This window comes from Caretta caretta, chromosome 1 (genome assembly GCF_965140235.1).
Source record: "Caretta caretta isolate rCarCar2 chromosome 1, rCarCar1.hap1, whole genome shotgun sequence".
NCBI classification, from domain to species: domain Eukaryota; kingdom Metazoa; phylum Chordata; order Testudines; family Cheloniidae; genus Caretta; species Caretta caretta.
Window position 1 is genome coordinate 10,727,026 of NC_134206.1, and position 144,179 is coordinate 10,871,204.

General features: G+C 44.8%; 1 protein-coding gene across 4 annotated transcripts; it reads left to right on the plus strand.

Annotated features, from left to right (window-relative positions):
* The first annotated feature begins 4,086 nt into the window (after positions 1–4,086).
* On the plus strand, positions 4,087–102,005 carry SLCO2B1 (solute carrier organic anion transporter family member 2B1). 4 transcript variants are annotated; one of them, XM_048838787.2, is made up of 15 exons: positions 4,087–4,179; positions 23,860–23,963; positions 42,258–42,395; positions 42,528–42,690; positions 44,974–45,195; positions 46,305–46,403; positions 54,573–54,703; positions 62,298–62,406; positions 72,538–72,702; positions 75,977–76,169; positions 76,993–77,152; positions 93,189–93,358; positions 95,849–95,913; positions 99,548–99,668; positions 101,457–102,005. In XM_048838787.2, the coding sequence occupies exons 2-15, from the start codon at positions 23,883–23,885 to the stop codon at positions 101,629–101,631; spliced, it is 1,992 nt and encodes a 663-aa protein (XP_048694744.1). In that variant the 5' UTR covers positions 4,087–4,179; positions 23,860–23,882; the 3' UTR covers positions 101,632–102,005. The 4 variants fall into 4 exon arrangements, with proteins under 4 accessions (XP_048694744.1, XP_048694754.1, XP_074981941.1 ...); XM_075125840.1 differs by lacking the exon at positions 4,087–4,179 and adding an exon at positions 4,808–4,843; XM_075125841.1 differs by lacking the exon at positions 4,087–4,179 and adding an exon at positions 12,812–12,830.
* The last annotated feature ends 42,174 nt before the right edge of the window (positions 102,006–144,179 follow it).

Here is a 144,179-nt window from a genome sequence, read left to right on the forward strand (position 1 = left end):
CAATCACACACATATATTCTATGAACTAACAACACACACACATATGTCTTTGCAGGATCAAGGCCTGTTATATTGGTCAGAGAAGGTCACCAATATAAACAGCAAGTTGGGCCATTTCCAGCACAAATCCAGGTTTTCTCACCCTCCGCCCCCCTCCCCCCCCCAAACTCACTCTCCTGCTGGTAATAGCCCATCCAAAGTGACCACTCACTTTACAATGTGTATGATAATCAAGGTGGGCCATTTCCAGCACAAATCCAGGTTTTCTCACCCCCCCCCCCCCAAAAAAAACCACACACACAAACTCACTCTCCTGCTGGTAATAGCCCATCCAAAGTGACCACTCTCCTTACAATGTGTATGAAAATCAAGGTGGGCCATTTCCAGCACAAATCCAGGTTTTCTCACCCCACCCCCCCAAAAACACATACACACAAACTCACTCTCCTGCTGGTAATAGCCCATCCAAAGTGACCACTCTCTTTACAATGTGTATGATAATCAAGGTGGGCCATTTCCAGCACAAATCCAGGTTTTCTCACCCCCCCCCCTCCAAAAACCACACACACAAACTCACTCTCCTGCTGGTAATAGCTTATCCAAAGTGACCACTCTCCCTACAATGTGTATGAAAATCAAGGTGGGCCATTTCCAGCATAAATCCAGGTTTTCTCACACCCCCCCCCACACACACACACAAACTCACTCTCCTGCTTGTTTCATGGTCTCTGTGTATATAATGTCTTCTGCAGTTTCACAGTATGCACCCGATGAAGTGAGCTGTAGCTCACGAAAGCTCATGCTCAAATAAATTGGTTAGTCTCTAAGGTGCCACAAGTCCTCCTGTTCTTTGTCCCTAGGTGGCAGCATTGCTGAAGGAATAAAGCACCAGACTGTGGGCCTGCAGTAAGCTTCCTTCCTTGAAGATTGTACTTACAGTCAAAGTAGAACAGTTCCACGTATTTGCACTTTTAACTGAGTCTGTTACCCTCTCTCTTCTCAAGTATCATTTCTAAATTATTAATACTATTTTTTATAAACCAACAGCATGCTGGGTACTGTACAAAACAATGGACTCTGCTCCAAGGAACTTACAGTCAGACAGCATGATCCTAAATAGGTCACGTTTTAGAGTAGTAGCCATGTTAGTCTGTATCCGCAAAAAGAAAAGGAGGACTTGTGGCACCTTAGAGACTAACCAATTTATTAGAGCATAAGCTTTCGTGAGCTACAGCTCACTTCATCGGATGCATTCAGTGGAAAATACAGTGGGGAGATTTATATACGCAGAGAACATGAAACAATGGGTGTTACCATACACACTGTAATGAAAGTGATCAGGTAAGGTGAGCTATTACCAGCAGGAGAGTGGGGGGGTGGGGGGGAAACCTTTTGTCGTGAAAATCAAGGTGGGCCATTTCCATCAGTTGACAAAAACGTCTGAGGAACAGTGGGCGGGGGGGGGGGAATAGTTTTACTTTGTGTAATGACCCATCCACTTCCAGTCTTTATACAAGCCTAAGTTAATTGTAGTGTATCCTGTGGACTCCTTAAGAATATATGTGGAAGAAGCAGTGTGTCAATAGGTTTTGATGTCCTAGAATGAAAGTCAGGAAACTCAGGGGGTGTCTAGTGAACTGTATTGAGAAAATGTCTCTGAGATCATCCACTGAGATCCTCATTTTATGCTAAAAGGAGGCAGAGACAAATAAAAGAATCTTGAATACATTAATATGGAAAACGGGATGGTTTGGATTTCGTAGAATCAAAACTCGGGCTTGCTCAGCTGTGGGTCTTATTTTACCTGATCCACCAAATATGAGGATTTGATAACAAGGTTCTGACTTTGACCCATTTCAAAATGACAACCAATATTTTAATTCTGTAGCTTCCAAAACAACTGGGCCCCAGTTGTTCCAAACAGAAATAAAAATTACGCACCAGGAAAAGATAAGCAGAAAAAGCAGCATGTACTGTGTATCTAATCTCTTCCTCCCTCCCAAGGAACCTAATTAGCACGGTACATAGTAAATCAGGGGCAACTACTGCTCATATTGCCATTGTCTGTTGACATTTACACCCAGTTTAGCAGAAGGGACTAGGATAAGCATCCATATGTCTGGGTGCTTATCTGAACCAAATCTCCAAACCTGTCAAAGGCCACCTCAGCTATGTCTCAGGACCAAAATACATAGGGCCATGCCCAATCCTGGTGTAAGCAGGTGCAGCCACTTGGGGCTAAATTCACCACTGGCATAACCAAGTGTAATTATATTGAATGCAGTGGGTGAACTTGTCCCACTAACTTCAGTGGAGTTGTTCCCATTCATACTAGGTCTGCATTTGACATTTAAGGTCAATATTAATATGCTGCATTTCTCTAGTGCTTTTCATCTAAACTTTCCAAGCACTTTCCTGACATTAAAAAGTTAAACTTTACCTTACTCTGGGAAGTGTTACCTCCATTTTACAGATGAGGTTAAGTGACTTGGCCAAGGCCAAGCAACGAGTCAGTGGCAGAGTAGGGAGTAGAAACCAGAATTCCTGAATCCCAGGTTGTGTTTTAACTATCAGAATAGGTTTTCTTCTTGTCTAAAAGGTAAAACAAGGCATGGGAGTAGTGCACTCTCCCTATTTAAGAGGGTCCAGCCGTCCTTATTTTTAGGAAAATATTTTCCATTCTGCACATATTTTCCTTCCAAAAAAGGCCAGCTAGCCTCTGTACTTCAGTGGAGTTGGAAGGTGTGTCTTTTTCCTCCCCATTCCTAAATGTCCCTATTTATAGCTCTCAAAAGTTATTTCTTATTACCTCTATTACAGTTGCACCTAGAGAACCTGATTAGGGATCAGGACCCTGTGGTGCTATGATGTACACACCCTGTCCCAATTGAAAAGCATGATGAAATAAAAGCAGATGGATAAAACAAATAGATGGAGGAGGAGGACAGAGTATATATGAAACAATCCTGATTAGCTTGATAAATACAGGTGTCAGCACAACCGCTGCCAGATATCTAATCTAATCTAATCTATTAGATCTAATCTATAATCTGCAGTGAACGATTGTGCTGGTAACTGAGCACTGATGAACATTTGACACCAAAGTTCAGATACAGGCCCCGCTAAAGTCGAGGAAAGTTTGGGTCAGCCTATTAAAGATATAGGTGCAGGCTACTAAATTTGGATTCCAATTTGAAATGACCTCCCCACCCCTTGTAAAGTTAGAGGCTGCTTAGATTGGGAGTCCTGGTTAGAGACCATCTCTACATGGAAAAATATAAAATACTGCATGAAGTGTGTGTGTCCTTGATATATAAGCAAATAAAAGTGAGAAGACCACTAATTCCAGTGGATCAGTGTGTACTCAATGAACACTGTAAACAATTTTTTAAAATGACAAGCTTGAAGAGAGAAATCCCTGTTCTCCCTTGACAGATTTAGCTGGTGGTGTCTGTACTTTATTTTCTCTTGTTCTTATCTGAAAATGTTATAGTGATTAGTTATAGAAACAAATGCTCTAAATCACAAATGCATAACCAACACTGCATCTTAGAAAGCCACAAGTAACAAATTAGAATAAGTCAAATATGATGAACAAAGCACATCAGATTAGGGTTGCCAATTTTGGTTAGACATATTCCTGGAGGTTTCATCACATGACATAATCTTTAATGAAAGATTAATTTTTAATTCCTGGAGACTCCAGGGCAATCCTGGAGGGTTGATAATCCAACATGAGGTGGATCCTAGCAATATATGAGGGGAAGGGGTGAGAAACAGGAATTTTGCAATATGGATAGAATAAGAGCAAAGATTGCTGTTTTTGTTGGGATTTTTTTTTAAATCAAGAGCTATTACATTTTCAAAGTTATTGGCTAAAAATTCAAACAAACAAACAGCCTCTGAAATTTTTGGCTCCAAAAATGTGTAAATAAAAGGCTTAAAACCAACACAAATCACAGAAAATCCGAGTGCAGACAGACAGATCGCAAAATTGAAAGTTAGAAAAAAAACTTTTGGCAATTTCAAATCAGAAGCATACGCTAAGTCCCTCCCCTCCACACAAACACCCCGCCCCACGCTGAAAACTAAAGTAGTCTATGGCTAGAAAACACATGGGCTGAGGAATGTTGTTTGCTACAGCAGCACTGAGACTATGAAAAAGGGTGTCTAGAAATTGTGAGTATCCCGAGTGCTTTGTTATAAGAAAGAAGGTAATTGAGCTGCTTGTTGCTTAACTTGTTTTGGTTTTTCCTCCAGATTCAGACCTCAGCACAGCTCATGTGTCTATAAATCCGTAGCTGCCTGAGCTGCTTTCCCCAGTGGGTTACTTTTATACAACTTCTTAGACTGTGCAGGACTTGGATTTCTTAGCAGCTCAAAAAGAGGGAGTGGGCACAAATGTTCTGTACTGTTTGTTCCATGAGGAGTTCTCTGTTCTTGTTTTATTTCTTTGAGTCTCTTGTTCTAACAAAACAACCATACTTTTACGCTGCAGCCTTAGGCATAACCCACTTGGAGTGAAATAATCTAGTGAAATAGAACAAAAGTTCCAGTGTTGTTCAAGAAAGTCATTTCACTGTAGGAGATTTCACTAACCCAGACTCACTTTTCTGATGTCTTGCATTTATTTTAGAGCAGGGTGGATTTCTAGGGAGACATAAGCCGTTTCCTATGTCTGAGTATATTTAACCCCTGAAGTTGGTGACATGGAAATAGTGCTCTGTATTGCAAGGAGAGGGACTTGGACTGGATTCCTGACCAGAGACTCATCTAATCAATTAAGGAGCATGTTGCTGCTTCATCTCCTTGGCCAGATGACAAAGACTGTGACAAGGAGCTGGTAGGTGTTAGAGTGACAGAAAAATCAAGCATTAATCTAGCGGAGCTGCATCTCCACACAGACTGTATGGTGACAGTGATCCCAGCAGCTCCAGTGGCTGCATGACAGGTGTACAGAGTGAACATCATGCTATGTTGCAGCACGTTTATTTATTATGTGAACAGCCTGCCGGCGAATGGGGTGGAATTATTAGCTTTGGAGAGCGGAGTCTTCAATTCACAGAACAAGCAGTTTAGCAGTATAGCAGTTTCAGTGCAGGTTCCCCTGCATTGTCCCAGCAATCTTTCTCAGCCTTGACTTAGTTGGCTCAACTCTAGGGTGGAGAGAGTGCTTTGCTCTCCACAACTCGTCCAGTCCTTGGTCACAGAAATATAGAATTGCCATGCTGGTTCAGACCAGAGCTCCAGCTATGTAGTCCAGTACCCTGTCTCTGACAGTTGCCAGTATGTGATGCTTCAAAGGGAAAATAAGAGCCTCACAATAGCCAGATGTGGGATAAACTGCTTCCCATGAAGGTTTTCCCCTGTCCTTAATAATTCGAGATAATTTAAACCCAGAAACATGACGTTGTATCTCCTGTGCTATTTTCCTTTGCTACCATTAACTGTTAGAACTTTAGATATTCTTCTTCTCCATATAAATGTTTCAGCTGAAATTTTCTTTCAGGGCCAGGGAGACAATGATACCAGTTGTGGTGGTAGTTTTTATGAGGGGGATGTCTGTCCCCTAGGGACTGGACTAAGAGTCATCCAACTCTTTTCACAAAGGACACTGAATAGTCATCAGTTGGTAATGACTTTCAGTCACTGCTAAACTTGGCTGCCCTTGATCTGTTGAGCTTTAGGGGAAAGGCTCTGAACTACAGCACTACTGTAAAACATTTTACAGATGCCACTGTTCCATTTTCACCTAGCATTATCAAGGGAGACAAACGGTGACCCTCGTGTTTTGGAAATGGGAGATGAAGGTTTAATCCCCTGTTTTCCGCAGACTGCCTGTGTGACTTAGGCTTAAGATCCACAATGGTACTTAGGCACCCGATTCCCAGTTTTAGGCATCACTGCAACCCACAAAATAGCCTTTTAGATGTCTCCCAATCCTGTAGGTGCCTCAACTGTGTATAAATGATTAAAGAGTCTTTGGAGGAGAGGGACTGGATCTCCCGCCTCTTAAGTGGATGCCCTAACTACCAGACTACCTTGTTTCACTCTGGTCAATGACTCTAAGTATTTATCCACAGTGGAACAGCTTCACCAGGAGAGATTGAGGGACACTCCCCATCAGAACATCCCATAGTTAGAGCACTCCGAGAGGTGTGGGAGATCCTGTTCAAATTCTCTCCCCCTCAGGCAGAGTGAGGAATTGAATCTGACCTTTCACATCCTAGGTGAGCTCTCTAACCACTGAGTTAAATGTTATATGGTGGGTGATGGCACCACCTCCTCATCTGACAAGTTTGCAGGGATTTAGGTGCCTGCCTCACTACTTCTCACAAGAAATAACTTAGGCACCTAAGCCGTGTCACTTCAGTGCAGGGGTTCCTGGCTGTGGATTGCAAGCAGCGATAGGTGCCTCCCTATAGCCTTGATTTAAGTGCCTATCTCTATGAGATGGGTGTGGCTTAGGACAGCCTCCTCTCCTTGGCATCTCCTATTGGATGGCTCAGGCAGCTCCATGCTTAGCATGCTGGCTTTTGTGGATTGTATAGTTAAGCACTTAACTCTCCCCATCCATTGTATAGGGGGCTTAAGCACCTAACTCAGTGGCTGGTGCTGTTAGTCCTGTGATTTTCTAGGCACCTAAAACTTAGGTGTTGTGATGCTGAGCATTGTAATGCACAAATCTCTTTTTGGATCTGAGCTGTCACTTTTCTGTGCCTCAGATTCCTGCATCTGTAAAATTGCCTACCGCACACGGGAGCTGTGAGACTCAATGAGCAAATGTTTGAGCCCCTCAGACAGAAGATGCCATAGCCATAAAAAGTATTAACAGAGAACCCTCTTCCGGCAGTTCCTAGCTCTTCAGGATTGTTGTTGATATACAACTACCGTACAGTGAGCAGAAAATCATAACCAGTCCCTTCTATTTGTAACCTCTCCCAAACATGATAATACCCATTCAGTGTCAGTCTACAAGGGAGAGAATCTGAGTGACAGCCTGGACTTTCCTTTAGACTGTGAATGAAGGAAAGTACTTCTTAAAATCTTTATAAAACTAGGTTTTGCTTCTCTCACTCTCCCAATATGTGGGCAGGTAGGCATATGCACAACTGCCCTCAGCTGGATGGCATCAGAATTGCTAAAAGGTTTTGTATCTCTGTGGCTATCTATTTTTTGTATCTATATTTTGTATCTAGTGGCAGCAAACTAGAGAGGCTAGAAAGCCTAATATTACTGCAACTAAAGAAGATTCTCCTTTAGCCAAAGCGGGAGTAGAGTTTGGTTTGGGGAACTAAAAATCCTTGGTTCTGCCCACAATGCATGTGCATGCAAAAATCCAAACTGACCCAGGCGGTGGGTGTGAAACAAGTGCACAAACTGTTCATTGACTTACACCTTGTGCAACCCCATTGACTTCCTTCAGCCCAGGAACACAAACAGGTCAGATATTAATTAAAACCTGATTCTTGCCTCCTTCTTTAGCAGAGCACTGGAGCAGGGCTATAGTGAGGCACAGCAGGGCATCTTTGGAGCAGGATGGTAAATATAGTAAGGCAGGCTGAGGACCCTCGCAGAGACCTAACATAAGAAATAGTCAGAATTAAAGCCATGAGGGAGTGATACAAAGAGTTACTGCAGTAATTGCTCATATTTGGGGACCTGGGTCGAAATGCTGTCTTAAGGTTGCTACTGAAATAATTTGGTAGCTGTCATTGGGTATGGCTGCCCTATAACACAGTATGATGGAGCTCGCACTCCCTTCCTCAGTTTCCATCCTTGATGTTGGTCTCCTCAGCTTTCCAGACACTGGTCTGTGTTGGAGATATGGTTCAGCCCTTACAACCAAGTGATAAACTTAACCCTTTCCAAGGTAGCGAAAGTCCAACAAAAAAGTCCCAAACAAAAATAGTCCTTTGTTCTTCAGAACTTTTCTTCAGCCTGCCCTCTGGTCCCTTTTCCTAGTCCCTTCTGTACTACCTTTCAGAGTATTTCCCCTGATCTGGTATAGAGCACTTGTTCCCCAAGTGGGATCCCTTGGAGTACCCAGCCTCCTGCAGACCCTGGCTCGGGGCCTTCTACATGAGCCCTCCCACTCCTTGTGGATCCTCCCGGGCTGATCTCTCTCAGTCTTTTTTATAAGACACAGGGGACCATTAGACTATCACATGATCTTCTGTAGTCCTGTCTTCTCAGGCTGGGAAGCAGCTAATTAAATATAGCACAGTGTAGGTGACCCCTTCTCCCCTTAAAGGGGCCAATCACCCTATGACAGTACCCTTAGCCTAGAATACAGTCTGTCATCTGTCAGCACTGCAAATGCTAATACACCACAGAATTTGGACTTGAGGGAAAGATTATACTTGAGAGAAACCTAGGACTGAAATAGGCAGTTTGTCTGGTTTCTGCCTGTCCTGGGGCTGACTTCAGCTAGTACTAGTTATGCAATATGACCCTCACAAAAACAAAACAAAAACCAGACAACCACTAACTCATCAACACTCATCAAAGTGGATTGAACTTCAGAACAAACATCAGCTAGCAAAAACCACTAGTCCTGGTTACGTCCTGAGGCTGTAATGGGAATGCTGTGTGTCAGCACAAGGCATCCTGCTTCTGGAGGTTGTCAAAATACTGACTCTACATATCCCTTTGTTAGAGCCAACCTTTAGACACGCTGCTTTGAAAATTTTGTAAAGTAAACATGGTCATGAAGACAGGACTATCAGAGGGGTAGCTGTGTTAGTCTGTATCCACAAAAACAATGAGGAGTCAGGTGGCACCTTAAAGACTAACAGATTTATTTGGGCATAAGCTTTTGTGGGTAAAAACCCCACTTTTTCAGATGCATGAAGACAGGAGTGTAAAATCTGCTACAGAATAATCAACACAATGGGGAAGCTTTGTCTTGAGAAATTATTCAAACAGGTTGATATTGCATAATACCCATCTTCTCCATTTATGTAACATGCTGAGATTTCAAGTGTCAGCAAAAGGATTTCTCTTCTGCCTTGTGTGTAACCTCCTCATTTCCTTCTCTCTGCTATTTTTAATTGTTTATCTTTGGACATGACTGGTGGATTCAACTCCATGAGCTTTTGGGGATTGAGGTTGTATGAAAGACACAAAACAAAACTGTAGTGTGTTGAGCTGCCGATGTATGTATGTGTACCACTGCCCTCTGCTAGATGGAATCAAAAGTGCTCAGCTGTGAGTCGGAGTCCTATACTACTATAAACAACAGGTGATTCTCCCTGAGCCCACATAACAGGAGCGTTAGCAGCAGGAGTTTTATTCCCTGGAGTCTCCATGAAGTTGTGAGTGGCTTTGGTGTAGAGTGACAACCACAAATTACCTTGAATGTGAACTGTCTGTGCAATTTACTGCGGCTATGTTGCTCAGATCAGCACTGCCTGAGGTGCCCAGTGCTTAGGACTATTCTCTATACTAATTACCAGTTACAAAACCAGCCCCTCCTTCTTTCCTTAATCTGTTTCCTCCAAGGTGAGCTTTAGGCGTTGAGTAAGTGGCCACATGGGATACCATGTTGCAAGGAGAGTTCCATGGCTCCTGTATGAATTCTATTGCAGAACCACGCAATGGGCCGGAAGAACGTCATGGGTCAGAAGCCTATCTCCAGAATGCTGTTTGGGGCAGAGGCTGTCTCTCTGAGTTTGTCTACATGGTGCTTTAGTCTGCAGTAGCCTATTGTGTTCTATAACGGGCCAGTGTGGCCCCTCCTGGTGCACACTCAAAGTTCCCAAGTGCCTCTCAATGTAATAGTGTTTGAAAGCAGAGTTCACATGGGCATATTAGTGTGCAACACATTAGTGCATATTAGAATTTACATTCCTCTAGTGCAGATTAAACCACCATGTAGAGAGTTAGATCGATATTATATGTTTGCAAAATACATGCATAAAGATCATCTGTGCAGGAGACAGAGCTTTCTTGGAGGCTGGTGCCAGACTGTGAAATGAACAGCTCATGTTACTAAGGACCATTACAAATCTCACCACCTTCCGCTCCAAGTGCGAGGCAGTTTTTGACCTGCCTTCGCTTGTACAAGCATATAGCAACATGTACATAGAATCATAGCAGATCAGGGTTGGAAGAGACCTCAGGAGGTCATCTAGTCCAACCCCCTGCTCAAAGCAGGACCAACACCAACTAAATCATCCCAGCCAGGGCATTATCAAGCCAGGCCTTAAAAACCTCTAAGGATGGAGATTACACCACCTCTCTAGGTAACCCATTCCAGTGCTTCACCACCCGCCTAGTGAAATAGTGTTTACTAATATCCAACCTAGACCTCCCCAACTGCAACTTGAGACCATTGCTCCTTGTCCTGTCATTTGCCACCACTGAGAACAGCCTAGTTCCATTCTCTTTGGAACCCCCCCTTCAGATAGTTGAAGGCTGCTATCAAATCCCCCCTCACTCTTCTCTTCTTCAGACTAACTAAGCCCAGTTCCCTCAGCCTGTCCTTGTAAGTCATGTGCCCCAGCCCCCTGATCATTTTCATTGCCCTCCGCTGGACTCTCTCCAACTTGTCCACATCCCTTCTGTAGTGGGGGGACCAAAACTGGACGCAATACTCCAGGTGTGGCCTAACCAGTGCCAAATAGAGGGGAATAATCACTTGCCTCAATCTGCTGGCAATGCTCCTACTAATACAGCCCAATATGCTGTTGACCTTCTTGGCAACAAAGACACACTTCTGACTCGTATCTGGCTTCTTGTCCACTGTAATCCCCAGGTCCTTTTCTGCAGAACTGCTGCCGAGCCAGTCGGTCCCCAGCCTGTAGTGTTGCAAAGGTTTCTTCCGTCCTAAGTGCAGGACTCTGCACTTGTCCTTGTTGAACTTCATCAGATTTCTTTTGGCCCAATCCTCCAATTTGTCTAGGTCGCTCTGGACCCTATCCCTACCCTCCAGCATATCTACTTCTCCCCACAGCTCAGTGTCATCTGCGAACTTGCTGAGGGTGCAATTAATCCCATCATCCAGATCATTAATAAAGATGTTGAACAAAACTGGCCCCAGGACTGACCCCTGGGGCACTCCGCTTGATACCGGCTGCCAACTAGACATTGAGCCGTTGATCACTACCTGTTGAGCCCGACAATCTAGCCAGCTTTCTATCCACCTTATAGTCCATTCATCCAATCCATACTTCTTTAACTTGCTGGCAAGAATACTGTGGGAGACCGAATCAAAAGCTTTGCTAAAGTCAAGATATATCAAATCCACCGATTTCCCCATATCCACAGAGCCAGTTATCTCATCATAGAAGGCAATTTTGTTAGTCAGGCATGACATGCCCTTGGTGAATCCATGTTGACTGTCACCTTCCTTTCCTCCAAGTGCTTCAAAATGGATTCCTGGAGGACCTGTTCCATGATTTTGCCAAGGACGGAAGTGAGGCTGACCGGTCTGCAGTTCCTCGGGTTCTCTTTCTTCCCTTTTTTCAATATGGGCACTATATTTTCTTTTTTCCAATCGTCCAGGACCTCCCCTGATCACCATGAATTTTCAAAGAAATTTCCTCCTTAGTCACCTGTACAAATTTCCATGTCTTGTAAGCTTCCTTTCTGAGTTTAAGCTCACCGAAGATTTCACTGTTAAGCCAAGCTGGTCTCCTGCCACATTTGCTGTTTTTTCTGCACATCGGGATGGTTTGTTCCTGCACCCTCAATAAGGCTTCTTTAAAATATAGCCAACTCTCCTGGACTCCTTTTCCCCTCATATTAGCCTCCCAGGGGATCCTGCCCATCAGTTCCCTAAGGGAGTCTAAGGCTGCTTTTCTGAAGTGATGACAGATGACAGAATGAGGAGTAATGGTCTCAAGTTGCAGTGGGGGAGGTTTAGATTGGATATTAGGAAAAACTTTTTCACTAAGAGGGTGGTGAAACACTGGAATGCGTTACCTAGGGAGGTGGTAGAATCTCCTTCCTTAGAGGTTTTTAAGGTCAGGCTTGACAAAGCCCTGGCTGGGATGATTTAACTGGGAATTGGTCCTGCTTCGAGCAGGGGGTTGGACTAGATGACCTTCAGGGGTCCCTTCCAACCCTGATATTCTATGATTCTAAGTCCAGGATCCATATATTGCTACACTTCTTTCTTCCTTTTGTCAGGATCCTGACCTCAACCATCTCATGGTCGCTGTTACCTAGGTTGCCATCCACTTCTACTTCCCCTACCAATTCTTCCCGTTTGTAAGAAGCAGGTCAAGAGGAGCACGGCCCCTACTTGGTTCCTCCAGCACTTGTACCAGGAAGTTGTCCCCAACACTCTCCAAAAACTTCCTGGATTGTCTGTGCATTGCATAACAACAACCACCCCTACTAAAACTAAACACTTCATTGAACACACAGTTCTTCACATGGGAAGAGGATGAAAGAACAATCCACACGTCACGTCACTTAACACACTACTGGAAAATGCTCACATACTACAACAATGAGCATGATATAAGAACCTATATACAATACAATAGAACAGGTACAGTCCCTAGCACAATGGGGTCCTGGCCTCTAGGCACAACCAGAGTACACATAATAAATAATAATCACAGGAGGAGACCAGATGGCCAGAAGATAAGTACCCTGCCCTAAAGAGTGGTATTTAAGGATAGATAGAGATGCTGGGGGGAGGGGATGGAAAACTGGATCAAGAACAACCCAGGAAACATCAAGAAAACAGGAACTGCCTTTGTTATTGTTGTTTATTCATTGTATCCATCTTACAAACACAGACTCACTCCCTGTCCTGAAGAGCGCACATTCTAATGCCTGGCATGGCACCGTCTGCCACAGTTACAGACCAACAGGTAGGAAAGCAGGAAGGTGAGCAGATGAGGATCCTGAACATAAAGTCACTTCAGCTCCTTTCATTTTGTGCACACGTCTTTTCCAAATACATTCCATGTGATGTACAAAAGTCCCTCACTATCCAGTACCCCCTACACCAGCCACTACACTCCCTCAGGAACCAACCTGGAACTCAGGCCTGCAATCACTCCACACCTGCTCCTGACAACCAGCCTCCCAGTACAGAGGCATTACCTAAAGCACCAATGAACTTAGAGCTGGTCCTAATTTCCTCAATCTTCTTTCCTCTGACTAGTATGCAATCCACTCTCTCTCCTGTTCACTTCTCATTCCCAGTACTCACCTGGCTCAGACACCTCTAGCTGAAATGTGGCTTATTAAGCCCTGGTCTACACTACAGAGTTAGATCAACGCAAGGCAGCTTATGTCCATCAAACTATGGAAGTGTCTACTCTAAAATTTAGCTCCCACTGACATAACTTACCTGCTGCACCTACTTAATAACTCCACCTCCACAAGACACGTAGAGTCAATGTCGATGCAGTTAGGTCGACGCAGTGTCAGCGGAGACTTACATCGACTGTTGCTGGCTTTCAGAAGCCATCCCATAATGCCCCACACAGACAGTTCAATTGGTGCAAGCGCTTCTGGTGGGGACCAAGCACAAGCGACGTAACTACGGCAGCAGCTGTATGCCAACATAAGTTAGGTTGACTTCATTTTGCAGTGCAGACATGCCCTAAGTTAATATTGTGTCTGTAAACTAGTGATTTACATTGATTTGTACATAAATCTATAACTAACTAATACAGTGATACTCAGCCAATGGCTTTTGCCACATACTCTTCCTACATACCTTTATCTTCTTGGGGTTAAGAACCCCATTGTGTGGTGCCTTAACATGCACACAATGTAGAGGAATAATTGCACAGCTATTCTTCTGCTAGGATTAGATGTAAGGAAAAGTTTGGCAGGGCAGGCAGAACTGATAGGCAGAGTGGGCAGCAGGTGAGAGGGTACCATGGGAAGATTTGTGTATATTTTCAGTTTATAATTGTCTTAACCGCAACCAAATTATTTTAAATTGGTGTTTCTGGTGCATTCATATCACTTCAGGCTGTGACCTAGTTAAATCTCATTAGCTAACCTACTGTAGGTCCAGGAGTATTTGGATAGGAGACTGCCAAAGAAAATCAAAAGGTGCTGCAGGATATGATGGCTCATTATAACAATAGAGCTCAATTGTTAAATGTGGCTTTGTTAAATCTCCTGAACCAAGAGTATTATTTTCGGTCCATATTTATTAACAACACAAGTTTACAGCAGAGGACGCGTTCCTCTTTCTTTTAAATAACTTCTTATGTCTCATGATGGCTTAAAAAAATCCAAAAATAGTTTCTTTCATTTTTATTTTCATTTCTATGGGATTTCTCCAATATCCTTGTAATAATTTCCATTATAAAGAGTTATAAAGTTAGTCTTAGCTAGCGTTCACTCCCTTGCTGTCTGTTGGGTACTGTTTGGGTACCAGTCTTTGGATACATGTTTAAATCCATTTTCTTTCTTATTCCAAGGAGAAGATGTCATGTATAGTATGTCATCTATATTTATTGGTAAGGTAGCTTGTCCTCTTCACTGAAAATTTTCACTTAATACACACAAATTTAAGTATTTCAGTTTTATAGCTAGTAAATTGTAAATGATCCACAAATTTAGTAAAAGGAAGCTAGCTAACTCGATATTTCTAAGCTGTGTGTGTGTCCCTTGCTGAGCTTTAATTTGCTGCGTTTATTTCTCCATTTACGCAAGCTCCACTAAGCTCAAGTACTAACAGGAGTGTTTCCTTTTTCAAGTCCCCAGCTAATAAAACCTGTGCTGCTATTAATAAAAGTGTTATTAATAAATGAGAATGGTGCACTTGGATCAAGACTAGTATATTAGAAGTTATAGATGGAAAAGATGTATTAGACTAGGTAATCTATCTCACTACCACTAAAGAATTGTTCCCTACAGTACTTTTGCTGGGTGTTTCTTCAGGGTTCGCTGCACCCATTCCCCCCAAGTGCAGCAATCCAGAGTACAATGATAAGAGCTTTAGGCAAGGAAAACATCAGAATCCCTGGTAGTCATACTTTACATTAGTAAGATTTTGTAATTTAAAAATAACTATAGCAGGCTGGCCTTGTTCGAGATCTTAGTTCAAATTCTAGGCTCAGTACCTTGCCCCCGCCCCCACCTCAAAAGGTTTGGAGTACTGCTCCCAAGCAACGCATGCATGATAGATTCAAGGATCTGCATTGATGGACTTAGGACGGAACCACATCCTCCCAGGCCAGAGGAGGGGGTTATTGAGGCTCAGGGCCTCTGAGAACACAGAAATAAAAAGGAGAAAATGGCATCTAAGAGAAGTTCTCATCCCCAAAGTTAATGGGGCAGATTCTCCGCTGGCATCCATTGGAGCTGTTACAATTTACAGTAGCTGAAGGTCTGCCCCAGTACCTCTAAAATCCTAAAATGGCTAAGAGAGGCCCATGTGCATAATATGCTGACTCCCCCTCAATATTGTTGGTACAGGAAAGTGAGCCAACCTTCAGCACCTTGACTAGCGGCTGGTGGACCATTCTCACAGCTCTCCATGGTTTGGCTGAGTTAGATGAAGCATACAAAATGGGTGCTTATCTCAGTGCTTTATATCTGTTCGTCTTAGACACCAAACAAGAGGGACCTTTGTCCGAGTCCCCTGCAATGTAAATATCAGTTCATGAAACTTTGACCTAGATTGCGTGAACTGAAATCTGGTTGCCCTTGCATCTGGCTGTGCTCTGTTAACGCCTGTCAGAAACGTGGAAAGTCCCTGCAAGTTTTATGGGAGCAGCACTTTCTCCTTGAGAGCTTAAGAATTTACTTTCAAGCATATAATAAGTAAACAGTTTTCTGCTCCCCTAGGAGAAATGCTGCTTTGTAAAGAGCTTTGTGCTAGGGTCAATGACACTATTTAAAATGATCGATCTGCCACCTTTGCCTGCTGCCCTTGAAATACTGCCCGGTGCAGCCGTTTTTCACTGATTCTGATTTTCGGAGCAAATGAATAGGGAAATGAATTCGTGGTGGCTCTTATTTGGGGCGGAGGGGGGAGGGGCAGAGAGTAGGAGGAAGAGACCGCATATTTGAAAGCTACAAGATTACAGTAGGGGGTAATAAACAAAATGCTGGAAATAGCTGCTAGAATAAGATAACAGCTCTCTGGACGAGTGATGCGTATAAAGATTAAATCTGAAACCCACCAATATAAGCCAAGAAAGCTCATGCAGTTGTTAATCCTTTAGGGAATTTCCATTGATATAGCACCTGTCAGTCCCAAGTGCTTTGCAGTCTTAATGTGATATGTCAGCTGTGCACATAGGGTTCATTTAACCCATTGCAGGGATGCAGCCACCTTGGGTAGACCTTAGGAGCTGGATAACAGCAAAAGTTTCCACTATACAACAATTTAGGACAGGAAGAGAAGGCTAAGGCTATGTCTACACTACAGAGCTTACAGCAGCGCAGCTGTCCCGCTGTACAATCTCTTGTATAGCCACTTTCTGCCAATGTCTCCCGTCGACATAATTAATCCACCCCCAACGAACGGCGGTAGCGATGTCCGCAATAGAAGCTCTCCCACCGACACAGCGCTGTGTACACCAGTGCTTATGCCGGCAAAACTTATGTTGCCTGGGGAGGTGGAATATTCACACCCCTGAGAGACATAAGTTTCTCCCACATAAGTAATAGTGTAGACATAGCCTAATTCTGTTGTATATTCAAGTTAAATTGAAGGGAGGAATTTAGTGAAGCAGAACATTATAGTTTGGTTGCAACTCCAGCACTAATGCACTCTTGGCTTTTGAAATCAATAATGTTAGGGTGTAATAGGGAGCAGAATTGAGCCCCTCCCTACAAACTCCCCACACACACTCCACCAACCATCCCCATCCCTTGTAAAAAGTGCCATGGTATCTTTAATAACGATGAGTGGTCAGGACCTCAGAGTTAGGGCTTGTCTACACTACCGCGCGGGGTCGATCTAAGATACGCAACTTCAGCTACGTGAATAGTGTAGCTGAAGTCGACGTACTTAGACCTACTCACCGCGATGTCTTCACTGCGGTAAGTCGACAGCTGATGCTCTCCCGTCGACTCTGCTTGCGCTTCTCGTTCTGGTGGAGTACCGGAGTCAAAGGGAGAGCGCTTAGCAGTTGATTTATCACGTCTATACTAGACACGATAAATCGACCCCCCCCGGATCGATCGCTGCCCGCTGACCTGGCGGATAGTGTAGACAAGCCCTTACTTCTCATATGAAAGACAGAATCTCTGATAACACAGTGCCCATTAATACCACAGGAAGACAGTTGTTCAGAAGTAAGAATGCCACCTACTGAATCGGGAAAACCACGTGCTACAGCACCTGGGGATTCCTCAGAAGTCTCCCATCACTGTCCTGACCTAGCTCAACCCCTAGCTTGTGCACTGAGATGGGATCTTAGCCCAAAGTGGGATGGCTACCAATAATCCAGTTTATAAAATCAGGGCTTGAAAACTGCTGCAATATTATAGTCAACATCTCAGCAGGAGCAAAGGAAAGTACCCAACTCAGACTGAGCTTTTTCCTGTCTTCCCCAGCTATTGCAGTACTAGTGGGCACCTGAAAAATAGCACTCACTGCATAGAAACAAGCCCATCTGCACCATGAAGAGCCTCAGGTATAGACTAAAGTGCAGAAAAGGGAAGAAAACATTTGATCAGCGATAATCTGGAGAAGGCTGTTGGGGTCTCTTGTGAGCCCATTGTTAAAATACTACCATCAAACTCTTGGGAGGGCTGGGGAAGTTTCCCTGTCTCTAACAGAGCTCATCTACCCCATCTGGAAAATACTGCTCGATCATCCCTACCAGAGACTATAAAGAGTTTGCCTTTCTATTGTGCCAGGTGTCAGGTATGTTCTAAGGAAGGATTCTACATTAACTAGTTAAGCTAATTAAACAGAGTACAAACATGTACAGTTCTACAAACATTATCTAAATTACTCCTGTTCAGCTAATTAAAGCTGGTGGACCGTTTCCTCAGGAGTTGCAATGCTTATTTGCTTTATGTTTGTAAATCACACTGAGAGCCTCACAAGGAGGCTGCTGTGTGTCACTGGAACTGCAAAGCATTCTTATTTGGAAAGTGATCTTTGAGATCTCCCACAGAACCCTGAATGCAAACCTGAATTGTATTTACACAGTGTGTGTAAGAACCTCTTCTTAAACAGCTAGGGCTATGTCCAGTGAGCTAATGGATCCTGTAAACACAGTATTATTGCCTGGGAAAAGATCTTGCAAAATTCCATTGTAGTGGGAATACACTGCAGCTTGTGTAACTCTGGGTGGTATTTAAACAATTGCTGGTCCTATTTGGCATTCTTGGAGATGGCACAAAATAGTTTCCAGCTCCCCTGCCCTGGTTAGAACTGTACTTGTCTACAACATCTCCTGGTCCAATATATGAAGCAGAATTCATGGTTGTGCTCTTTCAAATGAAGTTTTACAGTAGAGTCAAATTTCCATGAAGTGGAGGCCTGCTTGGTGAATTGTGAGTATTCCGTTGTAATGTTATCAGAGAGGAGATGGGACAGGTCAGGCTGTATATTGCAGCAGCTCTTATTTTGGTCTTCCTAGCGTATGCGCAATGTGCTTCAGGTGGCATGTGACCAGGATTCATCACCGAACTTGGTCCGCTGGGTGGATCATTAACTTCCCTGGCTTGGGCCGGGTACTGCTGGAGAGTGCGACGTGAACACTGATCCATGTCCCCCTGTATTTTGGTTATTGCTTATGACAAAGTACCTCTATAGTTCAGAGCTGACTCTAGAATGCAGGCATTTAGTGAAACAATAAACAACTCCCTTTGTTTTAAGTGTTCCAATGTTTCTTACAATGAAAGAATATGGAATAATGGACCCAATCCATCCCTGTGCAATAACACCTAGCTCTTATATAATGCTTTTCATCTGTAGATCCCAAAGCATTTTACAAAGTAAGTACCATTACTTTCAATTTACAGTGGGGAAACTGAGGCATGGAGCAGTGCCATGACTTGCCCAAGATGACCCAGCAGGCCTGTGGTAGAACCAGAAAGAGAACCTAGACCTCCTAGTCTAGTGCTATATCCACTGGGCCACAGTCGAAATGAATTAGGCCCTACTTCTGTTGGCTTTCAAATTAAGTTAAAGAAAACCACCCCAGTATTTTACATCTCCCCCTTAGTGGCAGGTGGGTGCATGAATAGGTTAAAGTACAGCCTTGTGGCATGGGAACACATTGCTGGGCATAAGGGGGTCAGGAACATAGTCCTGGGAATGCAGGCCTCTTCTGGGATAGTGGGACCTGCAATTTGTTTAGCACTCCAGCCTTGACCCAGCTAAGCAGGCGTGTAGTCCCATCCAAAGCAGGGGGAAAGGATTTTTCCCCCCTCTGGTTTTCTTTCCCTCCCTTCTTCTCCATTATTTTAATTAGGGAGAAGGCAGGTTGGACACACTGTTCCAGTATTTGCCATCTCTTTCCTCTACTGGCATGAACTGCAAACTCAAAATCAGCCTCCATTTCAGGAAAGAATAAATTTCCTCTTCTTCTCGTTCCTTAGAGGTGCAGATTCACTGAGGAATCCTCACCTGGAAAACCCATTATTTTAAATGGATGCTTTTGTACATCGGGATCTATTTGTAAAGAGAAAGGGTTCAAAATGGAGGACAGTGCTTTTGTACAGCAAGCCCAGCCCCCGGGAGGGGTTTTGATAAACTGGGGGAGCATTGACTGCGGGTTATATATACAGCTCTGGTGTGAATAACTGGTAGCCTGGTTTGATTTTTGAAGAAGTGAAAAATTAATGAGACTCTGTTGTTTTCATTGCCTGGTTACAACTTGTTTTCCCTTTTAAATGTCTATGTGTTTCTATCTAACCTCGTCTATCCAATTATTTCTTTAAGTTGAAAGAAAAGGAGTACTTGTGGCACCTTAGAGACTAACCAATTTATTTGAGCATGAGCTTTCGAAAGCTCATGCTCAAATAAATTGGTTAGTCTCTAAGGTGCCACAAGTACTCCTTTTCTTTTTGCGAATACAGACTAACACGGCTGTTACTCTGAAACCGTTCTTTAAGTTGGTTATTTGTCTTGCCTGGTTTATAAAAATATTTTTTCTATTCTTTCATCTGATATTCCCCTCATTCTTGCAAGCACATCTTTGTTAAAATTATTATCATCCACCCACTAAACTTCTTTACTTTTTATGAATTGTGCCTTACATTATTTAAACTGACAGAATTCTGAAAATCTACTTTATGTTTCACTATTTATGTGGTTTGTCTACTTTCGTATTTTGATTCTCATGCATTAGCTCATTGATACAATATTGATTTGCAAGCACTGCAAGGAAATTTATAATCCAAATTAAAAAACAAAACAAGACTATTGTAATGAACACACCAGAGTGTACATGAACCAGTGCCCTTGACTGGATGGACTCAGAACTGCTCGATTGAGTGTTATATGCCCTATACTGCTAACAGCGAATGTAGATTCTCCTTTAACTCAAGTGGTAATGGACTCTGTTGGAGGAGGAGGATCTGAGCTCTATCCTTGGTGATGCTATGAAATTCAATGTGGCTATGGTGAACAACAAAAGGACAACCCTGGAGTCCAAGACTCCCATGGATTTCTTACAACATTTTATACCTGTTTTTCATACTGTAATGAAAATATGTCTAGTAGTGATTGGTTTTGTAAAACTTTTTAAAAAAAGAGGTTAGACTAACTCAGAGTCTGACTGCTTTCACAGAACATACTAGAAGATCAACAAGAAATAATTACTAAGGAAGAACTCCCTGTAACATGTAGATGGTGAAGAGCAGTACAGTCCTCAAAGTCTCCTATAGACATTACTATGCAGGTTTAATTTAGCAGTATGGCACTTACATGCTATGGTATTGAGAGCTATTGAAAATTCTAAACCACACAGAGGACTAGGGAGAATTTTTACACTGAGACCCTAAAGTACTTAACAGTCACTTTACCCATAAACATGCATAGCACTGCATTTTGCACCATAAAAATATTTGTACTGGACACTTATTACTCCCCACTCCCATACATTTTGACACCCATCCTGCCCCTAAGCTAAGGGACCATCTCTAAATCCTTATCACACTAAAGAAGTGTGTAGTTGTAATTCATCACCAGTCCAGCTCCACAGGGCTAGCAACACGGGATGCTGTAGTGTACACAAGATCAGGTGTTTATACCACTGTATCATTTAACCTTCCAGAGGTCCAAATAGGCTTTTCTTGGATGCTTTAATTTATTACTGTAGTTACTTTTTAATCCCATACCGTGTTTTAGTATGGCATAACCTGTTCTCTTGGAACAGGACTGAGAGCAGCAACCAAGGCCAGTATGAAACTTGTAGATACCTGTTGTGTAGTTCATGTTTTTAGATTTATGTCTGCTGTGAAATACCTTTAAGAGCTGTATAAACATCACAGTTAAACCAATATTTGAGTTCACTTGAGATTGTCAAGCTTTACAGCAAAGAATAAAATTGTTCGTTGATGCAGATTGCATCAGCTGATCAATTTTCTGTCCTGGGGGGAAATAGAATTATATGAAAATGAAACTATTTAAAGCATCCCCTTCCCTATTTACACTAGAGTTTATGGCAGCTAATCCTCCGAAATATTAAATGTTGCCCAGGAATTATGCATAAAAGGAATGGTTTATCAGAAGGAAATGAAGAGAAGAAATGTGTAAGATTCAGAGATTCTAAGGCCAGAAGGGACCACTGTGATCATCTAGTCTGACCTCCTGCTTCCCCAAATTAGTTCTTAGAGCAGATCTTTTAGAAAAACATTCAATCTTGATTTAAAAATTGTCAGTGATGGAGAATCCACAATCCCTTCTTGGTAAACTGTTCTGAGGGGTAATTACTCTCACTGTTAAAAATATACATCTTATTTCCGGTCGGAATTTGCCTAGCTTCAACTTCCAGATATTGGATTGTGTTGTACCTTTCTCTGCTAGATTTCAGAGACCATTATTAAATATTTGTTCCCCATGTAGTTACCTATAGACTGTAATTAAGTAATTAAGACTGTAATCTTCTCTTTGTTCAGCTAAATAGATTGAGCTCCTTGAGTCTGTCACTATAGAGCAGGTTTTCTAATCCTGTAATCATTCTTGTGGCTCTTCTCTGAACCCCTCCAATTTAACAACATCCTTCTTGAATTATGCATCCCAGGATTGCATTAACTCTTTTGGCCACAGTGTCACACTATGAGCTCATGCTCAGCTAATTATCCACCACGACCCCCCAAATCTTTTTCAGAGTCACTGCTTCCCAGGATAGAGTCCCCGATCCTGTAAATATGGCCTACTGTCTCTGTTCCTGAATGTATACATTTACATTTAGCTGTATTAAAACACAATGTTTGCTTGCACCAAATTTACAAGTGATCTAGGTTGCTCTGAATTAGTGACGTGTCCTCCTCCTTATTTACCACTCTCCCAATTTCTGTGTCATCTGCAAACTTTATCAGTGATGATATTTTCTCCTTCCAGGTCTTGATAAAGATGTATATAGTGTAGGGCCAAGAACTAATCCCTCTGCAGGACCCCACAGTTTGACATAGAAGAGGTTAATATGTCTCTGAACGCTACAACTTTCGAATCAGGAAGTCTGGGTACTGAAAGCAGAACAAAGAAAGCAGTCTTTCTGCGCATCATGCAATTTACAGATTTAGCCAAAAGGAAAAATGGAACACAGCACATCAGAGGAGGGCTGTTGTACAATGGGAATCCCTCCAAGGGTTCACTTCAGATAAGTTGTTTACATTAGTATACAACTCCATTTTGCAAAGCATCTTTCATACACCCTGTCCACACTGAGCTTTACAGATTTAAATTCACTTTCACCTTTAAAATAAAAAAAAACAAACACAGATGGAGAGTTAATTCAGGAGCAGGCATCACTTCCTCTGCATCTGCAGCCATCTCCGTGGCTGGAGGGGAGCCATCTCCTTCTCCACATTCAGCCCATCAACTGAAAGGAAAGTAGCTCTGTATCCATTCCCAATTAGTTTAGGGGACGACGTCTCCATGCTCAAGGGAAGGAATCCACTCGGAAGCATCCACCCCAATCTGCTCAGGAGAAATACTTGATCCATGGGAAGGGATCTCTACATGCACCACTACCTGCCCCAGGGGAACACATTTCCACGTACACCTTTTTCTGGCTTGTCTTAGCTCAGATTTTTGGATCCTGTCCTCTCTGATAAGAAACTACAAATAGACGAGTACCCTCCAACAAAACTTAGCAGCAGATATGTACTGAGTCACAGATTTCCCCAGGTATCATAAAAAAGCACAGAACAAATACTTGTAGCTGGAATACTTTGTGGAATGGGTGAGGTCTTGGGGAGTGTTTGGCCTGCACTGGGAAGCTGTTCTGGACAGGTGGGTGGTAGTATATGGAAGAAAGCAGAAAGCCCGAGTGGTTGAAAAAAGGGAGCAATCACGAGTGAAACTTGGGTAGACTTGTGAGAGCAGTAGAGCCTGTAATGAGTGCAGAGTTATGAAATTATTATATTATTCATATAGTTGGGAGCTGGGAACTCCAGAATATTGATTCTAGCTCTGCCACTGAGTCACTGTGTGGCCTGGAGCAAGTTACTTAACCTCTTTGAGATTCAGTTTCCCCAACTCTAAAAGAAGGCTAATAGTTCTTAACCTCTCTCTCACCCTGTTGATTAGTGTATTAATGTTTCGTATCATGCTTTGCAGATGTAACATGTTATTTAGTTAATAAATATTGTTAATAATAATTAGTATTGACTTACTATGGCCAGGTACCAGCTGTGTCATTATTTACAAAGCTCTACTGGGTTTTGCAGTGTTGTGCAGAGTTTACCCATCTGCACATTAAGCAATGTGTTGAATAATTTCTTTTCCGGCAGGCATATAAAGTGTAACTCACAGAATGGCAGCCACCGTTACAGAGAGCAGCTCTGAGGATCAATCCAGACGAATATTCTGCAGGAACCCATTTCTCAATATCAAGGTAGATACCTCAAGCATGCTACGATCCCCGCAAGGTCACCGGGCAAGGAACGAAAAGGAAGTGTTTGGTTTCTGCAGAAGTCATCTGTCCTTATTTCTTTTTATTACATGATTCTTAAAGCTCAGATATGGATTTCCCTACTTGCAGAAATTCAACGAGGCAAAACGTGCTTTTAATCTAAAATGAAATCCTGCAAAAAGGATGTTACAACACAAGTTTTACTTACCATGTTTGTAGTATTTAACCTTTCACTGTTAAACTCTCTGCACGCATTATTGGAGCCAGATTTTCAAAATAATTTCACTCCCCTTTAGGCATCTACCGATGGGCCAGATTTTCAAAAGTGCCCAGCTCCCAAAATCTGGTCATTTTTCTTATCATGTCACAACAAGTGTACAAAAAGTATTATAAGGCATTTGAATTGGAAAAGGATAGCCTAGTGCTGAGAAAAGAGGGGAGGGACTCTGGGTTCAGTGCTCTCTCTCCTGCCATCTGAGGAATCGCTGGGCAAGCTTGGGCAAGTCATTTAGACCCTAATCCTGCAGAGATTTATGTGAGTGCTTAACTGTAAAGCAATGAAGTACACTGCTGAACCCAGTGAAACTACTCATGCACTTACAGTTAAGCATTGGCATAACTCTGCAGGATCAGGATCTTCCTTCTCAGTGTCTTGGAGCTTTTGAGGCTCTTCATCTATCTATGATATGTATCAAGTTCTGGGGTGCAATCCAGCCCAGTGAGGGGTTGTGTCACCCCTGCCCTGCAACCTTGTGTACCTCACAAAGACTTGCTAATGTAACTCCCAAGATGGGCTGCTCACAAACAGCCAAACAGCATGCAGGTCGCACCCTGAGTGTCTGTGTGTAACTATCCAGTATCAGGGGGTAGCTGTGTTAGTCTGTATCCACAAAAACAACAAGGAGTCCAGTGGCACCTTAAAGACTAATAGATTTATTTGAGCATAAGCTTTCGTGGGTAAAAACCTCACTTCTTCACATGCATACACAAATATACTTGTAACCCTTCTGCCTGTCAGAGTTAGCAGCAACAAGGGCCGGGTTCAGTATCTAGGGGTTCCATTCCAATAACACAATGCAAAACTGGCTCGAGCCCTGACCCAGTGACCTGGGACAAATATATACCACCCCCCTCCCCTCCCCGGGCGCCTCCAAGAGGCAATACTTCCCCTCTCGCAAGCACATAGTCTGAGGGTAGCAAAAAGCCTTTTAATAACAGAGAGAAACAATGTGGCATTATGTTGTGGAAACACCACCAACAGGATTCATAACACAACCCATGAGCAAAAAACTCACCCCAAGCAAATTGGGACGTGTCCTTTCCCTTTGGTTCTTGAGTCCAGCAACCCAAAATCACCCAAAGTCCCAAAAGCCCAACAACTCAAAAGTCTCTGTCCCTGGTCAGGGCAGCCCCAGAGTTCGAAAGTTTATCTGCAGAGTTTTACCTCCCAACCTGGGTGGAGATGGGGGGGGAGTAAGGGGCACCTTACATGGTCCAAAGCTGATGGCTCCACCTCTCCATGGGGCTCCACTCTGCCAGCCGCCCCATGAGCTGCTCTGCTCCACCAGCCGCTCAGCTCACCATCCCACAAACTGCTCCACCATATATCTTCAGGCTCCCCCACTCCTTAACATAGCACTCAGTGATTTCAGCTCTTAGTAAGTTCAGCTCTTTTGTGATTTCAGCTTGTAGTAAGGGAGCCTCAGTGCTGGTGCACCATTAGCCCAAAGTGAATTCAGCTCATCAGCCTGTAACTAGACTCCCAATGGAACCAAAATTAGCTCTGATATTCCACAGTGGAGAGAGGAGGAAGTGCAATTAGCATGGAAAGCCCTCACCAGGGGGCCCATGCCACCAACTATTAATACCTATCCCCAACCTCTCTCAAGTCACAGAGTTTTGGAACCCATGTCCCTTGCCTAGCAAGCGCTACTTAGTTGATGGCGAGTGCCTCCATCATAACGAAAGGCCAAGTACAGTTCCACTGTCCTTGATTCCCGTAATCAGGGTAATAACAATTTATTCTTCCTGCCCCAATAACAGAGACACTGGGGATCCCACAGCAGCCAAAGTGACCATTTGGGCAGCTATGGCCTTATTCTAGGCGGGGTGGGTGTGCCTATGCAAATGAGATCAGCTCCTGAAGTTCTTTTCCACAACTTGTCACACCTCACCTCACCGCCAGATGTCAGGGTGGAGCTCATCCTGACTCTGCTTACATCTTGACACATGAAGAGAAGGGAGTGACCTCACAAGTGGAGAACCAGTGTTGACAGGGCCAATTCAATCAGGGTGGATGCAGTCCACTCCCAACAATAGATGAGGAGGTGTCAATTCCAGGAGAGGCAAAGCTGCTTCTGTGATGAGCCAGCCACTCCCAGTCCCTATTCAAGCCCAAATTAATGGTGTTAAATTTGCAAATGAATTTTAGTTCTGCTGTTTCTCTTTGAAGTCTGTTTCTGAAGTTTTTTTGTTCAAGTATAGCTACTTTCAAATCTGTTATTGAATGTCCAGGAAGATTGAAGTGTTCCCCCTCTGGCCTTTGTGTGTTACCACTCCTGATGGCCAACCTGCATGTCTACTAATGGGATATATGCCATCATGTGCCAGCAATGCCCCTCTGCCATGTACATTGGCCAAACCGGACAGTCCCTATGTAAAAGAATAAATGGACACAAATCGGACATAAATATACAGGGAACTTCATATTTTATACAAAGTTTATTACAATAGTGTGTAGGGTGTGAATATAGGGGTGCATTCAGTCACAACGTAGTTGTAGTAATACTTATTACCTGATAGGATCAGAGCTGTGAGGTTTGATTCATTAATGTTTGCAAAGTGCTTTGAGATTCTTGGACAAACCATGCTGTATATTTATGGTGTGAAGTTGATCACCTGATACTTTCTTATTAGATAATTTTACTAAGTTATAAAGTTACATGACCAATGCTTTGTTTTAAAACGCTGGAGTAAAACAGGTATAGCCCTGCCTAATAATAAGACTTTTCAAAGTGCTTTACAAATATTAATGAATTTTGCCTCACAACCCCCTCTGAGGTAGGAGAGCATGATTGTCCCTGTTTTGCAGATGGAGAAGCTGAGGCTCGTAACATACCCACAGTCACACACGGAGTTTGTGGGAGAGTCAAGAATGTAACTCAGATTACCTATTGAGTTAGCCACAAAACCTTTGTTCCCATCAACTATATTTTGTTCTCACAGGTGTCCAAGTGCAAGTAAAACAAAGCTAATATTTTTTTGTGATGATGCCTACGAAGTGAAACTCAAAGAAACAAGCTGCAATAAGAGTGCTAACGATGTGTGGCACAAGGAAGCTCTGAAATCGGCCATTATTCTGGCCCAATCAGCAGTTATACTCCTGAGTTCTTTCCTGAGATGAGAGAGACACATAAGTCTTCCTCACAAATGTTGCAGGTCAAAGTGCCTGATAATGGACTGTGTTGTTGTGTGGGACTGGAAGGCTTAAGGATTTGATTACTGGTTTCTGAGCCTTTCTTTGCTGGGACGCTGGTCTGAAGCCAGTCCTTGCTGGTGATAGAAAATAGTTATTTTTTTGGTTATGTTCCAGGTCAGAATTGAAGCACATTGGCATGGCAATGTGGGGAATGTTTTCACTGACCGCTATCCATGTTCTGTAGTTGCTAACCCAGCACTTTACCGGCACTAAGCTCACTTCCAAAAGTCTGAGAGAAAATATGAGTGAGAGGCGTTCTGTTTCACATCTCCATCTACAGTATTAACTACCTGCACAACAGTCTGGACCCTTAGACAACTCTCTTGCAAAGAAATCTAGAGTTTGCTTCTAGGAACTTGGCAAGGCTTTAAAGGCATTTGCCACCTGACCTACTTCTTAGAGATTTATCTTTGTTGAAGAGAAAGCTATGAATGTGTCAGTAATCCCACCCGAAATTTAAAGCCCAGGAAAAGGCATCATGGGCTTTGTGTGTGGAAGTGTATTTGGCTGCAGCTCACTGTGAGTTTGAATACTATAAAAATAGATGATCTGAGCTGTCATGTGGATTTGTGCATGTGCTAGGAGAACCGAGACACAAGAATTCACTCCTCATGGACTCATAGACTCATAGATATTAAGGTCAGAAGGGACCATTATGATCATCTCCTAATCCATGTCGAATGCTGTGCAGAGAAGCTTTTCCCCATGCTTTATGTTGCTTTCCTGAAGTTAGGTCACTCAGGTTTCAGAATCAATGTCTGACTTCCTCACATTCTGGGAGACAATTTTAGAAGCAGGATCTGAATGATCCTTACAGGAAAACCAAAAAATTGCTTAACACACTTTGCACGCTTACAACAAGCTCAGTTGATCGCAAATGGAATCATGTCACTGTAGGTTTTCAAACAACTGAGGCACAAAAATGCATCTTAAGAACTTCATGCAAACAGTCCTCCCAGGGAATGCTGTACAGACCAGAAGGACCTTAAAACATTTAGTGACATGTTGCACTAATTCCTTCAATACTACAAAATGGACAAAATAAGGATTTGATGCAGTTTCCAGTGAAGTGCATGTCAAGACTCCATTGAGCTCTGTGGCAGCAATATCTAGCCTTGACTTAACATAGTGAACATTAGGGGGCAAATTCTTTTCTATGCTACACAAGAGGAACTCCACTGAAGTTGATGGGGTTGCACCAGTATTCATGAGAGGAGAATTTGGCCATTAGACTTTGTAATAGAAGAGCACATCAAGCAAAATACATAAAGACCACTGACAAAGCTTTTTTCATGAATATTGTAATGAACATAAGGAGACAAATCCAGGAAGGAAATATGGGAAGGTGGTGCTGGGGCTAAAGCCTAGGACTGAGCACAATGGGCCAATATTTTCAAAAGTGACTTCATATTTTAGGTGCCTGACCTGAGTCACTTTATATGGTCCTGATTTTCAGAGAGCAGGAGCTCAGCACTTTCTGAAAATTAGGTTCCATTAAGGTGTCTCAAGTTGGGCAGCCAAAAATGTAGGCACCCAAAATCACTAGTCACTTTTTAAAATCTTGGCAAAGAAATTGGGGTTCTATACTTGGCTCTGCCACAGGGTACCTCCCTGGGCCTGACTTTCCCCACCTGCAAAATCCAGGCTGTTGTGAGGGTGAATTAATTAATATGTGTGAAGGGCTTTGAGATCCTCAGAAGGAAGGTACTGTGGACAGGTGAAGTGTTATTAGCAGTTACCGTGTGCATCATGGCAGCAATTCACCTGTGAGTAAAAACAAAGTTATGAGTGTAATATAGTCTGCTTGACAGCAAAGACATATAATTATATGGTATGGGCACTGGCCAGCTACTATATAAAAAGAACTTGAGGTGTGTGTGTGTGTTTTCAGTCACTTCCTAGCTGGAATCAGTCCAGAGGCTGCACATCCATTTGAATTACTCATAACGTTAACCTGCACATTACTGTGGTTAAAGGGTCAGGTCTTGGCCTTCTTGTAAATAGCTTGCTCTGTCCTGCCTTGAATCCCCTTGCCTACTGCAGACATATGTGCATGTTGCCCATTTGGCTGGCAGCCTGAAATATGTTCATGTGCAGGCCTGGCCTGAGGTCACATGGGGTGCTTGTGACCATCAAGAGAGGAGCCATTGCATGCCCCGCAACTAAAGCCTGTGAAAACAGCACTAACCCAGCCCGGATTCTGCTGAGGAGAGCTGTAAGGCCCAACAGTGGAGGGTCAGCCCTGCCTGTGTTCTGCTGGCAAGTGTTGTGAGACCCAGACTGGTATGGGGATGGGCAGGAGAGGGCGCTAGGGGTCTGTTAGTAGCCGCTTGCTAAATATTCTGCCATTCTAAGGAAGAGTTGGTTGGGGTGATTTCCCTGCCTCTGACAGAGCCAGGCCAGCTCTGAATATCACTGAACCCCCCTCCCAGAGATGAGTGATGCCTAAGGCTCAGAAAACAATACTTCTGAAAAGTAACAGTTTTCCCTCTGTTATGCACCAGATTGCACCATGTGTCATGTATTTTCAAAAAAAAAAAAAAAATATCTTGGGGAAGGAGACTCTCTTCTACAAGCACTGTTCCCCTCCCCCATGACAGTTCAGATTACACGAGCTGCCCCCAGGCTATGCTAGCAGCATGCTGTGCATATTTGTTTAGGAACAAGCTCCAGACACTCCTTGCGCAATGCCCTTAGTACAAGTTTGTTTGTGCAGTGGTTTGGCTTTGGTTATGGTTATGAACAAGCAGTTTTGATTCAGTGGGGAAACAAATGATTCCTCAGACTCTCAGCCCCTCTTTTCTGCAAATGCCTAAAAGTACAGGCTTTTATCACCGGCTAGGGGAGAAAATATCTGAGGGAGCCTGTTGTTAAAATAGCAGCAGCATATTCCTGAACAGACAGGAAGCAGTGTGAGATCAACTTTCCTACGGCACAAAGTGTAATGGCTGGTATGTGTCTTTTCTGAGCATCCATTAAAATGGACGCTAGGATAGTGTAACTAGTAAGAAGTTTTTCAACTCCCTGATAGTAAGGAGTTCTTTTCCAAGCTCTACAACTTACTGGCTGCCTGGCTTTGGGCAAGTTGCTCCATCTTATTCTGTGTCTCCATTTCCCCCATGCGTAAAATGGGGATAGTAATACCTACCTTCCTGAGGCGACGTCAGGCTTACTGGATCTCTTGTTTATAAAGGGCTTTGAGGTCATTGGATGTAAGGCTCTGTATAAATACACATAATTACATTATTATAACATTCCCAGTCTCATGTAGGTGCCATGCAGAATTTTGACAGCCATTCAGATGGTTAATGTTGTGAAGAATCATGTGGATAAAATGCATCTGCACCAGTGATTCTCCCGCACATGCGCTTGGTTACATAGATCATAGAATCATAGAATCATAGAATATCAGGGTTGGAAGGGACCTCAGGAGGTCATCTAGTCCCACCCCCTGCTCAAAGCAGGACCAATCCCCAACTAAATCATCCCAGCCAGGGCTTTGTCAAGTCTGACCTTAAAAATATCTTAAGGAAGGAGATTCCACCACCTCCCTAGGTAACGCATTCCAGTGTTTCACTACCCTCCTAGTGAAAAAGATTTTCCTAATATCCAACCTAAACCTCCCCACTGCAACTTGGAGATCACAAATGTGATCTCAAAAAAAGGTATTGCTTACAGATGTGGTCTCCTCATCTCAAAAAAGGTATACTAGCATTAGAAAAGGTTCAGAAAAGGGCAACTAAAATGATTAGGGGTTTGGAACAGGTCCCATATGAGGAGAGATTCAAGAGGCTAGGACTTTTCAGCTTGGAAAAGAGGAGACTAAGGGGGGATATGATAGAGGTATATAAAATCATGAGTGGTGTGGAGAAAGTGAATAAGGAAAAGTTATTTACTTGTTCCCATAATATAAGAACTAGGGGCCACCAAATGAAATTAATGGGCAGCAGATTTAAAACAAATAAAAGGAAGTTCTTCTTCACACAGCGCACAGTCAACCTGTGGAACTCCTTGCCTGAGGAGGTTGTGAAGGCTAGGACTATAACAGGGTTTAAAAGAGAACTGGAGAAATTCATGGTGGTTAAGTCCATTAATGGCTATTAGCCAGGATGGGTAAGGAATGGTGTCCCTAGCCTCTGTTTGTCAGAGGGTGGAGATGGATGGCAGGAGAGAGATCACTAGATCATTACCTGTTAGATTCACTCCCTCTGGGGCACCTGGCATTGGCCACTGTCAGTAGACAGGATACTGGGCTGGATGGACCTTTGGTCTGACCCAGTATGGCCATTCTTATGTTCTTAAATGTGGGTCTGGAATATCATTTATTTTGGTCAATGGTATATCGACAGAGACCTGGTGGAGAGATTCTCCTTCCTGCACTGAGCAGGGATCATCAGTTAGGATCAAATGGGTGTAACATACATGAGCTAATTGTAGCTATTGCAGAGAAGCAGGCACTGGTGAGCCTTGGTCCTTTCAGTCTTCTGTGAAAAACTACACTTACAAAAACAACAAGGAGTCCAGTGGCACCTTAAAGACTAACAGATTTATTTATTTTACACTGATAGAGTCATGCACTATCAGTGTAAAATAAAGACCTGGTTTTCTAACCATGTTGGCAATGCTGGTAAGAGTCCCACATATCCTCTTCCCCAGGGAAATGGAAGAAAGTATAATATACTACAGCCTAGATCAGGCGTGAGAAACCTTTTGGCTTGAGGGCCACATCTGGGAGTAGAAATTATATGGCGGGCCATGAATGCTCACAGAATTGGGGTTGGGGTGCAAGAGAGGGTGAGGGCTCTGGTTGGGGGTACGGGCTCTGGGGTGGGGCCAAAAATGAGGACTTCAGGGTGTGGGAGGGGGCTCTGGGCTGGGGAAGTGGGTTGCGGGGCATGGGGGTGTGGGCTGTGGGATGGGGCTAGAGCTGAGGAGTTTGGGATTAGGAAGGTGCTCTGGGCTGGGTTCTCTGGGCTGGGTTCAGAGGGCGGGAGGGGGATCAGGGCTGTGGCAGGGAGTTGGGGTGCAGGCTGTGGGGTGGGGCTGGAGATGAGGGGTTTGGGGTTCAGGAGGGTGCTCCGGGCTGGGATCGAGGGATTTGGAGGGTTGGAGGGAGATCAGGGCTGGGGCAGGGGGTTGAGGCATGGAGAGAGGCTCAGGGGTGCAGACTCCGGGTGGTGCTTACCTCAAGCGGCTCTCGGAAGAAGCAGCATATCCCTTCTCTGGCTCCTACACAGAGGCGCAGCCAGGTGGCTCTGCACACTGTCCTGTCTGCAGGCACCGCCCCTGCAGCTCCATTGGAGTGCCGGAATTGGCCACTGGAGCGGGGCAATTGGAGTGAGTAAGAGCCAGAGGGGGGCCATGCCGCAGCTTCCAGTAGCCATGTGGAGCAGGCCCCGATCCTGCTCCCTGGCTGGAGCACCGGAGCGAGCCAATCTCCAGACCCTGTTCCCTAGCGGGAGATCGAGGGCCGGCATAAAACAGCTGGTGGCCGGATCCAGCCCACGGGCTGTAGTTTGCCCATCCCTGACCTAGATGGAGCTACTATTAGGTGGGTACATAACTGGGGCTGGAAAACCGTTCCCAGAGAGTAGTTATCAGTGGTCACAGTCAAGCGGGAACATGACCTAGGAGGGAAGATTGAAGAAATTGGGTTTGTTTAGTCTGGAGAAGAGAAGACTGAGAGAAGAATCTCCTTCCTTAGAGGTTTTTAAGGTCAGGCTTGACAAAGCCCTGGCTGGGATGATTTAACTGGGAATTGGTCCTGCTTTGAGCAGGGGGTTGGACTAGATGACCTTCTGGGGTCCCTTCCAACCCTGATATTCTATGATTCTATGATAAGACATGATAAAAGTTTTCAAGTAAATTAAAGGTTGTTACAAGTAGGAGGGAAAAACATTTTTCTTCTTAACCTCTGAGGCTAGGACAAGAAGCAATGGGCTTAAATTGCAGCACAGGTGGTATAGGCTGGACATTAGGAAAAACTTCCTATCTGTCAGCGTGGTTAAGCACTGGAATAAATTGCCTAGGGGGGTTGTGGAATCTCCATCATTGGAGATTTTTAAGAGCAGGTTACACAAACACGTGTCAGGGATGGTCTAGGTAATACTTAGCCCTGCCATGAGTGCAGGGGACTGGACTAGATGACCTCTCGAGGTCCCTTCCAGTCCTACGATTCTATGATTCTATGTTTATTGCAGTGGCAAGGAATCCTTAGCTCACAAAAGGCTGGAAATTTTTTCTACCGATTTCTTTCAATCTTCTGGAGACAAGACGCTATTCTTGACAAAACTTTTAGAGGCATTTGAGTATTGATCTTGGGCAATTGAGAAAACTTGACAGGAGAGTCAAGGGAAAGATTTGATTTGGCTTCACCAGCCAAAGCACAGGCAAAGCCACTGATACTTCATATACATATGTGGCACATCACATGTCTGAGAGCAAAAATTTATATAAGGCAGAGCCTATGGTCACTTTTAGCATCAGGAAGGGGATTGTGGAAGCAAGTGGCTGGACTTGTCTCTCTGGCTCGTTCTCCATACTGAAGGTGAACACATCTTGATCCAAATTGAAGCTTTCCTTGCCTTGTCCTCTATATTAGATATAAAAGAAGTGGCACTCTGCAGAATAATATACTGAGGTGGTCATTGAGAGAAGCTGCAATTAAGCATGCTCACTGGAAGCCTTAGTTTCCGCTGGAAACAATCATAACCCAGAATATCATAACGCAGCAATACATTGACAATCCAGGAACACAACTTCCTGGTACAAGTGCTGGAGGAACCAACTGGGGGCCGTGCCCCTCTTGACCTGCTGCTTACAAACAGGGAAGAATTGGTAGGGGAAGTAGAAGTGGGTGGCAACCGAGGCAGCAGTGACCATGAGATGGTTGAGTTCAGGATCCTGACAAGAAGAAGAAAGGAGAGTAGCAAAATACGGACCCTGGATTTCAGAAAAGCAGCCTTAGACTCCCTTAGGGAACTGATGGGCAGGATCCCCTGGGAGGCTAATATGAGGGGGGAAGGAATCCAGGAGACCTGGCTATATTTTAAAGAAGCCTTATTGAGGGCTCAAGAACAATCCACCCTGATGTGCAGAAAGAATAGAAAATATGGCAGGTGACCAGCTTGGCTTAACAGTGAAATCTTCGGTGAGCTTAAACTCAAAAAAGAAGCTTCCAAGAAGTGGAAATTGGGACAGATGACTCCCTGGGAGGAGTATAAAAATATTGCTAGAGCATGCAGGCATGTAATCAGGAAGGCCAAGGCACATTTGGAGTTGCAGCTAGCAAGGGATGTGAAGGGTTTCTACAGCTATGTTAGCAACAAGAAGTCGATCAGGGAAAGTGTGGGACCCTTACTGAATGGGGGAGGCAACATAATGACAGATGATGTGGAAAAAGCTGAAGTACTCAATGCTTTTTTTGCCTCGGCCTTCAAAGACAAGGTCAGCTCCCAGACTGCTGCACCGGGGAACGCAGTATGGGGAGGAGGTGAGCAGCCCTCAGTGGTGAAAGAACCGGTTAAGGACTATTTAGAAAAGCTGGACTTGCACAAGTCCATGGGTCCAGATCTAATGCATCCAAGGGTGCTGAGGGAGTTTGCTGATGTGATTGCAGAGCCATTGGCCATTATCTTTGAAAATTCATGGTGATCGGGGGAGGTCCCAGATGATTGGAAAAAGGCATATATAGTGCCCATATTTTTAAAAGGTTAGAAAGAGAAGCTGGGGAACTACAGACGGATCAGCCTCACTTCAGTCCCCAGCAAAATCATGGAGCAGGTCCTCAACTAATCCATTTTGAAGCACTTGGAGGAGAGGAAGGTGATCAGGAACAGTCAACATGGATTCACCAAGGGCAAGTCATGCCTGACTAATCTAATTGCCTTCTATGATGAGATAACTGGCTCTGTGGATATGGGGAAAGTGGTGGATTTGATATATCTTGACTTTAGCAAAACTTTTGATACTGTTTCCCACAGTATTATTGCCAGCAAGTTAAAGAAGTATGGATTGGATGAATGGACTATAAGGTGGATAGAAAGCTGGTTAGATTGTTGGGCTCAACAGGTAGTGATCAACAGCACGATGTCTAGTTGGCAGTCGGTATCAAGCGGAGTTCCCCAGGGGTCGGTCCTGGGGCCAATTTTGTTCAACATCTTTATTAATGATCTGGATGATGGGATTAATTGCACCCTCAGCAAGTTCGCAGATGACACTGAGCTGTGGGGAGTGGTAGATATGCTGGAGGGTAGGGATAGGGTCCAGAGTGACCCAGACGAACTGGAGGATTGGGCCAAAAGAAATTTGATGAAGTTCAACAAGGACAAGTGCAGAGTCCTGCACTTAGGATGGAAGAATCCCATGCACCACTAGAGGCTGGGGACCGACTGGCTAAGCAGCAGTTCTGCAGAAAAGGACCTAGGGGTTACAGTGGACGAGAAGCTGGATATGCGTCAGCAGTGTGCCCTTGTTGCCAAGAAGGCCAACGACATATTGGGCTGTATTAGTAGGAGCATTGCCAGCAGATCAAGGGAAGTGATCATTCCCCTCTATTCGGCACTGGTGAGGCCACACCTGGAGTACTGTGTCCAGTTTTGGTCCCCCCACTACAGAAGGGATGTGGCTAAATTGGAGAGAGTCCAGCGGAGGGCAACGAAAATGATTAGGAGGTTGAGGCACATGACTTACGAGGAGAGGCTGAGGGAATCTGCAGAAGAGAAGAGTAAGGGGGGATTTGATAGCAGCCTTCAACTACCTGAAGCGGGGTTCCAGAGAGGATGGAGCTCGGCTGTTCTCAGCGGTGGCAGATGACAGAACAAGGAGTAATGGTCTCAAGTTGCAGTGGGGGAGGTCTAGGTTGGATATTAGGGAACACTATTTCACTAGAAGGGTGGCGAAGCACTGGAATGGGTTCCCTAGGGAGGTGGTGGAATTTCCATCCTTAGTGATTTTTAAGGCCTGGCTTGATAAAGCCCTGGCTGGGATGATTTAGTTGGTGTTGGTCCTGCTTTGAGGAGGGGATTGGACTAGATGACCTCCTGAGGTCTCTTCCAACCCTAATATTCTGTGATTCTAATATCATCTAATTTTGTCACGTTGGGTAAATCAGGAGATGTAGGTTCTATTCCCAGCTCCAACACTGACTTTCTGTTTGGCCTTGGGCAAGTCACATATCTCTCTGGGTCTCCTTGACTTCCAAAAGAGGATAATAATGCTTCCCTATCTCATAGGGGCGATATGAAGCTAAATTTCTTAATGTTTGTACGGGGCTTGGAGATCCTTTGATGCAAAGTGCAGTAATAGGGCATGCCATCCATTTTGCTCAGGCAAGCAACTCTAGACCTGGATACGTCTCCATGGTGCTATAATGACTGAAAAATGTTTGCCAGCTGTTTATTCCCAGGGAATGAGCAGGTAGAAAGAATTTTCCCATTTGTCCTGGATCGTGAGCACTCTCCGCCTGTGGCTGCAACAATAAACTACCAGACTGGAATACCACTCAGTTCACCGTAGTACTTGAGAATCTTCCACCAGTGTGCACTAAGTGATGTGACTGACTAACATCTGTCATGGGTGGTTAATTCTCTCTCTCTCTCAACCAGTCCCTAGGTGAGAATCATATGTACAGTGTTATGCTTTGTTAGGGTTTTTTAAAATATCTACACATGAGATGGAAAAGCCCTAAGGCCATCTTGTCTGTTTCCTTGTCCCAGGGCCCCTATCACAGAATCTAAGAATTTAAAAATGTCTTTTTCTTCCTTCTCAGAAAGAGATCCTGGTCCAGCTCCCTACGGGCACATTGCACCTCCCTGTGCCAGTCTGATCTAGTGTGTTCCAGGGAATGGCGGAATCCATCATGTAATGGAGGGCAGGCAGCTATTTCCACTGGGGGTGGGCAGCTTTAATTTCCATAGGGTGTCATAGGAGCATTAAATCATCATATCCCCTGACTGTGCCCCTCCCTCATAAACACTGCCATACTGGGAGCTGCACTGGCCTGCTTGGGGTCCCTAATTTAAGGAAGATTGTGGCTTTCTTGTGTTGCTGTAATCCTCCAATGAACCTTCTGCTGCCAGGATTCCTGCCCGCAAAGGCCATTGCAATGGACTGGGGCCCAATGCCTTTGGATCTTGGAATTGTTCTTCCAGTAAATCCCTTCAGATCGTTGTTCATTTTTGTTGTTTTTTTCTCTGATTTCCTTTTCTTTGTTGACCTATTTCTGGTTTTAAGTTGGCTGTGACTCAATGTGTTGCTCGCAGAGAGGAACTGTTGTCTTCCTGCTCAGCGCTGTTATGTCTTACTAGAAGAAACACACACCACATTATACAAATAATACAATACATAATTTCCTGCTGGAGAGAGGAAAAGAGAACAAAGAACCATAAATGACAGCTGCTAGTCACATTGCTTAATGCGCTTCAGGAAGGCACTCAGCTAACATGGTGATGAGAGCTGTATAAGAACCTGAATAGAAAGTATATAAACAGATGTTGAGCTCTGAGACACATAGAAACAATGAGATCCATGTTCTGATTCAGGTGTTTCATCTGGATTAATGCAAATTAGTAAATCACAATTTACTGAACTAAAAGAAAACATACTTTTTGATGCCTTCAAGTGCCGTAAGCCCCACATTTCTAACATTTCCTGAAAACTGTTGTAATCCCATAGGAAACGTCATCAAAAAACCTAGTAGCACCTTCAAAATCTATTGCTGTGTCACTTAGAAATTTTAAAACAAACAAACAAACAAACAAAAAAGCTTTTGCTTTGGTAGAGCCTACAATGTATGCTGATAGGTTACCCAGTGATAAGAGAAGAAACCCAAGAGGTGGCAAGTGGAAATGCTTTGTTAATTTCAAACTCCAAGGATACCAGAGCACTGTGATCCATGTCTGACAAATAGGTAGGGATGAGATTGACAATACAATTTCTCTCGCTGTCAATCTTCTATGAAGGTATTACAAATGAAAGAGAACAGGAAGATATTTCAATGCGATAATTTCTGGCTTGACACTGAGAGAGAGAGAGAGAGTGTGTGTGTGTGTGTGTGAAAGAGAGAGAGAGAGAGATTTGGAGGTATAGTGACCAAATGTGCTAACCTTTTCTCTCTACAAATGGAAGGGGAGTTACTTCATGGTTAGAACAATGGGATCTGGGTAGTTGGACTTCTAGAGTCTCTTCTCACCACTGACTCATTGCCCAGCCAGTAAAACTGGTACAATATACTTACATTCTGGTGCTGTGAAGCTTATCAGTGTTTCAGAAGTGCTTTGAGACTGTTGGAAGAGACGTGCTATGGAAGGGAAAGTTTAGTTTTTCAAATTCTGGCTTAGATCACAGGTCAGTCAAGTTTGGTGTTATTATTTTTAGCCTTAGTTGGCATCACCATATGATACATCCTCATTTGATCGTCCCTGCCCTATGAGGGACGGATGTAGCATGGGACATTTCAACACATTGGTTCAGAAATTGTAGAGGCACTACAAGCCATGTGTATAGGAGATCTCTATATTGCCAGCTGGCGTTATGCCTGGCTCCAGCTATGGCTATCTGCCCTTCCTTGTATCTCCGTATGTGCAGCATCTTCTCTATCACAAACTCTCGTGCAGGAAAATGACCTCTGAATCAGACAGAGTGTTGTCTGAAACTTCAGCTTGTCCAGCGTGACCTAACACGGAAGCTGCTGAAGTGAGGTTTTTAAGGTCAGGCTTGACAAAGCCCTGGCTGGGATGATTTAACTGGGAATTGGTCCTGCTTCGAGCAGGGGGTTGGACTAGATGACCTTCTGGGGTCCCTTCCAACCCTTATATTCTATGATTCTATGATTCTATGAGCAGTCTATGCTGCAGTACAAAGAGCAGGCCTGATGCATGGAGATTTGAGAGCTCTTCTGCTGTACAGCAACTCATTAAAGTAACCTCAATGGTAGAAACCAGGTTTTGTTTCATGTGTTTCACTTTCAGATCCATCCACAGCATTGGCCTGCTAAACCCAGGGTTGTGAGTTCAATCCTTGAGGGGGCTATTTAGGGATCCTGGGAAAAAATGGGGATTGGTCCTGCTTTGAGCAGGGGGTTGGACTAGATGACCTCCTTAGGTCCCTTCCAACCCTGTCTATGTTTTTACAAAATTCAAGACTATCATAGATATGCACTGACATAAAGAGCAGGCGGCAGACTGTCCCCTCCATTCCATTGGAAAGGAGGATCAGTCTGATGGAACTAGATGAGGAGATACAGAAGGGAGGATGCCACATCTAAAGCCTTGTTCTTCCCTTCCCTTGACCTCATGGAAACAACTTTCTGGGGGCACCAGGAGGAACAGTCTCTGCAGGTTGGTAGAGGGAGCACCACTCCATGTTATTGTTCTTGAGGGAACCTCTAGGGAATCAGTGAGTATGATCTGGCGGGCCAATTAATGAAGGAAGAGAGAGAGAGAGAGAGAGAGAGTGTGTACATAATCTTTGCCATTTTGGAGACACCTTAGATATCTGCAATAGGTAGCTGGAGAATCAATCAGTTTTCCAAGCACACATGACCCTACGCATTTCAAATGTAAAGATGTTTCCTCTCTCTCCACCCCCCCTTATTACTGGGTTAATATTGTTGTAAATAGTTATTTGTCTTTCCAAAGGTGAAGAGCTTCTTTCTAGAACACACAAGCCAAAGAACCTGATGTCATGATCCAACAATTAATATAAATTAATATAAAACCTCTATCACACTGCATGGTGAAATGCAGTAGAAAATGGTGCAACAAAAGACAAATAGGGACCTATGATCTCCTAAACTGTCCTAAAGTCAACATCTCTTTTTCCTCTTTCACTGGTATGGTCTGAGGGCTAGAGGATGGGACTCAAAGGAGCTGGGTTCTATTCCCAACTATATCATTGAATATCTCTGTACATGAATTCCCTGATCTGTAAAATAGGGAGAATAATATGTGCCAGTATTTGATAACCTGGGATGAAAAGGTTTATGGAAATACCAAGTATCACTGGGAAGTTGCTCAAAGGGAGTAAAGGTAAACACACACATGAAAATAGAAATAGCAGTAGTGTGGTCTGTTACAGACAGTTGAGGATGTGACAAATCCTGGATTTGGACTGGATGGATACACAAATACACACTGATAGTGGAGGTTTTTCAAATTGCTCCCATAATGTTCTGAAATGAATACAGGTAACAGATAGCCAGAAGTGGCTCTGTCCATTCTGCTGAGCCCTGGGCTTAGTCAGTCAGTCATCAAAAGTACTCAAATTCCACCTGAATGATATTCCTGTGGCCAGAAATCATGCCCCTGTAGCAACTTAAGATATGGAGAGGCTGGTTGTGTGGTGAGGGGAGTAGCTATGAAGCTATGAGTAGTCTTTAACAAGAACTTTGAGAGCTGGGAAAGATCCATAGCTTCTTCCTAAGATATTTGACTAAATGCATCCTTTGCAACCCAGTGCCTGTATCAACAGAAATCAGGGGGAGGGAAGAAATAGAATTATATAAGGTTTTTCCCCGCTGAGCCTAGAAACAAGGTATTTGTTAATTTTAGATGCATGTTTGTTGCTGCAGTGCTATAACAGCATGTCAGGTTTTTATTAATATCTCAGGCAACTGGATGGTTCTGAGTCATGGAAAGTAGAAATGGCTATGGAGCTGTCCATTTCTTGACCACCACTTGAAAGCCAGTGCAGGCTGGTAGTGCCCCATATGAAATGAGTTTGATTATCTAAGCCCAGTTTCTAGTGGACAGATGTCCCTAGCGCAGCTGGCAGCAACTGGCACTCTTGTTGGCAGTTTCAGCAGAGAAGGATTTAAGGGAACTGGTGATTGAACTATCTCTAGCCCCAGGGATAGTGCCGCCCGGTTAGGATCAAGGTCCAGTATCTGGAGGGCGTGAGAGAAGTGTGTACCTGCTCTGGGGATAAATAACTCCAGTCTCTGGAGTCTCTCACCAGAAATGTCCATACTCAGTAACAGCAGTAACAACGCGGAGTCCTTGTGGCACCTTATAGACTAACAAATGTATTTGGGCATAAGCTTTCGTGGGCTAAAACCCACTTCATCAGATGCATGGAGTGGAAAATACAGTAGCAGGTATATATACACAGTACCTGAAAAGATGGGAGTTGCCTTCCCAAGTTGGGGGGTCAGTGCTAATGAGACAATTCAATTAACAGTAGAATACCAAAGGAGGAAAAATCACTTTTGTAGTGGTAATGAGGGTGGCCCATTTCAAACAGCTGACAAGAAGGTGTGAGTAACAGTAAGGGGCAATTAGTATGGGGAAATTAGATTTTGTAATAACCCATCCACTCCCAGTCTTTATTCCGGCCTAATTTGATAGTATCCAGTTTGCAAATTAATTCCAGTTCTGCAGTTTCTCATTGGAGTCTGTTTTTGAAGGTTTTTGTTGTTGAAGAATTGCCACTTTTAAGTCTTGAGTCTTTAAGTTATTGAGTGTCCAGGGAGGTTGAAGTGTTCTCCTACTGGTTTTTGAGTGTTATAATTCCTGATGTCAGTTTGTGTCCATTTATTCTTTTGCGTAGAGACTGTCCGGTTTGGCCAATGTGCATGGCAGAGGGGCATTGCTGTCGCATGATGGCATAGATCACATTGGTAGATGTGCAGGTAGCGATACTTTAAAGTTTCTCCCACATGTTCAATGGCCACCACACTTCTTATTTTTAAGGGATTGTTTTATTTAAATATAAGAAAGTTTGGGAAAAGAGTTTGTTTTTAGGTTACAACTTTCAATAGCAATAACTGTACTGAGTGGATTATTTTTTTGTCTCTGCAGTTTTTTGTGTTCTGCCATGGGTTTCTCCAGCTCTCCCAGCTCTTGCTATCTGGCTATCTGAAAAGCTCAATTTCAACAATTGAGAAGCGGTTTGGCTTGTCCAGTCAGACATCTGGATTGCTCGCTTCCTTCAATGAGGTAATCTCTGCTGTATTCAAAATTCTCTCTTTTAATCTCCCACCCACACAACTCTCCTGTACTCTTCTCTGTCCTAAGGAGGTCATTTGCAAAGTGTTTCAGAAGCTTTTTAATCTCTGTCTCCTACTGCAGGTTGGGAACACATTGCTGATCGTCTTCGTAAGTTACTTTGGAAGCCGAGTGAACAGGCCCCGGTTCATTGGCTGCGGCGCTATTCTTGTATCCATAGCTGGGTTTCTCATGTCTCTTCCTCACTTTATAATGGGGCTCTATGAATATGACCAGTCCATTGCCAGTAGGTACTCTAAATGTATATACTTTTTGGGAACAGGTAAAGGGGGAGACCTTTTCTTGAGGTTTCATTAACTGCAAAGCATAAAAATGTGGAATATGACACCAAAGAAGCAGATGTTGAACTTTTGTTTTCAGAAATTAAAATGTACTGGCCCCAAGAGGTAAATATTGACTGAGGTGGAGCCAAGAGAGGAATAACAAGAAAACAGCTCCTAGGCTGGAGTTAAAGAAAAGGAAAATGAGATCTAAAGCATTTACATTCTTAGATATACTGCTGCTTCCACTTCCTGCTTCCCCTTTCATTATGATTATTTAGGGCACCAAATGTACCCTGGGTCCCTACCTCAAAGAGATTACAATCAAGGGTCTATTCCTGCAAATCATTACTCACACAAGTTGTCCTTACACAAGTAGTCCCACTGAGTTCAGTCCAAATCAAGGAGAATACTTATGTGAGCAAGGGTTTGTAGGATGGGGCTTTAAACTGTAGGTGAAGGAAGAGGATTGGATGCAGTCAACAGCAGTGGTAGAGCAGTGACCATAGGCACAAGTGCCTGGATTTTAAATCTTTCTTGCTTTATTTGTGATTTCATTGATGCTTCCTTGTGGGCAAGGTGTAGTGTTCGCGGGCCTCATTGAAGAAGTCACTTTTAGGAAGGGACGTGAAGGAGGAGATGGTAGGATATGGAGGACCAGGTCAGGGAGGGGATTTACAGGCATCGGGGGCTTCATGGAAGAAGTGAGGAGATGAGAATGGAAGGAGAATATGCTGGTGGAGGTTAGTCATCCTGCTCCTTGACCTCAAGGTTATAATCCCCAATCACAGTAATAATAGAAATCCTACTATCAGACTCCACAAAATCCTTTAGAAACTTCTCTAAGAGGCCTTTTCCCTGTTTCCTTGGATCACTGCAAAGGTACAGACCAGCCAGAACACAGCTGGGGTCACAGACTCGGTCTGCATTGTACTTTCCCGTTAATATTTCCTCAGTTACAGCCACCAAAGGAAGATTTACGAAGTGCCTAATTCACAGCTTTATCCAGGGAACAAGGGCTAACGAAAGTATGGAAACAAGTCCAACCTACACTTCATGACAGGCCCTTGGCTAGTGCAGATGTCTCCTGGGTCAGATGACTGATCTGTCAAACACAGAGGAAAAATCCAGAATTCTGTGTTGTTTGGGGGACTAAACAAAAATTCCAGAACTTTCAAAAGCAGCTGTTATGCTACACTTTTCAATATTCATTAATTATTTAGATAATTACTTTCAAGATAAATCTGTTATCTATTATTTCACAATTATTTATGATATCCAATTTTTTTTAATCTCATGTCTCCATCTCCATTACACTGGTATCAATCCAGAGTAACTCCACCAGAGTCAGAGTAGATGAGATCAGACTGCTTCTTTAATTGGACTTGATTTTTATCCTTTTTGTATCCATCTATATTTTTAAATGTGACAGTTTCTGTACTTATCTATGGAGTAACTTTTGGTTAGTGCCATTGTTCTTTTATCATAATTATCTTTCACAGCTCAACAAATACATTTTATTTGTTTCTGATTGTCTTGCACAGTGTCGCAAATATGGATGTTAAATTAAGGCCTCCTGTTTATTTGATGTATATCTAGATGTATTTGCCATTGTTGTTAGGTAGGTTATTATTAACTAGATAAAGAGATTTTTAAAAAGAAACAAATATTGTACCAAATTCTGCTCTGTGTAACACTTGTGCAATTTCATTAGTCCATTGAGGCAGAAGGGGGTAACTGAAAGTAGAATTTAGCCCATCATTTGTTTAATTTGTAAACCATACATGGCTATAGAAATCACTCAGAGCCGGATTTCCCCTGGCCTCAGCAGCTGGCACGGGGTTGAGGAAAAGCCAGAGGTCAAGGACTATTTCAGCTCCTGCTTTGGAGAAGTGTAGGGACTGCATGCTCTGTGTTGTATGCCAGGCGGCAGGATGAAAGCACTGTGCGGTGGAGCTGGGCTGGGGCACCAAGAAAGCAAGTTGTGTGCCAGACTGCAATCACTGCTTGTGTTCTGGAGAGCATGGGGAGGAATTAGTCCTCTGGAGGCACACTCAGTGACTGAGATCCCCATGGGGCTGTGTGACTGCACAGTCGGGACTGTAGCTAAGGGCCGCAACCTAACCCTCAGAGAGACAAACAGCAGCTCTGTATCTGATGCTATTTTACAGAGGATGTTTCACGTCTAAGGTTAGGTGCTCACCAACTTCGGCTTTGAGCACTTAGGGGTGTTGCATTTGCCTCCGCAGGTGTGTTCAGCAATTCTACTGATCTCTGCCAACCTGCTATATCCACCAGAAACCTCAGTGACACAGACTGCACCCCACATGCTGTGAAAGAAAACCGCGAGGTCCTGCTGATCCTGTTTATTGGCCAGGTTTTGCTAGGGATTGGAGGGGTCCCCATCCAGCCCTTTGGGATCTCTTACATTGATGATTTTGCCAGTGAGAGAAACTCACCTCTCTATTTAGGTAAGACTAGAACTGAGTCCCACCACGGTAAGAAAGAAAAGCAGCACTTATGCTGGGCTGGAGGGATCAGTTCCATGACAGGGTATGACTGCTCAGCTCTCAAGAACAGACCCTTAGACTACAAGAAACTTCAAGTGTTTTTAATTTTGGCTGCTCCAGGGTATAAATAAACTCCTGAAACATATTTCACAAGGATTCAGGGTAACGAAGAATTGAGTCTTATGTATGTTCATGCTTTTCATCAGTAGTTGTCGTAAGAGGGCTTCCATGTAAAAGCTGAAGTAGATAAATTGAGGTAGCAAAAAAACATTTCAAAGAGCATGGCACAGTTTTTAATCTGAACAGTGCCAGCATATATCTTGAGTACCTTTCTGAATGTAATGGAGGTTTTACACGAGGAGTAACTGAAGTCAGAGTTTGGCCCCTGATGTACTGCGGAAGTCACAAGGGGTTCAGAGAAGAGTGACAAGAATGATTGAGGGCATAGAAAAACTCTCCTAAGGAGAGAGATTGAAAAGATTGGGATCGTTTACCTAGAAAGGAGAATTGGTAAAAGAATATACAATAATTACGGTATAGAAGAGGTAGATAAAGGATTTTGATTCTCTTTTTCACTTAAAACAACAACAAGGGGATATTAAATTAAATCAAAAGGTGGGAAATTCAAAACTGCTAAAAGGAAATACTTTTGCATACAACATGTAATTAGACTGTGGAACTCATTGCCACATCAAGTCCACGAGGCCAAGAATTTAAGCAAGATTGAAAGACAGATTGAACATTTATATGGATAACAAGAATATAGAGGTATAATTAATGGTAACAACATTTTTGGAAGGAATATTAGAACTCATGCTTCAGGGTTTATTAGATATCAGGATGAGACCTAATGTGGGGGTAGATTAACTCACACCTGCTCCTGCAAGTTTCTTACACCTTCCTCTGGTGCTGGCCCCAGTCAGAGACAGGATACTGGGCTGGATGGACTTTGGGTCTGACCTCATTTTGTAGTTCCTATTTTCCTGTGGTTTTGCATCTCATGTCCCCTGCATGCACTCCTCTCAAAGACAGAACCTTGCTGCTGAGTGGAAAATGCTTTCTTTTTGCAGGAATCCTGTTTGCTCTAACTATCATCGGACCTGGCGTGGCATTCATGTTAGGATCTGCCATTTTGCGCTTTTATGTGGACATTGACAAAGTTCCCCCAGGTGAGTTCATGTAGGTTCTGAGGGCCATTATCCATTCTTAATGCAGTGTGTGGGAGTGTGTGTGTGTGGGGGGAAACTTTCCTGTTATCATAGGCAATGTTATTTTAGATCTGAGAGCTAGCATCATGATGCCAAAGAAGTTAAAAAGATCTGAAGTGTGCAGCGACGCTGCTGTTCATCTGCCATCAAGTGAAGCAAAGCCTGGCCTCCTTTAACTCTGCTGACACATTTGTATATGCCTGAGTGCATTAACTGAGCTTCCTGTAATCATTCTGCTAGCGGCTTGCATGGTTCCGGGGGCGGTAAACCAAATACAGAAAGTGCTGTGATGGAACTCTCCGAATAATCAGATATGGCAAGTGGGTGCTTCCCTTCTAACTCAGGGTCACACACAAATGTTAGAGGGTTAGATCAAGCATGGCTGCTGCAGAAACTTCATGTTTTCCTCATGCTTTCTCCTTCCTCAATCATGGGGATCACTCAGACCTGTGCTGCAGCTCATTTCCAACATTGCCAGCACGAGTAGAATGAAGCCGATTTATCTGTCCTTACCATGCTCACCACTGTATTAGCTGGGTGCCCACAAGGATTACACCTTATTCAATATGCTTCTCTCGATTGCTTCTGAGTAGCCAGTGGTGCATGGGAACTGAACAGGTATGCACGTTCCACCCACTACCAGCTCTCAGGGTGGGTGTGTAGGAGGAGGAGAGCAAAAACGAAAGGGGAGGAAAGAAAGGAGTGGAGGAGAGAAAGAAAAGAGACATGGAATGTGCAAAAAGAGAGGGTAACTGAGGAGGGGAGAGAGGCAGGGGGAAAGGAGACCAAAAACAAGGAGAAGAGACAAAGATCAGGGAGAGAAAAGGACAGTAATTGCCCTTAAAGTCCTTGAAGCCTTTCCAGTTTCATTTGTACTGCACAATGTTAGGAGAGCATTTGTGGGATTCGCTGGGCATGGGAAAGATCTCTAACACTCTCGTAACATCAGCCTGTCAGCAAAGGCAAAACTAGAAACTACCACAGAAGGTAGGGAGGGGCAAAGAAGATCCACCCAGTCAGCACAGAGTTGTAACAGGGATGTGTACTGTGGAAAAGCCTAAGAACAAAACTGATGCTGCTGTCTCAAGAAGAGCTGGCTCAGGCACCAGGGAGGGCAGCGGCCCTGAGGAGGGGCTAAATAGCTGGTTGTCATTCTAAAAAGGATGGCAGGATGGGCAGGGATGGTGTCTCTAGCCTCTGTTTGCCAGAAAAAAATTAATCGCGATTAATCACACTGTTAAACAATAATAGAATACCATTTATTTAAATATTTTGGATGTTTTCTACATTTTCAAATATATTGATTTCAATTACAACACAGAATACAAAGTGTAAAGTGTTCACTTTATATTTATTTTTGATAAGTATTCGCACTGTAAAAAAAAAGAAACTGTATTTTTCAGTTCAACTAACACAAGTACTGTAGTGCAATCTCTTTATCATGAAAGTTGAACTTACAAATGTAGAATTATGTACATAAGAATGGCCATACTGGCTCAGACCAAAGGTCCATATAGCCCAGTAACCTGTCTTCTGACAACGGTCAATGCCAGGTGCCCCAGAGAGAATGAATAGAACAGGTCATCATCAAGTGATCCATTCCCTGTCTCCCATTCCCAGCTTCTGGCAAACAGAGGCTAGAGACACCATCCCTGCCCATCCTGGCTAATAGCCATTGATGGACTTATCCTCCATGAATTTATCTAGTTCTTTTTTGAACCCTGTTATAGTCTTGGCCTTCACAACATCCTCTGGCAAAGAGTTCCACAGGTTGACTGTGCCTTGTGTGAAGAAATACTTCCTTTTGTTTGTTTTAATCCTGCTTTCTATTAATTTCATTTGGTGACCCCTGGTTCTTGTGTTATGAGAAGGAGTAAATTAAACTTCCTTATTTACTTTCTCAACACCAGTCATGATTTTATAGACCTCTGTCATATCCCCCCTTTTAGTCATCTCTTTTTCAAGCTGAAAAGTCCCAGTCTTATTAATCTCTTCTCATATGGAAGCTGTTCCATACCCCTAATAATTTTTGTAAAATTTTAGAGCCTGCAAGTCCACTCGGTCTTACTTCTCAGCCAATCACTCAGACAAACAAGTTTGTTTACATTTGCAGGAGATAATGCTTGCCCGCTTCTTGTTTGCAATGTCACCTGAAATCGAGAACAAGCGTTCTCATGGCACTGTTGTAGCTGGCATGCCAGATGCGCTAAAGATTCATATGTGCCTTCATGCTTCAACCACCACTGGGATATGCGTCCATGCTGATGACGGGTTCTGCTCGATAACAATCCAAAGCAGTGCAGACTGATGCATGTTCATTTTCATTATCTAGTCAGATGCCACCAGCAGAAGGTTGATTTTCTTTTTTGGTGGTTTGGGTTCTGTAGTTTCTGTATCGGAGTGTTGCTTTTTTAAGACTTCTGAAAGCATGCTCCACACCTCGTCCCTCTCAGATTTTGGAAGGCTCTTCAGATTCTTAAATCTTGGATATAGTGCTGTAGCTATCTTTAGAAATCTCACATTGGTATCTTCTTTGCGTTTTGTGAAATCTGAAAAGAAAGTGTTCTTAAAACGAACAACATGTTCTGGGTCATCGTCTGAGACTGCTATAACATGAAATACATGGCAGAATGCGGGTAAAACAGAGCTGGGGACATAGAATTCTCCCCCAAGGAGTTCAGTCACAAATGTAATTAACACTTTTTTTTTTTAATGAGCATCATCAGCATGGAAGCATGTCCTCTGGAATGGTGGCTGAAGCATGAAGGGGCATATGAATGTTTAACATATCTGGCATGTAAATACCTTGCAATGCCAGCTACGAAAATGCCATACAAATGCCTGTTCTTCCTTTCTGGTGACATTGTAAATAAGAAGAGGGCAGCATTATCTCCTGTAAATGTAAACAAGCTTGTTTGTCCTAGAGATTGGCTGAACAAGAAGTAGGACTGAGTGGATTTGTAGGCTCTGAAGTTTTACATTAATTTTGGTTTTGAGTGCAGTTATGTAACAAAAACAAATCTACATTTGTAAGTTGCACTTTCACGACAAAGAGATTGCACTACAGTATGAGGTGAATTGAAAAATACTATTTCTTTTGTTTATCATTTTTACAGTGCAAGTATTTGTAATAAAAATAATATACTCTTTAATTTCAGTTACAACACAGAATACAATATATATGAAAATGTAGAAATATCCAAAATTTTTAATAAATTTAAATTGGTATTCTATTGTTTAACAGTGTGATTAATCATGATTAATTTTTTGAGTTAATTGCGTGAGTTACCTGCGATTAATCAGCAGCCCTAGTTGGAAATAAATATACTTAGTCCATTCGCAAACATAAATATGTCTCACAGTTCCTCTATAAGGTATTATAAGCATAGGCATGACATGATTTGCCCAAGGCCACTGTACCAGAGCAACATTGTCTGCTTACTCAATCCATGCTTAAACCGCTAGAGCACAGCTCTTCCTAGCCCATAACCCAGGTGGTGTTATGTGGGGATGGAGCTGTAAATTCCAGAACTTTGGAGTTTTGCATATTGTAGGCTTGCTTTGTTCTAGAAGCAGTAAGTGGCTGCACATAATGTAACCCTGTGACCCTTCCTCTGCCCTTGTCAGCTTTGGCTGGATCCTGCCTCCTAGTGTCCCTTAGAAAGACTTCAAAAAGTAAATTCTGAAGGAACAGAATCAATAGTTCTTTTCAAGCAAAGTCCCTTTTCCTTAGTTCCATTTTCCTTGACTCAAAAACCAGAGGGAAACTATTCTCTCTGAAAGACTGGCCCTATATTAAAATGCTTTTGATTTATAATTATGCAGCATTGCTGTAGCCTTGTTGGTCCCAGGATATTGGAGAGGCAAGATGGGTGAGATAATCTCTTTTATTGGACCAACTTTTTTTGTTGGTGAGAGAGGCAAGCTCTTCTTCAAGTCTGGGAAATGTACTCAGAGTGTCATAGCTAAATACAGGGTGGAACAGTTTTTTAGCGTAAGTATTTAACATACATTTCAAGGGACCATTCAAGATGAAGTGGCCCAGTAGCACCTGATTGTCAATAAAAGATTTCTTGGTGTGCTTGGGGTGGCTACTGGATCTGTGAAGGGAAGTGTGGTGATCCATGGGTTTCTTATGTGTTAACTGCTTATGCTAAACAATCTGTTCCACCTTGTATTTAGCGGTGACACTCTGAGTACATTTCCCAGACCTGAAGAAGAGCTCTGTGTAGCTTGAAAGCTTGTCCCTCTCACCAACAGAAGTTGGTCCAATAAAAGAGATTACTTCTCCCAGATCGTCTCTTCAATTTATATAACAGCTTTTGCTCTGATGGACCCTCAAACTCTGCACAATCCACAGATACCTAATATCACAGAAACAACTATCTCTGGCAGGAGGGTAGCAGCCAACTGACATGCAGCAGGCTATACACATGGGGCAAAGGGAAATCTGGATCAAGGACACTGGACAAACTCTTATGAAAACTGCCATGGGATTGTTCATATCTGTGCAGAACAAACAAAGCCCCAGTTTTAAAGTCTGCAGCAAAAGACCCTGAAGTGGTAAGTGGCTTGGCACTCAACTTACCTGCCTCACACTGTTGAAGGGATGGATTGACCATGGTGGGGTTTGTGGTCCCAGGGGCTCTGCAAACCTGATGCTTAGATCTTCTAAGACATCCCCTCAGACTAAAGCTAAGTGAGGAATATGTCTGAGTAACTGGAGAGCTCCCTCTACCTGTGCTGTCTTCAGATAGGAAAGTAATTGGCTATTGAGTGAGAGGGAAAGGAGGAAGCGCAGAAAGTGGTGGCACTGGTAGCTAGTCATGCAAAAATAAGGCTAACCCAGTCTCATGATTCTTGGCTAAACCTTGTCCCTGTGCAATTCCAGAAGGAATTTTAACCCCCACATACAGCACTACACAACTGGCTATGTGCATTGTGGAGGTAGGAGGTTATTACCTTCCTCCGAATCATGTTACCAACCACTTCCAGAGACAAGTGGACCAGATGGTCCATCTGGCTTATCTGATATGGCAAATCCTAAATTTCTAATCAGACCCCATATGGCAATAACCAGCTGGCACGTTACATCCTAACAGTTGTGTAAGAGATGCTGTTCACTTATCCTTTAGGACTAGTTTCCTAGAACTAGGCTTAAAATTGATATTTAACTGCAGGAATTCCATGATCTGTAGAAATACTCCTTGGTTAAAACTGATTATATTAAGAAATTGCATCCTGACTTCTGAAGGTCATGTTTTATTTAGGCCCAGTACCCTCCCCACAGTGTGTGTCATCTTTAGCAGGAAGCTGCTCTTATTTTGTGAGAAAGGGAAAAAACATTCCAGATGTTCTGTCTGCTCATGCAACCAGGGGGGTGGGGTGGGGTGGGGGGGCAACGGTTATTCGAACTGGAGGAAAAAGCAGAAGGGGGAGGAAGAGATGGAAGTTACCAAAAGATTTTGAATAATTGGTCAATTTGGGCTGTATATTGGAGATGCCTTAAAAGGGAGTGTTGTCTAACCATGAGACTAGCAGAGTGGGAGTCTGGTTCCCTGGGTCCTACTCCTGGCTTGGCTGCTGAGAGTAGGCAAGTTATTAAAGCCAAAATATTCAAACTTGGGTGCCTAAATTTAGATGCTTAAATTAACATTTAGTATTTAGTGGATTTCTTTAATGCTATTTAGAGCATTTCTTTAATGCTATTTAGAGCTATTTAATGCTATTTAATATTTAGAGCTATTTAATGCTATTTAATGCTATTTCTTTAATGCTATTTAGAGCTGGCTGTATTGTAAAGAATCCTTATTGAGGTTACAGGGACAAACCATCCCGATGTGTAGAAAGAATAGTAAATATGGCAGGCAACCAGCTTGGCTTAACAGTGAAATCCTTGCTGATCTTGAACACAAAAAAGAAGCTTACAAGATGTGGAAGATTGGACAAATGACCAGGGAAGAGTATAAAAATATTGCTCGGGGATGCAGGAGTGAAATCAGGAAAGCCAAATCACACCTGGAGTTGCAGCTAGCAAGAGATGTTAAAAGTAACAAGAAGGGTTTCTTCAGGTATGTTAGCAACAAGAAGAAAGTCAAGGAAAGTGTGGGTCCCTTACTGAATGAGGGAGGCAACGTAGAGACAGAGGATGTGGAAAAAGCTAATGTACTCAATGCTTTTTTTGCCTCTGTCTTCACAAACAAGGTCAGCTCCCAGACTACTGCACTGGGCAGCACAGCATGGGGAGGAGGTGACCAGCCCTCTGTGGAGACAGAAGTGGTTCAGGACTATTTAGAAAAGCTGGACGAGCACAAGTCCATGGGGCCAGATGTGCTGCATCCGAGAGTGCTAAAGGAGTTGGTGGCTGTGATTGCAGAGCCATTGGCCATTATCTTTGAAAACTCATGGTGATCGGGGGCGGTCCCGGACGACTGGAAAAAGGCTAATATAGTGCCCATCTTTAAAAAAGGGAAGAAGGAGGATCCTGGGAACTACAGGCCAGTCAGCCTCACCTCAGTCCCTGGAAAAGTCATGGAGCAGGTCCTCAAGGAATCAATTCTGAAGCACTTAGAGGAGAGGAAAGTGATCAGGAACAGTCAGCATGGATTCACCAAGGGCAACTCATGCCTGACTAATCTAATTGCCTTCTATGACGAGATAACTGGCTCTGTGGATGAGGGGAAAGCAGTGGACGTGTTGTTCCTTGACTTTAGCAAAGCTTTTGACACGGTCTCCCACAGTATTCTTGCCAGCAAGTTAAAGAAGTATGGGCTGGATGAATGGCCTATAAGGTGGATAGAAAGCTGGCTAGATTGTCGGGTCCAACAAGTAGTGATCAATGGCTCCATGTCTAGTTGGCAGCCGGTATCGAGTGGAGTGCCCCAAGGGTCGGTCCTGGGGCCGGTTTTGTTCAATATCTTCATAAATGATCAGGAGGATGGTGTGGACTGCACCCTCAGCAAGTTTGCAGATGACACTAAACTAGGAGGAGAAATAGATGCGCTGGAGGGTAGTGATAGGATACAGAGGGACCTAGACAAATTAGATTGGGCCAAAAGAAATCTGATCAGGTTCAACAAGGACAAATGCAGAGTCCTGCACTTAGGATGGAAGAATCCCATGCACCGCTACAGACTAGGGACCGAATGGCTCGGCAGCAGTTCTGCAGAAAAGGACCTAGGGGTTACAGTGGACGAGAAGCTGGATATGAGTCAACAGTATGCCCTTGTTGCCAAGAAGGCCAATGGCATTTTGGGATGTATACATAGGGGCATTGCCAGCAGATCGAGAGACGTGATCGTTCCCCTCTATTTGATATTGGTGAGGCCTCATCTGGAGTACTGTGTCCAGTTTTGGGCCCCACACTACAAGAAGGATGTGGAAAAATTGGAAAGAGTCCAGCGGAGGGCAACAAAAATGATTAGGGGACTGGAACACATGACTTCTGAGGAGAGGCTGAGGGAACTGGGATTGTTTAGCCTGCGGAAGAGAAGAATGAGGGGGGATTTGATAGCTGCTTTCAACTAACTGAAAGGGGGTTCCAAAGAGGATGGATCTAGACTGTTCTCAGTGGTAGCTGATGACAGAACAAGGAGTAATGGTCTCAAGTTGCAGTGGGGGAGGTTTAGGTTGGATATTAGGAAAAACTTTTTCACTAGGAGGGTGGTGAAACACTGGAATGCGTTACCTAGGTAGGTGGCGGAATCTCCTTCCTTAGATATTTTTAAGGTCAGGCTTGACAAAGCCCTGGCTGGGATGATTTAGTTGGGGATTGGTCCTGCTTTGAGCAGGGGGTTGGACTAGATGACCTCCTGAGGTCCCTTCCAACCCTGATAGTCTATGATTCTATGATTTAGCAGGTGGAAGTAAGGAAGAGATTCAGCATTATGTGATAAGTCAGCTCTCCATGGTCCACCAGCAAATGTTCTGCGGACCTCCAGGGATCCACAGCCCCCAGCATGGGAGCCATTGCTCTGGAGCACTGAGCAAAATTAATTTGTTAGGGACAGATGGACACATCCAATATAGCCCATTTCCTGCAGTCAGAGGGGTAGGGGTGAAGACAGTGGTGGCCCTCACTTCTTCCCATCATCTGTGTTTCTAATTTGTGTTTATTTGCTTGTATTTCAGAGGAAATTCAGCTCACTAACAAAGATCCTCGATGGGTTGGAGCCTGGTGGCTCGGCTTCCTGGTCGCAGCCACTCTCGTGGCCTTATCTGCCATCCCTTATTTCTTCTTCCCAAAAGAAATGCCTAAAGAGGTAAGAACTGGAATGGAGACAGGCAAGGTCAATTGCACAAATCATTCAGCTGATTTAAAGAATTAAGTTCTCTGAGCTCCCATGGCGGGTGAGTTTACTCTAGGTTGGGATGTGAGGGGATGATGATCTCAGTGAGACTTTCCTGAAGCTGGTTGGGCAGTGGGGTGATGCTGAAGTCAGACAAGGTGTAGAATATCAATATGCTGTGAGGAATATGTTATAAATGTGCTGTTGTACACATGCCACCTCTCTCTCTCTCCTCTCTCTGCTTCCCTTGTGGGCCATGTGCCTTCTAGAGATGGCCGTGTGCTGTGAAGTTTGTATCCAGATTCAAACTTCTCAAAAGTACAAAGGGCTTCTGACGGATGTTCTGATTTGAACTCTTCTCTAGTGTCTGTAGCCCTTACTAGCTCAGATCGGATAAGCTAAGCAGAGTCCAGCCTGGCCAGGACTTCGGTAAGAGGCTACCAAGAAAAACCCAGAGTGCTGCTGATAGTTTAGTAGGTGGCATTCTTCCCTCTCCAGAGGCGCAAAAAACAATGGTATGGAATCCCTATTCTATTCTATTCTGCATAGGTTCTTATACCATGCTCATCCCTGTAGTATCTGAGTGCCTTCCAGTAGTGTATTAAGCAAAATGACTACACATCTGTCCCTGACCATGTGACCCATGGTACTTTTCACAAATACTTCCCCAAATTCTACTGTGGATTAGTATATTTTGCTACATAACACTACGCATTTTATTTCAACTGGTGAAGTGATTTTTCATTTCCTGTTGAAGGGGAGAATCTTGCAACCTTTACTCATTTAAGTAGCTCTTTTGAAATCCACAGGGATACTTCCATGAGCAACCATTCCTCTATCTCACAGGTGACTGCACATCAGTGGTGGGCATATTATACTTATGTTCATAATATGTAGTCTGAATGGCACGGTGGGACCCTTCTAACTAAAGGGATGTGGTCTAAATCTAAGATATTATCCTCATGGTGTTTGAAAATGCCTTTCAAGGGCACTTCTGCTGATGAGTCAGCTTCTCAGCTGTACTGTTCTTTCCCCAAGATCTCTCTCCTCAACCTTCTTCAACCAGACTGAGACTGGTATAGTAATGACAGGTTTCAGAGTAGCAGCCGTGTTAGTCTGTATCCGTAAAAAGACAAGGAGGACTTGTGGCACCTTAGACAATAACAAATTTATTAGAGCATAAGCTTTCGTGAGCTACAGCTCACTCGCTCACGAAAGCTTATGCTCTAATAAATTTGTTAGTCTCTAAGGTGCCACAAGTCCTCCTTTTGGTATAGTAGTGTCCCTCTTGTTCCCTTTAAACCTTTGACTTTCCTTTGGGTTCAGGGGCAAATCAGCAGCTGCATCAGAGGCCAGTCTCATCTATCACCATTTATAAGTGAATTGCCTGCTAGCCCAAAGGAGTGAGAGATTTCAGATTACTCCCTTTTCCTGTTCCTCCCCTTTTTAATGCTCCCAAACCAAAATACATATAATCACTTGCGTGCTGTGCAGCATAATAGCTTCATGGAACAATAGGCACCTTCCATTCTGCCCAGTGTTTCAGTAACACTGTCAGGGGCGGTATGAGCCAGTGAATGGGGAGCAATGGATTGAGAGACAGGCAACTCTGGATCTGTTCCAGTTCTGCCACCTAGAATCGCCAGAGATGTCAATCCTGAAACTTTCTTCAGCACTAAATTCACACAGAAAATGCCCCTTCCACACACACACACTTTTTGTCACCAAAATCGAGCACACGTAAAGAACATCACCCTTTGAGGAGGTATCTTTGTCTCTCTTGGCTCAGGGTTGTGACATTTCCTCTCTTGCCATGCAGCATTCCATCAGCAGTGCCCAGCGACATCCCTTCGTATTGCTGGCATTTCACAGCCCCCTGGCTCTGCATGCAGCGTTCCATCAGCCTCACACTTCCGGTGTGAGGTGCCCTGACTCCTCGTGGGGCATTTAATCTCTGTTACAACGTGCAAGCCTGCATTAGAAACGTCACAGTGAGGCTCCCTGTCAGTGCCACAGTGGGGATAACACCAATAGAAGTAATAAAAGTGACTGGACACTAAATTGGTAGATTAGATGGAATATGTAGCAAAGCTCTGTAGTATGGATTAAAGGAGAGAAACTTGCCCTAATGCTTTAAAGCCTGATTTCTAGCAGCACTCCCAACTTCAGATGAGGTCAGTGGGAGCTACTATTAATTATTATGATTATTCCCACATATGGGTGTCTGATAAGGCCTTTTCCTGACTGCCAAGATTAGCCCCGGGCAATGTCTGGGATGGTTATTTCATTTACTTTTTTACTTGAAGAAATCTGGATTTTCAACAATGACCCTGTGGTATACAACTGATGGGTGAGCTGCTGAGCCCATACGGTGCCCCACTGAAGTCTGTGGGCTCTGCACAGGTGCAGCAGTCTGCTCTCACGGTGCCAGGCTGGGGGCCTAGCTCCTTGAACCCACAATGTGCGGAGAGCCTCCTAGCACATGCTGAGCCCCCACAGCTCCTACCAGCATCAGATAGAAGAGTTCAGGAGCACTGTGGATGCCGAAAGGAGTCAGGATATTCAGCAGATCAGAGTCTGAGTAAATCACAACTTCACCCGGATGTTGCCCCTCCCTTTACTGGGTGCCGAATGGGGAGCACTCTGGAAGAAACATGTGGCCCCTGTTCTGCACCAGCACCATTATATGCAGGAGTGTTCAGGGAGTGAAGTGAAGATAACATCTCTAATGTTTAGCTTGAGCCAGACTGGCATATGGAACAAAGCCCCTTTAAGGCTCTTTAACAGTTATGAAGCTACTTATATTACCTATTTTTGGTACTTCCAATAAACATGAACAGCTTAAAGGAAAACACTGAGGCAGAATTCTTGAGAGGCTATTCTAAAACCACATCTAAATTGAGCTTGCCAGCATGGGGGAAGGGTTGTCTTGTGGTTAAAGTACATGACCAGCGATCAGAAAAGCTGGGTTTTGTTTCCAGCGTTGTCACAGGCTTCCTATCAGACCTTGGGCAACTCACTCAACCCTTGTGCCTCAGTTTCCCCATATACAAAATGTGGGTAACCACACTGGCCTACCTCCTGGGATTGGCATGTTGTGAGGATTCTTTCATTAATGCTTGTAAGACACTTGCAGAAAGTCTTAGAAATACACTGTATTATTTGAGGAACACCAGGGAGGCAAATTAACAGGTTGTGTTTGTGGCACTAATGTGTGAGTGGCCACAGCACAAGAAGGCAACAGGGATGGATTTGTCTCCGTGTTCAGATTTTTGGCACAAAGTTTTAAAAACAGAAGCAACCAATTGCTTAAAATAATTATCCAGTCTAATATAATTGAGTCCCCTGAAGTTTGGTTGTTATAATAAGGCACATACAAAAATAAAAAAAACTAAAGGGAACCAGCATTTGCTGGAGGAGGTATAATGAGTGTTTGTTGGGAGCTTGACCTGCTCATTAACTGAGGAAATTCATTCTGAACTGATTTTTTGAGGCCTGCTGGATTTTTATCCCTTATTTATTTAATATTAAAATAGTATCTGTCACCATGTTTTTCACTAAGTTTCAAGGGCTACCTTCTGCACAGTAGGTGAGAGCTCAGCAGGAGCTCCAGGTTAAGCAGAGAAAATCCCTCTTTTGCATTTTGGAGGTATTTATATGTTTTTTTTTCTGATAAATCCAAAATAAAAGCAGATTGGCAAAGCCTGTGGGTGCTCTACCTACAGGTGAAATACCACACAGATAGGGACACTATTTTTCTCACCAGAGCCTGCTAGCAGACAACTTCCATCTGTTTCCTCAGTGGAAAGGAGACCCGCCTCTTTCTGAACCTAGCTGGACTCAGCTACACTTCATTAACTCAAGTGTACATAGGAAGCATGAGGCTTCCCCTCAACTGTTGTCAGCTCAGGTAGTCCCCCCCAAAAAGACAATCAGAAAACCTGGTCCCAACACCTGCTGGGATTTGACCTCAACTCCTCACATCACTGTTTGGCTCAGTGGGGTCTCTCCCTAGGGGCGTAACTCCAAGCTGAGTGGACCATGTCTGCAGGGTCCCAAGGAAGGTACCAAAGGGCTAGTATACCTACAATATCCCATTTGTGTAGTATCACAAAGTGGCATAGCATGAGCCTCTCAGTTAGCTTAAGCTAAAGGAAGTCGAGCCTGGTCGGGCCTCCCTAAGGCTTCCTGGTGGAACAGCCAGATACTCAGAAAGTGGTGCTGGGGGTTCAGTAGATGGTGATCTTCCTTCTGAGTAACTCATAGAATCATAGAACCATAGAATCGTAAAACCATGGGTTTTGAAGGAACTGCAAGTGTCATCTAATCTGACATGGGACAGATTCAGGAATAAGTGTCCCTACAGAAAGCGGGGAAGGAGATGGGATTTGCCCCTGAAGCTGTCTGAGGAGCTGAACTCACAGCCCGGCTCATCAGATACCATCACCAGCTGACATACCACCTATAGGTTGCTGGCTGGGAGGTGGCAGTGTGACCGACTGGCAATGCTGTTTGTGAAAGGAAACACATCCCTCTGAGCAAGAGGACTTTGGGGAGGGGGAAGAAATCATAGTGGATGGGGCTATAACCAAGAACCATTGATGGGAAGAACCAAGATGGACCCAACTGTGGTTTCTGTACAGGTCGATCTACAATCTATGTTATATATGCTCTGCAGAATGTTATTGAAAAATGCCTAGGGCAACAAAAGGAAGTTAACATTTCATTTATAGACTTTGCAGTTGCTTTTGCCTCAGAGCATTGATCAGCACCGTGGATACTGCTATGCCAGTATGGGGTGCCTGAGGCCTTCATTAATGTGCCTAGTGGAGGAACTGTACCATGGTACATTTAGTTGTATGAGGATCAACGGTTGTATTACAGGCTGGTTTTTGGTAGAATCAGGATTGTGCTAGGAATACATTATTTAACATTCTAATAGACTACCTGATGACAAAGCTGATTGAGACCAAAGTAAGAAGTGTGAAATTTAAAGTTACGTCTTTAGAAGAACTCGAGTATGCGGATGATATTGTCTTACTTGGAGAGACTACTGACCAACTACAACGAATGCTAGAAGAGCTGTGAAAAACTGCAGAATCTATTGGACTTAAGATCAATGGTGATAAAACTGAAGCTATGCATGCCTCCTATGAAATTGAAATGAACAACCTGCCAATGCTGCATGTAGATGACAATGACACTGAATGAGTGAATGGCTTTATTATATATTGGGAGTCAGCTGACAACAGGAGGTTCTATAACCAAAGAAGTCACACAACAGATTGGTCTTGTGTCAATGGCATTTCACTGTCTTCAAAGGCCTCTGGGCAGCAGGATGTCTGTGTGAGAACTAAGATACAAGTGTTCAACTTAGTAATGATGACAGTCCTGTAATATGGAGAAGAAAAATGGCCACTAAAAACAGCAGAGAAGAGGAAACAAAACAGTTTTCAGCTTCAAAAGTTGTGGTGTATTCTTAACATCTATTGGTTTGATTTTGTCACAAATAGGGAGATACTTAGACGAGCCCAGTAGCTTGCAGTCTTGCAGTGGTTGGGAACAAGATGAGTGCAATAGCGGGGTCATGTCCAACCTGCAGAAGAAGGTATGCTTCTACAGGTTTATAGAGCTGAAGTTGAAGGAAGTTGAGCAAAAGTCAAAACACATAAGGTTGGAAGATGCAGTACTGAGGGATTTAAGAAGCTTAAATCCTCATATTGACTCTTGTTGAAGGAAGATTTGCAATGGACTGTTCAAGAAGGAAGTCCATTCAACACACCACCACGGTTATCTCATAGCCATGAGAATCTGCTGCTGCTGCTACTGGTTTGCAGGGTTAGCCTGCACAGATCCAGCTGCAGGATCAGGCCCTAAGTATGGCTTTAGGAACCTAACTTTAGGCACCCAAGTTTTAGATGGATAGACTTTAAGATCAGGAGGGACCATTGTGATCATCTAGTTTGACCTCCTGCACACTACAGGCCTCAGAACCTCACCCACCCACTCCTGTAACAGACCCCTAACCTCGGTTGAGTTACTAACATCCTCAAATCATGATTTAAAGACTTCAACTTACAGAGAATTAACCATTTACACTTTTTTAAACCTGCAAGTGACCTGTGCCCCATGCTGCAGAGGGTGGCAAAAAAAAAAAATCCCAGGAGTCTCTGCCACTCTGACGTGGGGGAAAAGTCCTTCCCAACCCCAAATATGGTGATCAGTTAGACCATGAGCATGTGGGCTAAACCGGGAAATCAGGTAGATACCTGGGAAAGAATTCTCTGTAGTAACTCATTCGGTTTTGAAAAGTTTGGCCTTGGCTATGAAAATCTCTCCTTTCATGGACTGCCTCCCTGTAATGCTTTTAATCATTGTCATTGCCCTTCTCTGGCCCTTGTCTTTTACCGCAGTGAATACATTAACATGACAGTACATTACTGTACACACAGAGAAATATTAGACATCCGTTGTACTTCCAGCCTTGGGAGGAATTTGTCAAAGGGATGATGAGAGATACTGTTAGTTTGCTTGGGGGTTGAATTCTGCCCTGGGTTTAGGTACGCAGCTCCCCTTGACTTCAGCCCCACTCCCAGCCTCACCGGCATCCATAGGTGCAATACAGCCCCTGGTGAATAAGCCCCATTTCCTGTTGGTCACCTCTAAAACTAATTTTCCAGGATTTCTATATTAATAGAAGCCTGGCACATACTTTACTGTACATAGATAATGGCCCAATTTGTTATTTATGAGGTGCTATTCATTACAGTTTGACAAATGAAAGTGGGGAAGGAAAATCCGGTTATTATCCCTTTGCTGAAAACCTCTGATTAACCCCTCTGAGCACATGGTGGCCTGCAGCTATGGCATCTGAGCCTGTGATCTTCTGAAAAAAGAAAAGGAGTACTTGTGGCACCTTAGAGACTAACCAATTTATTTGAGCATGAGCTTTCGTGAGCTACAGCTCACTTCTGAGCAATTCTCACCTAAGCAGGAAGGGTGTTAGTGATTTGGTATTTGGCACTCTTCCTGCTAAGCCAGGAATGAACCAGGGCTCCCACAAGCACAGTGTTATGGTTGTTGAGGAGTTGTGAGGTGTAAAACCAAGGTGTCCTAGCCTTTGTGGTCATTTAGTACCTCCTGATATTTTTCACTTGGGTAGGGGCTTTTTCTTGGTATCCTGGTCAAGTTCAAACAGAGAGAATTGCATTTTGCCTTCCTAAATTCCTTTTGCAGTTTTGGATATAGTATTCTTCACTTCTTGCCCATAAGTACTGTATATATTGCTGTTAAACAGCTGCCACATCCCATCCCGTAAGTGGCTGCCTCGCCATGGTGGGTAAAAAGATTCTTATTTAACTTGTAAACTGTTTGAGAGCCTTCTCGAGTGCAACATAGGGCATTCTCTTTATCCCTCTGTGGATGGAATGCTGGGCCATAAATCAGCATGACTGTGTTTTCGTTTCTTTAAATAACACAGCTGTGATGCAGCTGTGAAGGAGCAAGCGAGCTCAGTAGAACAGCTGTCAGCGTGTCCGAAACTGACAGTCTCTTTGTCTTTTCTCAGGTGGTGAAAGGGAGCAAGAGTGAAGTTAAGAGAAGCAAAGACCTACTGAACCAGCTTAAATCCAAATCAGAAATCATGCAAAGCCTATCCTTAACCCAGTTCATAAAAAGTAAGTTGGTGTTTTCCCCTCCTTGGAAAGTCTCTGAAGTAACTCCTCTGCTCACCCAAGCATATATCGCCCTCCTGGCAATGAGGAGCTTGCTGCTTATATGCACCACCAGTGATAAAAATCTGAGAATAACCCTGGGAACAGTCGGCCTCTCCCAGTGCAATAAGTAAAATGGGCTCTGCTTGGAAATAGAATTTCTAGTGGTAAAAATTCTGCTGTATAAAATGTCTGTGCCAGATTATCTTCATCTATCACAGCTAGCTTGTCTAGAAGTCAGACTTGTCTAATGTACTATGGTGCTCTTATAAGTACAGCTAAGGTCTGTGCTGGGGTAGGTCAGTGGGTTTCATTTTTGGAGTGTATTCCAAGGGGAGGTTTGAAGGAAATAATCCCAACTGTGGCTCTCTCTTATGAAAAGTGACTTTCTGATATTGGCATCATGTCTGCTTCTTCTGGGCTTCCTAACTCTGATCACTATAATCTTCTGGAAACCCTGATTTTTATTACCCCCAGTACAGAGCTGACCCAGCCGTGGGAGAGCGAGCTGGAGTCTCTTTGGCTAGTTACACCATTCACTTGCTAGTTCTATTCTAAATTAAACAAGCAAACTGGTTTTTTTTTTATCACCCGTTGCCCTTGTTCCATTATCATTTAGGAATATCTTGTTGCAGCTGGTACACTAAGAAAATTTGCTATGGAACCATTGCCAGGGAATGAATTCACAGCGCACAGGCTCACTTTTCTGTTTGGCTGCAAACAGACTTTAAATGTAAAAATAATTTCCTCTGCTTGCTAAAGGTGGGAACAGATTTACCTTTTCTTCACCTGGAGTTGTGAGAGCAGCAGACACGGGACATGGGAGTCAGGGTTATTTACTATCATTGCTGCAGCCGTGACCACTGGCATCAATCAAGCTCAGGGCCCCAGGGTGCTGGATCCCGTACAAATACATAGGAAGCCACATTCCCTGCCTCAAAAGAATTTACAATCTAAAGACCCAATCCTGCAAATTTTTATGCACATGACTAAGTGAAGATTGTGGAACTATTCAGCATTAATTTATCAGCATTGTTATTTATTTTTAATAGTATACAAAATCCTCACTCAGGATTGGGGCCCCATTGTGCAAGGGGGCACTGAACAAATATACTGACATTGTCCCTGCCCCAAAGATCTTACAATCAAAAGTTACACACACCGTGTTACCGTTTGCATTGCGGTAGCACCAACGGGCTCCAATCAGAGATCTGGGGCCCACCATGCTGGGCACTGTATATATACATAACAACAAGATGGTCTCTGCACCAAAGAGTTTACTATCTAAGTATAATGAGAGCTAAAAGGTGGGGATCACAAACAGCCAGGGGAAGTGCGAGGTAACAATGAGGTGAGACTTTGCAGAATTAGGCCCTAATATACGACCAGCTATAATCCATGAATGTAATGAACAACAGGAGGAAAGGGAAAGGAGGATGAGGGAAATTGTAATAAGACTGCCTACATGCACAACTAGACAGTAGACAATTTTCAGTTCTTTTTCAAAGATACTTGCCTTTTCTGCAATGTTTTTCATCCCCTGGGTATTTCTACTGAAATTTCACATCTTCCAGTTTCTGTTTGTTTCCAGTTCTCTGTTAACCCTCCACATTCTCTATGGCATGAGCTGAGACTCTTAAGATATACTTAGTATATCTTATATTATATACTTAGTCCTGCCATGAGTGCAGGGGACTGGACTAGATGACCGCTCAAGGTCCCTACGATTCTATATTCTAAGATTCTATATTCTATGATTCTATATTCTAAGATCTTCCAGGTAGAGACCTGACTGTAAAGTGGCTAGTGCTACATAACTAAGAAGTAATAACACTTACTAAAGACTGCACTGGAAGTGGCATTACAGAGCTGTGATGCTGACAATCAGTACTGGATTGCATTATTGGTACAGTACTCTAGAGACACAAATAGCCTGCTCATTGTTAGCATTTAACACTGATTTCTAAAAGCAACAATCGCAGCAGCATTCAGTTGCAAAACTTCTGCCCCAATATGTTAAACTATCTGATATTCCTAGATCATGGCTAAATAAGAGCCTTATGCCCTTTTGTCTGGGTTCAGTGGATATCTGCATTGTTTGCCTGCAGCTCTTCAGACAGTATTGTTCTTTTGTTCCAGTACAGAATAACTAGCAGCAATGGATATCTCTCTGGGCTCGATGTCCAATAGGATACTATGTAGGCAGACTATAAGTAGGCAGACCTGGGTGTTAAGGGGTGTGTGTGTACAGTAGAAAGAGAGATAAAATGTTGATATCCAGTACCACTTTACATTGGTCAGACACATTATATGAGTGACCAATTAACTTCAACGGAACCAGAATTTGGATTAAATCTGGAGTAACTCCAGCGAAGTCATGGCTCATCCCCAGTTTAACTGAGATTAGAATTTTGCCCCCAGTTTCTATGATTTGTCTTATTTATTTTGTTCATTCTTTCTGATGCTAAACTTTATTGTTTTGTTTGCTTTAATAGTCTTGTGTGCACAGCAGCTTATAAAAACACAATAGCTGCAGAGTCTCCAGTCTGAATAATCAATACATTTTTATACTTCCTGTTGCTGAAACAGAGGCAGAGTGAAATTTATTTGATGGAGAAATAAAGGGGGGAAAATCCAATTTTTACTCCACATTGCCGTTTTGACATTTTAATGCAGTAATATAGAAGTTTGGCATGGTAATCAGTATCAAGGAAACAGTTGTCATGGCACAAGGTACCGACATTTCACTAAAATCTATGTCAATAATGAAGCTCTGGACACTGTGGATCATTTCTGCTCTCTCAGCTTAATTCTTACCAGCTCACTTAACCTTGATAGGGAACTTGAGGCTAGAATCGGCAAAGCTTCTGTTACCTTTGGCAAACTTACCTGATGTGTTTGGAACAACAAGTTGCTAACCCTGAATGCAAAGGTGTCTATTTATCAGACTTGTGTCCTTAGTACCCTCCTTTACAGTTGTGAAACCTGGGTTATGTACCCCAAGCAGGAGCAGAGATTGAGTAGTTTCCACCTCCACTGTCTTAGAAAAATCTTTGGAGTTACTTGGGACCAACAGATCACCAATACGAGATCCTTGAGAGAACCAACCTACAGACTATGCAGACTACGCTGGATGTTCGCAGACTTTGCCGGCTGGGACACATGGAGTGTATGCCTTAAGATCGTCTTCTGAAGGCTGCGCTCTATGGCCAATTTAAGAACTGCCCACAATGCAGTGGAAGGCCGAAGCTCTCGTACAGCGACAAAGTCAAGCAAGGCCTCAAGAAATTCAGCTTTCCCACTGACAACTGGGAAAATCCTGCCCACAATTGCTCAGTTTGGAGAACCCGGTTTTAGACTGGTGCAGTCACTGCAGAGAGACTGCAGAAAGCCCAGAGGTGAACCAGGAAGCAGAGTGTGCTTCAGCTTCCATTTGGCAAGTGGACCTGTAGCCACTGTAGGAAGGTTTCAGAGTAGCAGCCGTGTTAGTCTGTATTCGCAAAAAGAAAAGGAGTACTTGTGGCACCTTAGAGACTAACACATTTATTTGATTATAAGCTTTCGTGAGTATAGCTCACGAAAGCTTATGATCAAATAAATTTGTTAGTCTCTAAGTACCACAAGTCCTCCTTTTCTTTTTGTAGGAAGGTTGCCACTCATGCATCAGGCTCTTTTCCCATACCATTGCTAAGCACCACTGATGGATCAGTTTTGTCACATCTCCTTTCATCTGTCAAGATGTTGGACGGCCATATATAGAAGGATCAGTAGTTTCTTACAAGAAAGTTGCCCTATTTTGCTCATCTTAACTGTCTAAAAGTTCATAGGGTGAGGAGTGCTTACTGCCCTTTCGAAACTCTGAAGTGTAGCTCTTTAGTGTTTTTAATTACAACCCGCATTCCTGAGCATTAATGCTGCAGGTGGCCATCTTGCAGAAGTGGGGCATCATGCTTGACACCAGGAGTGTGACATCCTTGTGGAAGAGAAGACATTAAATCAGTTCCCCATGGTTTAACTATCATTAAAAAATGAGACTCTTTAAATAAAGTGTTTGCTCATTCAATATTGAATACCACATTATGCCTTCTCTCTTTAAAACCAATATGAACGGAGGGCGCGGGGTGTGGACAAATAATCTGAATACAGGGCTAGGAACCTGGAACTTGGAGAATCATAGGAATTAGAGATGGAAAAGACCTATTATCCCTTCTAGTCCACCTTCCTGGAGCCGCTACAAGATTGTTCCCTGTATTGAATTAGCTAGTGCATTGTTGTTGTTTTCACACAGCACAAAAAGGCCCCAATGCCTGACTAGCATTTACACAGGAAGGTCACCAATCTAAGTGTTGGTGCTGCTCAGTGTGGGTAGGGGTAGCAGCATCAGTACCTGAATGGGGATTTAACCCAAGAAGATTTTCCTGATAGTCATCCCAAATTTCCCCTTTTTAATTTAATCATATCACTTGTAGTTAGATCCCCAGGTTCCCACACTAAATAATTCCTTTCCCTCCTTAGTGTTTACACTCTGTAAATATAAATATTAATAAATCTACACTCTATAAACATTTGAAGATCCAATGTTCTAGGTGTAAGTGCTATGTATTATTTATGGGCCAGATCTCAAGGCCGTCCTGACCCAGTGTTTACTGAGCCTTTACTCAGGCAAACACGCATTGGCTTCAGTGAGTTCGCTTTGGATTTGGTTCATTATTAATATTAAAGCACTTTCAAAATAGGCTTACAGGCTTTTGCACTGGGCTCCCACAGTGACAGGGCTGAGAGATGGCCATTTACCGGACTGAGCTCGCAGATGCCAATTATAATTAGAAATGTTTCTTTTGGAACGGAAGATATATTTCACAGTGTATTCCCAGTGGAAAGTGTTCTGCTGTCTGTTAGCTTTCACACTGCTGGCCTGAAGAGAACGGGAAGAGCTTTCTTTTAAAACTGATGGCTTAAAAAAACCCTACTTGGAGCTGAGCCAAGCTTTGGGACAATTCCATGTTGCCCACAAGTTTATGTTGCAATTCAGCAAAGAATTTGAGTATATGTTTAAGGCCATTTGCTAATCAGCAAAACAATTAAGTGCTTAAATTGCTTCTTCCATGCTTTGCTGAGTTGGGCCTTAAATTGCTCAGTTCAGCTGGAGCAGAAGGAAATACCCAGATGAGCTGTTCCATTGATTTAAAAGCTACAAAATGAAAATGACCATTAAAGAACAAATCGTGCTATCACCTACACCCGTTCAGCCCTGTTGACTTCAGTGAGGTTACATGGGTGTACGTGAGAGCAGAATGAGGCCCTACATGTCTGATCTTGTACCACTGAAGTCAATGGGATTTTTTTCATTGACTTCAGTGAGACCAGAATTGGGCTCTTACTCCCCCAGTCTGGACTCCTTCTCCAGAACCCAATCCTGCACAGTGCTGAGCTATCTCAACTCCTCTGGAAGTCACTGGGAGTTGTAGGTGCTGTGACTCTTCCAGCTCAGGCCCAAAGGGAGAAGATAACCATTTACAAATATCTGAGGCGTGAATTTCAAGGGTGGGAAGAACTGTGTCTAAAACAGTTACATGACTTGTAACTAACAATAAGAGGATGAAATGGTGTATGGGGAAAAATTCAGGCAAGGCACTGGGGATGTTTTCAAACAATGAGGTCAGTTACCCAAGGGAAGTTAGCAAAGCTCCAGCACCATAATTACTCCAGATTAGAAAAACCAGAATACTACGGGGAGCAGCCTTGGCTGCGGCGCAGATGGTCTGGGTGGCATTGGGCTACATCCTTTCACCTTCGTACTCCCGTTACAGTGACTGGGAGTACATGTATGACTCAGATGTAGCTTCCAATAGGGTCATTTCCATCTCCACGGTCTGTGGTTCTACTGAGGGATGTTCAGCATCTGTCCCTGGGACAGCTCGGTGGGCAGTATTGTGCCCAGGAGATGCAGGGTAGTGTGGGGTACAGAGATGAGCAGATATGGGAGGTATTAGCGGCCACATAGAAAATGACAGAGCGGCCAGCCGGAGAGTCCCAGCCAGGAGGAAGCAGTTCTCTGACAGGAGAGGCTCATTAAACTCCTGTGGGGCAGCACTAGCTATATCTGTGCCTGGCACGGTGCACTTAGTGCATGCACCAGGCAGACAGTGCTGAGACAGGGGGAAGGGAGCTGAGAACAGACACACTCAGTGCATAGCAAAGGCACCTGGGCACTGAGACCAAAGGAGGGGAGGTGAGACCATCCATTATGATGAATAAAGCATTTCACACCTCTCAGACATATAATTCAGGCTTCATTCCTCACCAGGGGGAGTTCTCATTCAGTTGGGACCACCCCCCTGAGATGAATGGGGCACTTCATATCCACCTTGCCTGCTGCCAATCGGTGTGCAGAATCCTTGTCCCATGCACTAGGCCCAGTTGTTAGGTAGGGGCTCTGGAGCTCAACTCTCATCTCTTTCTCTGCCTACACCTGGTACATGCACTCCTCACAGCTCTATCATCCTTCCAAAGGCCCCTCCAAATCTACCAGGGTTTTAGAGTGGCCAGGAGAAGGTAGGAGCTGGTAGCTGAGCGAAGAGGTCAGCCCAGAAAGTACCTTTGTAGCCACCCATGAGTGCTCCTTAATGATGCCCACCTCACCACTTTCTCGATAAAGCAGAGATAAGCCCGCAAGCCCCTAACTTGTGCCCTTCCAGAATGTAGAGTTCCCTCACACTGAAACCTCTGAAAACCAGGAAATAGGGGGAAAGTACACAACACCCCCACCCCACAACCTTAACTCTGACCTCTTTGAGTGACGCCCCAGCCTGCCCCTGACAAATACTGCAGCACTCTAACCTCCCATATAATACTGAACAAAGCAGGGACAGCGTACATGAGTGCGATAGGAGAAACTATTACACCTTGTCTTCATTAAGGCGAACATTTCATTTCGTCAGGCTTAGGATATGTCTACGCTGCAATAAAAAAACCATGGCTGGCCTGTGCCAGCTGACTCGGACTCACGGAGTTTGGGCTAAGGGGCTGTTTAACTGCAGTGTAGATGTTCGGGCTTGGGCTGAAGCCCAGATTCTAGGACCCTGAGAGGTGGGAGGGTCCCAGAGCTCAGGCTGAACATCTACACTGCAATTAAACAGGCCTGTAGCCTGACCCCCCAAGAGCTCTAGTCAGCTGTCACATGTCTAACTGCGGTGTAGACATACCCATAGTGACCAGGAGTTAGCTACACCTGGCCTACAATTGACCACTGTGCCTTCTCTGCATCCCAGAGTTGTGAGATGTTACTAGTACAAATCCTCACGGCAAGGATAAACCACTGTGGTCCTCTGCTTGGATGACTTACATAACTCAGTGCAGAAATGAGGGATCCCTGATCCCTAGAGGGCAGATGCACCTCACCACATCTGACAGGGTCAACTCTGGCAATCTGTTGCGATTTAGTCCCAGTACCATTTAACACAGCTACTCCTAAGACCGCGAAGGGCAATTTTAGTGCCTTCAGAGTCATCGCTTTTTTAAGGCCAGAAGGGACCACTGTGGTCATTTAGTCTGATTTCCTGTATAACACAGGCCACAAAACTTTCCTGAATTAATTCCTATCTGAACTAGAGCATAGCTTTTAGGAGAAAAATTCCAATCTTGATTTAAAAGAATTGCCAGTGGTGAAGAAAAATGCTGGCAAATGATGGGTCACAACACAGAACATGGCATAGTCATTGTCTCTGCTTATTGAGGGGCCGCCCACACTGACCCACATTTAAAATTTATTTCTAGTGGCTCCAGGGATCAGAGTTAAGATTATAGCGTGAGGTAAAAAGTCTGTTATGCATAACATTTTGGATTCTGTGATATTATGGTGATAGAATGTGTCTAGCCAAATGGCTTTAGATCCCAGACACACGCCGACTCAGGATGTTAGACCACAGCTTGCCCTCATTTTGGAAAAGGTGCTAGGCATTTTCCCATCATTTGTGAGTTGCTCAGACTTCCTGAATTCACGGCACACATTTGTTGCGACCCTTGGCATTATTCTCACACACTAAATTCCACATCTGGGAAAACAATTTAGTGTTGGTCTGGAAGGGATCTTCAGCTATGTTTTATTTAGTTGACACAAAGATATACAGAGCGTTGCAAGAAACTTTACTATTTATAGGATGGTAGAGGCATGACTGGGACAAGAGGTTCCTACTGAGTAGGAAAGACAACTTTCACACTGCTGGACTGAACAGAATGGGAACAGAATTGGAAATTGCAGTGCTCCCGATGGTGGGTGTTATCCATTTTTTCTGATTCCTCGTTCGAGGGGATTGTTTGTTCTGGTGCCTGGGCTGTGCAGGTGAAACTGGTTTCTCCTCTGCATTGCAGAGCAAGGAAGGAGTGCAGCCCCTAGGGTGTTCTTCTTAGTTTTTCTTGTCTGTAATCAAAAATGTATTTTTTTATGATCAAAAGAAAAGGATGCCGGAATTGCAGCAGCAGTGAACAAGGAAATAAACCTTTTACAACTTCACAGCTGCTTTCTGAGTTCCTTATAACAGAGGCCTTGCAGGAAGCACAAGGAAAGGAAATGCACAGGCAAATAACAAAACAACACTGGGCTGTGTGAGATACATACTATACAAGGAACCATATTCTGAGGCATTTTCTCTCTTTCTACTCATTTCTTCTCTATGAGAACTCCCATTCACTGCAGAGTGAGCTCACCCAAGTAAGAACTCAATACAAATGAAATAAGAACCTCAGACTTTGGCCCCTAGATTTTAAGGGAAAGAGACTCTGGTTCCCATTCTGATCTCACTCACAGCAAGTTCACAGTAAATCCACTGAAGCCATTGGAGCTCTGCATTTGCAGTGGTTCAGCTGAGATCATGAACTGGCCTTTGGTCATTCCTTTGATTCATTAGGCACCAGGAAAATCTAATGTGCTATATAAGTAACAAATAACAATCCATACATATGAGCTAGTGGTGAGAACAGGGCCCTGGGAGCCCAGACTCCTAGGTGCTTCTCCTGACTCTCTCACTGTCTTACCTGGTGACCCTGGGCAAACCACAGACAAGATTGTGACTGGCAGCTGCATGGGTTCCCTTCCCTGTACCCAGCACAAGATCCTGATGTATTCACAGTCCCTGCACTCCATACTATTCCCCACATCTGCCTTCCTAAGGGCACAATACACTCAAAAAGGGGGAAGATCAGGCTTGTGCCTTCCCACTCCATGGAGCAGGCCATGCACATCATGGCAAGGTGAAGGCTACATCACCCTAAAAGATGGTTCCACCTCCAAATATACACACCCACCTGTAAAGCAGGAAGCTCAGGGAGGGGGCTGCACCACAATGCAGTGTTGCATGGAAATGGCACAGTCTTGCCCTTAACCTCGCTGTGCCAGTTTCTCCAGCCACACAGAGAGGAAAATGATACTTAACCACCTTTTGTAACGCACTTGGAGATCCTGGGGTGAACACGGCTACAAAAGTGCATTACATCCAGTGTGTTCACATAATGAAAGACCCTATTGCAATCCACGCATATAAGGGGACACAGTAGGGGTGCTTTAAGAACCTTAACTCTGAATGTCCTGACTCACGCATTTAAAAACTTGATGTTGCATTAACTCAGGTCTTTTATAGTTGATATGTGTGTGCATGTTTAGAACTGTAGTAAATACCATTTGAAGGTCTTAATGTGTGTGTGTTTCAGCAGCTGATAAATATGAAAAGGTGTTATCATCAGTTAATCAAGTCTATTCAATAGATATGGAGATGCTCCTTGCTGCCCCCCTTTTCCAATTTCCGCCATAGCTGTTAAAGATTTATTAGCACGGTAGTTGGCTCAATAGTTTTGTGTATGTGTGCTGGCTGACCTGGAACCAATGCTGTGTCACTTAACTAATTTCCAGTATCTGTTTCACACACCTCCTCGCTAGTTGTCTCTCTTATATTATTACTACTGTTATCACTGTATTATATAATTCTAAGTATTATAATGGTAGCGGGATGCATGCTAACCTGCCATGAGATGGAACTTCCCTTTTGCAGCCAGCTCTGTATATAAATATGTTTTTGTTACTAATTCTCCTTTTCATTTCAGTCTTTCCTCTGATTTTGTTGAGAAATCTCCGGCATCCAGTCTATCTGCTGGTGGTTTTGGCCCAAGTCAATCTGTCCGCCATGGTTGCCGGTTTAGCAACATTCATGGGCAAATTCCTGGAGAGGCAGTTCTCCCTCACTGCATCATTTGCCAATATGATCATAGGTAAGTACTACCTGTTACTACTGGAAACATTCCAGCTCTTACTGAACATGCTAGGGAACACTGAAGCCCTTGTTTCCTGATAGGCTACCCCAAACTCAATGGAATTTTACATAGGAGACAGCAAAACTCAAACAAAACCCAGTTTACATGACAGCAACCAGCTACATACGGTCTGATCTGCTCAGAAGCGAGGTAAGGCTGGAGATGGGTGGGGCTCATTTACAAAGTAGCTCAGGAACAGGTCTACAAAAGTATATTCAGCATTCCCTGAAACTGACTGAAGAGCATACAGTTTTGCAGAGGGAGTTTTTCTAGTAGTTATCTCACAGGAATTGGACTCTTGAATTCTGCTCCTTTCTCTTCCATTGACCTAGTTATGTGACTCTGGGCAAGCCACATAAGGTGTTTGTGCCTCAGTGTCCCCTTTGATAAATAGATATATGGTGCACCTATCTATTTAAATGCTATAACTCTCTTTCTGTTTACTGCACCTTTAACTCTTTCATGTGGACTCAGGCCAATGAAATCTCCCTCTCTCAGATATATTCTCAGATGCAAACGTTGGCTGGGGGGAGGGATGGATATTCTGTGTCCTCTTAAACTAAAATAAAAATCATTAGGAATAAAAGTTATTATTATATTATTTATTTGTATGATGATAGTGCCTAGGAGCACCAGTCAAGGACCAGCACCCCATTGTGTTACGTGTTGTCTAAACACAGAACAAAAAGGTGGTCCCATCTGTTTGCTCTTCATGTGTGGAGAAATCAAAGTAAGATGATATCAGAGTTCAGGGCAACTGCAACTGTATTCCCACTCCATGGTTTAGCAAGGGCACCCGCTCTCAGGCTTTCAGCTCCCCAGCCATGGCCTCTTTTGTGCAGAGACACACATCTCACTCCCTCCTAACTAGCGTATTTCCAGGCTGTACAGTTCTTTGCTTACACTGTGAATTCCTCAGCAAGTCAGACCGCCTGAGCAGGCTTCCTTTGCTTTTCTCCTCAGAAGCTATAAACAGAATAATTTCACATGGTTTTAAGTTACTACACAGCCCTTTCTAAGCAAGCACATTTATTCTTAAGGTGAAAGCATTACAGAGAAAACATATTACAAACAATAAAGAACCTACACTCATTCTAATAAGCTTATCAGAGATCACCACCATCATCTCCACAAAGGCTCTGGTTGGTGTCAGTCCTTCCAACCCTTCCCTAAGGATTGGGGCCCTTCCTTTAGACAGAAGGTGCTGTCCATTTGCTGGATCAGAAGGAAGGCCCTGACTCATTTTAGACTCAGGCTCTTTATCCAAAAGTCCTTTCTTTGTCAATTGGTTCTCTAGAAAATCCAGTTTGAACCAGTATATGCGAGCCTCTCCAGGGGATGGTACCTCTTGGGAGGTATTACAACCTGAGTGAATTTGCTTAATCGCTCTTCACTGTTTTTAGTTCCTGGAGGGTAGTGAAAGAAATCAGAAGTGTATTCCACACCCTATGGTCCACCCAGCAAAGGCCTGATTATCTTTGACTTAAGATGTGGTAAAAGGAACTCAACTGTGGATGGTGTTTGAGCACAGATGTCAGGGAAGAGTGTTAAATATTAAGGGCCTAGTTCCCCAGAAGGAAGTGTGACTGAGAAGTAACTAAAATATTTTAAGAGCTCTGAGATGTCATCATGTCACCAGGGCCTGATGAAATGCATCCTAGAATACTCAAGGAGCTGACAGAGAAGATATCTGAGTCATTAGCAAATATCTTTGAAAAGTCATGGAAGACAGGAGAGATTCCAGAGGACTGGAAAAGGGCAAATATAGTGCCAATCTATGAAAAGGGAAATAAGAACAACTCGGGGAATTACAGACCAGTCAGCTTAATTTCTGTACCTGGAAAGATAATGGAGCAAGTAATTAAGTAATCAATTTGCAAATATCTATAAGATAATATGGTGATAAGTAACAGTCAGCATGGATTTGCCAAGAACAAATCATGTCACACCATCCTGATATCTTTCTTTGACAGGGTAACAAGCCTTGTGGATAGGGGGGAAGCGGTAGACATGGTATATCTTGACTTTAGTAAAGCTTTTGATACTGTCTTGCATGACCTTCTCAAAAACAAAACTAGGGAAATGCAACCTAGATGGAGCTACTATAAGGCGGATACATAACTGGTTGGAAAACCGTTCCCAGTCATGCTGAGCTTGAGCTGATGGCTAGTCACCCACGAGGAGATGTCAGAGAGACAAGGGAAATTTTAGTTTGGACAGAAGGAGATGGGACTGGAGTAGAGAGTTAGATATTTTAGAGAGTAAACACCAGAACTGAAATGGTAATCTGGTAAGGATCTCAATCATGCTATATACAGAGGTCAGACCAGATCCCTACTTTTATGCAATTATCCCCTGCTGATACATCCAAGGGTCATGTTTGCTCTCTCAGCCACTGCTTCACTCTGGGAACTCATATTCAATTGGTTATCCACCATGACTGCTAAGTCCTTTTCTCAGCCACTGCTTTCCAAAGTACAGTCTCCCACTTTGATGTATGATCTTAATTTAGGTTTCAGAGTAACAGCCGTGTTAGTCTGTATTCGCAAAAAGAAAAGGAGTACTTGTAGCACCTTAGAGACTAACCAATTTATTTGAGCATGAGCTTTCGTGAGCTACAGCTCACTTCAATTTAGTTGTACTAAAATGGATGTTGTTCAGGTGAGCCCAAATTATCATGTGATCCAAATGGCTTTGTAAAACTGACATGTCCTTTTCATTATTTATCACTCCACCAATTCGGGTGTCATCTGCAAACTTTCCCAGCTATGATTGTATGGTCTCTTCCAGATCATTGATAAACATATCAAATAGCACAGAACCAAGAACAGAGCCTGCTGGTAGAAATTCCCCCCACTGGATGATGATTTCCCATTCCCTCCTACAGGAGACAGTGAGCCTCATGGGGAGAGCCCTGGGTTGGGCCACAGGAGACATGGGTTCTATTCTTGGTTCTGCCATTGGTCTGTGGGGTAACCTTGGGCAAGTGACTTCACTTAGATTCTCCCTCTGTAAAATGGAGACATGATGCTTACTTCCTTTGTAAAGTGCTTTGAGATCTACTGATGAAAGATAACATGAAAAAACAGGGAATTATTTTTTACAATTACATTTTGAGATCTAACAGTTACCATTTAATCCATTTACTATGTTCTGCATTGACTGGAAGGTGTTGAAATATTATCACGGATATTTGGATCTTAACTCTCTTGCTCTTGTTTCTGTTCCCAAGGTTCTGTGAACATCCCTGGGGCAATGGTTGGAATAGTGGCAGGTGGAGCCATCATGAAGAAGTTCCAAATGACTCTGAAACAGTGTGGCATCATGTGTGTCATCGGCATGCTCCTCTGTGTGATCTTTGCCTTTCCCCTCCTCTTCCTGGGCTGCCCTACACAGAAAGTTGCTGGCCTTAACTACAGACGAAGGTACCACTCGTAAATATAGACCATAAGGTTGGCCCTCGGACACATTTTCATTGACTGACTGATTGATTTATAAACTGTCCCTTTCCACGTGCACTGCACAAAGTTTACACAGGAATTAAACCAAAAAAAAATCCATGAAAAGGTCACAAACCCCACAAGTTTAATTAACTTTATCACAAATAATTCAAAATCAAAAATTCGTACTGGAAAATGCTTGACTCATCATTCACTGGTTGATAATTTACGAAGATGTTAACATGGAGAGAATATTTTTGAAATAATGGCCACCTCTCTACATGCTGAAATGCAGGCAGACCCTTACCCTCTATTAAGAAAAAGAGACCCCTGGTAGGAGGCAAGTTTTGACTACTCAGTGTGTGGACTGTAGTTTAGAGCAGAAGGAACCTGCTCACACACAGTGATACTAAAGAAGAAAATATGAATTCTGAATTGGGAATTTTTTACTTTTACATATTCCTGATGTGGTACCATTAGTTCTCATGAGCTGCTAAGTTCCACTTGCATGGGGTGGTAATAGCAGGAGAAATATATGGCACGAATATAAGTGGCTGCATGCTTTGTTCATGGCCAGACTTTCAAACTTTTGAGAGTTTTTTTTTTAGAGGTACAGGAATTAATCTATGGAAATTATATTTTCTGTGGGTTTGGCAGAGTCCACAAATTCACACTTTCAGTGTTAAGCAAGCAAGCTCTTGTTCTCTAATATCTACATATATATGGTATGCTACATAAACCCACAATGTATATATTAATATACTCTGAAACCTATATTAATATAGTCATATCTTTCCTTCTACTGTAGCTCTGGTGATGGACAACACTCTTTTGAATGTAACAGTAAATGCAACTGCCTCGATAAGGCCTATAACCCTATATGTGGGGCTGATGGGATTGAATACATCTCTCCATGTTTTGCTGGCTGTGAAGTTGTAAACTCTGATGTGGTTGAAAATAAAGTTCTGGTGAGTAAAGTTTTTTTTCTTCACTCAGCACTAAAGCCCTGACTTCGCATTGGTAATGAGTCAGAGTCCAAGGCAAAGATCAATGCTGATAATTCAGTGATACTGTTTAGATCCTCTGTGTAGCAAGAAAATCTTTGGCCAGATCTACACTAAGAAGTTAGGTCAACCCAGCTCTCCCTGAGCAGCATAGTTAAGTGCCCTGGTGTAGACAGTGCTAAGTGGATGGAAAAAAATCTTTTATTATCCAGCTACCACCTCTCAGAGAGCTACTACCCCTTTCCCGTCACTGTAGTGAGTGTCTGCAGAGGTGCAGCAGCAGCGGTGCGGTTGTGTTGTTGTAGTGGTTTAAGTGTAGACATAGCCTCCATCTTTACTGTGAATTGGACTCTCCCATGCCTCCTAGATGCCATCTCTTTGCATCACTGCTGAAAGTCGTGCTGACAGAGGACAAATGGAAAGTCCCAGGAAACTCTTGGCAGAGCTGTATCCTCTTAAGCACTCTCCAGTGTTTTGCTGAAATTTGTAGTTCAATGCCTTGTTCGGGGCAATACTTCTGCAAGTATAGCATTCAAAATGACAGTGAACAATGAGTTTTCAGAAAGATCAGGCAAGCAAAGTATGTTTCCCACTTCTACTGCTTTTAATCAGCTCAGGTTTTGCTATTGGGGCCTTTATTTAATCTTTAATATAGTCTATGCTTTTCAAAGGCACCCACTGGTTTTTGGCAGTCACAGTGCCAGGGTTTGCTGTGCTCACCTCACAAGTCGTCCCTTAAAAGGGCCCTTTTCATAATTGTGTTTTCTTGTAGTGTAACTACACTATGGGATGGCCATAAATAGATATAGAGAGCTTTGGTAATGCAGTGGGGACCATGGTGTACGAGCTAGTGATGCACTCATATCATAATGGGGTTAGTGCCCAGAGGTGGATAGGTTTGGTAATGGTGTCAGCAGTGGCTGAAAGTTGTTACCATCTGATGGCTGAGCAGTGGCTCATGAGAAATGAGTTGTTATTATTATTATGTATTTGTATAATTGTAGCACGTAGGAGTTCCAGTCAACTAACAAAATCATCCAAAGCACAGGACTTGGTGGTGATGGGGGACTTCAACTACCCAGACATCTGTTGGGGAAATAACACAGCAGGGCACAGATTATCCAACAAGTTCTTGGAATGTATTGGAGACAAGTTTTTATTTCAGAAGCTGGAGAAAGCTACTAGGGGAGAGGCTGTTCTAGGTTTGATTTTGTTCTAGATTTGATTTTGACAAAGAGGGAGGAGCTGGTTGAGAATTTGAAAGTGGAAGGCAGCTTGGGTGAAAGTGATCATGAAATGGTAGATTTCATGATTCTAAGGAATGTAGGAGGGAGAACAGCAAATAAAGATAATGGATTTCAAGAAGGCAAACTTTAGCAAACTCAGGGAGATGGTAGGTAAGATCCCATGGGAAGCAAGTCAAAAATAATTGAAGACAGTTGGCAGTTTTTCAAAGAGACATTATTAAGGTCACAAGAGCAAACTATCCCACTGCATTGGAAAGATAGGAATTATGGCAAGAGACCCCCCTGGCTTAACCAGGAGATCTTCAATGATCTAAAAATCAAAAAAGAGTCCTACAAAAAGTGAAAACTAAGTCAAATTACAAAAGATGAATGTAAACAAATAACGCAAGTATGTAGGGACAAAATTAGAAGGGCCAAGGCACAAAATGAGATCAAGCAAGCTAGAGACATAAAGGGTAGCAAGAAAACATTTTACAAATACATTAGAAGCAAGAGGAAGTCCAAAGACAGGATAGGACCGTTACTCAATGGAGGGTGGGGGGAAACAATAACAGAAAATGTGGAAATGGCAGAGGTGCTTAATGACTTCTTTTTTTTCGGTTTTCACCAAGAAGGTTGGTGGTGATTGGACATCTAACATAGTGAATGCCAGTGAAAATGAGGTAGGATCAGAGGCTAAAATAGGGAAAGAACAAGTTAAAAATTACTTAGACAAGTTAGATGTCTTCATGTCACCAGGGCCTGATGAAATGCATCCTAGAATACTCAAGGAGATGACTGAGGAGATATCTGAGTCATTAGCGATTATCTTTGAAAAGTCATGGAAGATGGGAGAGATTCCAGAGGACTGGAAAAGGGCAAATACAGTGCCAATCTATAAAAAGGGAAATAAGAACAACCCGGGGAATTACAGACAAGTCATCTTAATTTCTGCACCTGGAAAGATAATGGAGCAAGTAATTAAGTAATCAATTTGCAAATATCTATAAGATAATACGGTGATAAGTAACAGTCAGCATGGATTTGACAAGAACAAATCATGTCACACCATCCTAATATCTTTCTTTGACAGGGTAACAAGCCTTGTGGATAGGGGGGAAGCAGTAGACATGGTATATCTTGACTTTAGTAAAGCTTTTGATACTGTCTTGCATGACCTTCTCAAAAACAAAACTAGGGAAATGCAACCTAGATGGAGCTACTATAAGGTGGATGCATAACTGGTTGGAAAACCATTCCCAGACAGTAGTTATCAGTGGTTCACAATCATGCTGGAAGGGCATAATGAGTGGGGTCCCACAGGGATCAGTTCTGGGTCTGGTTCTACTCAATATCTTCATCAATTATTTAGATAATGGCATAGAGAGTACACTTATAAAGTTTGTGGATGATACCAAGCTGGGAGGGATTGCAAGTGATTTGGAGGATAGGATTATAAATCAAAATGATCTGGACAAACTGGAGAAATGGTCTGAAGTAAATAGGATGAAATTCAATAAGGACAAATGCAAAGTACTCCACTTAGGAAGGAACAATCAGTTGCACACATACAAAATGGTAAATTACTGTCTAGGAAGGAGTACTGTGGAAAGAGATCTAGGGGTCAGAATGGACCACAAGATAAATATGAGTCAACAGTGTAACACTGTTGCAAAAAAAAGCAAACATCATTCTGGGATGTATTAGTAGGAATGTTGTAAGCAAGACACGAGAAGTAATTCTTCCGCTCTACTCCAGTTCTGAGTGCCACATTTCAGGAAAGATGTGGGGAAATTGGAGAAAGACCAAAGAAGAGGAAGAAAAATTATTAAAGGTCTAGAAATAATGACATATGAGGGAAGATTGAAAAAGTTGGGTTTGGTTAGTATGGAAAAAAGAAGAGGGGACATGATAACAGTTTTCAAGTAAATAAAAGGTTGTTACAAGGAGGAGGGAGAATTGTTCTTCCTAACCTCTGAGAACAGGACAAGAAGCAATGGGCTTAATTTGCAGCAAGGGCAGTTTATATTGGATATTAGGAAAAAATTCCTAACGGTCAGAGTGGTTAAGCACTGGCATAAATTGCTTCGGGAGATTGTGGAATCTTCATCACTGGAGATTTTTGAGAGCACGTTAGACAAACACCTGTCCGGGATGGTCTAGATAATACTTAGTCTTGCCATAAGTGCAGGGCACTGGACTAGATGACCTCTAGGTCCCTTCCAGTCCTACGATTCTAACTATTTATTTGTATAATGGTAGCACCTAGGAGTTCCAGTCGTGGATTGGGACCCCATTGTGTTGGTGGTAACAATCCAGTTCTTAAGTGGAGAAATTGGACATTATTACATAATGGTTGGCGCGTCTCGTGGCTGTCTCAGCAAAGAAGCCAGAGATTCAATGGGATGGCAACTGAGCTCGCCAGGCCAAGACAAAGGCAGTCTGGCTGAGGAGGCCTGCGTTGCTGCCGCCTGTACCATACCCCTCTATGGATAACTAGAGGAATTCAGTCTAGCAATTTTCTCCAGCACTAACGGCTTGATCCAATTCTCAGAGGGCTCACTGGGAGCTGGTTAAGATCCTAGATTCACTTCATTCTTAATTCGCACCAAGTTTTTTTACTGGCATGTTTTTGGAGCAGCAGTGGAAAGTGTTGCTTAGCACTACAATGATATGACCATTGGTAAAAATCTAGAAACATACAAAACATCCGCGGGATAGCAAGGTGGGGAGTGGTTTGGTTTTTTTAGAGTGATGACGAACTGAGCCAACAAGCCAAAATAATAGTTAAACAGGCTTTCTCTCAGTGACCTTTGGCAGCTGCAGAACCTGATTCTCACCCATTAGTTCTTTGATAGTCAGGATTACCCTATTCACTGTTCAAAGCCTGAAATCAGTGACTTATTGACTGGAGTGGACTGCACTGACCAGAAAATTACAGGTTTCAGATTATAAAAATTACAAAATATAAAATTTTCTCACATAATCTGCTCACAGTAACTTCCTCCTTTCTCTAGCCCAAGATGACCAAGATAACTGTAATCCATGGCATTTAACACCCAGTGGAAAACTCTACCAACAATACCGTCACCCTTCTGCAGAGCTATAGTAGATGTTGGGGTCTTACCAGTCAGTTTCCCATTAGAGGAGAAATCAGTGTCATGGAGTCTGCGTATTTCCTTAATATAACTTGTTTTATTTACACTGTGTATACCAGTTTTTGAACAAATAATAATACAAATAAACTATCGTAATCATTATAAACCAAACCAAATACATACATAATGTAAAACATTATGAGTCCATTTTAAAGAAGTAGCATTCCCCCTCCTCCTACCACAGTGTACACACACAGAGGATAGGGACTGAATTTACACCCTTTTTGAAGGTGTTCCTCTCAACAAATAAATGTCCTGCCAGAGCATACTCCTGAATATGGTTGGTTTTAGGTTTCTGCTTTGCAGGAACACTGTGTCCTGCCCCAAGCTTCCTCCGCCCCTGAAAGCCTTCAAATACTTTTACGTTCTGGGTTGGTGCTCATAAGATGCACCCATGTATTATTTGTATTACAGTAGAATCCAGATGCCCCAAACACCATGAGGGCCCCATTTTACTGGTGCTGTACAAACACATGAGCAAACACCAGCTATTAAAACCAGCAATAGCACTTCCTGCAGCACTTGGGGGTGCGGGGGGGGAGGGAGAGTTACGGCTCCGTCCAACCGTGGACATATCTTGACCCAGTGTAGCTTGGGAGATCTTAAGTACTTCAGGGCATGGATTGTCTCTTACTGTGTGTTTGTCTAGTCCCCAGCACTATACCAACACATAGTAAAATGGGCATTATATGTAACCATGACAATGAGATGAGTGCAGACAATGCCATGGCTACTAAAACTGAACTATGCTCCTTACGTGCCTATTAAAGAGTTACTCACCCAGCTTTCCACAGAACAACTTCAGTCTCTTTTTGGTTTGGATTCACCATAGTCCCTGCCAGAATCTCCTGTTTCCTGAAGATTAAAACTAACTCCCATCTGTCACACCGCACGTGGTCTTGCTGCTCGTTAACCTAGATAACAGAGTTTGTTGCACGGCAGCCACCCAAGACACAAAGTCATCTAGATAAAAGCTCAGATAAAGCCGAACTTTACTCTTCCCACATCCCAGCAGTATAGCGTAGTTATTGGTTCCAAATTCTCTGCTCAGAGAAATGGCTAAATTGCTGCAGGAAAAATAAACACGGTTATTACATTTTATGGTATTCCCCAAGCACAAGCTTTCATGGGTGTAATTATGTTTTTGTTACTGTTTCCATTGCCAACCCTGCAGTGTATATGGCTATGGCACTGTGATGCCTTTTATTTCATAGAATCATAGAATCATAGAATATAAGGGGTGGAAGGGACCCCAGAAGGTCATCTAGTCCAACCCCCTGCTCGAAGCAGGACCAATTCCCAGTTAAATCATCCCAGCCAGGGCTTTGTCAAGCCTGACCTTAAAAACCTCTAAGGAAGGAGATTCTACCACCTCCCTAGGTAACGCATTCCAGTGTTTCACCACCCTCTTAGTGAAAAAGTTTTTCCTAATATCCAATCTAAACCTCCCCCACTGCAGCTTGAGACCATTACTCCTCGTTCTGTCATCTGATACCATTGAGAACAGTCTAGAGCCATCCTCTTTGGAACCCCCTTTCAGGTAGTTGAAAGCAGCTATCAAATCCCCCCTCGTTCTTCTCTTCTGCAGGCTAAACAATCCCAGCTCCCTCAGCCTCTCCTCATAACTCATGTGTTCCAGACCCCTAATCATTTTGGTTGCCCTTCGCTGGACTCTCTCCAATTTATCCACATCCTTCTTGAAGTGTGGGGCCCAAAACTGGACACAGTACTCCAGATGAGGCCTCACCAATGTCGAATAGAGGGGAACGATCACGTCCCTCAATCTGCTCGCTATGCCCCTACTTATACATCCCAAAATGCCATTGGCCTTCTTGGCAACAAGGGCACACTGCTGACTCATATCCAGCTTCTCGTCCACTGTCACCCCTAGGTCCTTTTCCGCAGAACTGCTGCCTAGCCATTCGGTCCCTAGTCTGTAGCTGTGCATTGGGTTCTTCCGTCCTAAGTGCAGGACCCTGCACTTATCCTTATTGAACCTCATCAGATTTCTTTTGGCCCAATCCTCCAATTTGTCTAGGTCCTTCTGTATTCTATCCCTCCCCTCCAGCGTATCTACCACTCCTCCCAGTTTAGTATCATCCGCAAATTTGCTGAGAGTGCAATCCACACCATCCTCCAGATCATTTATGAAGATATTGAACAAAACCGGCCCCAGGACCGACCCTTGGGGCACTCCACTTGATACCGGCTGCCAACTAGACATGGAGCCATTGATAACTACCCGTTGAGCCCGACAATCTAGCCAGCTTTCTACCCACCTTGTAGTGCATTCATCCAGCCCATACTTCCTTAACTTGCTGACAAGAATACTGTGGGAGACTGTGTCAAAAGCTTTGCTAAAGTCAAGAAACAATACATCCACTGCTTTCCCTTCATCCACAGAACCAGTAATCTCATCATAGAAGGCGATTAGATTAGTCAGACATGACCTTCCCTTGGTGAATCCATGCTTACTGTTCCTGATCACTTTCCTCTCATGCAAGTGCTTCAGGATTGATTCTTTGAGGACCTGCTCCATGATTTTTCCAGGGACTGAAGTGAGGCTGACTGGCCTGTAGTTCCCAGGATCCTCCTTCTTCCTTTTTTTAAAGATTGGCACTACATTTCCTGTCTCCTGCACCATTACATTTCTAAGAACTTCTCCTGTGGGCAGGGCAGGCAGCCATTTTGTTCTCGGAGGTGCTGCTGCCCAGTTCAGAGGAGCCAGATACACAGTACTCTCTTCTGGGGACTGTATTCCTTCATTCTGCTTTTTTTCCTACTGTAAGATAAAAGCTTTCGCAGGCTGAAAGCGTATGTTTTGCCACTTGTGTATGAAAGCAAACTCAACTTGCATCAGGGCTTCTCAAACTTTGCCCAAAGTGAAGGCTGCACTGACCTATTGCCAACAGCCTGAGGACCACCACCCATTCTCCTCACATGGAGCAGATTACATTCTTATTTTTCACACAGGGGTGCAGGCTGCAGGAAATACCGGCCCGACCTTCCCAGCATCACCTATGGATTGTGAATTGTTGGCTATTTATAACATAAGCATATAACCATGCCCAGTAACAGTAGGGTAAACTATTAAGAGAGTTACAGAGACCAGAGTTAGTCTGAAGAAACCAGTGTGGTGTGTGCCTGGGAACGGGTGATGATAATGGTAGCACTGATACTCCTTGGTATCTAAAGGACTCCCTGTGCTGGAGCTGGTGTGGGGTGTATGGAAACACTTCCATTCAGGACTCTGAGGCACAGCATAGAATTCACTGCCCAGGAGGCTGGGGGCGTTCGAGTGGCGTTAAGCCATCTTTGCACTCTCCCAATCATGAGCTGCCCCAGGGCCTGTGGAGGCCCGCAGCAGAACTTTGGCAGCCCTGGGGACCAGCTGAAGTTAGAGTAGCCTCCTGGAGCTGCCCTATAGGGTGCAGCACTGCCTGGAGTTTCCCTGTTCAAACATACATCTCCTGCCCCCAGCCCTGCTCTGAGCATGCCTTCTACATCAGAGCTTGTGAGGAGGTCCTCAGAAGGTAGCCTTATGGCTGTCTTCTGCAGTCAGTCCTGCACTGAAGGAATTCTCCTCCAGCTCAATGTGGGACTTTTAGGACATCTTATGTCATTCTGGCCCTTCTGTGTGATGTATGGGGATGGGAGGGAAGATGGGGCTCTAACCCCTTGAGTAGTGGTTTGGTGGTGTGTACTAATAAGGACCTGTATGAGAGACCTCCCAATACTGTCCACATGTAACTTAATCATGTCCCCAGAGCTGAGATATTAGTGTGCCAACTCCCACTGTACCCCCACATTCACATACTAGATAAACAATCTGAACCTGACAGGGGCAAGAAAGATGTGTTTCCTCCTCTGAGAGAAAAAGCAACAAAACGTTGAATACCAACAAGTCCCAGCTAGCAAAAGGAGGGACACACAATATGCACAGGTTGATGTGACCTATTTTCTCATTTGAGAACTCAATTGCCAGATATTACCACTGAGTAATATTATTTGACATCCAGAGATGAAAGGATTTGCGGTTGGCTGCCCGCCAGAGCAGGAGCCTGGCTGCTACTCACTCCCACAACCCGCAGAGCAGGTTTCAGAGGTTTGGTGAAATTCTTTTTCGAGTCATGACTGTGAAACACACGTTATGGTAGCAGGATTTTCTAAACCAGGGTTTATGTAATCTGAAAAGGCTCCCAAAGGCAGCTCTGTGCTGTGTTAAAACACCTATGTGTACAAATTGGGTAGCATACGTATTTCACAGCTACTCTCTGTTGGAAGGATTCAGACCTGCTCAGATATCTGTGGCTGTATTGCCCTTTAGTAGTTAGAGGCTTTGAAATGAATCTGTGGTCACCCACTGCCGTGAAGTCACAACCGAATGAAAGGAAAGGAGCATGGTCTTGTTTGGAGCACGTGCATGGGAGACAGGTGTCTTAGGGTTGTATTCCTGACTCTGCCGTGACTTTGGGCAAGTCATCTAAACTCTTTATGACCCAGCTTCCTTATAAAACAGACACAGTAATACCTCACTCAAGGTGGCTTTAATTAACCTTAACTAATTACTGTTTGTAGAAGTGCAGAGTGTTATCTTCTAAAAGAAAATCACACACTCAACTGTCTGTTGAACTCAAACTGAAAAGACTGCAGGGCTCAGATTAATACATATGGCCCCAGGAAGCCAAGACATTTCAAACCTGGTGCTGACATCACACATTCATGTGCTACAGACCACAAATATATTTACCCAATAAATCACACACACACTTGGGGAGGCCACTTCCACTTGAGTTAAAGGAGCACTTCCTTAGCTGGCTATTGACATAGTGAGATTTCCTGTTTTGCTAAGTTAGCACAGGTGGAAAGACTGGTGTCCCAAAGAGTTTACAATCTAACTAGACAAGATAAACAGCACACAACCAAAATGCCAGAGGTGCAAGTCTTTCTTGTTAAGGCTTGTCTACATTACCCGCTGGATCCACGGGCAGTGATCAATCCAGCGGGGGTCAATTTATCACGTCTAGTCTAGATGCGATAAATCGACCGCCAAGTGCTCTCCCGTTGACTCTGGTACTCCACCAGGGCGAGAGGCGCAGGTGGAGTTGACAGGAGAGCGTCAGCTGTTGACTTACCACAATGAAGATACCGTGGTAAGTAGATCTAAGTACGTCAACTTCAGCTACATTAGTCATGTAGCTGAAGTTGCGTAACTTGGATCGATTCCCCCCCTTAGTGTGGACCAGGCCTTAGTGACAATCTACAATCGATAAATGTAATCTAAAGCATTTTAACACTGATCTACACCATGCCTCAGAACATCTGCTTTTTTTTCTAAACAAAAGCAGTTGGCCCAGATGGAAACGCCTCTTGTTCTCATGGAGAACGTCGGGTAAGTGCAGAGGGTGATGTGCACACGTTGTTTGTTGCCCTTTTGCCAGTATGGGTGAGACACTTTGGGCATTCACCCAGACCAGTAGCGGTTGTGTCACCACCCGCCCTTTGACCCTGGATGCTTCTGTGCTGTGTAGCTTTGGTTCAGAGCCCTGGCAGCCTGCTCCCAGCACGCTGAACTCAGCCTGGCTTCCACCAGCCTGGTTACTCCTTGCAGGGTGACATCAACAGCCCCTCCAGACCCGAGTCTCCCCAGAACTGTCTCCTTTGAAGTGCTCAGCCCCTCTCACTGTAGCACTCACAAAACCTTATGAAGTTTGTTGCTTCTTTTAAGAGAGTTCACAGCATGAGCTTATTAGTTTGGCCAAGGATTTTACTCCTCAGTTTGAAACACAGCCCTGAGTTGGTTTTGTCATAAAACAGGATTACGCTTATGAACGCAGAACAGACATCTAGGTGATACCAAAACGGACAGAATTGAGATAGAAATGGTTACAAACAAAGCATAAAAAATAGACTGCCGAGACTAAAACCTCACTGAACAACCTCGAGTCATTTGGTCAAAGTCGTTTTCTCCCCACAGTTGTTCTTCCAGCATGGCTGGCCAGGTCTTAGCCAGGATCGAACACAGAGCTCAAAGCACTTGGTTTCTTTGTCTCTTCAAGTGACGGATGCCAAATGGCTTTCTCTCTCTGCTCCTATCCTCAAAGTTTATCTTTGTTTTCAAGGGCTCAGCTTGCTGTGTCCACCAGGGAGCTGACGCCGTGTTAACTTTTGCAGTCTCCTCTTCCCCGCTGTGAGAGTTAAGTGGCTATCTCCCCCACGCACTAGGTTGTGAGCTTTGTTTACCTTTTATGTAAATGTACTTCCCCTGTCTCTTTGCTCAGTTTACGCTGGAGACACATTCAAGCAGGCAGGACCACATCCCTTTGTCTAGGGCAGGATGACTTAAGCCCTACCTGCCACACAAATTTTAAGGACATATTTCCAGTCCATAGATATAGTTTTCTGTATAGCATCTGTACATATGCCACTCAGTAGTGTTAATCAGCAGTGTATTACCAGTTTGTATATCATACCTTGCATGACACCTTTTAGATGCAGATTATAACAATGGTGAGTTGGGGTATACTGAGCTGGTCAGGCCAGCTGAGACTCACTGCTAAATACCAGGGAGCCCTTTGTCTTCTGGCATTGGGGTGCTCTAGGGATCACAGTAGGTTTGTCACATTTCTTTCTGGCGCATGTGAAATGTCTTTAACAAGCTCCAGCGAGTGCCAACAGCTTTCTTAAACATGCTTCTATAGCAGTGGATGCAGTGAACATGTCACCTCTTGTTCAACATCCTCCCCTTGTGGGCAGAGAGAGGAGTGAATGTACAATACACCTTGGCTCTGACTTATGGGTGCCACGTACATTTGGTTTCACAGCTATGCTGTCGACATCAGGAAGCAGCAGATAAAAATCTCACTAGCCCACAGTGGAGCTAGTCCCATTTTTAGTTGAATGCTCTCTTAAAACCTGGAGTATCAATCATTATGACCCCTGCTCTGTACGATAACAAGAATGATCCTGCATTTATATAGGGCCTTCCTTCTACATGGGACCCAAATCACTTCACAAACATCATTAATTCTACAGACTATGAGGCAGATCAGGGCGAGAGTTCTGGGAGCTCGCTCTGTAACTGCCCTTTGTGCCAGTATCACCGTGATTGGTCAAACCCTGGTTTAGTGCACGTGAGCAAAACTCCCTCTACCGGTAACCCTTTGCAACTAACAGCCTGGAACTCACTCGTGACTGGGACTCGATCTCCTGTGGACCTAAGGTCTCAGGACAAACTTGACTTAGAGATGCCATGTGGGATGGGGCATCCAGGCCTCACAACGGCGAGGCGCCAGGAGGTTAATGAGGGCTTATGGATCCAGCTGGCCCACCCTGCTACACATGTAGCAGATGTCAGGAGTGGAGAGGAGAGGTAAAAGGAGGAGAGCAGCTAAGTTTGGGGCTGACCAGGAAGGGGAGCAGAGCTCTGCTTCTCCCTTCGTGAGAGAAGCCTGCTTTCAGCCAAGTGTCTGTGACAGCTTACTGCCAAGATGAGCCTCCTAATGGATGGGAGGACTGGGCCCAGGAAGACAGGCTAAACAGACTGGCTGCACGAAGACAAGCCCTGAGTAGAAAGGTGGGGTCCTGCTGAAGACGTCTCAGACAACCCTGGTTTTGAGTCCATAGAATTCCTTTATTTTTGGACTTCAGTACCCCAGAAGGATGGGACTCAAGTGTGCCTGAGCTGGAAGGCTAAAGCATCACTGCCCTGGACCCTTGAGAAGTGACAGCCGACTGTCGGAGACCCTGTTGTGGGGGGCCACAAGGGGCACCACAGAGGTAGGCCCTGTCACACAGTGATTTACAGTCTCCAGTCAAGACTCCTTCTAGAGGCTGTCCCCAGTCAAGATCACAGCTTGCTACATACTAACAACTGACGGAATTGTTCCTTTAGCTGAAGTAATTGATATGCGGATGGCTCTGTGAGGGGAGCCTGCAGAGCAGCTGTCTGTGCTGTACCTGTTTTGTGAATACACATCTCAGCCACAGGCTGTAAATCCAGTCCCTTTCACAAGCTCTCCCTTCACTCTCTGTTTGTTTAAAGGTCTATTTTAAAGAATGAGCTCCTTGTAACATCAAAGTCAGTAGAGACTAAAAATAGAGAAACTGGAAAAATCTATATCCCATGCCCACAATCTGTTCTCTTCACTAACAATATGTTGGTTATTTTTGTCCCTCTCTCAAAGGTGAGGCTTTGCATTCTCCCCCATCCCCCAGCCCAAGCAGCGCTTTCTAATTTAATATTTCATTCAGTTTGGGTTTAGTGAAAGCAAGCGATTAATGGCCATGGCTAGAACCAGGCACAGTGGGAACATGCAGACAAGCCTCTCAAAGTTACCCACTCCAACCCTGACAGCGGCCTTCAGCCCTGACCTGCGGGAGTCTTGTTCACACCCCAGGCCTAAGCACTGACTGACAGCTATGCTGCATCTGGTGCTTTTGTGATGTATTTATCTTGTATTCTTTTGGTTTAGACATAAGATGACACTCTAACCAAGAGCTGCCCGCGTCCATGATCCTGGAACAGAGATGGAAATTAATAGGATCAAATTCATGCCATTATGCTGTATAACAAAAGATTTTGCATTCCATCCAAAGTAAATAAATAGCCAACCCCCATGCTCTATTAGTAGAAATTCCCTCCAGCTCTGGGATAAGAGATCCCTCCATTCTGAATGACAGTCACTCATCGCAGCCTGCTGGGCCCTCTCTGAAAAAAAGGAACAAAAGCATTCCAAGCCAGGGATTGCAGATGTGCTAGGAACACCTCATGGTCAATGGTGTCTAAGGCAGTTGACAGATCTAATAAAATCAGAATGGATATCTTATTCTTGTGTGTGAAGAAGTTCATTTGCAAACTGTGCTGGGATCTACCAACTTAAGGAATCAGGTCACAAATGAATTTAAGGTTCTGAGGGCCATCAACTTCACAGCTTCATTGGCCCATGGATGGGTCTTTGTATAGACCTTTCAGACAGATTGATATAGTTTTGTAAAGCACAGAACTAAAGTGAGGCCATAAAATAGATCAGAGACATCGGTTAACCAGATTAGGTAGAAGTTAAAGGTTACACAGGCAACACAGGGGTATCATTAACACCAAGCCATCCGTATAACTTTAGTGCTTCCTCAAAAAGAAAAGGAGTACTTGTGGCACCTTAGAGACTAACAAATTTATTTGAGCATAAGCTTTCATGAGCTACAGCTCACTTCATCGGATGCATTCAGTGGAAAATACAGTGGGGAGATTTATATACACAGAGAACATGAAACAATGCGTGTTACCATACACACTGTAACGAGAGTGATCACTTAAGGTGAGCTATTACCAGCAGGAGAGAAAAAAAGCCTTTTGTAGTGATAATCAAGGTGGGCCATTTCCAGCAGTTGACAAGAACGTCTGAGGAACAGTGGGGTGGGGGTGAGGGGAATAAACATGGGGAAATAGTTTTACTTTGTGTAATGACCCATCCACTCCCAGTCTTTATTCAAGCCTAAGTTAATTGTATCCAGTTTGCAAATTAATTCCAATTCAGCAGTCTCTTCTTGGAGTCGGTTTTTGACTTCCTGACTCAGTTACAGCATGCTGCTAAAGACACTGGTTCTTTTCTCAAGCTCTGAGAGCAAATTCTTCAGGATACAGAATCCTATTGGCCAGTCCTATTACCATTGCAGTCCACAGCAAAACTCTCATTTCTCTTCAGTTTCTATTCCACTCAGAACGAGAGAAAACCTCCTTTCTGGACAGAGAAATGTTCTCATTCAAGAATGCGTTGGTATATTGAAAGTAGCCTCCAGTATTGATTTCCACCTCTTCACCAATAAGGTTCCAACTTTTATAGGGCATAATTAACTATTCCGTTCTACATAGGTTTTTATAACTAAACTCGTAACCACCTGGAGTTCCATCTGTGGTGTAATGAAAGCACGTTGAACTTGAAATGTTGTCCATAACACTGCATGCTGGAGACAGTAACTGTCATTAGCAATGAGATAGGATCTTGCACATGCTGTTGAAAGTGAAAGATAGGACGCAATTACCTCACTTACAATGATTAAATATTCAAGCACAGCCTTTTCGTCTGAGCCACTCTCTGTTTCGTATGTTTCATGTAGCAGATTGGATAGATAATTTTATTGACTATTTGTAGGTATTTTACTAACTATGTAATTCAAAAGAACCGGTAAGATGGGCACACATCTGTTCTTTAATTGGTCCATGTTTCCAGAGTTTTGCATCAGTAAGGACTGCAGGATTTGGCCCAGATTGTAAATAATAGAACATTTCTTATGGAGCTGTGATATCAGAGAATGGGAGGGGAAGTGGGAAACCAGTGTCTATCACTGGGGAGAGACTGATCTCCTGTAGATACCAAGAATTCAGTTGGTTCTGGGAGCTTAATCATTGATCATCCCATTGAGGTGGGGGAAGCAAAACTTGCCCCTTCCTTGATGGAGCAATCTAACGGAAATTCTCCATGCAATCCTCCCTCAGTGTTCTGCCCCAGATCTGCTCCAACAACTGTTTCTGCAGGAAGGTTTAATGCAGGCAAATGGATAAGTTTGATTTGATTTTTTAACAAGCTATTGATGAGATCTTTCATAACAGATGAAACTATCCCAAGAATCAGAGTTTGTTTCCGGTGCCAAGGTATTCAGCTGCAGGGAAAATGATGTCATTACAATAAATTAGTGCATAAACATCTCAAACACACAATAGACGTGAAACATTGGACTGAAAGCACAAACCCTGAGGAATCACTACAAGAACGGGTGGGGAGGAGCCCTACACAGGGGCTGGCATGACTGATAATAGAAATGTCTCTGGAAAAGGAATATTACCAGATGGTTTCTAAAAGTGAGGAGCCCAGAGTCACCCCCATGGAGCCCTGATGTCTACAGAGGGCCCCCCTGTGGGTGAAAGGATCTGTGCAGGCCAGACTCCTTTGTGGACTTGGGGCCTAACAAAAAAAAAAAGGAAGCAAATTTCATGCTTCAGGACAGAAGCAGGGGTCAAGAAGGTGTGTTCCATAGGCGCCAACTCCATGGGTGCTCCAGGGCTGGAGCACCCACGGGGAAAAATAGTGGGTTCTCAGCACCCACTGGTGGCCCCACCGATCAGCTTCTCCCCCTCCCTCCCAGCGCCTCCCGCCCTCCATTATCAGCTGTTCAGGAGGTGCTGGGGGAGCAGGGGGTGGAGTGAGGGCGGGGCCCGCTCAGGGAAGGGAGCAGAACAAGGCGGGAAGGGGCAGGGTGGGAAGAGGTGGGATGGGGGTGGGCTTTGGGGAAAGGAGTGGAGTGGGGGCAGGGCCTGGGGCAGAGTGGGAGTCAAGCACCCCCTGGGAAATGACAAAGTTGGTGCCGGGGGCATGTTCCCTTCCTTACTGCAGTCTGCCACTGGCCCGCTATAATAGTATTGAATTCTTTGCCTTCATCAGAAGCCTCAGATGCTAGTTACTGCTGGAGGCTGAATATGTGACTAAATAGACCCATGGTGTGATTTAGCAGGGCAAATCTTAGGTTATCTATATCTGTGCCTCCAATTACAGCTGGCTGCAGTGCCTTGTATTTCCGATGGCTTCCCCCATCTCAGCATCTTCTTTGCTCTCTTTTCAGAACTATACAAACTGCAGGTGCATCTCTGCAAATGGGGCTGAAGGATCCGCCTCTCCTGGGACCTGTGGCACAAATTGCTTCCACCTCCTCTTACCCTTTGTTGTACTTTCCTGCCTGGCTGGAATCCTGGCAAGCACTTCACACACACCATCCTTCATGCTCATCCTGAGGTAATGTAGGCGGGATCGTCACCACTCTCGCACCACGGGCTCTATCCGGCATCTCCCCTTCTCTGTAGAACACTCTGGAGCTGGGATGAGGAGGCTGAGTTTTAAAAACCCAAAACCATTGGGGGCTCAGATCTGGGAGCTATTTTATCCAAACCACAAACATTCAGGGAGTGGCAGGCATAAGGGTTAAATTCAGAGCGTCCATCTTGGCACATCTCTATTGTATTTATCCACATTTAACCATAGATATTGTTATTTATAGTGTGGCCATGCCTAGAGATCCCAGTCAGGGGTCATGGCCCCAGCATGCTAGGCCCTGTACAAGTGAGGAAATGGAGCCCTAGAGGGCTCACAGTCTAGGGTTATGACAAGACACTGCAGGTGGATAAGTAGATAGACAGGGACCGGGGAGGGTGGTGATAAGGTAACAGTGAAGATGGGTTCATTTGCGTATCGGCCTGATTCTGATCCCCAATTGATTTTACAGCAGTGTAACTGCACTGGGGCTCACTCCCCACTGCCTTGCACCTGATTTACCCCAGTGCAAAGTAAGGGTAAAAGTGGGTGTAAAGTGCTACCAGATCAGCATGACAGCATTTCCTACATGCACTGTGCCCAGGTGTTAGTGAAGGCAGTGGAGGATAAGGCCCAGTGACTTCACTGGAGTTATAGCTGATGCCATCCCGGTCTATATCTCGCCATCCATCATCTGTAGCTATCCTCATCTAAATCTGCTTCTGTCTTTCTCCTTGTTTCTCTCTGTCTTTCTTAAAGTGTCTCCATCTTTACACTATAGCAAATCACCAAGACAGAAGGGCAGGTAAGCATGCCATGTTCTTCCCCCTTCGGCACTTGACCTAGTAGCTCAGTTTGCTAGCAGGTATGGGAAGCTCTGTCATGTGTCTGAATGTCAAATAGTGCTAGAAACAAAGAACTGCTTTACACTGAAGTGTCAGAGCACGAGAAATCATTGGGACTGATGTTTGCCTCACACAGACCCTTACAACAGGCTGTGCCTTGTATTAGGAGATCTGGCGGAGCACCTCTCACAGCAGGTTTCAGGTGCTCTTTGACTATACAGGCTCTTCCCATCTCTTTAACCAGAGCAGCTAAATCCCTTGCAGAGTTAAAGAACAAGTCATCAACACTAGCCAATGTGATGTGTATTGTGGTGGCACCTTACAGTGCTGAGCAGCTGTCAACATTTCAACATCATTAACCTCCCAGGGACTGGGACATTCTTGGCTGGTTCAGTGAAATAGTTACTCTGTCGGTCATAGCCCATGGAAGTTGCGCTGCTCAGAATTTGTGACACCAGGGGCTACACGGGCAGCTTGGGAGCCAGAGGCCTGTACCTTACTCTCCTATAGATTTTACAATAAAAAACAAATGGACACATCCATCATTTCAGTTTATACAGTCTCATTCCTCAAAGGAATTCCTAAAAACCCTCCAATGACGGAGATTCCACAACCTCCACAGGCAATCTATTCCAGTGCCTAACCACCCTGACAGTTAGGAAGCTTTTCCTTATGTCCAAGCTAAACCTCCCTTGCTGCACATTAAGCCCACTGCTTCTTGTCCTATCCTCAGAGGTTAAGGAGAACAGTTTTTCACCTTCCTTCTTGTAACAATCTTTTATGTACTTGAAAACTGTTATCATGTCCCTTCTCTTCTCCAGACTAAACAAATCCTGTTATTTCAATCTTTCCTCACAGGTCTGTTTTTGCAACAGTGTTACACTGTTAACTCATATTTAGCTTGTGATTCACTATAACTCCCAGATCCCTTTCCACAGTACTACTTTCTAGGCAGTTATTTCCCATTTTGTATGTGTGCAACTGATCGTTCCTTCCTAAGTGGAGTACTTTGCATTTGTCCATATTAAATTTCATCCTGTTTACTTCAGATCATTTCTCCAGTTTGTCCAGATTATTTTAACCTTATCCTCCAAAACACTTGCAACCCCTCCCAGCTTGGTATCATCCGCAAACTCTATGCCACCATCTAAATCATTGATGAAGTTATTGAACAGAATCAGACCCAGAACTGATCCATGTGGTACCCCACTTGTTATGCCCTTCCAGCTTGACTGTGAACCAACTCTCTGGGAATGGATTTTTTTATTGTCATTACATTTGAGCACCAAATACATGCTAGGTGCCAAAATGAACATCTAAATATTTGGCCAACTGATACGTCAGGAGATGCCCAAAATCCTAGCCTTGTCCTCTGCTATTACAGAATATGTTAAACAAATGAATACAAGGAAATAAAATTAACCTTTGAAAACATGTTACAATAAATAATATAAAAGAATGGAGAGATTATAAGAACTAACCAAAACATCATGGCTGTAATATATCTGATGGCACAGTCTGCCTTTAGTTAAGCACATACAAGATTTGCATGGATGTAACAAAGGGCCATATTTGTTCCTATTTCTGTGTAGGGGGATGTACTAATTCCTCTTTTGTTTTTGCTTTTCAGGAGTGTTCAGCCTGAAGATAAGTCATTTGCTATTGGGATACAGTTCCTGCTGCTGAGAGTTTTCGGTAAATTAAAATGTGTTGTTATGTAGCATTGAAAAGTCATAAGATATTTTGTATTCACATGCATCAGATGGGACATCAATAGAAATACTCAGGTGCTACAAAAGAAGGGTATTGTTGATTCAGTTGGTGTCACATTTTTCTCAGGTAAGGCAACCTAAACCTCCCCCACTGCAACTTGAGTCCATTGCTCCTTGTTCTCTCATCTGCTACCACTGAGAACAGCCGAGCTCCATCCTCTCTGGAACTCCCCTTCAAGTAGTTGAAGACTGCTATCAAAACTCCCCTCACTCTTCTCTTCTGCAGACTAAATAAACTGAGTTACCTTAGCCTCTCCTCATAAGACCTATGCCCCAGCCCCGTAATCATTTTCGTCATCCTCCGCTGGACTCTCTCCAATTTGTCCACATCCTTTCTGTAGTGGGGGACCCAAAACTGGACGCAGTACTCCAGATTTGGCCTCACCAGTGCCGAATAGAGGGGAATAATCACTTGCGTCAATCTGCTGGCAATGCTCCTACTAATGCAGTCCAATATGCAGTTAGCCTTCTTGGCAACAAGGGCACACTGCTGACTCATATCCAGCTTCTCATCCACTGTAATCCCCAGGTCCTTTTTTGCAGAACTGCTGCCTAGCCATTCGGTTCCCAGACTGTAGCGGTGCATGGGATTCTTCCATCCTAAGTGCAGGACTCTGCACTTGTCCTTGTTGAACCTCATCAAATTTCTTTTGGCCCAATCCTCCAATTTGTCTGGGTCACTCTGGACCCTATACCTACCCTCCAGCATATCTACCTCTCCCCCATCTTACTGTCATCTGAAAACTTGCTGAACATCCATCCCATCATCCAAATCGTTTACGAAGATGTTGAACAAAACCGGCCCCAGGACTGACCCCTGGGGCACTCCGCTTGATACTGGCTGCCAACTAGATATCGAGCTGTTGATCACTACCTGTTGAGTCCAACAATCTAGCCAGCTTTCTATCCACCTTATAGGCCATTTTTCCAATCCATACTTCTTTAACTTGCTGGCAAGAATACTGTGGGGGACCATATTAAAAGCTTTGCTAAAGTCACATCCACTTTCCCCATATCCACAGAGCCAGTTATCTCATCATAGAAGGCAATCAGGTTGGTCAAGCATGACTTGCCCTTGGTGAATCCATGTTGACTGTTCATGATCACCTTCCTCTCCTCCAAGTGCTTCAAAATGGATTCCTTGAGGACCTGCTCCATGATTTTGCCAAGGACGGAAGTGAGGCTGACCGGTCTATAGTTCCCCGGGTTATCTTTCTTCCCTTTTTTAAAGATGGGCACTATATTTGCCTATTTCCAATCGTCCGGGACCTCCCCCAGTCGCCACAAGTTTTCAAAGATAATGGCCAATGGCTCTGCAATCACATCAGCCAACTCCCTCAGCACCCTTGGATGCATTAGATCTGGACCCATGGACTTGTGCATGTCCAGCTTTTCTAAATAGTCCTTAGCCTGTTCTTTCACCACTGAGGGCTGCTCACCTTCTCCCCATACTGTTTGCCCAGTGCAGCAGTCTGGGAGCTGACCATGTCTGTGAAGACCAAGGCAAAAAAAGCATTGAATACTTCAGCTTTTTCCACATCATCTGTCTCTAGGTTGCCTCCCCCATTCAGTAAGGGTCTCACACTTTCCCTGATCTTCTTATTGTTGCTAACATATCTGTAGAAACCCTTCTTGCTACCCTTTACAATCCTTGCTAGCTGCAACTCCAGTTGTGCCTTGGCCTTCCTGATTAACCCCTGCATGATTGAGCAATATTGTTATACTCCTCCCTAGTCATCTGTCCAAATTTCCACTTCTTGTAAGCTTCCTTTTTGAGTTTAAGCTCACCGAAGATTTCACTGTTAAGCCAAGCTGGTCTCCTGCAATATTTGCTGTTCCTTCTGCACAGCGGGATGGTTTGTTCCTGCACCCTCAATAAGGCGTATTTAAAATATAGCTAGCTATCCTGGACTTCTTGCCCCCTCATATTAGCTTCCCAGGGCATTCAATTCAAATAATTGTTTTTCTTATTGCGGTCATGAATTTTCACCTGGAGAACACTGGTATATGTCCCAGAAGTCCTAACAATGCACATTTTCACACAATACAGCATGGACAGGAAGAAGTGAGCCTACAATTGCAATAATACCTGGATTGTGTGAATGTCCCTTATATAAAAATGACATAAAATGCCCATCACATCTGGCTCAACCCCAGCCAATGCAGGATTGTTCCTTAAAGAAGTATTTAACAAGCCTGTAGCTGCCTATAATATCGTGGTTGTAGCTATGTTGCAAAGCGTGGCCGTTCTGCAATGACAGACCAGACGGAATTAAGTCTAGCCTGGTAGAAATGCAGGTTTGGGACCTTGATGTCTCATTCCATTCTCAACTATAGTAACTTTTAGACAGAAAGTATGTGAACAGCCACTCCAAGGTGCTGGAGGATGTTTCTTCTAACTGGTTAAGGCCTTTTCTAGTGTCTGGCCCACAGACAACTTGTGGCTCGTGATACTGGGAGGGCACAATGTAAAGGGGGGTGGACACATGACCGCCCCACGTGTTGCCTCTGGGAGGAACTTCCAGCACCACTTCCCTGGGCCAAGGCAGCCAATCCCAACAGCTCCTGGGTGGCTAGGGCCACAGGAGTGGGTACCACATGCCTCTGGGCCTGGCTGGAGGCCCAGGGAGACTCATAGCACCAGTGTCTCCCTGGAGCTTGTGAACACCTCAGCAGGGGAGGCATAGGCAATGCCCCTACCTCTGGCTGAACAGAGGCCAGGGAACCTGTTCCCGGCGCCTTCTCCAGTGATCACCTGCCTTGCGCCCAGCCCAGGACAGCCGCGCTCTCCCCACTTCACCAGAGTTACCTGCCAGGAGTGACGGGGGCAGGGCTCTGTCCTTCTCCCATTGTGCCTTCCCGCAGCACATTTCCAGCTCGCGCACCCACTCTCCCTGGCAGCCAGGCCTGGGCAGGAAATGGAGGGGGTGGGACAGAGCCACTTCTCATGCCACTTCTCATGCCAGCTCATGGCGGCTGCTCCACATCGCTGCCTCTGTGCAGCATGGCAGCTGCCTGAGGGAGATCCCAGCTACTCCCCGCCCAGGTCCAATTGCCGGGGTCAGGGGGCAAGCGAGCCAGAAACTTGCCACGGGGGGGGGGAGGGGGAGCTCCGGTTCACTCGGCCCCTGTCCCCAGCAGTGGACCCTGGGCAGGGAGCAGAGGGGGCTGGACACCCCCCGCCCCCCAGCAGGGTTCTCACAGGCAGCCGCTGTGCTGCACAGAGCAGCGACCTGGAGTGGCCACCCTCAGCCGGCATGAGAAGCAGCTCCATTCACCCCTTCCACTCCCCACCCGGGCCCAGCTGCCAGGGACAGGGGCTTAACATGCCAGGGGGCAACATCCCAGGCAAGCCAAGCAGAAATCAGGGGCCGGGGGGGGACACTTGACCCGCATGCCCCCCTATGTTTCGCCTATGCCAAGAAGACACCAGCCGGGCCACCAGCCATTCTGAAATCAGTTTAATGTGGTTTTGAAAAATGGTAGGATGGGGTCTGCCCTAACAGAAAGCAATGCGTCTCATTTGACAAACCAAGTGCCCTGTGCTTGTTTTCCAGCCTGGATGCCAGGACCGGTGCTTTATGGCAGTGCCATTGACACAACCTGCATCCTGTGGGAAAAGAAGTGCAAGAAGAACGCAGCTTGCAGATACTATGATAATGATCTCTTCAGACAAAGGTATGGCCCCTGTGAGGCTCCATCAGACGCTGCCTGTCCTGAGGGGTTGTCTACGTTACAGGGGCTACAGGGGCATAGCTACAGCACCACAGCTATGCCATAATCCTGAAGCGTAGGTACACACTACAGCAACGGAAGGGTTTTTCCCATCACAGTAGTAACTCCACCTCCCCAAGCGGTGGTAACTAGGCAACAGACGCATTCTTCCATTGATCTACCCATATCTACACTGGGGGTTTAGGTCGGTGTACAGAATCATAGAATATCAGGGTTGGAAGGGACCTCAGGAGGTCATCTAATCCAACCCCCTGCTCAAAGCAGGACCGATCCCCAATTAAATCATCCCAGCCAGGGCTTTGTCAAGCCTGACCTTAAAAACTTCTAAGGAAGGAGATTCCACCACCTCCCTAGGTAGCTATCGCGCTCAGGCGTATGCATTTTTCACACACCCCTGAACACCGTTGCTATGTCAACCTGACACCTCCTCATCAATTATTGAGAGTGGACCACATCCACCCTGACCAAATTGGCCTTCTACATTGGTTCTCCACTTGTAGGGTAACTCCCTTCTCTTCATGTGCCAATATATATTTATGCCTGTATCTGTAATTTTCAGTCCATGCATCAGAAGAAGTGGGTTTTTTTTACCCACATATGCCCAAATAAATGTTAGTCTTTAAGGTGCCACCAGACTCCTCATTGTTTTTGAAGCTTTTAAATGTAGACCAGGCCACACTTCTTATCGTACACTGGTGGCATCTTTAAAAGAAAATGGAGGAATCTGCTTGGAAAACAAGGTGATGAACACGGGATGGATGCATGGATAGACTGGAAAGTGGCATCATGAGATTTGCTAGGCAGACTTCCTACTCTGTTACAGTGATGTGCAGTTAATATCTTATTAAAGAGCTCTCATAGAAACATCCCCACTTTTCCTGCCATAACCCCGTGTTCAGTGAGGTACATGTACCGGCAGAGATATGGGGTAAAGGGCTAGGACATCGGTAATTTGTTTCCCCATTTAAATAAAGACACTTTCTCCAAATGCCAGGAGGTAGCACTGTCCAGCAGACAGATTTCTAGTCAGCTGTGCTTGCTGCAAAGCTTTGTACTTACTACCTGAAAAACGCTGTAAGTGTGGAGCACCATGCTCAGCTTGAAGTGGAGCAAAGGGTTCTCATGGGGTTCAGGGGTATTCTCCAGATGACAGTTTGTTGAAATGACCTCACACATGGTGCAATCCTCTGGTAAAAAACAAGTTCCTCAGTAGAATGTGTATGAGCCCCTGGAGATCCCTCCTCTCTGTCAGGGATAATATAACAGCATCCAGAGATGGAATGGCTCCACCAGATGCAGGGAAATCATCCCGGACCTCTCGACCAGTGACTGAAGTGGCACTGCTCGGCTGAGGAGAATCATGAGGAGGCTGGAAGGCACTTCTACCTGGTTGCTTACATTGAGTAGGATTTGCTGCTGGCATGAGCAAGTGTTATTCAGCCTGGGTGCGGCGGCATGTTCCATTTTATTTTCCAAAGCTTTCCACCAGTAAAGCTATTACTGAGGTCAATATTCAGCCAACATTTTCTTTTGGCCCTGACACATGGAGATTTCCTTCCCATTGATGGGTGATACCCACTTTCCCTGTTAATTGACTGACTGAAAAAGCTCTTGACATAAACTCCACGCTCATTTGATGCACGTCCTGAGGCTTGGTGGTTGATAGATGCTGTTCCCTGAAACTTTGCACCTTACCTTATTACCTTGTCCTTTTGTGTTTCTGTACCTTAGGTTCCTTGGGCTCCAGTTTTTCTTTGAAGTGGGAGCTTTTCTGTGCTTCGTGGCTGTGTTCATCATTCTCAGACGACAAGAGAGGGAAACCACGAATGCCACAGAGCCAAAGACAATCCCAGAGAAGGAGAAGCTGGCAGAAAAGTCAAGCAAAAACCTAGGCTCCAAAGTCTGACTCAGAGAACGTGAATCACATTCCATATCTGCTACCCAGGGAAGCACACAGATTGCCTTTTACTGTTACTGTGAAGAATGGATGCTTGGGATTAGACTGAACAGGAGATAAGCTTATTTATTTCCTGTCTTTATCTTTGGCAGCTACAGCTTCTGTTCTTTCTTCTTTTTTTATCTGCTAGTTTACATCTACCCATGCTTGAGTGGTGCCTCATGCACTTGTTTGATTGGGTTAATCCCTTTGGACATTGCAGCCTTATAGAGTTATATCTTCCTAAGCATTCATTCGGCTGGCAGCCTGGATGATGCCAGCACTCTAAGCACTAATACGTACCGCTGAATTGTTTTTATAAAGGTTTTTATACAGTACACAAATGTCTCTATGTATCCTTGTACAGTATTCTGTACTTGCCCATAAACACCAATTATCACAGCACTAGGGTACCTTCTCTTCTTGTTACATTATTAGATGGCCTCAGGACCTCTGAAAGCCTGGTCCTATTCGCACTGAGGAGTTAGGAGTTATGCTGTGCTAGATGTATGGTTGTAAGGCTGGCTGACATACTGAAGCTCTTGTGTTGGTTGAAAGAGACGCTACATGTGCATGGGGTAACACCAGCCGGTTGGGAGGGAGAAGAAGTGGTACTGGGAGTGAGAGGATAGCAAGGTTGGACTGTAATGGGATGTACTGGCCCTTTAAGCCTAAGGGGTCCAGAAGGCTGCATTCTGGGGAGGTGGTTGTGAGCACAGGCTCAGAAACATGCTGAAGCCAGACAAGAGGAAGTAGTCCCGGGGAGTTAGCGGTGGGGTGGGAAGATCCCAGAATTCTGTCGTTAAGGGCACAGGATCAAGAGCCCTGTAGTACAGGCAAGGGCAGACTAGTATATAAGCGTCCTTCCCTCTCAGAATAGGGTGCGCATGGACAGAGCAAGGGAGACTGAGCCAGAAGGCTGGGCTTCTGTTGAGCAGAATAAGGTCTCTGTCGAGGAGAGGAGCATGAACTATGGGGTTACTATGATGAATCTTGCGTTTGGGACACTGAGGCAAATGGCTACATGGACCCTCAAAGGAACTGCAGAACTGTCCCAGGCAAACAGACTCTGAGTAGATGGGCTGCAGCATGCTGGGAGTGTTGCATCCGTCTGCAATAATGATTTGCACTGTTACATCATTAGCCATCAAAGCACTTAACAGAGGCACATGAGTATTACTGTCCCCATTTTACAGCTGAGGCAGAATGGAGTCGAGGAATATGCCCAAGCTCACAAAGCCAGCCAGTGCCCTAAACAGGAGTAGAACCCAGCTCTATCAAGTTCTAGATGTAGCCTGAAGCTAACCCACTAGGCCACAGTGCCAAGCTGTCCCTGTTGTGCCTCTTCAGTGGGGTAGAGAGATTAAAGGGTCAGATTTAGCTGTAATTTTGGGTAAGAGTCAAATCTGTTTTATTTTAATTCACATCTCCACAGCAGTCTGCATTCTTTCCACCTCAGCAGACCCTCTGCCTATCATTGGCACATGGGTATTTCTGGAGCAACTACTGGGAAACAGTCAATTGTGCCTTCCATCTCTGTCCCCTCCACACCCTCCAGGTGGGCCCCTAGACCATAGTGCAGCATGCCATTCAGTACTTCCCTGGAATGTACAGCTAAGGCCCACAGTGCTGGGGTATGGTGCTGCAGACTTGGACAGGCCTCCAAATTGTCTGCTTAGCCATTATGAGAAGTCTGGAAAACATCTTATGGTGAGAGACTAAAAAAGCTCAATCTATTTGGTTTACTGAAGAGAAGGTTAAGACCTGACTTGATCATGGTCTGCAAGTACCTACATGGAGAAGAGATTTCTGACAGTTCTTTAATGTACCATAAAGAGGCATAACAAAAACCAATGGCAGGAAGCAAAAGCTAGACAAATTCATTCTACAGTTAAGGCATGGATTTTATTAAACTGTGAGGGTAATTAACCTTTGGAACAACTTGTCAAGAGTTGTAGTGGATTCTCCATTATTTGCAGTCTTCCTGTCAAGAGGTGCTATAGCTCAAACAAAAGTTATGGGCTTGATGCAGAAATTATTGATTGAGATTCTCCAACCTGTGTTATGCAGGAGGTCAGACTAGATGAACATAGTGGGCCTGTCTGGTCTTAAAAATCTATGACTTAATTAAGCTTGGTTGCACCCTCACCACCTCCTTTTGAGAAGAAGAAGGCCATGCTCCTTGTTGAGTGCTATGAAGGGTTCTCAGCTCTACAAGCAATTCCTTGCCTTCCAATCAGCACAGTTTTGCCTGAAAACATTCAGCAGCACGATAAAAATCTTAACAGACTAATAAGAACTCAAATTGTTCTTACTGGCAGGAAACACTTTATAATCATGGACTGTAGAGAGATGAACTGCCTGGAAAATCACTATGCTTGGAATCCCGAATGAGATTAGTGAGGTACTGGTTCAGAGGTTAAAGATGGAAGGCCTGTTCCTGCAAACTCTTCCATACCTCAGTAGTCTGAATGGCTTCAAATGCAGGAAGGAATGAGTTAGGACTGCTCATGTGAGCCAAGGTTTGCAATATCAAGCGTCTTATTAATAAATAATAATAATAAATGATATCTATTAATAATATTTATTAATACTGATATTTCCACTCCTATGAGACCCTTTACAAGAGGATCTCAAAGCACTTTTTGGAAGTTAATTAAATATGGCTTGCAACACCTCTCCCTGGAAGTATTTCTGCCTTATTTAAACATGGAATAATTGAAGCGCTGGGAGATTAACAGACAGTTCCAAGTAACACAAATGAGTCAGTATCAGAGTCAAGAACTAACCTCAAGGGTCTTGGTGCCCCAGCTGCTCTTCTAACTGCTGGCCTGCCTCCACTTAAGAGGTTACCAAAAATGTTGCTTAAAAATACATTCTCACAGTTACTTTATGATGATGACAGGTTTCAGAGTAACAGCCGTGTTAGTCTGTATTCGCAAAAAGAAAAGGAGTACTTGTGGCACCTTAGAGACTAACCAATTTATTTGAGCATGAGCTTTCGTGAGCTACAGCTCACTTCATCGGATGCATACCGTGGAAACTGCAGCAGACTTTATATATACACAGAGAATATGAAACAATACCTCCTCCCACCCCACTGTCCTGCTGGTAATAGCTTAGCTAAAGTGATCATCAGGTTGGGCCATTTCCAGCACAAATCCAGGTTTTCTCACCCTCCACCCCCCCACACAAATTCACTCTCCTGCTGGTGATAGCCCATCCAAAGTGACAACTCTTTACACAATGTGCATGATAATCAAGTTGGGCTATTTCCTGCACAAATCCAGGTTTTCTCACATCCCCCCCACCCCCATACACACACAAACTCACTCTCCTGCTGGTAATAGCTCATCCAAACTGACCACTCTCCAAGTTTAAATCCAAGTTAAACCAGAACATCTGGGGGGGGGGGGTAGGAAAAAACAAGAGGAAATAGGCTACCTTGCATAATGACTTAGCCACTCCCAGTCTCTATTTAAGCCTAAATTAATAGTATCCAATTTGCAAATGAATTCCAATTCAGCAGTTTCTCGCTGAAGTCTGGATTTGAAGTTTTTTTGTTTTAAGATAGCGACCTTCATGTCTGTGATTGCGTGACCAGAGAGATTGAAGTGTTCTCCGACTGGTTTATGAATGTTATAATTCTTGACATCTGATTTGTGTCCATTTATTCTTTTACGTAGAGACAAAGAAAATAACAAAGAAAATAACAGAACGCCACTAGCCGTCACCTTCAGCCCCCAACTAAAACCCCCCCAACGCATTATTAAGGATCTACAACCTATCCTAAAGGATGACCCAACACTCTCACAAATCTTGGGAGACAGGCCAGTCCTTGCCTACAGACAGTCCCGCAACCTGAAGCAAATACTCACCAACAACCACATACCACACAACAGAACCACTAACCCAGGAACTTATCCTTGCAACAAAGCCCATTGCCAATTGTGCCCACATATCTATTCAGGGGACACTGATAGGGAATCCCTAACAACACCATCACAGGGCCTAATAACATCAGCCACACTATCAGAGGCTCATTCACCTGCACATCCATCAATGTGATATATGCCATCATGTGCCAGCAATGCCCCTCTGCCATGTACATTGGTCAAACTGGACAGTCTCTACGTAAAAGAATAAATGGACACAAATCAGATGTCAAGAATTATAACATTCATAAACCAGTCGGAGAACACTTCAATCTCTCTGGTCACGCAATCACAGACATGAAGGTCGCTATCTTAAAACAAAAAAACTTCAAATCCAGACTCCAGCAAGAAACTGCTGAATTGGAATTCATTTGCAAATTGGATACTATTAATTTAGGCTTAAATAGAGACTGGGAGTGGCTAAGTCATTATGCAAGGTAGCCTATTTCCTCTTGTTTTTTCCTACCCCCCCCCCCCCCGCCCCCAGATGTTCTGGTTTAACTTGGATTTAAACTTGGAGAGTGGTCAGTTTGGATGAGCTATTACCAGCAGGAGAGTGAGTTTGTGTGTGTATGGGGGTGGGGGGGATGTGAGAAAACCTGGATTTGTGCAGGAAATAGCCCAACTTGATTATCATGCACATTGTGTAAAGAGTTGTCACTTTGGATGGGCTATCACCAGCAGGAGAGTGAATTTGTGTGGGGGGGTGGAGGGTGAGAAAACCTGGATTTGTGCTGGAAATGGCCCAACCTGATGATCACTTTAGCTAAGCTATTACCAGCAGGACAGTGGGGTGGGAGGAGGTATTGTTTCATATTCTCTGTGTATATATAAAGTCTGCTGCAGTTTCCACGGTATGCATCCGATGAAGTGAGCTGTAGCTCACGAAAGCTCATGCTCAAATAAATTGGTTAGTCTCTAAGGTGCCACAAGTACTCCTTTTCTTTTTATGATGATGAATTTGGATGTCACACTAGGGCTCTGGGCAGAGACCTTGTTGACTCTATATTCTGCACCTGGCCAATGCTCAAAAAATAATAAATCATCACAGCGATAATGATTTTGCCATCACTGAAGAAATCCTACAGGTTGAGAAAAATAAGGAAACCAAGTAGAAATAAGAAACATTGTGTTTTTAAACAAATAGCTGGATATAAGTCAATAGTGTGCCCTTGTTGCCAAGAAGGCTAACGGCATACTGGGCTGCATTAGTAGAAGCATTGCAAGCATCTCAAGGGAAGTGATTATTCCCCTCCATTCGTTACTGGTCAGGCCACCTCTGGAGTATTGCGTCCAGTTTTGGGGCCCCCACTACAGAAAGGATGTGGACAAATTGGAGAGAGTCCAGCGGAGGGCAACAAAAATGATTAGGAGGCTGGGGCACATGATTTATGAGGAATGCACCCGATGAAGTGAGCTGTAGCTCACAAAAGCTTATGCTCAAATGAATTGGTTAGTCTCTAAGGTGCCACAAGTACTCCTTTTCTTTTCGAGGGAACTTACTTAGTCAGCAGAAGAGAAGAGTGAGGGGAGATTTAACAGCAGCCTTCAACGCCCTGAAATGGGGTTCCAAAGAGGATGGAGCTCGGCTGTTCTCAATGGTGGCAGATGACAGAACGAGGAGCAATGGTCTCAAGTTGCAGTGGGGGGGCGGGTCTGGGTTGAATATTAGGAAAAGCTATTTCACTAGGAGGGTGGTGAAGCACTGGAAATTTTTACCTAGGGAGGTGGTAGAATCTCCATCCTTAGAGGTTTTTTAGGTCAGGCTTGACAAAGCCCTGTCTGGGATGATTTAATTGGGGATCGGTCCTGCTTGAGCAGTGGGTTGGACTAGATGACCTTCTGAGGTCTCTTCCAACCCTAATCTTCTCTGATTCTATGAAATAACTGGATACACAGCAGGGACAGTGCAAGGCACTCCAGAAACATACATGACAGTTCCATGAGGGATGGATGACAGTGAGGTAGAGCAGGAGTCAGAAGATCTGCTCCCAATTCTGACACTGACTTCCTCAGGGCCCTTTAGCAAATCACTTGACATCTCTGTGCTTCAGTTTCTCCTTTTTGAAAATGGGGCTTAGGACAATATAAAAAAAACAACCAGAGCCACATATAGCTGCATCATTACACTGCGCACAATAGACATGCAAACCTTCACAATGACAGCTGGGCTAGAACTCAGAGGCAGTAGGGCACTTCCAAACGTCTCCTCCATTATAAAACACTGTGAGGTCCTTGGCGGCTTAAATGCAAAGTATTTATTTCTGAAAGTTCTCCTGATTGAGGCAGCTGTTCTTTAATCCTTCTGATTACCAAACAGTTGCTGAAAATGAGCCTGTTGTGCTGTTTGTGGGGTGGTGGGGGGAACCACAACGCACACAGCCATTTATCTTGTGATGTTCATTACAAATTGCACATGCACTAATAAAGAGTGAGCCCATTTGCACTCCCTAGAATCTGCTGTTCTATTTCTGACAACGAATGGATTGAACAACCCCCCAGCCATTCAGTGGGAACAATGGCAAATCTCGCTGGGCTTGTGAATGCGCTGAATGCAAACCACAAGCATGGTCTGACTCTTTTATAACATTCAAGCCTTGGCTTCTTCCCACTGCTGGCTCAAGGGATGTGTAGCTATTTTCCCACTTTGAAAGCTCTTATTGGATCATACAGAGATTTTTTCCCCAGCCATGGCACAAACTGGTACAGCATGAGCTTTTCCCTCCCTCATTACCTCCGCATTAGATGAAAGCTTCTTGCTGGTAAGGAGTCAGCGACAATTGCCAACAGCTGGGCTCAGCTCTGTGGTCAATGTAAACAGCCATTATCATATTTTTGCTGTGGTAATATCCAAGGTCTGGAACTGCAGTTGCTATAAACATAAATAAAACCATCGTCTCCCCCCAGACTCCAAAAGAAAACTACAGGGGGATTGACTTGTGAGGAGAGATTAAGAAAATTAAGTACGGAATGGGTAGCACCACCAACTAGCTAACAGGGAGGAGACAGATAACAAGATGCAGATATGTGAAGGGTGTAGACACCAAGGGACAGAGACATTCCTTGGGTAGGGCGAATCGGGGCAACCACTCCCGGTCCCACGTTTTGGGGGGGTTCTGCGGGCTGGTGCGATTGGCTGGCATGGTCGGTCCTGGAGACCTGGTGCAACGAGTCCCCTGCCCTGGCCAGAGCCCTGAGCTGCCATGGCGCTATGGCCAACAATAACCCCGAGGTAGGCGCCGGCAACTGCCAGCAGCAGCAGGCTGCCCAGCACCAGGCCAGATCTGTCCTGCCGGCCCAGCTGCCAATGCAGAGTGGGGCCCCCAAGCCAGCAGCAGCTGATTTACAGTGGTGCTGGAACGTTTTTAATAGTGAAAGCCAGCCCCATTTTCCCTGTCCACACCCCCCCCCCCCCCCCCAGCTGAGGCCAGCAGCAAAGCCCTGGGTGTGCAGGGCCGGCAGCCGGGACCCTGGGGGTGCCACAGTACCCCCCGCACCCCTAGTTCTTATGCCTATGCTGATTTGTCCTGGGGCCCGCACCCCCCCTAAGGATGGCCCTGTCAAGGGAAGAGAGGGTTTGTTTAATGCGGTACAGGGGGAGGAATGGGATGAAAGGAAACAAAGGAAAATATAACAGCAAGGAAAACTTCCTAGTGCTGAAGGCTATGGCTACAGAAGCTCCATCCCCAGAATTATTTAAAAATAGCTTTTAGAAACCATTTGAGATCACTGTGTAGGCAAAGGGAGAGATGATATGAACCAAGCCCATCGCTGGGGTAACTCCATTGACTTCCATAAGCCTGGCCCTCTTTGTATTCTAGGCAGGCTAAAGGAGAACAATGAGAGTAGGGATAATGTAGCAAAAATGTGCTTGGCAAAGCGCTTCCTGCAGACTGCGTTTTCTTTGCAGCACTCTGCAGGAGCACGGCTGGCTGCTTGCAAAGACAGCCTGTGGTGATGGGGCCTGTGAGGATGTGCCAGCTCCTCAGAGATGAGAAAGGAGAAACACAAAAGGAAGGGAAACTACTTCCTGGTTAAAAGGGAAGGAAATGGAAGTACTGGAGGAACCAACTAGGGAACATGCTCCTCTTGACCCGCTGCTCACAAACAGGGAAGAATTGGTAGGGGAAGCAGAAGTGGGTGGCAACCTAGGCAACAGTGACCATGAGATGGTTGAGGTCAGGATCCTGACAAAAGGAAGAAAGTAGAGTAGCAAAATACGGACCCTGGACTTCAGAAAAGCAGACTTAGACTCCCTTAGGGAACTGATGGGCAGGAGCCCTTGGGAGGCTAATATGAGGGGGAAAGGAGTCCAGGAGAGCTGGCTGTATTTTAAAGAAGCCGTATTGAGGGTGCAGGAATAAATCATCCCGATGTGCAGAAAGAACAGCAAATATGGCAGGCAACCTGCTTGGTTTAACAGTGAAATCCTTGCTGATCTTAAACACAAAAAAGAAGCTTACAAGAAGTGGAAGCTTAGACAAATGACCAGGGAGGAGTATAAAAATGTTGGTCAGGGATGCAAGAGTGAAATCAGGAAGGCCAAATCACACCTGGAGTTGCAGCTAGCAAGAGATGTTAGGAGTAACAAGAAGGGTTTCTACAGGTATATTAGCAAGAAGAAGAAGGTCAGGGAAAGTGTGGGCCTCTTACTGAATGGGGGAGGCAACCTAGTGACAGAGGATGTGGAAAAAGCTAATGTACCTGTAACCCTTCTGCCCGTCAGAGTTGGCAGCAACAAGGGCCGGGTTCAATATCTAGGGGATCCATTCCAATAACACAATGCAAACCGGCTCGAGCCCCCACCCAGTGACCTGGGACAAATATATACCACCCCCGCTGGGCGCCTCCAAGAGGCAATACTTCCCCTCTCGCAAGCACCTAGTCTGAGTGTAGCAAAAGCCTTTTAATAACAGAGAGAAACAATGTGGCATTATGTTTGGGAAACACCACCAACAGGATTCATAACACAACCCATGAGCAAAAAAACCCACCCCAAGCAAATTGGGGCATGCCCTTTTCCCTTTGGTTCTTGAGTCCAGCAACCCCAAATCACCCAAAGTCCCAAAAGTCCAATGCCCCAAAAGTCTCTGTCCCTGGTCAGGGCAGCCCCAGAGTTCGAAAGTTTATCTGCGGAGCTTTACCTCCCAACCTGGGTGGAAATGGGACGGGGGTAAGAGGCACCTTACATGATCTGAAGCTGACCGCTCCATAGCAGCGCTCCGCTCCGCCAGCCGCCCCACGAACTCCTTCGCTCAGCTGCGCTCCGCTCCGCCAGCCGCCCCACGAACTCCTTCGCTCAGCTGCGCTCCGCTCTGCCAGCCGCCCCACGAACTCCTTCGCTCAGCTGCGCTCCGCTCTGCCAGCCGCCCCACGAACTCCTTCGCTCAGCTGCGCTCCGCTCTGCCAGCCGCCCCACGAACTCCTTCGCTCAGCTGCGCTCCGCTCTGCCAGCCGCCCCACGAACTCCTTCGCTCAGCTGCGCTCCGCTCTGCCAGCCGCCCCACGAACTCCTTCGCTCAGCTCCACAGCCCACAAGCAGCTCCTGCCAGCCACAAACTGCTCCACCAGCCGGTCCGCCAACCGCTCCACAATATAGCTTCAGGCTCCCCCGCTACTTAACACAACACTCAGTGATTTCAGCTCTTAGGTGAATTCAGCTTGTAGTAGGGGAGCCCCAGTGCTGGTGCACTGTCAGCCCAAAGTGAGCTCAGCAGCCTATAACTAGACTTCTAATGAAATCAAAATTAGCTCTGATATTCTACAGTGGAGAGAGGAGGAAGTGCAATTAGCATGTAAGGCCCTCACCAAGGGGCCCATACCACCAAGTATTAATACTTATCCCCAGCCTCTCTCCATTCACACAGTTTTGGAACCCATGATCCTTGCCTAGCGAGTGCTACTTAGGTGATGGTGAATCCCTCCATCATAACAAAAGGCCACGTACAGTTCCAAGCACAGTTCCCATAATCAGGGTAATAACAATTTATTCTTCCTGCCCCAATAACAGAGACACTGGGGATCCCACAGCAGCCAAAGTGACCATTTGGGCAGCTATGGTCTCATTCTAGGCATGGTGGGTGTGCCTATGCAAATGAGATCGGCCCCTGAAGTTCTTTTCCACAACTTGCCACACCTCACCACCAGATGTCAGGGTGGAGCTCATCCTGACACTGCTTACATACTCAATGCTTTTTTTGCCTCTGTCTTCACGAACAAGGTCAGCTCCCAGACTACTACACTGGGCAGCGCAGCATGGGGAGGAGTTGACCAGCCCTCCGTGGAGAAAGAAGTGGTTCAGGACTATTTAGAAAAGCTGGACAGGCATAATTCCATGGGGCCGGATGCGCTGCATCTGAGGATGCTAAAGAAGTTGGCGGATGTGATTGAAGAGCCATTGGCTGTTAACTTTGAAAACTCATGGCAATCGGGGGAGGTCCCAGACGACCGGAAAAAGGCTAATGTAGTGCCCATTTTTTAAAAAGGGAAGAAGGAGGATCCAGGGAACTACAGGCTAGTCAGCCTCACCTCAGTCCCTGGAAAAATCATGGAACAGGTCCTCAAGGAATCCATTCTGAAGCACTTCGAGGAGAGGAAAGTGATCAGGAACAGTCAGCATGGATTCATCAAGGACAAGTCATGCCTGACTAACCTAATTGCCTTCTACGATGAGATAACTGGCTCTGTGGATGAAGGGAAAGCAGTGGATGTGTTATTCCTTGACTTTAGCAAAGCTTTTGACATGGTCTCCCACAGTATTCTTGCCAGCAAGTTAAAGAAGTATGGGCTGGATGAATAGACTATAAGGTGGATAGAAAGCTGGCTAGATTCTTGGGCTCAACGGGTAGTGATCAGTGGCTCCATGTCTAGTTGGCAGCAGGTATCTAGTGGATACCAAGGTATCCAAGGGTCGGTTCTGGGGCCGGTTTTGTTCAATATCTTCATTAATGATCTGGAGAATGGTGTGGATTGCATCCTCAGCAAGTTTACAGATAACTCTAAACTGGGAGGAGCAGTGATTACATTGGAGGGTAGGGATAGGATACAGAGGAACCTAGACAAATTAGAAGATTGGGCCAAAAGAAATCTGATGAGGTTCAACAAGGACAAGTACAGAGTCCTGCACTTACAAAGGAAGACTCCCATACTACGGATTGGGGACTGAGTGGCCAGGCAGCAGTTCTGCAGAAAAGGACCTAGTGGTTACAGTGGACAAGAAGCTGGATATGAGTCAACAGTGTGCCCTTGTTGCCAAGAAGGCCAATGGCATTTTGGGCTATATAAGTAGGAGCATTGCCAGCAGATCGAGGGATGTGATCATTCCCCTCTATTTGGCATTGGTGAGGCCTCATCTGGAGTACTGTGTTCAGTTTTGGGCCCCACACTTCAAGAAAGATGTAGAAAAATTGGAAAGAGTCCAGCAGAGGGCAACAAAAATGATTACGGGTCTGGAGCACATAATTTATGAGGAGAGGCTGAGGGAACTGGGATTATTTAGTCTGCGGAAGAGAAAAATGAGGGGGGATTTGATAGCTCCTTTCAACTACCTGAAAGGGGGTTCCAAAGAGGATGTATCTAGACTGTTCTCAGTGGTAGCTGATGACAGAATAAGGAATAATGGTCTCAAGTTGCAGTGGGGGTGGTTTAGGTTGGATATTAGGGAAAACTTTTTTTACTAGGAGGGTGGTGAAGCACTGGAATGGGTTACCTAGGGAGGTGGTGGAATCTCCTTCCTTAGAGGTTTTTAAGGTCAGGCTTGACATAGCCCTAGCTGGGATAATTTAGTTGGGGATTGGTCCTGCTTTGAGCAGGGGGTTGGACTAGATGACCTCCTGAGGTCCCTTCCAACCCTGATATTCTATGATTCTATGATGTGGCAAAAGCTGAAGTACTCAATGCTTTTTTTGCCTCGGTCTTCACAGACATGGTCAGCTTCCAGACTGCTGGACTGGGCAACACAGTATGGGGAGGAGGTGAGTAGCCCTCAGTGGTGAAATAACAGGCTAAGGACTATTTAGAAAAGCTGGACATGCACAAGTCCATGGGTCCAGATCTAATGCATCCAAGGGTGGTGAGGGAGTTGGCTGATGTGATTGCAGAGCCATTGGCCATAATCTTTGCAAATTCATGGTGATCTGGGGAGATATTGGACTTTTGGAAAAAGGCAAATATAGTGCCCATATTTTAAAGAGGGAAGAAAGAGAACCAGGGGAACTACAGACCAGTGAGCTTAACTTAAGTCCCGGGAAAAATTATGGAGCAGGTCCTCAAGGAATCCATTTTGAAGCACTTGGAGGAAAGGAAGGTGATCATGAACAGTCAACATGGATTCACCAAGGGCAAGTCATTCCTGACCAACCTGCTTGCCTTCTATGATGAGATAACTGGCTCTGTGATATATCTTGTGATATATCTTGACTTCAGCAAAACTTTTGATACGGTCTCCCACAGTATTCTTGCCAGCAAGTTAAAGAAGTATTGATTGGGAACTCCTCAGGACCACCCTAACACTAGGGGAAGATCAGTCCATTCATCCAGTGTGGAAAAGGTTGAGTGGCAGATGTGGTACATTACACCAGCCAATCAAAAAGCTATAATGTGTCAAGGCCTTTATAATGGAGATTCCCCCAAAACATTTACCTTCTATGTAGTCGCTTAGGTGTAAAGCCCTCTCAAACAATGTTAGACTTCATACTTTAGTACAAATGGCCTGCAGCCACTGCGTTGTAGTCTGTGATCTTGTGGGAGCTCACAAGCTAAGCAGGGTTAGGCCAGTAATAATACATGGAACCAATCAAGAAGTGCCCACAGGCACTGGTGGTTGTGGTTTAGTAGTTGGCATTCATTCTTCTGTCTCAGCAGTGCTCTGCCATGATGCTGGGGTGAAGGGGTATACACATGCTCACTCTGCTTTTATGTGGCTGTTTTTCAGATAACATGAAAGGAAAACAAAGTCCTAAACATTCTGCATCACTTAAAATCTCATCACACTTGTTACAAGGGACATGGTGTTAATCTTAGTGTCCTGGACAAATTTCATTTCCTGTAATTACATTCCAAATCACTCTGCAGTTTCTACCGTGTAATATTTCAGGTGCCATGTATAACCTGCAGAAAGTAACTTTGCCCATAAGAAATGACTCTGCTCTGATAGATCAGGACAGAGAGAACCAACTTTCTGCTGATATTTTCAGCGTCAAAGAAGACTGCGCCACAAGCAACAACAAGCATTTTCCCCAGCTCTAACTGCCTATTCGTTCAGTTAAACAGAACTTGTAAGGCTATCTGTAATATCACCAGCCCGTGACTCCCAATAATATTCTTCATTTCCTTCACTGAAGTACTGTGTGGTGTTTCACTGCCCTTTTAAAGAAGTACTTGTATTTCTGTGGAATATACTTGGGTTAACAGTCCCCTGCCATGCAATGATCCCAAACAGAGCTGATAATCTTACATGAACATACTGTCTTTCATCAAAACACACATGAAAAAAACCATATGGTGCATATAAGAATGACTGCCCCCAGCAATGAAATGCAGCCACCTCTGGAGTGAAACACAGAAGATGTTTAACACCACACACAGAAACTCTAAGCATCAGTTTATGACAGGAAGTGAAAAATATAGTCTACTGAAATACAAAGGAGAAATTAGGTAGACAGAATGTACTGTATTTCGCAGACTGGAATTTGGCCAAGCTGCTGGGTCTTTATATCAGTTTTATTTTCTCCGCATCCCTTTAAATTAAACTAACATTTAACAAAATTCACTTGATATTTTAGCTGAAGAACACAAGACCATGTGCACACAAATCCCTCATGTTTGGGAATATATCTTTGTCTACTGATGAATTATACAATTCACCTATTAATTTCTTTTTTTCCAATCCGTGCCTTCTTGAACGACCAAGACAAGCAGAGCGGCATAAATCAGGCTCACTTTCTTGTGTTTAGAGAGAAGTTGAGTAATGATCACTCATCAAATATGAAATTCATCTCGCAGGCTTAATGTACTTATAATGAGTTTGGGAGAGGAGCTTGTTTTGAAGGTCCTGCAATTACAGTGGTGAAGGAACAGGATCCTTTATCTTCAGGATCTGAAAAGAGGTGATTGTATCTTAGTTAGCATTCCCTGTTTCATCCTAATCTGTTGCATTCTGGGCACTGAAGGACAGAAAGTGTTTTCGAACACTGCTGATAAAGACTGTTGTAACATATTAATCCCTATCTCCTGGCTTTTCTAGTTTAAATGACTTTTGCTAAGGAGTCTGGTCCCTTAGATGGTTCCAAGTTGTGCACAGTTATTATAACCCTTAAAGTGGGAACATACAATTCAGAGTCAGCTTCAGAGAACAGCACATAGAATCATAGAATCATAGAATATCAGGGTTGGAAGGGACCTCAGGAGGTCATCTAGTCCAACCCCCTGCTCAAAGCAGGACCAATCCCCAATCAAATCATCCCAGCCAGGGCTTTGTCAAGCCTGACCTTAAAAACTTCTAAGGAAGGAGATTCTACCACCTCCCTAGGTAATGCATTCCAGTGTTTCACCACCCTCCTAGTGAAAACGTTTTTCCTAATATCCAACCTAAACCTCCCCCACTGCAACTTGAGACCATTACTCCTTGTCCTGTCCTCTTCTACCACTGACAATAGTCTAGAACCATCCTCTCTGGAACCACCTTTCAGGTAGTTGAAAGAAGCTATCAAATCCCCCCTCATTCTTCTCTTCCGCAGACTAAACAATCCCAGTTCCCTCAGCCTCTCCTCATAAGTCATGTATTCCAGACCCCTTATCATTTTTGTTGCCCTTCGCTGGACTCTCTCCAATTTATCCACATCCTTCTTGTAGTGTGGGGCCCAAAACTGGACACAGTACTCCAGATGAGGCCTCACCAATGTCGAATAGAGGGGGATGATCACGTCCCTCGATCTGCTCGCTATGCCCCTACTTATACATCCCAAAATGCCATTGGCCTTCTTGGCAACAAGGGCACACTGTTGACTCATATCCAGCTTCTCGTCCACTGTCACCCCTAGGTCCTTTTCCGCAGAACTGCTGCCTAGCCATTCGGTCCCTAGTCTGTAGCTGTGCATTGGGTTCTTCCGTCCTAAGTGCAGGACCCTGCACTTATCCTTATTGAACCTCAACAGATTTCTTTTGGCCCAATCCTCCAATTTGTCTAGGTCTCTCTGTATCCTATCCCTGCCCTCCAGCGTATCTACCACTCCTCCCAGTTTAGTATCATCCGCAAATTTGCTGAGAGTGCAATCCACACAGTCCTCCAGATCATTTATGAAGATATTGAACAAAACCGGCCCCAGGACCGACCCCTGGGGCACTCCACTTGACACCGGCTGCCAACTAGACATGGAGCCATTGATCACTACCCGTTGAGCCCGACAATCTAGCCAACTTTCTACCCACCTTATAGTGCATTCATCCAGCCCATACTTCTTTAACTTGCTGACAAGAATAGTGTGGGAGACCATGTCAAAAGCTTTGCTAAAGTCAAGAAACAATACATCCACTGCTTTCCCTTCATCCACAGAACCAGTAATCTCATCATAGAAGGCGATCAGATTAGTCAGGCATGACCTTCCCTTGGTGAATCCATGCTGACTGTTCCTGATCACTTTCCTCTCATGTAAGTGCTTCAGGATTGATTCTTTGAGGACCTGCTCCATGATTTTTCCGGGGACTGAGGTGAGACTGACTGGCCTGTAGTTCCCAGGATCCTCCTTCTTCCCTTTTTTAAAGATTGGCACTACATTAGCCTTTTTCCAGTAATCCGGGACTTCCCCTGTTCGCCACGAGTTTTCAAAGATAATGGCCAATGGCTCTGCAATCACAGATGCCAATTCCTTTAGCACTCTCGGATGCAACTCGTCCGACCCCATGGACTTGTGCACGTCCAGCTTTTCTAAATAGTCCCTAACCACCTCTTTCTCCACAGAGGGCTGGCCATCTATTTCCCATGTTGTAATGCCCAGCGCAGCAGTCTGGAAGCTGACCTTGTTAGTGAAGACAGAGGCAAAAAAAGCATTGAGTACATTAGCTTTTTCCACATCCTCCGTCACTAGGTTGCCTCCCTCATTCATTAAGGGGCTCACACTTTCCTTGGCTTTCTTCTTGTTGCCAACATACCTGAAGAAACCCTTCTTGTTACTCTTGACATCTCTCGCTAGCTGCAGCTCCAGGTGTGATTTGGCCCTCCTGATTTCATTTCTACATGCCCGAGCAATATTTTTATACTCTTCCCTGGTCATATGTCCAACCTTCCACTTCTTGTAAGCTTCTTTTTTATGTTTAAGATCTGCTAGGATTTCACCGTTAAGCCAAGCTGGTCGCCTGCCATATTTACTATTCTTTCAACTCATCGGGATGGTTTGTCCCTGTAACCTCAACAGGGATTCCTTGAAATACAGCCAGCTCTCCTGGACTCCTTTCCCCTTCATGTTAGTCCCCCAGGGGATCTTACCCATCTGTTCCCTGAGGGAGTCAAAGTCTGCTTTCCTGAAGTCCAGGGTCCGTATCCTATGGCAGGCAATTTCCCTGGCTGGCCTCTTTTTGCAGAAATCCTTTTGTTGTCTCTGCTTTTCTCAGCCCAGATTTCTCTTCTGCTGCTTCTTGTGCTGAAGTTATGATTCCGTTTGGGTGACCTAATTACACATCAGAAATAGGTTAACAGTCCCCTGCAATGCAATGATCCCAAACACTGAATGCATCCAATGAAGTGAGCTGTAGCTCACGAAAGCTTATGCTCAAATAAATCTGTTAGTCTCTATGGTGCCACAAGTCCTCCTTTTCTTTTTGCAGATACAGACTAACATGGCTGCTACTCTGAAATCTATCAGAAATAGGATGTATCCAGACACCTTCATGCTTGGAATTCAGAGGCACAACCAAACTTCTGGGCTCAGCTGTTTCTAGTATAATAACCCTCCCAGACTATTAAAGCATTTTGCATCCCTTTACTGGCTCCCTCTTCTCTACAGTAGCAGATAAGCTATTTTTCTTCACATTCAACGTCCTTCACAGCTTATCCGCACCATGCCGATTATCTCTCATTCAGTAACGAAAGGTCAGCTCCCTCTGCCAACTGATCCATGACGCCAGTCTCCATCGCCCATTGGTTATTTTTTCAAACAAGCACCTTTGGGCTTTCTCCCATCCTACCCCCCCATGCTTGGCAGCAGCTCCCAGGGAACATCCACAAAACGAACTCACTGACCTCCTTCAAAACCATCCTTAAAACTCTTCCCTACTGTGATGCCTACATACAACTTGACAATGGTTAGGCTGCTGCTGTGTGGAACCCACAATCTAGCACACTGACCAAGATCGTCTCATGGGACACTCCCAATGGTGGCCCAAAAGTGTAAGTACCACCCTCAGGGCAGACTGTTCCTAGCCTGGTCATGAGTTCTAAATTTAGATTTCACCAACCAGCTGCACCAAAGGCAAACTCCGCAGATACGTGAACACAGTCACAGACATTTCCCTTGGGTTTTTTTGTCTGACCACCTAGTTGTGCCGACCTTTCTGATAGATGGTACCTTACACAAAGAATCACAGCAATATACAGGTTACTCCCAGTCCCAAAGGCCCAGTCACTTATCCCAGGTCAATTGGGTTTTAGATCTCACCCCAAGGACAATACTTGTAGCCAGTCCTATAATAAACTACATGAAGATTTATTAAATAGGAAAAGGAAACTAGAGAATTATTTACAATGTTAAAGCAAGTGAAGATAGACACACGATTGAGTTACCATCTTAGGTGTTAAAAGGTAGTTTAGACTGCCATAATTAGCAAGCTCTATTTATCCTTTAGGGCTAACCCACTCTAAGCTTATGTCTAGAAAACTCCCCCACCCACTCCCCAGAGTCCCAGCAACATAGAAATCCTTAGTTCCCTTTGGTTTGGGATTTTTAATCCCCCTCCTTCCATGTGCGCTCAGCCGCTAACACAGCAGATGGGAAGAGTCCACTTTCATGACTCATCTCCACAGGGAGGAGAGCAGAACAACTATAAGAGTCTTTAGTTCTTTTGTTGATGATTCCTCAATCCAGATGTCTGGAGTTTCCAGTTGTGAGCTCCAGCCATAGCCTGTCTGGTATCAGTGGGTTTCCTTTTTGGGGAAGAGCATCACGATTTCTGTAGAAGAGCAGCTCTTTGCACTAATTAATGTCCCTCTCCTGCAGGGTGATTGGTACAGTGAGAGGATCACACTCAAATATTACCTTACAGTATGGAACAGAGATATTACAAGTAAGACACATGCAGGCAGCAACTCACAAGCATTCAATAGAGTCCAACCACTAAACGTTTTCTTATTCTAATCCCTCTGTTCTAACAATATTAACCCCCAAGTGAGCCAGACAGATTCCAGCTATATATCTGTCAGGGTTCAGCTGAAACACGGGGACCTTGGCATCAGCTGGCACCTGGTTTGCCAGTATCACAGTTTCCTTGCACTTACCCATCTGTTTGTATCCATCTGTTGTCTTTTGTCTTATGCTTAGGTTGTAAGGTCTTTGGGGCATGGACTGTCTTTTTGTTCTGAGTCTGTACAGCACTGTGATGGGGCATACCTGCCCTGCACTGGACAAGAAGGAGTTAACCCCATGCTACGGGCTGAGGAAGCTACACACCCTCGCCACTGCTGGGCATGCCGCAACTGGACCCTCAGTATAAAAGGGAGCAGCCCAGTTTAGTCTGGGCTGATCGCTAAGGAGAGAGGACACATATTGCAGGCTCCCTCCCAGGAGCTGATGGAGCCCCAGATCACGGAGGCCAGGCATGCCAAGACCCAGGGAGTTACCCAGAAGCCCACAAGGGGACGAAGTAACTGGGAGCTTTGCCAGCTGATGACACCAGAGACCCAGAGGACCAGTGGAGGACACCATGGGAAAACAGGGTAGGAAGTAGCCAAGGGGAACTAGCCATTGTTCCAGTTGTGGAATTGGGGTGAAGTCAGCATGTTTCAGACGGATCCCCGCCGAGCTAGTGTTGAATACAGTTGTCGTTGACAGGGTCCTGGGCTGAGACCTGGTGGAGTAGGGAAGGCCCGGGTCACCCACCCCTGGGTGCAGGACTACTTCCCCTCTGTCCACTAGGTCCCACAGCCCTGCATAGGAGCGTAGCCCTATTGATTCTGGCCATGGGGCCTTGCAGCCCTGAATAGGAGGGCAGCCATATAGACGCTGGTCACTAAGTCATGAAGCCCTGAATAGGAGGGCAACCATATTGATTCCAGCCATTAGGCCATGCATCCCTGAATAGGGGGGCAGCAATATTGACTCTGGCCACTAGGCCACACCGCCCTGAATAGAAGAGCCATCTTATTGACTCTGGCCATTAGGCCACACTGCCTTGAGGTGGTTATTTGGATTCAGCCACAGAGCTATAATGCCCTTTCTCTCTCCCCAAAGGGGGATGGGGTATACCTACCCAACAACAAGCACCTAACACAATGGGGTTCTGGTCCATGGCTGCGGCTCCTAGAAGCTATAATAATACAAATAATACAAATAATAATTGTGAAGGCCTTAAATGTGAAGACAAGCAGCTTACGTTTGATGCAATAGAGAAAGAGGTAGCCGGGGGCACAACCCCGGCACAGCTCAAGTCATGCCCACCCACCCCCAATGACCAGAAAGCAGTGGCCCTTCCCTGCACACTGCTGTCTCTATATCTCCCTGCCTCGTGCAGTTCTCTGGTTCAGCTGCCCCACAAGACAGCAAAGTCCTGATCAGGAGCCAAATGTTCCCCCAGTTTGGAACTGGATTTTTGATTCAGGCTCATCCATATAAAGTCACCGACAAACAGAAGAACTTCAATACTGACATTTTCGTGACATGTATTGTTACCCCTCTGCTTCCTCACTTTTCACAATACAATAATCAGTTTCTCAGAAAACAAAATTATTTCTTTCCTGTTTGGGAGTTCTAGAGAACTTGGGCTTTCCAGACCAGATTCCAGCTAATGAAGCTGGCAAGCGGGTTTAGTAATCATAAATCCTCCCCAGTCAGCTGTTTCCACAAAACAATGTAACAACAATAAGATTCAATTTTGGGTTTGCTTGTGAATTCCAGTAAAGATATTGCTCACAAGCAAACTGCCTTCAGCGGCTGTAGCAATCTTGGGTGTGTTTAATAGCACAGTTTAATCATAGAACCATAGAACGTCAGGGTTGGAAGGAACCTCAGGAGGTCATCTAGTCCAACCCCCTGCTCAAAGCAGGACCAGTCTGCAACTAAATCATCCCAGCTAGGGCTTTATCAAGCCTGACCTTAAAAACTTCTAAGGAAGGAGATTCCACCACCTCCCTGGGTAACGATTTCCAGTATTTCACCACCCTCCTAGTGAAAAAGTTTTTCCTAATATCCAACCTAAACCTCCCCCACTGCAACTTGAGACCATTACTCCTTGTTCTGTCATCTGCTACCACTGAGAACAGTCTAGATCCATCCTCTTTGGAACCCCCTTTCAGGTAGTTGAAAGCAGCTATCAAATCCCCCCTCATTCTTCTCTTCCGCAGACTAAACAATCCCAGTTCCCTCAGCCTCTCCTCAGAAGTCATGTGTTCCAGCTCCCTAATCATTTTTGTTGCCCTCTGCTGGACGTTTTCCAATTTTTCCACATCCTTGTAGTGTGGGGCCCAAAACTGGACACAGTACTCCAGATGAGGCCTCACCAATGTCGAATAGAGGGGGACGATCATGTCCCTCGATCTGCTGGCAATGCCCCTACTTATACATCCCAAAATGCCATTGGCCTTCTTGGCAACAAGGGCACATTGCTGGCTCATATCCAGCTTCTCATCCACTGTCACCCCTAGGTCCTTTTCCGCAGAACTGCTGCCAAGCCGTTCGGTCCCTAGTCTGTAGCGGTGCATGGGATTCTTCCATCCTAAGTGCAGGACTTTGCACTTGTCCTTGTTGAACCTCATCAGATTTCTTTTGGCCCAATCCTCCAATTTGTCTAGGTCCCTCTGTATCCTATCCCTGCCCTCCAGCAAATCTATCTCTCCTCCCAGTTTAGTGTCATCTGCAAATTTGCTGAGGGTGCAATCCACACCATTCTCCAGATCATTAATGAAGATATTGAACCAAACCGGCCCCAGGACCGACCCTTGGGGCACTCCACTTGACACCGGCTGCCAACTAGACATGGAGCCATCGATCACTACCCGTTGGCCCGACAATCTAGCCAACTTTCTACCCACCTTATAGTCCATTCATCCAGTCCATACTTCTTTACCTTGCTGACAAGAATAGTGTGGGAGACCATGTCAAAAGCTTTGCTAAAGTCAAGGAATAACACGTCCACTGCTTTCCCTTCATCCACAGAGCCAGTTATCGCGTCATAGAAGGCAATTAGGTTAGTCAGGTATGACTTGCCCTTGATGAATTCATGCTGACTGTTCCTGATCACTTTCCTCTCCTCTAAGTGCTTCAAAATGGATTCCTTGAGGACCTGCTCCATGATTTTTCCAGGGACTGAGGTGAGGCTGACTGGCCTGTAGTTCCCTGGATCCTCCTTCTTCCCTTTTTTAAAAATGGGCACTACATTAGCCTTTTTCCAGTCATCCAGGACCTCCCCGGATTGCCATGAGTTTTCAAAGATAATGGCCAATGGCTCTGCAATCACATCCGCCAACTCCTTTAGCACTCTCGGATGCAGCGCATCTGGCCCCTTGGACTATGTCCAGCTTTTCTAAATATTCCCGAACCACTTCTTTCTCCACAGAGGGCTGGTCACCTCCTCCCCATGCTGTGCTGCCCAGTGCAGTAATCTGGGAGCTGACCTTGTTCGTGAAAACAGAGGCAAAAAAAGCATTGAGTACATTAGTTTTTTCCACATCCTCTGTATCTAGGTTGCCTCCCGCATTCAGGAAAGGGCCCACACTTTCCCTGACCTTCTTCTTGTTGCTAATATACCTGTAGAAACCCTTCTTGTTAATCTTAACATCTCTTGCTAGCTGCAACTCCAGGTGTGATTTGGCCTTCCTGATTTCACTTCTGCATGCCCGAGCAGGAGTGAAACCGTGTTTGTGACATTGAAGCTGAGTGGTCAGTTTAGATGAGCTATTACCAGCAGGAGAGTGAGTTTGTGTGTGTATGGGGGTGGGGGGGATGTGAGAAAACCTGGATCTATGCAGGAAATAGCCCGACTTGATTATGTAAAGAGTTGTCACTTTGGATGGGCTAGCACCAGCAGGAGAGTGAATTTGTGTGGGGGGGTGGAGGGTGAGAAAACCTGGATTTGTGCTGGAAATGGCCCACCTGTTGATCACTTTAGATAAGCTATTACCAGCAGGACAGTGGGGTGGGAGGAGGTATTGTTTCATATTCTCTGTGTGTATATAAAGTCTGCTGCAGTTTCCACGGTATACATCTGATGAAGTGAGCTGTAGCTCACGAAAGCTCATGCTCAAATAAATTGGTTAGTCTCTAAGGTGCCACAAGTACTCCTTTTCTTTTTGCGAATACAGACTAACACGGCTGTTCCTCTGAAACCTATGAATATAAACTGTACACAGTAGAATGTGAAAGCCGGTCTAAAATGGATAATTTAAGCAAAGCAATAACCACCCCCATAAATGGCTAACTACTTCTCTAGTCCCCACCTCTATGGTAACTGAGCATATCACACACACTAATGAATGTATCCTCACAGACCCCCATGAGGTAGGGACCTTATTACCCCCATTGTTCAGATGGAAAACTGAAGCACAGAGAGATTGTGCCCTGAGGGGCTGCAGGCACATGTGAGAGGGCTTTGTGTGTGGACAGGGTGGGATTCAAACGCCTCAGAGCCCAGGTACATGATGCAACATCAATACACCCTGAGGGACTCACTCCCAGTCTCCTGGGGCAGAACTAAGAATGAACCCCGCAACTCCTGAGTCCCCGAGCAGTGTTTGTCGCCCAGCCTTTGGGACCTGGGAAGTGGAAGTGACTATCAACGGAAGTGAAATGCAACTCCTCTGACTTTCATTGGCCAAGCCGTAAAAACTGCAAAGCCGTGGTTCCCTGTTCCTGACTGAACCGATTGCTCCCGGCACTCAGCATTCCCCTGCCTGCCTACCACTCCGTTCTGTTCTCCTCCCGGCTATGAAATCTCCCCCTCAGGGCACACATCACCAACACCCCCCCGGCTAGCACTGATTCCTCTGAGTTGCTATTGTGTTATGGGGCTGGCATTTGGCATTAGCTGCCTGGGTTGCCCATTGCATAGGGGTTCCTCTGGCACAGTCGCCCCGCTCCCCCTGTACCGCCTGGAAGCTGCATCAGCCCTGTGGCAGCTGCAGCCTATTTGAGAGTGCTCTCCTTGCATTATGGAACAGCAGCCATAGCCAGGAGCTTCCTCACCAGTGCATCTCCAGCCTGGGCCTGGGCCTGGGCCTGGGCCTCCCTTCAACACAGCTGGAGAAGGGCAGGGCAGTGTGGGTTCCTTTAAAAGCAACACACACTTTACCAGCAGCAGCCAGGCAGGGCCTCGAGCTGCTGCATCACTGCTGCTCCAACTCAGCTGCCTACTGGCCCAGAAGCGAACTCCCCACGCCGGCAGCTCCAGCCCAAAAGCAAGGGCCAGGGGGGATGTGTAGTTCAGGCCCTGATATTTTAAGTCAGGAAAGAAAAGGGTTAAACTTGTGTTGAAGTTCTGGGGAAGAGACCTTCAGCCATTTAAAGAGAAATCGCTCCACATCCTCGGGTGGTTGCTGGTTTTGTCTGGAAGGAAAAGTGGAAATGCTGTGTCAGAGGCTGCTTCCTGATACCTTTCTGATCCCGCAGATGGGAGGGCGGGATGGGGAACCAGGAAACTTACCCTTAAAGGTCTGAGTATGTCTCATGCCTCTATTCAATCAGAAGCCAGCCAGCATGACAGCTGTACAATCCCTCCCCCCAGCACGGGAGCCTTACATCAGATGGTATTTTCTTATAGCAAACAGCGTTCTGGCGAGCAAGGTTGGAAATGTGCACCTGAGCTGGCCTGCACTGTAGCATGGATTGAGGGACTTTCTGTAGATTTGGGAAAAAGAAAAGGAGTACTTGTGGCACCTTAGAGACTAACCAATTTATTTGAGTATAAGCTTTTGTGAGCTACAGCTCACTTCACTGGATCGGAGCTCACAAAAGCTTATGCTCAAATAAATTGGCTAGTCTCTAAGGTGCCACAAGTACTCCTTTTCTTTTTGCAAATACAGACTAACACGGCTGTTACTCTGAAACCTGTAGATTTGGGGTATTTCCACTGCTTTAAGCTTCCATTTAAAAAAGAATCCCAGCCCTCCAGCTTGTGCAAAAACCTTCCAAATGGAACAGCAATACTTGGCACAGGGGCCAGATATTCAGAAATATGCAGCAGCCAGCAACTCCCACTGGGAAGCCCCTGGGTAGATTTTCAACAAAGCTCCGCTCCCAGCATGCTGAGAACATTTGAAAAATCTGGCTGCAGATAACTGCACCAAGGGCCTGATCCAAAGCCCTGGAAGGCAAGGACAGTCCTTAGATCCGGCCCTAATCTCGTGTATATCCTGCGCAAAGGGGAACCAAATGCAACTTTCCTTTTCCAGCATCTTTCCTCCAGATGATCCCCAGGTGGCTTCCATCACTAGATAAACACAGCTTGAGTGAAATAAAAACTAGGAAGAGAGACATTAAACAGCAAACATACATCACCTATGTTCAAGAAGAATGAATTCAAACTGGAACAAGTGCAGAGAAGAGCTCCCAGGTTGATCAGGGATAGCTCAGTGGTTTGAGCATTGGCTTGCTAGACCCAGGGTTGTGAGTTTGATTCTTGAGAGGGCCATTTAGGGATCTGGGGCAAAAATAAGGGATGGTACTTGGCCCTGCTATGAAGGCAGGGAACTGGACTTGATGGTCACTTCCAGCTCTATGAGATAGGTATAGCTCCATATTAAATCTCTCCTCATATGGGACCCGTTCCAAACCTCTAATCATTTTGGGGGGAGGGATAGCTCAGTGGTTTGAGCATTGGCCTACTAAACCCAGGGTTGTTAGTTCAATCCTTGAGGGGGCCATTTAGGGTTCTGGGGCAAAAAAAAAAAAATTGGGGATTGGTCCTGCTTTGAGCAGGGGGTTGGACTAGATGACCTCCTGAGGTCCCTTCCAACCCTGATATTCTATGATTCTATGATCAGAGGAATGGAGGGCCTAGTTTATGAGAGCAGTCTGGAAGAGTGTGGCTTCTTTAGCCTCGCAAAATGAAGGCTGAGAGGGGATCTGTTTGCTCTCTATAAATACATCAGAGGGCAAATACCAGGGAGGGAGAGAGCTCTTTAAGGTAACAGACAGTGCTGGTGTAATGCTGACAGACCCCGGTCGTCAGTGGGCGGGATCGAACCTGGGGTCGCTGGAGCTTCGTGCATGAGCCTCTATTGCATGAGCTAAAAGCCAACCGGCTCTTAGATAAGGCTGTAGAGCAGACTCATTTTATCTCTCTCTAGGGGGTCTCGGTGCCACTAGATGGGACAGAACACCACACCCAGGAGGCGTGTGGGTTACACTGGCACAAGAATAAATGGCCGTGAACTGGCCATGAACAAATTCAGGCTGGAAATTAAAAGACAGCTTCTACCATCAGAGGAGTGATCAGCCTCCCAAAAGGATTTGTGGGGGCAAAAGAGAGCTGGCCACGTTTACAAGTGGGATTATATGCTGGGGTTACTTGTGATGGTGGGGAACAGGGCTCTGCAGCCCTGGGAAGTTCCTTCTGGTTTATGTCTTATGTTCCTAAAGCTCATGCTTCTGGGCTTCTGCTGGTCATTTGTGGGGGTCAGGAAGGGATCCAACCCCTCCCCCCAGTGTATTCTGTATTTTATTTGTTTCTTTTTATCTCCTTCCTCCCAAGCATCAAAGATGGCCAAGGCTGGAGATGGGATACTGGACGGGGCAGGCCAGAGCTCACTTGGCACTGAACCCTTTTTCCCTCAGCTGCTTAGCTGACAGGTTCTTGTCACATGTTCAGGATCTAACTGCTCACCATATGAGGGGTCAGGAAGGAATTTTCCCCCAGGTCAGATTGGCAATGAACCTGGTTTTTTTCACCTTCCTCTGCAGGGTGGAGTGTTGTTCACTTGCCAGGATTATCTGGGTATATCTCACTTAATCAATTCCCCGCCATTGCAGGGGCCTCAGGCACTGGTGCCTACATTGGTCCCTCCTATTCTTGGTCTGTGGCACAGAACAGTCTGGTCTCCTGTGGGCTGGAATATTTTGGTCTCATTCTGGTTGCTGGGCTTAGTGTGCAGGTGCTGGGTGGGGTTTCTGGCCTGTGATACACAGGAGGTCAGACTAGATGCTCTGGTATTCCCTTCTGGCCTTAAATGCTACGTCTCTACATGTTAATAATAGATAGGGAGGAAGAGAAAAATTAACAAGCAGCAAGAGCTGGAGAGATAAAAACAGATGGGATCAGAAATTAGACAGAAAGTCAGTGAAGGGGAGGAACCCAGGACGGCAGCTCCAGAGGAAAAGGGTTTGGACACATTCTTCTTTATTTCAAATGGTGGCTCATGACCACTGCTTTGGCTCAGACACAAATGCCACAGTCCTGATTTGGGGTCTGTCAGGGTTCTCTCCCCACTCTGAATTCTAGGGTACAGATGTGGGTACCTGCATGAAAGACCCCCTACGCTTATTTTTACCAGCTTAGGTTAAAAACTTTCCCAAGGCACAAATTTCGCCTTGTCCTTGAACAGTATGCTGCCACCACCCAAGTGATTTAGACAAAGAACAGGGAAAGGATCACTTGGAGTTCCCATTTCCCCAAAATATCCCCCCAAGCCCTTACACCCCCTTTCCTGGGGAGGCTTGAGAATAAACAAGATGAGCACAAACCAGCCCTGGATTTTTAAGACCCAAAAAACCCAATCAGATTCTTTAAAAAACAGAACTTTATTGGAAGAACAAAAAAAGATAAGAGAACAACTCTGTAAGATCAGAATGGAAGATAATCTTACAGGCAGTCACATTCAAAACATAGAGAATCTCTCTAGGCGAAACCTTAAGTTACAAAAAGACACAAAAACAGGAATATACATTTCCTCCAGCACAGTGAATTTCACAAGCCAAAACAAAGAAAACCTAATGCATTTTCTAGCTAGATTACTTACTAACTTTACAGGAGTTGGAGGGCTTGCATTCTTGATCTCTTCCCAGCAAAGGTATCACACAGACAGACAAAAGCTTTTTCCCCCACTCCAGATTTGAAAGTATCTTGTTCCCTCATTGGTCATTTTGGGTCAGGTGCCAGCCAGGTTACCTGAGCTTCTTAACCCTTTACAGGTAAAAGGCCAGGAGGGATTTTATAGTATTGTATATAGAAAGGTGGCTACCCTTCCCTTTATATTTATGAGAGGGTCAGATTCTGCAAACCCTCATGTGAGTCATTCCAGGGGAACTACTCCCCTGAGCCAGGGCAATGTGTGGGATGGGAGCAAGGGTTTGAAGGGTCCTGCCTTGTCTTCTGGCCCACTGTCCTAACACACCTGCAGGCTGCTTTTATCCTGGGATCAGAGCGCATGTCTGCTCTTTATGGAGAGTTTGAATCTTCATTATTGTTAGTAGTATTCTACTAAAGGCCTTGACTGGATGGGAGGGGACACAGAGGGAAATAACTTTCCCACAGTCATACTGCAGATTGGTGCAGGACTGGGATTAGAAATCAGGTGTCCTGCCACCAAGTCCAGTACCCTGAACTACTTTGCCGCTCCTAGAAAAAGGATATTTTTAATATGTAAGTTTAACATAATAAAACTTGAGGTCCATTCCAGTCCTATGATTCTATGCTTTCAAAATCCAACATTTATTGTGTAACTACAGAATGTTTTTGTAGCGTAACCTCAAAGTCACATTCAGTGGGGGAGGAGGGCCATGAAAATACATGACACTGCATTTGGGGTGAGTGAGGGTCAATTCTGTGTCAAGTTCTGTAATTTTGTAAATAAAATTTTGGTGAGGGCGGGGGAGGAATCTCTACACATGATGTCATAATTATTAAATAAATTATGTGCCAGGAAACAGTCGCCACTGATACACAGATGATAGATTCAAAGCGGGATAAACAAACTCTCATAGGCAAGTATGTCCCGCTCGCTTCCCGTGATTCCAAAACAGAACCTACTGCAGCCAAAACTCCAATCGATGAAGACGGAGGGCGGCATTAAGGAATTGGGATCAAAGATCTGGATCTGGCTGGCTGATTAGCCCTGCCTGCTGCACCTGAGAAAGAGCTGGAACTTAGTTAGCTGGCCCTTATAACAGAGGGCAGCAGGAAATGGAAACCAGAAAGCTTAGGAGCTGGGGGCCCTGCTCCCAATGAACAGCTACTGACACTTCTGCAGAGTGTTTCTGCTCTAGAAAAACCAAACAGATGGGAGGGGAGGCTGTTTGCAGCCCTTTATTGCTGAGGCTCTGGGGTAAGAGCCAGGACATCTTGTTATCAGTGCGAGAGACAGACTTGGGGAAGGGACTACCCTGCTTGCCCAGGCTTTGAGAGAAGACTCTACAAGACTTAAATAAAGCAGCTGCCCCCTGCTGACACAGATTTTCTGGATTCCTTGAGAAAGCCCACATGGAATTAATGCCAGGGAGTGAGCTGACCCAGCAGGAGCAAAGCTGGGGCTGTAGGAGGAGGGTGCTATAAAATAGGCCTGATCCTTTTACAGTCCCTTAAGAAAGGTGTTTGTAGACTCATAGACATGTAGGGTTTGAAGCAACTGTTGTGAGTATACCCTTGTCAAATATACCGGAGATAGATTTATTTACAAATCAACAGTGCAAGTTTGTTAATTACACTCATAGACCCACCCGCTTGGTCATTCAATGGTCACCTTAGAGATAAAATTGAAGTTCTCCCCTTTGATTTTAACTTGAACACTCTCTGGCAAAGCCTGGCAAGGTCACTGGGGTGAAGAATGAATGCACTTGTACATACTATAGATCTGTCATAACAAGGATAGAGGGGACAGACACTGTTTATCTAATGCAGCCATACAAATCAAACCAAGGAGAAATAGGAGCCATCTGGGAAATCCCAGAAGTAAATAAGAAAAGATTAGATAAGGAAAACAATACAGATGCTATGTGCCAAAGAGCTACTTTTTTCAGGGCAGGGGAGATAAATGAAACGCAGAGGTGCCCGGAGGTCGGGAAAGCAAACAATTTATTGAGAACCAGAACACAGGGAAATGTAAACTCATATCGTCCCAAGACAGCATCAAAGGTTGCTATCCTCCTAAAGTAATTTAGACCGCAGAGAGGGGATGCAGTTTGAAGATGGAGTCACAGATAGTGGGTGAGGAGGTAGCTAGGCTAAGGGAGGTGCACGCACTGACCCTTGCTGGCGTTCATCTGCAGTGCTTGAACGTGGAACTTTCAGCACTACAGCTCAGCTTTCTACAACCGGTGCTAAAGGAATAACCCCATTAAGAGGCAAAAGTAATAGGCTGTTGTCCTCTACACTAGCCAGCCACTAGGGGGGGATGTGGCACACACTTTCAAGCATGTTAAAAGTGTTGTGAAATAATGGTGAAAGGTCTCGACTGACAGTTTTGGAGACCAAAAGTCTGGTGTTCTCACACGAAATTCAAACTGGGTAGCGGTTGGACGAGCCTTCCAACTTGGCTCCACCAATGTATCTCAGTTCCATTCCACCCCTCTGGGCTGTGACCTCTCTGCTGAGACTGCTAGCAGGCATGCCAGCTCGTGCTAATCGTGGGTGGAAGTTTGTGTGATGGGGATATTTCCCTGCCGGAAACCAAACTGAGATCACCAGCTCATTACTCATCCGTTACCACACGGCCCTCACATGGAGATAACTTCCTGGGCTAGATTCACCCATGTGTGTCTCCATGGGGGCAACCTTTATTTAGGATACCACATTCCAGCATCATGGGTTGCAGTCCCTAATCCCTAGTGATGAGTCTTCATTATTTGATTTGGCTGCTGCAGGCGGCTGGCATGGCATTAGCCCAGAAGTAAAACTATGCCCCCACCACCCCCTGAGAAGGTAACTGCTCAGACACCTTCCTTCTGAGTCAGTGCTATTGCTTTAGTATGGTGCTAAAGGGAATACGTTTTCAGAAAGGCTGGAGACCCAAGTTCCTGAGCAGCTATGGCTGTTGACAGTCCAATTTTTGGAAGAGTTTAGCATGCTGGGTGCTGGGCACTTTTGAAAAGCTAGACCCAGTTGTGGGTGCCAAGTGTGTGCAAATCAGACTCTACAAGATCTGATGGCCTTTTCCACAAGAGCAGGTGCACAGGCCCAGATGTTCTGCCCCCTTGCCCCACAGCTAGTGGTCACACCAACCACCAAATCTGGGCACTTACAGTCTGCCTAATTTAAACTTCCCCTGTAACTTCAATGGAGAAGTGTTTGCATCCATAGTAAGCAAGATGTATTTATTTTAAATATTCATTAATGATGGGGCAGGGGGAGAAGGGAACAAGGACAATTGCAGTCTATTTTCCTCCAATTCGCACGGTCTTTCCTCCCATTAAACATAATGGGTAACGCACAGGGTGATCGGCCCGTTTAAGATCGAATGGGTCCGGTTCACCTGTAACTAATTAGCTGTCTTCCCACAGGGTCTGATAGAGATAGATGCCTGGCGTCTATAAAACTCCAGGCTGCTGGTAGGCTAGGAAGGAAGGTGAACTGGCCCAGAAACAGACCTGAAAAGATCTGGTGGGACAGTACTGCTCAGTGATGGGGGGGACCTGCTGGGTCGAAGCTAGAGCTACATAATAAAGGCAGTGTGCAGCTTTCTGGTAAGCTGCTGTAGGTGATGTGTGTATGGAGCAGAGAGCAGGACGCAGCGGGGAGCAATGGCGTACATATTAGTGGCTTTTACAGTGTCTACTAACGGCTTAATGGGAAGGGGAGGGGGAGCTGGCAATGGTGTGTGGAGGGGGTACATGTTGAAGGGAATTAGGGAGTGGAGAAGGAGAGAGAGACACCAGTCATCTGTCACACACCTAAAGTTACTGTAAAAAACATATAATAAAGTTGTCAAGTTTTTCAGACACAGACCATGGATGAGATTTCTCTCACCAGCCCTGCTAGCAACTACACATTGCAGACATTGCAAAGCATGATGATTATCCCTAATCCACTATAACAAATTGTACAGGGGGCAGGAGCACTAAGGAATCACATGGCAACCATGTGGCCTAGTGGAAAACCCCCTGGAGGCTGGGATTATTCCTAGTTCTGCCTCTGGCCTACTGGGCAAATTTGGACAAGTCATTTCACCTCTATGCCTCAGTTTCACAGCTGTAAAATGGGGACAATGATTAAAGATCTTTATGATCTACTGATAAAAAGCACTGTACACAAGCTAGGTCTTTTGATTATTATCTAGCCACAGTAACATATCAACTGAAAACATAGGTGTGACCTACAACTTCCTAAATAACCACTAACTCCTACCAACAAACATTCCTCTGTTTAAAAAAACTAGGAAATTGAGTGGCAAAAAACTTTGCTAATGCAGAGTTAAGGTTGCCTGGTAATGGCTCGTGCCCTTCCTTTGCCAACTCAGCAAAACTCAAACGTCTGAACACCAGAAAATACAGACTTAAGGCAAATGCTCACACAACCTTAACTCTGCCCTTCTTTATAAATACCCCAAGATCCTCATAACATGGACATCCCCACTTGGCCTTTTCACTGTCATGGGCAGTGGCTACCTACATTTGCCCTGCGCTCAAATACTGAGCCTGCTCCTCCAACACAATTCAGTAGCCACTGCCTACCCTTTTAAAGCCATTCACACTTGAGCACAGGATACTATCTAAACTTATACTTTCCCCTGCCAATCATTACATCCACAGACTGCTTTCACATTCCACCTCACTACTGACAGTACCCATGGCAAGAAGATCCCAGTGCCCTGCTCCTGGCACAGCCTACCCAATTCTGTATTGAGATGCTGCAGACTGAACCCTCAAGGGCCACATGCGCTCTTTCCTTTGGAAACACACATAGGAGGTACTCAGATCCAGAGCTCCTCACATCACATTCACAGCTCAGTGACGCTCCTTAAACTGCTCCCCAGTTCTACTCATATCCTGATCCCAGCTTCTCCACCATGCAATACAGATACACCTAACACAGTGAATGTTCTGGGGACACCTGCAGACAACTCTCTGTGGCCATGGCCAGCTCCAGGGCAGAAGTGGTCAGTTTGTGTAGGTCGTGTTGTCTTAATTTAGATGGACTAAATGGGCTAACAGTGTCAACATAACTCCATCACTGTCTCACATTAAACAGTGCTAAACAAGGGCCGTGGTTTGGTATTGAGAGACCTCAGCCTGTTTCGTTTCATGGCAAACACACCATTAAAAACCCTTTTAACCTTTTATTAAAGATAAAAAAGAAGGAAAATCAGTTAATACTTTATATTTCAAATGCTTTAAGTGAGCTTTTCATTTTAACAACATCCCTTGTTCCCTTTCCCTTTATCTGGAGAGAGTATTTAGAAGGAAAAACCCCCCTTGTTTGCAGTCGCTCAGATGCTATCAAAGATGGTAATAACTATCCTCTTGGGTGAAAGAGAAGAAGTTAGCTGAGGTGAGTGGGAGCTGTCGCTGCTGCTGCTATTGTTAAAGTCTGACTCTGTTTCATCTCGGGTGGTACTGGGATTTAGCTGGAACTGGTAGCGGTGGCAATGTCATTTGGATCCTCTCTCTGGCCCAGTCTGGCCAGGACATCACTCAGGATTAGGACGAAGGCAGCCCAGGTTCCCAGGAGATGTTGGGAGACACAGCCATGAGGGTGAAGCTCACTCGAGTGGCCTTTATTTGTTTTTCTTCTTTTTCCCCAAAGTCTCTTTCTTTTAAGTACCCAAACGGGGCGTAATGGGTGAAATAGCCCATCCCCTCCTTCCCTGTCCACCAGTTAGGCCTAATATCAGACACACCAATTTTGGTTCATTAATTTCCGGTTCTGCATCTTCTGTTCTTACCAATCATGATTTCAACACAGTCCTTGAGTGATAGCAGGAGGCCTGCCTCTCAGTATGTGTATGTACAACACCTAGCACAGCTGGGGACCCCGGCTTCTAGTGTCTCACATACCACTCAGGCTCTGTGTGTGCCTCAGAAACTTGGCAGAGTTCAAACGCAGTCCAGGCGAGCCATGTCCACCACGCCCACCTGACTGCTCTAGATATGGAAAAGCCAGGAAAGGGGGAAGGCTTCAGAGTGCTAGAGATAAGAAATGTCCGTGTTAAAGATGGGCACCCGGGAGACATCCCACCTCCTGATTAAGGGTCAAATCCTCTGGCTCAGATCAGAGGTCCTGTTGCAACAGGACTAGCCCGGCTCCCCTGTGCAGGGAGGGGCGTGGTGCACAGAGGAGCCTTCATTATTCAGTGAGACTGGCCACAATCCGAATTGTCAGCCAAGCTGCGGAGCTGTGATTGGTTATGTGGTGCTGCCCTCCCCGCTGGCTGAGCGTAGCTCTTAGGAGCGGGTTTCTGGCGCAAATGTTTGCCGAGCGAATCCAGGATTTGTTTTGCATAATGAGTATCTGAGCATTCGGGCTAGGAAAACTCTGCTACATTGGTGTTGGAAGCAAATAGAAAAAGGCAGTGAACAGGGCCAAGGTAAATGCAGACTTAGAACTGAATCAATATCCACAGAAAATGTTTTGCTTTATTCCCTCAGTAAAAGAAGGCATTCTCAGCCATTAGCAAAAGTCCCAGCTGCTTTGTGATGCTTCCTACACTTCCCCTTTCCACTCTTAGTTGTATTGCAGTGGCCCCTGGAGGCTTTAGTGGAGATCAGACCCCCACGGTGCTAGGTGCTGTACAAACACACAGTAAGGGGCAGTCCCTGCCACAAGGAGCTTACAGTCACAATGGACAAGAAACAAAGGAAGGAGCATTCACCACATTTCACAGATCGGGAATTGAGGCCCAGAGAGATAAAGTGACTTGACCAAGGTCACACTGCAAGTCTAAGGCAGTGCCGGAAATGTAACCTAACCCATGTACATCCCAGCCCTGGGCCTCAACTACATGGCCATTGTTCCTCTCCAGGGACACTGCTTATTATCTAGCTGCCACAGGGTGTTCTACAGCTCCCAGGACCACAGTAAGTGCTTTCGATCACATATGTGCTGTCCCGCCAGTTAAGGAGGCAGGGTCTCTTCCAGCAGCTTCAGGCATCAGTGACACAAGCTGTTACGTTACTGTTAACTATCTGTTGTTTTCCTTGTGTTGGGGTGGACACGTTAGTCCCAACTCTACTCTGAACATGATGATGTGTGAACACAGGACTGGAATCCAGGAGCTGACACTGACTATCTCTGTGCACTCGGGCAAGCCACATAACCTCTCTGTGCCTCAGTTTCCCCATCTCTGTGATGGGGGGTGATTGCGATCCATTTCACTGTGGTGTTCTGAATACTGATTAGTTAATGCCTGCCCAGCAGCTTGTGGACTGAGAGCATTATATCTGTCTTTTAGAATGGAGCAGCAGCAGCTTTCCCAAGGATCTGCTGGACCCAAAATAACCGAGAGCCACACCCAGAGCCACATCAACTGAAGTTTGGTCTCTTGGTCAAAATGAAATCAGCAGCTGCACACGGATTCGTGGGCAGCCCCTTTAAAGGAGCTGCAGAACCATAGGATCTCCACGGTAGGGTGCGTAAGGTATGTTGTCCTCAAGGAGCTGGTTTGCGGGGAGTGCATGCTGACTCCCTGTCCAGCCGCGTGGTGTTCTGGCACAGCACCTCTCATCTGTGCAAGAAGCCAGACAAGAAAGGGCTCAATGCATATATTTATATCTCATAATAGCAGGCTGGTGAGACGAAGAGTACAAGGAGGGGCACAGAGTGAATGGAGAACATCAGAGAGAGAGAGAGAATCTTTCTGCCAAGGCAGCAGTTTGGGATTTGGCAGCTCCTCTTGGCATGATGGGGTGAGATGGTTTCCAGCCCTAAGATTAAGCAAGCTGTTCTTTTTATGACGCCTATAATCATTGTGCTCCCAGGTAATAAAAGTGGTGTGGAAACCCCCAGAAAGTCCTGCTGCTCTCTGATTAAAGCAGCTTCGTTTCGTTTTCTGGGTGTGGGATGGAGAGCACTTGGCAGCTGGCTGGTGTTTAACCCAAACCAGATGTCTCAAATATCTGGGCAGCATCTTCAGCTTGTGTCACTGGGAATAGCTTCACTGAAGTTGCATTGATTTACATTGGCTGGGGATCTGGCCCCTTGGTCCTTTTTCTTTTGGGGAATCTGGGTAAGTCACTAAGGGTACATCAACACTGCAAACAGAGAGCCGTGGCAGCAAGTCTCAGAGCCTGGATCAACTGACTCGGGCTTGTGGGGCTCGTGCTGCAGGGTTACAATTGCAGTGGAGATGTTCTTACTCAGGCTGGAGACTCGCTGCACTTGCTGGGTTTCAGAGCCCAGGTTCCAACCTGAGCTTGAATGCCTACACTGCTATTTTAGCCCCATAATGTGAGCCCCACAAGCCCAAGTCAGTTGACCCAGACTCTGAGACTAGCTGCCACGGGTCTATTTTGGCAGTGTAGACATACCCTCAGACTCCCAACTTAAGAACGGCCAGACTGGGTCGGACCGAAAGTCCATCTAGCCCAGTATCCTGTCTTCCGACAGTGCCCAATGCCAGGTGCCCCAGAGGGAATGAACAGAACGGGGAATCAAGTGATCCATCCCCTGTCACCCATTCCCAGCTTCTGGCAAACAGAGGCTCGGGACACCATCCCTGCCCATCCTGGCTAATAGCCATTGATGGACCTATCCTCCATGAATTTATCTAGTTCTTTTTTGAACCCTGTTATAGTCTTGGCCTTCACAACATCCTCTGGCAAGGAGTTCCAGAGACGGACGGAGCGTTGAGTGGAAAAATACTTCCTTTTGTTTGTTTTAAACCTGCTGCCTATTCATTTCATTTGGTGACCCCTAGTTTTTGTGTTATGAGAGGTGTTATAAGGAGTTATGAGAGGTGACATAAGGAGTAAATAACACTTCCTTATCTACTTTCTCCTCACCAGTCATGATTTTATACACCTCTATCATATCACCGCTTAGTCATCTCTTTTCCAAACTGAAAAGTCCCAGTCTTATTAATCTCTCCTCATATGGAAGCCGTTCCATACCCCTAATCATTTTGGTTGCCCTTTTCTGAACCTTTTCCAATTCCGATATATCTTTTTTTAAGATGGGGTGACCACATCTGCACACAGTATTCAAGATGTGGGCATACCATGGATTTATATAGAGGCAACATGATATTTTGTGTCTTATTATCGATCCCTTTCTTAATGATTCCCAACATTCTGTTCGCTTTTTTGATGGCCGCTGCGCATTGAGTGGATGTTTTCAGAGAACTCTCCTCAGTGACTCCAAGATCTCTTTCTGGAGTGGTAACAGCTAATTTAGACCCCAGCATTTCGTATGTAGAGTGTGGATTCTGTTTTCCAATGTGCATTACTTTCCATTTATCAACATGGAATTTCATCTGCCACTTTGTTGCCCAGACACGCAGGTTTGTGAGATCCCTTCGCTTAAGCTCTGTGCCCCCCACAGCTTTTCCTAGACTTGATCCTGCCCTGAAACAATAAGTGACTGTAGAACCTGAAATCAGAAATGAGGCACGAAACTGGAAATCCTTACAATGAAGTGTTTTTAAATGGTTTTGTTTGATGAAAGAGCGCCGCTGGTTTTGCACATAGAATGTAGTAGCTGCAGGAACGCAGGGATGAAAAAAGACCAAGAGGAACAAAAAGAAGAGATCGGAGGAGGAGAAGGAGAAAGACTTAAGAAGATAAAACAGGAACAGAAGAATAAATTACACTAACTCATGTCTATGTCATGCCCTTCACAGACTGGTGTACAGAGACTTTCATCTGTGGCATATTAAAACTGTGTTACAATTGTAGGTTGTCATAAAATTTCAAGGGCTTTTTTCCTGGTCCTTCTTGCAATTTAGGGGGCTCTGTAGGAAAGTGTATGAGCTGGGCCTACCAGCAGTCAGTTTACAGGCCCCCCAGCCTACAGTAAAGTGAGGTGAATTGGGAGCAGCCTGCTTTGTCTTCCTCTGTTTTGGGGTTCTTATGTGTTTATTGTTCTGAATTCTTCAAAATAAAGTAATGTTACACTGCAACCTTCCAGCAATGTTTTTAGCGGACGTTTCTGTGTGTATGCTGTGAACATAACATCAGTGTGAAGCAACCCTGCACAACAGATGAAGACAGGAAGTGAAGAAATATACCATACCCAATAGAAACTACCAAAAGAATTTCAGTAGGCAGCATCTGAATTCCCAGGGTTGGAAATGCCATGGACTCCTTGATGTGTACAAGTGGTCAGAACTTTAGTTTTGTGTCTCATGCAAAAGATGGCACCTTCCTGAGCACCTTGCTTGTGGGCATGGTCATTACTGACACAGAGGGAAACCCGCCTTCTAACATGTTATCAGCATGCCTCGGTAGAGTGTCTTTGGTTTCTTTTGGGGATCATTTACCAAATGTTGACCTGGCTTAGTTGTGAGATCTGGTAGTGCATAGGACATTACTACCCAAGGCCTGTGCAAAACGAACGGTGATCTTAGCTAATTTCACTGTGAACAGCTGACCACTTCACTAAGAACCACCACCATTGGCAGCCTCAAAGGAGAGGCCGAGGACTACACAGGCTTGGAGACTGAACTGCCCTCTCATACCATGGAATTGTGCCTCCATGACCTGGTGAGGCACGCTGGCAGCGACCAGTAGCGGCGGGGCGGGGAGAAGCTTACACCGCCACTTCCTGTGCTGAACCTGTCCTGTGGGTAAACAAGGCCTTTCTACTTCAAAGGTTTGTAATCTGGTACCCGGCACAAGCTGTGTATGGATCTGAAAAAACAGGCTGCTCGGCTACCGCTGGAAAGAAGGTCTTCATGTATGTAGCTCATTGTTCTGGGAGATGTAATTTATCAGGTGACTATACTGGCCAATCAGTTATGTGCAGGAAATCCCCTTGCCTAGGGGAGTTTGTTTCATTGGTGGTAAGAGGAATAGAAATACCTATCTCTCTCTCTATATATATATATATATTGGGATCTCCTATAGAGAGGCATTGTGGTGTATGTACAGTAGCTATGAAACTCGGTCTTGTTTTGTGTGTACTACACCTTTAAATGAGTAAGGCCTCTTGCTGGATGCAGAAGCAGCTGCCATTTTGATCTCGGAATTGCCGCAGATTATTACAGGGGATATACATACACTGAGCTCTCTCATGGAGACTTTACTTGTGTGCTTCCTTGTTGTTTTCCTTACTTTAAAATAAATCATTCTGACTAGCAACACAGGTTTCCTCCTTTTGGGAGGGAAAACATAAGAGGGATTGGTCCATGGCTGGCAATGTTATCTAAAGCGTTGTTGTCTAAACATGCTCTCTGGGCTGGAGGGGATGCCTTAGTGGGATAAGTGTCTCTGAATCCACAAGGTCACAACCTGACATGGCTGACTCCATCCTGCTGAGGGTGGATGACCTAAGTTATTTCTGTAGGTTCTTACCTTAAAAACCATCTAGTCTCTTCTGCGTAGATGTTAAAGGTCCAACGATGTTTTTTTAAGGATAAAGATCTTCCCCTTGCATCATTGGTCAAAATTTCTCCTTCCTCCACTGTCTTCCTGGCTGCTGTCCTCCATCGTGCCTGCAATAGACACAGAGTAAGTCTATACTTTCAAACCAGATATTTGTATTTTACATTAAGGGGAAACAACAAAAAAGAAGGCACTAAGGAAAATTTCCATGAGAGAGAGCACAGTGAGTGGGGGTGTGTAAGAGAGCTGCCTACTTGGGATCTTCACAGCTAAAAACACAACCTGCTACCGTTTGAGCTAAAGCTCTCTACCTAGAGCTGTAAGAATGTCATATCTTTTGTGGATCAGCACAGAGCAGGACCCATAACAGGCATTCACCAGTGGGTTGTGCATGTCTCCTCTGTACCCTGCTGCACCAACTGTCTAACAAAATGGCAGCTGCCCTACAGAGAGAGGCTTAAAAAATGTAAAGGTGCATAGAGTGAGAAGTTACACAGCTCTCTACAGCCCCCTTCCACTCGGAGCAGGCTGCAGATCGAAGGTGGTGATGGGAAATACAGCAAATCAGCTCCAAAAGGTCATTAGGCTCAGCTCAGTCCTTCCTCAGGCAGAACTACTATTGACTTCCACAGGAGTAAGAACTGAGTTAAGACTTCAGAATTTGGCCTGTACTTTGAATATCGCTTTTTGCATTCCAATCACAAATCCTGCATCTTGGCAGCGGGTTAGACTAGTTGACCCTTGTGGTCCCTTCTAACCCTGTGATTCTATACAAATGATGCAATGACCATCACTAATAATACTTTGCATCACTTTGGTTCAGCACCTTGACCGATTTCTCCTAAGATCCCCAGTCTTATAAGCTCCCTAAATAATTACCTGCTAAACTCACACCTCTCTCCTTTGATGGCTTTTAAATGCTTCTTTTTGTGAGCAGAGAGCCTCAGGTGACTTGTTCCTTCTGTACGTCCATCAATTGCTCCCACGCTGCTGGTTTTCTCTTTCCCGTCCATTATATCTGATTCTCTTTAGGCTTTGATAAACGAGAGGGCGGTTGGCACTGATGAATTAGCTGTCACATTTTTGGAAAGCTTAAGAGTGTCTTAATTGTCTTCCCATTGTCATACATTCCCAGTCTTCCTTTTCATGCCAGTAATGTCCCCAGTAATTTCAGAACTGTCAAGGTGGCTCCCAGAATGAAACTGGTTCTTGTGGATCAGGGCCCATTTATACCTATGACCTTGGTATGTGGAGTTCCGATGGGCTCTGTTGATAACAGGTTGTCCATATGACTAGGATAATTAGCAAAGTTTCCAAACTTTTTAAAGAAAAACTATTATAATCTGAACTAACCAAAATACCTTTTTCTTTCTCTTCAGAAAGTTTTGGATAATGCAGGAGTTCAATGCAAGAGCCAGGTCAGACAAATAGGGGAGAAGAGCAAAGGATTAAATTGCCGTTATGTTTAATTATATGGATTGCAGAATGCTCCGCAGTGACCCTTCAATTTGATCAGTCAACACCAAGAAACTAGTTACTTGGGCTACAAGTGAACTGTGACCTGGGCAGTGCATACAAATTCAACAATGTTCTAAACATAATGGCATGAACACAGCTGAGGAAGACAGTAAATAGCAGAGAGCACTTACAGTAAATACAAAAAAAAAAAAAAAAAGAAACCACCCAAACCAAAGTTTCTTTGGATGGATCATGTCTATTAACTCAAAGGGCCTGTGCAAAATGCATTCTCCTGTCTGTATAACCTGGAAATTTCTAACAGGCCCATTACCATGGTATAGTAGCCATAATATAACCACTACATACAATCACCCATGGGAACCAAGGGATTTCAGAATATAAGAATGGCCACACTAGGTCAGACCAACAATCCATCTAGCCCATTATCCTGTCTTCTGACAGTGGCTGGTGCCAGGAGCTTCAGAGGCAATGAACAGAACAGGGCAATTATCGAGTGATCCCCTTGTCATCCAGCCCCAGATTCTGGCAGTCAGAAGCTTAGTGACATCCAGAATATGTTGCATCCTTGACTATCTTGGCTAATAGCCATCAATGGACCTATCCTCTAGGAACTTATCTAGTTCTTTGTGAACCCAGTTATACTTTTGGCCTTCACAGCATCCCCTGGCAAGGAGTTCCACAGGCTGACTGTGTGTTGTGTGAAGAAATACTTCCTTTTGGTTTTTTTAATCTGCTACCTATTAATTTCATTGGGTGACCCTGTTATGTGAAGGGGGAAATAACACTTCCCTATTCACTTTTTCCACACTTTTTCCACAGTCATGATTTTACAGACCTCGATCATATCCCCTTTTAGTCGTCTCTTTTCCAGGCTGGACAGTCCCGTCCCAGTCTTTTCAATCTCTCCTCATACGGACGCTGTTCCCTACCCCTATTCATTTTTGTTGCCCTTCTCTGCACCTTTTCCAATTCTAATATAACTTTTTTGAGATGAGGCGACCAGAACTATATGCAGTATTCAAGGTGTGAATGCACAATGGATTTCTAGAGTGGTATTATGATATTTTTTGTCTTATTATCGATCCCTTTCCTAATGGTTCCTAACATTCTGCTTGCATTTTTGACTGCTGCTGCACACTGAGCAGATATTTTCAGAGAATTACTCAAGATAAGTCCAAGATCTCTTTCTTGAGTGGCAACAGCTAATTTAGACCCCCTCCCCCGCCCCACCTCCTCCTCCGCCTCCCCTGAGCGTGCCACGACCCTGCTCCTCCACCTACCTCCCAGCACTTCCCGCCTGGCTGCTGCCAAACAGCTGTTTGGCCGCTCCAGGGTGGGGGGTGGGTGTGGAGGAGTGGGAACATGGCACGCTCAAAGGAGGAGGCAAGGAAGAGGTGGGGCTGGGGCGGGGATTTGGGGAAGGGGGTTTGAATGGGGGCGGGTCAGGGGCAGGGCCTCATGGAAGGGGTGGCGTTGGGGCAGGGCCAGTGGCAGAGGGGGGTCAAGCACCCACAGGTGGGAGCAGAAGTCAGCACCTGTGATGCATCTAAATTACAGCCATATTCTGCTCCTGGTTACAGGGTGGAATTCCAGGGTTACTCCTTTGAAGCACATGGGCTTATTCCAGTTTTAAACAGTGTTACTGAGAGCAGAATCTTGCCATAAGAATTTGACAACTCTACCTGTCAAATGCAGATGTTGACAGCACTGAGCACCTTTCTGGATTGAGCCCCAGCTATGCAATGTTGTCTGGGGGAAGTGAGGTGTGCCTTCCTGACCCTCTTCAGTGATCACCTCATGCCCCCTAAAGCATACGAGTCAATCACTCTTATTTTTACTTAGCCTAACTATTTGGGCTATACAGTTACAGTTGATCTTAAAACACAGCCCCCTGGCCTTGTACAGGGGTGACTCGGCGCCATGTCAAAGAGTGATCCCCTTTGTTTGTTCTGAATGCACCTACCAAGAATGTCATTGACCGTCACTGTCCCATCTGCTCTTGTACAATGGCTCTGAGTAGACAGGAAGGAGCACTCGGTGTTCACTCTACTCTTCAAAGAATAAAGCAGGAACCACCACTCGGCTATTCCTCCTCCACTCTGCACCCCGGCAAGACTCATGCTGTAACCAAATCATGGTCCCTCGAGGAACGTGCCCAGCAGGTCCCTAGTCTCACCTGGAGCCTTTGGGTGCTACTTAAAACAAGGTACTCTTAGAGAGGGGAAGGGACTTGCCAAGGCCAAACAGCAGAACCAGAACACAGGGCTCCTGACTCAGAGTTCTGGGCCCAATTCCCTGGGCTGTGCCCCCTGCCTTAACAAGCCTGACACCTTGGTGGTATTTATACCCTTCAAATACCCATAGGTAATGATCACATCTGCCTTTATCATCACTCACCCACGCTTTACATTAACACTTTCAAACATCCCTCAATAAATCACTCTCCGCAGCCCGTTAACCACCCGCCTTAATGCTCCATTTCGCACAGTGACACATTTTCAGG

Bases quoted from the DNA above. Each gene is read 5' to 3' on its own strand.
- SLCO2B1 (XM_048838787.2), top strand. From the start codon at position 23,883: ATGGCAGCCACCGTTACAGAGAGCAGCTCTGAGGATCAATCCAGACGA. The intron at 42,691-44,973 runs GTAGGTACTCTA...TTGCCTCCGCAG, and splicing joins ATATGACCAGTCCATTGCCA to GTGTGTTCAGCAATTCTACT. The intron at 72,703-75,976 runs GTAAGTACTACC...TCTGTTCCCAAG, and splicing joins ATTTGCCAATATGATCATAG to GTTCTGTGAACATCCCTGGG.